This window comes from Myiozetetes cayanensis, unplaced genomic scaffold (genome assembly GCF_022539395.1).
Source record: "Myiozetetes cayanensis isolate MyiCay16 unplaced genomic scaffold, myiCay2020 scf3, whole genome shotgun sequence".
NCBI classification, from domain to species: domain Eukaryota; kingdom Metazoa; phylum Chordata; class Aves; order Passeriformes; family Tyrannidae; genus Myiozetetes; species Myiozetetes cayanensis.
The window spans coordinates 37,381,363-37,514,472 of record NW_026087521.1 but is presented as its reverse complement, the minus strand read 5'-3'; the positions used below and the strand labels follow the sequence as shown (position 1 = coordinate 37,514,472).

Genomic DNA, 133,110 nt, shown 5'->3' with positions numbered 1-133,110 from the left:
TTCTAAAGGTCAAAAATTGCCTGGAAATATAAGCAGGTACTCTGTAATTATGTGAAACCTCCTAAGTATATAATTTCTTTTAACAGGATTGGTTACACAGGTCCTACTTGACCAACCTGATCTCCTTTTATGACCAAGAAACTGCCTGGTTTATGTGCTAAAGGCTGTGGATGCTGTCTACCTGGACTTTAGTAAAGCCTTAAATACTGCCTCCCACAGCGTTCTCGTGTGGAAGCTGGCAGCCTATGGCTTGGATGGGTGCACTCTTTGGTGGGTTGAAAACTGGCTGGATGACTGGGCCCAGAGAACGGTGATGCATGGAGTTACATCCAGCTGGTGGTCAGTCATGAGGGGTGTTCCCCAGGGCTTGGTATTGAGGTCTGTCCTGTTTAATATCTTTCGATTATCAATGATCTGAATGAAGGGATTGAATGCTCCCTAAGTAAACTTGCAGACTGTGCAGGAGTGTTGATCTGCTGGAGAGTAGGAAGGCTCTGCAGAGGGATCTAGGCAGGCTGGATCGATGGGCAGAGGCCAATATATGAGGTTCAGTAAGGCCAAGTGCTGAGTCCCGCACTTGGGTCACAACAACCCCATGCAGAGCTACAGGCTGGGGGCAGACTGGTTGGAAAGGACCTGGAGGTGCTGGTCAACAGGTAAGTGAACGTGAGCCAGCAGTGTGTCCAGGTGGCCAAGAAGGCCAATGGCATCCTGGCTTGTATCAGAAATAGTGTGGGCAGCAGGACTAGGGAAATGATTGTCCCTCTGTACTTGGCACTGGTGAGGCCATGCCTCAAATCCTGTGTTCAGTTTTGGGCCCCTCACTTCAAGGTGCTGGAGCGTGTCCAGAGGGCAGTGAAGCTGGTGAAGAGTCTGTAGAGTAAGTCATATGATTACTGGCTCAAGGAACTGTAGGTGCTTAGCCTGGAGAAAGGGAGGCTTGGAGGACACTTATCCCTCTCTACAACTCCCTGAAAGGAGGTTGTAGCAATGTGGGCGTTGGTCTGTTCTCCCAGGCAACCAGCGAAGTGGAAACAGCCTCAGGCTGTGCCATAGGAGGTTCAGGTTGGACATCAGGAAAAAAATTTCACTGAAAGGGTGATTAAGCATTGGGAGGGGCTGCCCAGGGAGATGGTGGAGTAACCATCCCTGGAAGTGTTTGACTGGACATGGCATTTAATGCTATAGTTTAGCTGGCATGGTGATGCTTGGTCAAAGGTTGGACTCAATGATCTTGAAGGTATTTTCCAACCTTAATCATTCTGTGATCAGCTGCCTCAAAACATGAGGTATGGTGACTATGGTGAATTTTTAATAGCTTTTACAGAAGTCACTTTTATTCGCCCACTGCTTTTCATTGTCTAAATTTCAGATGGCAGCAAACAATTCAAACCAGCTTCTACCTAAGGCTTGCCCACCATGCTTATAGTCAGTAAAATAACACATGAACTGTATTCAAGTAAGGGTCTGTGGTGTCTGACTTGTCATTAAAAGTGGTTTCAATGCCCTGATTAATTGCATTCTGACTTGCTCTTATTTACTTTTGAACATTTAATGAACCTGAATTCTGTTATTTCATCAATTCTTTGTAGCTTTAAAACTTTCTGGAGATGTCTGGTGGGGTTTACTGCCTTTGTTTTTCAAACAAAATTTTTTCTGCATTTGCTACCTTTCTCAGAATTGCCCACGTTTTCCAAAGTAGAATGTGTTCTTACTTAAAGTGGGGTTCTCAAAGCTGACTGGCTTCTTCCCCGAAACTCACTGCTTAATAGAACTAATTGTCTTCATGCCACCATGATTTACACTTCTGCTAAAAAGTTTTAGCAACTTGCTGCAGTTGAGAACATCAGAAGTGCATTATGCTGTGAACATATTTTGTCCTATTAGATGTGCAGGCTCCCAGAAGACAAGTAGAAATTAAATGAAGTGATATAACTCCTTATTCTCAATGTCTGTAAGTACTTCATAAAAGAATATGCACTGTCACTGTAAGATGGAATGTGTAAGAGCATTTTGAAAAAGCAGAACACAGGCACACAGAGCAAAACCTTCAGTAGCTTCACTCTGTCTGCTAATGGAAATACAGCATCTTCACCTGGGGTACCTTTGTTGCTGAGAGGAGGTGTTCTTACTGATTCACACTCAAAAACTCATTTGTCTTCCCTAAGAGTTGCTGCCAGGTCATTGAATTGTGTGGGTCTTTGTGACCAGAACAGCCAAAAGATTAAAAATATATCTACCACTGTGTGTTTGTAGGGAGGTGCTGTTTACTTTTGGATGTGGGTTGTTTTGGTGGGGTTTTTTTTGTGTGTTTTTTTTTTTTTTTAAATAATTGTGGGATGGTGTTTTGATTTTTTTTTTTAGAGATTTGTGGTTTGCTTTGGTTTTGAGCATGCTGCTCTAGATAGTAAAAAAGAAAGCCTAGAATTGATTTCTGACATGTTGAACAAAACAGGTAAATTTCTGTGGCAGAAAAAGGAAAGGTGGAAATCACATGCATTTTTTTTCCTGGATTTTACTCTAATTTATCCTTCTTCGTACTCAGCAATTTAGAGAATGAGATAGTTCAGTAGTTCATCTTCTTAACCATCTTGTCTTTTAGAAGCTGAATCAGAACTACTCTTGTAAGCATAAGACATTTCCAGTGATGAAAGAGACAAGTAGTATTTTCTTCCAGGTCTACTTAGGCTATTTTTTCCACAGGGAAAATTTTTAAATCTTAAGAAAACTCGAAGGTACTTAGGAAAGAAATGTGGTAAGACATTACCTGCATGATGACCTTATGAGATATTTTGTTTTGTGGCTCCTATACTTTTTTGGTACTCATTTTTGATTGTGAGGAACTCAAGGCTTAAAGATGATGAAGTACCTTTGAGGGAAAAAAAATTAAATCTATTTATCACAGATTTCTTAATGTTTATCAGAGCATCTGTTCTGTTTACCTGGAATTTATAGAATCGGACTACTTGTTTTCTGGCTTTTTTTTTTCCCCTCCTCACTCGTGTTACATTTTGGATGGAATTAATTGGAGTTGTGCACAGAAACTTCTGTGTTTGTTGCCACTGGCAGAATTTTGTGTGTCCAGCATCCCCAGAGAAGCAGCTTCAAGATAAGAAAAGTAATAGCCATTTCTTTGTGGTTTGTTTTTTTTTTTTGCAGGCTGGATTCTTATGAAAGATGTTTAATATTTTAATATCTTTTGCTGGTTGGTGTATTTTTTTTTTTAACTCTTCTGACCTTTTGCTGTTATTTCCTCTCCCAATTTTAGGAGAAACTATGAACCTGAGAGACTCTGAAAAAGGTAGGAAAAATGGTATTTTGAGGGTGAGCTGTCTAGATATTTAACAAACGAGGATTCTCCCTGTGGTAACTTGACACTGCTTTTGAACTGCCCTTGTGAGGAGTCTCAAAGGACCTTTTTGGTGGACTCCTTCCAAGTAGACAAAGACCTGAAGGGTTCTCCTCTTGGACAATGGAGGTCAGTAGGCATAAGCACTGGTGAGAAGGGCTAACCTCATGGTTGGCAGAGTCAAAGTTGCCTGCTTTGGTCCCAGCAGTGATGTCTGCTTGCCTTGCTGCTGGGTGCCTTGGTAACTGCTAAGATGGTGGACTCCTTTTGTAGCCCTTGCTGGGAAAGGATTTTGGGAAGAAGACTTCTTGCATACATTTAGCTACCTACCAGTGTCCCGAGGTAAAAGATAAGGACTGTCCTTCTCATGGAAAAGCTGCTCTTTATAACAGCTTTCCAAAACATCCATCATGTAGTAATGTCTAGCTGCAGGCAAGTGTAATGGAGAGGGCAGAGACTGGGCAGAGACAAACTAGAGAAAAGACATGAAGAAAAGACAGGCAGAAGACTTAAAATGGAGATGAAACAGCAGGGGATTGCAGAGACCTCCCTTATACCAGGGATTTGTGGGGCTTTGAATCATAGAGTGGTTAGGGTTGGATGAGACCTTAAAGATTATCTGGTTCCAACAGCCCTGCTGGTGTAGGGACACCTTCCACTAGATCAGGTTGCTCAAAACCCCATCCAACCTGACCTTGAACATTTCAACCTCTTCCCCATATTTCTGTTTTATGCCACATCTCACATTTGGTTGTAAATTGGGAGTGAAGCTTGGCAAGACCTGATTAAGTAAGGTTCAAAAAGGCTCTATTCCAAAGATAACTGCTGGTATTCTGGTGTCCTGTTTTTATCTATCTCATTTCTAGCATGGTTGTTGGCAGCTACAGAATGGGTAAGTATGGAAGGGACCACAGTGTGTCATCTGGTCCAGCCTCTCTCTTCAGTAAGGGTCATCCCAGAGCACATGGCACAGGATTGCATCCAGACAGTTCTTGAATATCTCCAATGAGGGAGACTCCACAACCTCTCTGGGCAATGTGTTCCAATAGAATCAGCTGCAGCCTACCCTAATGCTAGTGGTATCTTGAGGTTGAGGCTGAGGACCCCTGCAATGTGGGTGGCCCAGGTTAGAAATGTATGGAAGGAGCAATGCTCGTGCCATGCCATGCTCTCCTTGACATGCCTTTTGAAGTCCTGGTGTCCCTGGAGCTGTAGGCACTGTGTTTCTTTGAACCCTAACCCTAATGGCAGTTTGGGGTTCTGGCTGATGTCTCCAGCACCATGGCTGGCCCAGATTAGAAAGGTGTGCAGGGAGAAATGTTGGTATAGTTCTTTGCTCTCCTTGACATCTTTTGAAGCCCCAGTGTCCCTGGAACTGTAGGCTTTGTGAATCTCTGAACCCTGACCCTAATGGTTGCTTGGGGCTAAGGCTGAGGTCCTCAGCACCCTGGGTTGCCCAGATTAGGGGTCACAAACCTTGCTTTAGGAGGAGCATGCCATGGACATTACCTGCTTTACACAGTTTTATACTTCACACAGAGAAAGGCTTCTGGTATAGGAAAGCATAGGTTAATACTGGTGGAAGCTGAACAGCAGCTTCAGGGACGTATCTTAGAACAATATTCCTTTTTCTTACAATTCACCAATTAAGTGAACACTTAATGACTCCTATGTCTAATTATGGGATTCTGTGATTTGTCTTGGCATGAATTAAATCCTGCACTCACACTGGTAAAATTATTCCCCTGAAGTAATTTCTTTTGACAATAGCATTTGCCTTGCAGATGCTCATGATTAACCACAAGTTTCAGTTGTGAATACTGCAGTTGCTTTCATCCTCTAGACATTCTTGACTACTTCTTCTTTCTCAGTGTTTCATGACTAAAGGGAGCAGGAACAAAAGTCAAACCAATGTTTTTGTTTTTCCTTTTGAATCATCATTTTGGAAGTGCCTGATACAGCAAAACAGTTTCAACCAAATTACACTCTGGTTTTTTATGGGTTTAATATACTTTTGAGAAATATCTGTTCTAGATACTGATGTTGCACAGATCCAAGTAACCATGGGGAAATAAGCACTCAGAAAATTTTTTTGTTTATTTATTTATTAAAATCAGCACAGTGAAAAGGGAATCAGTTGTTAGTGCCAGATAATTAACTTTCCATATTACTTGTGTTTCTTTTCTGTTTCCTTGTCCATTATTTGAAACTATGTAATTTCTAAGTTCTCTTTCCAGTTTTATCTTGGTATGCCTCCAAAGTCTTTTGGGAGCATCCTTCTTGGAAATGAGATTCTTCAGTAACAGCCATAATGCTAAAGAATGTTCTGAAATAAATCAAAATATGACGTAACATCCAACAGGACAAATCTGTGGGGGATAGCATTCCTAGTAATTAATACTTTGTGTTCATTCATATCTTTTGACTCTTCCCTCTTCCTTCTGGAATGCCAGCCTTGAAGCAAAGCCTACCCTTTATTGGGTGGGTGTATTGTTCAGGGTAAATACTATTTCTTCACATAAAGTCAGAAGAAACCAGTCTGGAAGAGAAGGTTGTCTACTCCATTATCTTATATTATCTGGAAAAAAAAAATGAGTGTGTGCTGCTTTCTCATCTGTGATAGAGACTTTACCACATTCCCAGCTAATCTGTTCTCTTGCTTCATTGTGCTTCATGTTAGGAGAAGTTGCCTACTGATTGACCTGAATATCTCTCTATGGTTTAAGCTGATTACTGTTTCCGCTATCCCATCCTTTCCTTATGTAACAGCTTTGAAAATTATTACTATATCCCCTTTGATCTGAAGTTTGCTAAGTATGCCTCTTACAAAAATTGCATTAACTGGACAGATTGAAGACCATTCTCATTTTTCTCTCTTAACTGCCAGCTGGTGCCTTTCTTGTGTTGAATGCAATGCCCTGCACTAGGCTCAATGCTGTGGTTAAGGTCTTGCCCACGAGGTATTTACATTACAGATCTTGCCTGTGAGGTACTTACATTATAGATCTTACTTTTATATCAGTGTGTCTTTCTTCTCTTCCTTCTTTCCTCTATTATCTCTTTCCTCTCCTCTCTCCTTCCTCTCTCTTTCCTTTCACAACAACCTGATTTTATTAAATACTGCTGATGTTGTGATTAATTTTAACTCATAGATTTTCTTCTTAAGAATTGATTTTTCTTGCATGATTTCACTTGAAGTGAAACAGTGAAGTTCTGCCACACTTCGAGGTATGGGGAGATGGTCCTGCTGGAAAACCTGGCCTCGAGTGTCTGTTGTGTAGGAGCCTTGTGCTTATGGGGTTTTTTTGGATAGCTAACAGGCTCACGTCAGCTTTACCTGAGACTAGAAGTATTATTTCTCCTTCCTAGTTTTGCTTCGTAGGATATATGCCATTGAAATTCACAGCATCAACATGGAGTCTTAAAATGGAAAATAAAGAAGAATCAAACAATTATTATTTTTTAATTATTATTTTTTTAAGAGCATAGGTGAGGGTAAAGGGAATATGAACCAAAATGTAAGGTATTTAACAGCAGCTTTTTTCAGACACTGTATGTAAATGGTCTTTTATGCATTTAACAAATATAATGTAATATAATTATGTATGCAGGTATTTATTAGAATAGGTTTTATCATTGCTTACCCTGCTGCTGTGTGATGCATAGAAATGCAGGTAAACCACCTTCAGCCTACAGTTTACTGTAATTCCAAAGCAAAACCTTGCTTCTCTTCCATATTCAAGATGTAGGATGTCCCTTATTTCCTGCTCCTCTGTTTTTAATTCTTTTCCTTAACTCAGCCTGCATCTAATCTGGTGAACTAAAAGTTTTGTTCAGTAAACATAGTGGGAGACTGCAGTTACCAGGTGAGATTTTTCTTTAGCCCCCTTGTCAACTTACTACTGTATTAATGTCTGAAGTGCCTTCTTCCTCCTCCCCAGTGAGTTAACTACCATAAATAATACATAAAGCTATGAACTGCCTTTCACCTTGAACAAGCAGTCCACAAGGTTGCTTTAGACACTAGTCAGGATTATGTCAAGATTACTAACTTGTTACTATTCTTTTTGGCTTAATTGCATTTTTCTCTCACTAACATGAAAGGAGTAGTAAAAACTGTAGTTGTATTAGTTCCAAACAATCATGGACTTCAAACTGTTCCTTTGCACTTTGACTTCAAAGACAGTATTTTTATAGCTTGTTAGATTGACTTGTGCTCTTGAGCTGTAGAGACTATTTGACAGCAGCAGTGAATGTAGGCTGTTAATTTATAACTCATACCTATGAGCAGTTTAAAGGTGGAAAAAGATGGTTCTGACACTTAAAAAAACAACGCAGAATGATGACAACGCAGCAATACTCAGTTTAGATGGAGTTTTAATTGCTGGTTTCTAATATCTGTCCTGGTAAAAAGTGTTCAGAAGTATCAAACAAAAATTGGCATGGTAGCTGTCAGTTTAATGATCTAATAAAATGTAAGTGGATGCTGGTGTCATATCTTTGTGCTGCTGGAAGGGCCTTATGTCATCTCTGTACCATAAAGCTGATTGTCCTGTTGCCAAAGCAGGACACAGTGATGCTCTTCCTTTAGGAGAAATGACAACAATTGGCCTTCTTGCCCATCTTTATTCTTGAATGCATTTTGCTTAAGGGAAGGGCTGGATGGCTGTAGGACAGGAGATGACACGTGGAACCTCCTGAGCAATTTTCAAAATTCATATTAAAAGCCTAAGCCAAGAAGTTATTAAAAAATGTAAATTAACCTGATAAGCAGTGGTCTTTTTTCCCCCGAAGATTAGCGTAATAATCACATTAATTATGATACTGCTAGATTTTAAATTAGAGCTTCCTTTTCTGGTGGAGGAGTAGCAATCTGGTGGAGGAGTAGCAATCTTTAAGTCACAGTAGTAGGAGAAGCTTAAATGTACACTTAAGATGGCAGCTCTACTCTCAGAGCATCTTTTTTAGCATTCTGTCTTCCACTGTGCCTCCTTTTGATGCTGAAACTTTTTGAGCTGGGACATGTCAGTTACTGTTTCATTAATGTGCTTTCTAGCTTTGAAGAGCCTAAAAGATATGTCATGGGCTGAGTTGAGCACAATGCAACTCATTATATTTGGATACAATCCTTGCCTCAGAAAATGTAACATACCAGTTGGAAAAGAAATGAGGGAGGGAAGAGATGGGTTTGTGTGCATGTTGTTGTTAACCTCAATCTTGAGAAAAGCAGATGAGATCCTGAGTGGAACACAGTGACATTAAGGGACTTCCCTGTGCATGCCTTGCCAGCAGCTGTCTTATATACTGAAATGGTGTTGCATACTTAAATACAGTGGTGGCAGATCGACTTCTGTCTCTCTGCCAGTCCTGTTAACTGCTGAATTACAGGCTAAGTAGAAGGGTGAAGGTTACAAAACTGACACCCTGAATTTCCGCAGGAGGTTGATAGGGAGCTTGTACCCATGCTATGGCATATGTGGTGTGATTTTGAAGTGAAGAGATCTCCTTAAAAGGGGTATTAAATTCTCAGGTCATTTTAACCTGCATGCTTTCAAATGGTAGGGTGATGAAGGTGTTACAGCAACCCATTCTCAAGAAACAATGTTGTAAGTGGTTGTGGCAGGGTCTTGGTTAGTCCCAAGCAGCAGTGTGCTGCTTAACTTTAGGCAGCTGCTTTAGGTACCTCTGTTGTGACACCTTTAGGTATCTGTTGTCACAGTCGTTTAGGCTGCCTGCTTATTCTCTGCAGAAAAAAATAGAGCCTTCCAGACCTTTAAGGCATGTGTCATTCCCATTCTAGATATGTAAAAGCTTAGGGAAATCACCATAGCCAAAGTGACTAAGAAGAGTGAGAAGAGTATTCACTTTTCCTGTGGGACATAGATGTTACAGATCGATCCCCACTGCAGTTTCTGTTGTTGGGCAGATCAGATCAGGTCAGGACCTAACACTTGTCTCTGTTCTGAGTTTCTACTACAAGAGCCTCATGACAAGGCCTCAGACAAGACCGCTAATGCCCCAATGGCCCCATTCCTCCAGTCCAAACACATCTCTCTACATCTCCATTTACACCCATATGCACAGGACAGGTAGGTGGCTAGGGCTGGTATTTTGTTGGCTGTGTTGTACCTCCTGTCCCCCACTCAGGTGGTGTGCTCAACAGCATCTGATGCAACAGTAGTCCCTGAGCCCACATTTTCCCTCTTGCTCCAGACCAGTCCTCTTTTTTTCCTTTAGGGAAGGCTTAGAGCTACTAGAGCACTGCAGTTCAAAACAGATTGGGAAAAGATCTCAAGGGTATCAAATGTTGCTGAGATGTTTACAAGATCAGCATGGACATGGCACATTCTTTGACAACTAAGTGTAACAGTCAACATGACCAATGTGGTTTTACTCTGTGACTAAGTATATGAACTGACTTATTCAAAAACACAGAGAAACCTGCAGTTTTACAACCTTCTATTATTTTCCTTACACTGAGAAGGGCTTCAAACTGAGAGTTAGTTAGGCTGTTTCTGCAGACTTCTTCTACCTCAGCATGACCTTGCACAGCTCTTTAAGGCTTGCTGGTACCTTGTCTCTGAAGAGCAAATGCTGATGATGCTACCTGCGATGGATCTTATATTTCCTGTCTGGCTCTCCCCTGCTAGGTAGGGTAATGGTCCAGTTTACGGGTCATAGCAGAAATCTGTACCAGCACCTCTAACTTTGGCAAGCAAGACTGAAGCACAAGCAGAGGAGATGCAATGTTTATCTCTTGAGAATACTGTTCTGTTTCCATGGCAGTAGACAGCTCAGTCCAGATTTGGGCAATCTTGTCTGCAAAGTAGCATGAAAAAAATTCGGAGAGGAAAAATTTGACTGCAGCTGAATGGAGGCAGTCAAAATTAATCAAGCTTGCATACACTGAGATTGGGTTTGCTATATGAGACTGCAGACACTGTGAAGAAACCTCTTTGCTTCCTGCATAGCTCAGGCATCAGATTTCAAATCTGCCTGCCTCAGTCAGTGAGACTCTGTGGGAGACTCCTGTGCCTTGAACTCTAGGAGCTGCCCTTCTGACAGGTGAACTATAGCTCCTCGCAGTGGGAAGACAAAACCATTGCAAAAAATGATTATTAAACTTTGAATAAACAATAGAATATTAACTGTTGTTACAAAGTATCTTCTAAAACAATTAAATTGCTGTTGCTTCAGGGATGCCTCGAAGATCATCAGTGCAAATGTCTTCCAAAGATAATATTTTAAAGCATATCCTTGCCTTCTAGGGATATGTGTATTATGGTCTCTTCCTAAAAATTAATGAAAAGAGTGGAGTTTGATAGGGAGGAAAATGATAGATGAGGTAGGTTTCCAGTTAAACTTTGGTGAAACGCAGAAACTAGGTGTAACAATGCCAGTCATCTGAAAAACCCTGTAGTCCTTTTAGTGTGTTTCCAATGATTTTGATGGCATGTGAGGGAGGGTTTGCTGACTTCCTCAGATAAATCACCATCATATGTGGATTATGTATCAGATTTGAACTGATTCTAGGAGAAGATTAGTAAAAGCTAGCATTGACTGAAAACTGCTTCCAGAATATTTTACTGAATGGACCTAATCTTTTAGAAACACAGACTAGCTATTCAATAACAGTTAGAATATCAATTGAGGTAGTAGATTGAGTGTGTGCTGAATTACAGATAACATAATTTACCAAAATAAAAGTGTAAAGGTCTCTTTATTTTTTTCCCCTAGGAGTCAAATTATGTCCAAATCAGTTTGATCACTTTAGAGACTTAGAAACGAAATATTGCATTAAATTTCTTTGCAAGGTTGATTAGGAGTATATGTACAGTCCCTCTGTAAATTGGGTGTCTCTTAATACAGTCTTTGCCAATGAAATGAAAATGACAGATGTTTCAGAGCAAACTGTTGTAGCTGTTTTTGTTTTGTTTAGGGTTTTTCTGTTGTTGATTTGTTTGAGGTTTTTTTCTTTCTTTGCTGAAGAGACTGCTAAAATAAATAATAAGGCACTTCTGTTGGACAGTTTAGTTCTTTCAGGGCACGCTCTTCTGTAGGTGAAGAAAACTAATTTTCCTGCATCTTCTACATGATTGTCAGTTATTTATATTATGGGAGTGCTTAAGACTTGCAACCAGATGAGACCCTCATTACACTGACACTGAAGTTTTATTATTAATGTATTGTCAAAAAACGTCAGTCAAATGAACAAAATGGATAAAAAATAGAAGATCACAGAAATTTTAGGAACAGCATTTCCCAAAATTTTCATGAGACTGCCAGGAAACAGAAGCCAAGTCAGTGGAGGCTAGCTCAGCTCTGCTGTAACACAAGACATATGGCTTGGGCATTTCCCCATTTTCCATCTCTCTGCACTTTCTGAATACAAATTGAAAGTATTCCCTTTTGAATGAGGGAAGCTTGAACCCAAGAGTTGTTTGGAGGAACTGCATTCGTTTCCCTGTCCCTGGGGATTCTGTAAGCTTGACTAGGACATTCCAAGACTTTTTTTTTCCAGTCTCTGTAAGTACAAAGAGCACCTGGAAGAAGCTTAATCCATGTATTTACATTCTACTTGAACTACAGAGTAAACATCTGTTGAGGAGCTCAGTACTGTTCTCACGGTTTAATGAGTCTTCTTTACAAAGACACTTCTTGCTGAAAGGTGACAGACCCTCAGAAGTGGCATCATGTGCTGGCAAGTTGTGAATGAGAAAAACACATCACTAACTTTTAACTGGAATTGAAGCAATTTTTCAGGATAGATAAAAAATTCATTTCAACTATTTCAGCATTGGGCACTAAAAAATGTAAGTGTAGACACAGCCTGAGGCAATACCTCCTTTTATAAGCAGAATGTAATATCTTAAAGCTCTTGAGAACATCTGCATCCCACAAACATGAATCAGCACTGACAAAGCTACTTGAATTACAGCAGAAACAGGTGAGTAATCCTTCTTTCCACCATCTTGCATTGCTAACACCTCTGGCATTAGTAATTTGTGGGAGCCAACAGGCACCTCAGGGTCATGAAGAAAAAAGGCAGTGCCTGGAAGATTATGGTGTGGTTGACATTTGGGCAAAGGCCATGGGCAATCTACTCCTGATTTAGAGGAACATTGGAATCAAACATGAAGGGTGAACTGAAACAGTTTCTAAGGGAAAAGCAGGTGAGAGCATGGACTTTGGGGAGCAGGTAGCTGTAAGAGCAGGTACTTTGGATCTGTTTATGAAGCTGGTTGGAGGAGGGTGATCCATTGGAAGGGCTCCATTTGCATTGTATGTGTGTTCTTGCAGCATCACAGGCAAAACGGTCCTGAGCTGGGGGGATTTTCACCCTCAAGCACACCAACCTTTCCTCTTCTTTCGAAGAGAGAAACCCAAAACCTATTTTAATGTACATACATTCTACAGTTCCATCCCCACCACCAGGGAAGGCAAAGACTTAACCATGTAGCATGAGTTGTACTGGGGATTACTAATTAAGCAATCTAATTAGCGCTCACCTTTTTTTTCTACCATGTCTTCTCAGGAGACCCCAATCTTGGGTTCCCTTTTTTCAGTTTCCTTGGTAAATAAAACACAAGGGTCTCCTCCAGTTTTTTAATGAGAGATACCACATTCCCCAGAATTTCACAAGGATCTGAAATCTGGGATGGGGGAAGGAAGATGAAGCACATCTGCCTCTATACAGCCTCTCATATGGGGACTCCTGCCTGCTACTGCGTGTCTAAGAGTATGCTGATTTCATGGCAGCTTTCAGATTTTGTACATGTCTTGTCCAATCTTAGTTTTATTTATATTTCTCTACAATAAGACCTTTTTTCAACAGTTCTGTGTTATTGATCAAACCAAGCATGTATCTCAACTGCATTAACTAAAAATGCAGTCGTGCATTGGAATTTAAAAATAATGACAACTTTCTGCTGGCTTTGTTTTGAGCCTCATCCAAATAAACACCATGGGTCCTTACAGTTCTATTTGAGAGACATTGACTTATTCTATTAATTTGGGGTTTTTGCAATTTAAGATTACGATTATAGTTTACCAGTAATGTACTTCAGTATAATGTGGCTGTTATGTTCTGCAAGATCTGTAATGAAATAATATATGTAATTGTAAATAGTAGAGATGATTATAAATAATAAGGGAAAATAGGAAAGTATAGGAAAGAAGTAGAAGCTTAAAAATGTTGATGACAGGGGATATTTAAAATAATTGGTTAATTTAGTAATCAATTACATTGATGTAAATAGGTCATATTTTGTCTGTGTTGCACTATCTTCAATTATAATTTCCCATTATAAAATTGATTATTTTTTGTTTCCCAATTACAACATCATATGAAAAATATGAAATGGTGATCTGCACTAGAGAAACTGGTGGCTTCATCTTCTCATGCCCTCCTCAGGAAGGCAGATCTTATCTGGCTAGGATCACCTTCCCAGGGACTCATTAGTTAACAGGGACAGAGCTCCTCCAGAAGGTGATTCAGAGCATGACTTTAAGTGGGGTGCACTGCATTTGGCTTTCTTTTGCACAAGTCCTTTCTTCCATTTACTCCCACTGATAGACAGTTGTTAGCCCAATGACTTTGTATTGCATTATTTAAGCCTGCAAGAAGAATGACTGCTGCTAATAAAATGCTCATTTGGCTTGGGATTCTCATAGAGATCTTCATATTTAATTTTATTTCTTTGTTGGTTAAAACAATGACATGGGATCTTTCCTTTTGTAAAGGACTTATTATCCAGCAGGGTAAACTGGTTGTGCATTGTTCAAAGAAAGTCAAAGAAAGTCCCAAATCCTGAACTACAGAAATGTTTCCATTTGCCTTTTAAATGAATTTGTTTGAGAGTATGTGTAAATAGATTTTGGTTTTGTTGTGTGGGTTTTGTTTTTTTTTCATTTGCAGACATATTTCATGGTAAAACTCATTCAGCAGACACATTTCTCTCTCTCACATATATATATATCTCATGCTTCCACTCTTACTGGAAGCACTGAGGAGTCCAAAAATTCAAGTCAGGCTCTTATAGGGAGGAAATTAATTCATAAATGTCACTATGTCTGTCTAGAATATTGTCATTCAAGAAAATTTCAGCTCTGGAAAGGCAACATCTAACATAATTTCATCCTTTACTGAGAAGTCTGCCACATGCTGAAACATGGAAGAATGATACACAGAGAAATTAATGGCATTATATTTAGTAACAGACAAGTTAAAGAATATGAAAATTTTGATGTGACTGAAGGACTATTATATTCTGGAAGAGACCATTCCTTTTCTTACCAACTGGAAAAATTATTTCTGTGGCTTACTCTTACCCATTCAATAAACCTCCTGTGTGCTTCACAAGTCCGAAGGGTAAACAGTTTGCTCATAATTCATGCCTTTTTCGTGGCAATGGCATTACAGTGTGACTGTAATGATTTTGTTTATGAGGTGACATCCTTGTTAGTCTTAGGTTTCTTAGGGTGTTGGGTGGGTTGTTAGGATATTGCGGGTTATTTTTGGAGGGGGTCTGGGTCTTGTTGTTGATTTTGTTCTTGTTTTATTTTGTGGTGGTTTGCGTGGCTTTTTCTGGAGGGCAGTGCTTGTCTTGTAACTTGAGCACAGATGTGGGACTTGAGCAGACAGTGACAGTTCTGCAGGAAGTCCTGGTATTCTGTGATGATACAGTTTGAGTAGTGTTTTGGCAGCTACTGCCACCCCATGGTTTTCCATATTGGATGAATGCTGCAGAGCTTTAATATGTTGCATTTCTCCAGAAACCTCTTTTAGGTCAGAGAGAAGACAATAAATACTGACTTTGTCTTACTCCCTCCTTCTCTAAATCCCCTTTCCAGAAAAATCCCGTCTGCAAAGAAAATCTAGTATGGCTTGAGTGGGCATAGGTGGCATAAGGATGGCAGAGTCCTTTCCACTGTATTTACAACTATGTAATTGAATATTAATTTTGGTTCCCAGGGTTTTCACTAATTGATTATATCTGTTTTGGCAGGGTATATTTCGCCCTTTTTTTTAGGAACCTCAAAATGTAAATCTGGAGAAAGCTTCTGAAACCCATTTCTTAAAGTTGCTGCTGCTTTGGGAATCTGAGTTTACATCATGGATACCACATAGAGACAGATCTGGGTTAAAGCAATCTGGTCTAAACAGAGTGTCCTCTGAGCATTGCTTTCAGCAGAGCTTTGCCCTCCAGATGCCAGCAAGTGCCCAGCCGAAGGCTCTGATGCAGAAAGTTTCAGACACCATTATTCCACTCATTTCCCTGTGTCAGGCCAGGGAATACCCTTGGTGTGAAGGAATATTTTTTTTTTTCTTTTGAGGAAGCGGCAAGAGGGATTACCTCCCACGCTCTATATCTTATCTTTGGGGCTGGAAGCTTCTTTCCCTTTGACTAACCCAACTGAAACCTAAAATCAGTGCAGGCTGTAGAAATTAACTCAGCTGGCTTGTGGGCAGACACACTGGACTCACTCATGTATTATAGTGCATAGGCATTTGTTTCCCTGATATATTACTGAGGACTCTCAACTTCCATACCCTCCCCCCCGCCTCCCCCGTCCCCCACTCCCAACCTCAGACCTATTAAGTTTACGAAGCATGAGAGAGCACCCACTGCTCTTTATCTGTTTTTTTCCAGCTGATATGAAAGTTGGATCCCCTCTCCTTGAGACAGACTCCCTGTCCCCCCGCTGCCGGCTCGCACCGGAGCTGGCTCTGGGGGCTCCCCCAAGCCGGTGCGCTCCCCGTCGCCGCGGTCAGCTGGCACCCTGCGCATTCCCTGCCCCGCACGCCGGGGCTGTGCGGGTGCTCTACGACCCTCTCCTGAGGGCTGAGCAGCTCCTCTCCGCAGTCACCTGTAGCTAGCGCTGCTTTTCCTGCATTCCTCCGAAAAACAGCTATTCTCAGCCCCGATCCCTTCCCGCGTGTTTTACTTAAGGAACCAAATGTCCAGGTGCCAGGAGCGGAGGTGATGTTGCCTCTCTCGTAAAGATGCGGTCTTTCCGTTCCGTGTCACCTCCCTGCGCCCCACAGGGGTGGAAGCAGGGGCCCGGGGGGTGTGGAGGGCTGGCTGCGCTGCCCTTGCCCCCGCCCCGGGGAGGAGCTTCGGCCCCAAATGAGGTGCGATTTCACCTTTGGGTTCGTCTTCCTGGAGCGGTGCTGGAATTACGGCCGTCCCGGTCCCCGAGGCGCCCCGATTCGCTGCTCATGGCTCTGCGCTCCGCCGGCGGTCCCCTCTCCCAGCCCCGACGTGGAACGGCTGCATCCTCCCTGTAAAATGAGGGGAGCGGGATCTCCGCGCGGGCAGCGGGAGCTGCTGTTGCGCCTGCCGGAGTTGAGCATGGAGGGAGCTAAAACAGCCACCTGAACGCGGAGAAGCACCCGAACCACAACAAGTAGTCTCGCCTGGCAGGGCGGCACGGAGAGCGGCTGGGGCCGGAGCCCACCCGGGAAGAGAAGCCGCCGTCGCTCCTCCGGCCAAGGTAACGGCGGGGCGGCGGGAGGGACCCGCGGGGCTGGCGGCGCTGATCCCACCTGCCCTTCCCCGAGATGCGCGCTCGCCTTCGTGATTTGTCTGAGAAAGTAGCGAGCCGAGCTCCGCACAGACAGCCTCTCCCGAGGTTTGCCTGCTGCCTGCGCTTATGGAGTGCTTGGTATTTCTTCCCAAAAAGCAACCCCTTCCTCCCTCCTGAGGTGGGGGCGGGGGAAGAGGAAAATAGCTAAGCCTTCTTTTTTTCCCCCCTCCTTAAGCTGTTAGGACAATAAAAGATAGATGCCCATTAAATAATTAACCGCACACTTTCTGTTCCATCAGCTCGGTTCACGCAGCCCCGCGAGGGAGAAGGGGGTGGTGACGGTGGCGGATCCGTACGCGGGAGAAGCAGCGGCAGTGCCATTTCGGTAGCCTGCTTCCAGGGGAAGCGGGAGAGAGCCCGGAGCAGTGCCCAGGGCGGGCAGGCGGCAGAGCCCTCCGCGGAGGAGCGTGGGGAGCTGCCCGGCGGTGGGTGGCGGGGCTGGCCGGCAGGGCTCTCCCGGAATGCGAGTCGGCGGGAGATTTTGGGGATGGAGGGTTCTGGGGCAGGTCGCGAAGGCGGGGAATAGCCCCCCCTACGTGGTACCTGGGGGGTTTCTCCTCTATTTTTTCTTTTTGCGTTTAAGGCAGAAGCTCGTCTCCCGCGGACCTGCCGGCTACCGGCTGCCCCCCGCCCAGCGACCGGCGCCCCCACCCACTCTCCGCCGCCGCCTCCCGCGCTCTCCCCAGTCATGTCCCACCCGGAGCGATGGGGAAGCTCGAGGACAACGAGAGGGTGATCCTCAACGTGGGGGGCACGCGGCACGAGACCTACCGCAGCACCCTGAAGACTCTGCCGGGGACCCGCTTGGCTCTGCTCGCCTGCGAGTCCCAGAGCGAGTCCCCGGGCGGCGAGGAGCCGCCACCGCCGGCCCCCAACCCGCCGCCGCCACCGGCGGGCGGCTGCCCGGAGCCCGGCAGCGGCTGCAGCCCCCGGGGCAGCGGCGGCACCAGCGAGTTTTTCTTCGACCGACACCCAGGAGTCTTTGCCTATGTGCTCAACTACTATCGCACCGGCAAGCTGCACTGCCCCGCCGACGTCTGCGGGCCCCTCTTCGAGGAAGAGCTGGCATTTTGGGGCATCGACGAGACCGACGTGGAGCCCTGCTGCTGGATGACCTACCGCCAGCACCGTGACGCCGAGGAGGCCCTCGACATCTTCGAGGCACCCGATCTTCTGACGGGCGAGCCGCCCCCCGACGGCGACGACGACGACCTGGCCGCCAAGAGACTGGGCATCGAGGACGTGGGGGCGGCCGCCGAGGGCAAGGGCGGGCGCTGGCGGCGGCTGCAGCCCCGTGTCTGGGCGCTCTTCGAGGATCCCTACTCCTCTCGAGCCGCCAGGGTAAGCGCCGCCGGCCGGCGCTCCCGCCCGGGGGCTGGGGAGGTCGGGAGGCTGCTGGGGTCCCCTGGAGGGGGAGGCAGGCAAGTGGGGCATCAAGGGGAAGCTCGCCCTGCTCGGGCTGTGAGTGCAGAATGATGCTTTTGGTGGGCCACTGCATAGGTGAGGATGTGGTGCTTTTCTTCTCCACGTCTGCAGGCAGTGTTGGGGAGCATGGCGGTGCCTCTCTACCAGCATCTTCCCCATGGGAGTGCACACGGGGTGAGGTGGGAGCTGTGCCCTGTGGAGCCTGCGAGGGAGCCACGGTCACCCCCTGGGCTGGATGGGGCTGTGGAGGTGTACTCACTTGGGGCCTGTTGGTGTGTGGGTGTGAACAGGAACAGCCCCAAGGTGCCCTCATCGTCCCTGAGCACCTGCGTGAAGGGGCCAGGGCAGCTGGCCTGAGGTCTCGGGTTTGAGGTAAGGGGGTGACAGCGACACGGGAGGGTGACCTCAACCCTTTCTCAACTTTGCACTGGTAGGTAATCCTGGTTCAACAAAGTTAAGTGTGACAGGGGGTCACCCTGGCTCTACCTCCATTGATTTCTCAGGGTGACCATCACTGGCTCTGTGACTTGAGGATATGGGGTTGAGACAGTAAGTGATCATACTGACTTTCTGTTATTTAGATAGACGTTTTACATTTTGATGCTGACTACTTCCTACTTGTATGATTTGGATTTTAGTTCTGTCTTTTAGTTGCTGTTGTCAGGGAGGATGCAGATTTGCTGTCTAACTTGCTTTGGACCAAACAAATGGTTGTAATTCCTTTGAAAGAAATATGCAGTGGGTCTCAAATTTAACATCAAGAAAAGCAACAACCAGGAAATCCTCCCTGGAATACCAGACAAAGAACTTGAAATTGGAAATGTTTGATTATAAAATAGTAATAAGTGTTTTGCAGCATATTTATCAGGATTCCCAGAGCTAAGCCTCATCCTACAGAAAGTGCAGTTGTAGTGGGTGTCATCTCCTGGTCAGTTCCACTGATTTCACTGGCAGTCTCACAGATGTGCACATAAATGTGTGGTTTAGTGACTTACGGAATTGTGACCCCATGGCATGATGCAGTTTTCTGGCAGCTCATCCTATGAGCTTAGTGAGGTAAGTTAAACAGAAGGTAAAAGTCCTTGCAGCTATTACTATCACTTGCTAAGTTCCAGTGTTATGTTTTTGAAGGTTGCTCACCAATGTTTTCTCTTGACAACTGGCTCCAGCTGATTCTTAAAATATGTCTTTAATAAAGGATGGGTTCTGAAGAAAAGCTACTAGAAGTGTCTATCTGTGCTCATCAGTGGCATACCCACATTTCTCGCATCTTCATTGTCTGAATCCTAAAGAAAATTTGGCTGTCAGTTACCTGGCAAAACTGTAGTGTGTGTGATGATTGCCCTGCAGGTTGTCTTTCACCCAGTGTTTTGTGGGAAGCTGCTGACAGTGTCAAAACTGCAGCTTTTACGATAGAGGATCTTTCTGCTCAACTTTGCTGGAGAACTGAGAAGTACGGAGTAAATACTGAATGGAAGATACCAGGAGAAACAGGAAGATAGGTATGCTGATTGTAGTTGTGTCCTGGAGTTATATCTGGGTTTTCGGTCCCAGACTTTGGCAGAACTGTAGGCACTCGCTTTCCAAATTTCCCATTTATACTAGATCATCCTGAACTGTCAGTGGCTTGGGTGAAGATATATCAAGTTTGCAAAATGAATACTGTAATTCACACTATAATAGAAAATTGCAATATGGCAGTTTTTTATACAAAAAATTGCAAAATGGCAAGATAGAGTATTTACCTTTTTATAACTTAAAAACTGGTTTAAAACATTTTTGATTTCAACCCCAGGCAGCCAGACTAAGGTGGTGTCAGAACCATAATAACAGAATCTAAATCAGTGTTTTCATTTTCTCAAGGCTGCTACTCTGTGCTTGGTCTTTCAGGTAGAGAGACAACTTTGAGAATTTCTGCAAGTTTTAAAGCTGAATATGTATTTAAGGACTTGCATGCACTTAGTAAGCATTCTTGAACACAGTAATTTAAGGTGATGGTAACCTTAGTTTGGAACTGAGACATTACTGTCAATTCAACATTTTTCCACACCTGAAAAAAACCCCACACTATTTTCTGAGTATTCTGGCAAATACCCTCTTGTTTTATGTCAGCTGATATGATGACTAACTCTAAAAACATTCGAGTGAAATCCTGGCCTCACTAAAATCAAGACAAAACTCTGTGAACATCAATCTTTATCTCATAGTGTTAGGTACTGACTCATACACCACTTAGATTATGGTGAGGCTGCTTAGTGGTAAACTTTCATGGGAACTGTGATAATTGGTTTTATTTTTTTAGCTTTAATGTCTGATTTAAGTTCAACAGTGTCTTTTTCAGGAGATATGATGGTGATAAAAATGGGATATTTTCTATTAATGAAATGGTACTTAATATTTGTGATTTTCTTTATCCTAAACTGTGATCTCTAAAAATAGAAATTTATAGAAATTCAAATATAAGTTGCCATGGTAACCTCTTCAGGGATAGTGCATGCAAAAGATTATTCTAGCAAGACCATCCAGTGATGTTATATAAATAGTGGAACTAGTTTATTGACAAGAAGGTTTACTTTATTGGCAATTCTAAAAAAAAAATTCAACTTTTAGTGCATGCAGTTTGATATGCAGATAGTGGCATCTACTAAACATGGAGTTTGTAAATATAAAATGTAATCCATGTACATATGATTGCTTTGAAACCTGCCACACTTCTCTTTGTTTCCCAAGTTTAGGAGTTAGATCTGAATGTTATTTCTGTTTTCATTGTATTGTTTCTGATTTCACAGACTGTGAAATGAAATTAAAGAGTGCAGTGGTAGTCCTTTCACTCCAGTCTTAATAGACTGATCATTCACAAAAGGCTATGTGACAGAATGCTGTTATATAGATATGGAAAGCTACTGCCATAAGATACTGTCATAGGAGGAGAAGTGCTGGGCAACTAAATCTTTCTGTGCATTGGTTTAAACATCTCTGAAACAGACACCTGATCCTTATCTGACTCAAATGTGTACTGTTAGTTTTGCTAGTTAATACCTGTAAGTGATTTTGGTGTCCTTTGATGACTCAGAAGTGCCAGCTTTAGTAAAAATGCAAAGATAAATCCAAATAGTTTGTAAGGAAGTACAAGAGGCAACATTAAGCACTGAGTTTAAAAGAGTGTCTGCAGATGTCCAGCAGGAACTAGAAAGTCAGTGCTTGTCTCAGATCTCATATTTCAAAGTAAGACCTTTTTACTTTTGAATAATATGTGAAACATGATGCTGTTTCAAGAAGTAATTAGTATTTGTCACTGATTTTTCTAAAGGATTATGTGTTACTCCTATACTTAGTTGAGGAATGCAACAACGATCATGGGATTCACCAAGTTCGTAGGTATATATCCTTGACTCTTTGAGAAGACTGTAAATCTGTTCGTGGATAAGAAGACAGCACCTGCTAAGTTGGGTGGTTCAGTAGTGCAGGAGTCAGCATGGCCAGTGTACTCAGGCTGGCACTGCCATTGGCAGCAGCTGAAGGCAAGTTACACAACCCCTTTGCTATATGGTCTTTATCTCTGGGAAAGATCCTTAATTACTTGGTTTACAAGGGAAATATAAAACCTAATCATCAAGTATTTGTCGAGTTTTGTGTAAGTAAGTATTCACTGCAATGCAAATAAACCCACAAAAGCCTCGAAGTCCAGGCATCGAGATACGTACTTTTCAAGTGTTCTTAAAAATACTGATACTGCTTCATTGTGACGCGAGGAGCTGAATTTGAGCAATGGGCAGTGTTGTTGGAGGGAAGTACGAAGTTCCCATATACTGCTTTACGTGACGCTAAATTGCCAGAGATTCTTTCGGTGTCCTGTAGCAGCTTTTCCAGCTTTGAATGTTCAGTGAGGTGAAGAATCAGATGAAATGAGTGAGATGGGAGAGGGGAAAAATATAATTTTATAGACCCCCTTTGAAAGGCTAAAGGTGCAGAAATTATATTGGAGAAAATTCTTATCAAAGATAACTTATGTGTTTCTTTGGTGGCTTGCTTACCTTTATGTTTTCTCCAGGTGCCTAGATACCTTTTTTGATGCGTGTCAAGAAAGCCTTGTTTTAGGAAGCCTACCATGCACTATGGTGAATGACTAAAGTGAGTTATATTTTTAGGGCTTTGCCTGTTCTGATGCAAGACAGGTTTTATTTTTGGTGGAAACAACACTGCTGCAATAATCTGAAATACTGTGAATGGAGTTGTGAAGATACATTAATCTCAGAATATATGTTTGTAGATTAATAGGGAATAGCAAAGGTATTGCTTTCTTAAGTAACAGGAATACTTTCTAATATATGTGGAAGTCTTTGTCTTTTATTCAACAAGGAAAGCAGGCACACTTTAGATTTTACTATTTAATTATTAGGTAGGCAGACATCTTCCGTCTGAAAATGATACAAAGAAAATAGCAAAGGCTGATACAGAAACTGCAAGGAAGGTGTTGCTTTTGCCATTTTGGTAATCAAAGCACTGAATTTATTTGTAAGCAGGAAAATAGTCCATTAGATTAAATTGGTGAAAACCAGTCATTCTGCCTGAAGCATTTAGCCTATGGGAGCTGTCATTTTTAGAGACATGAAAAGATGTGTTCTTGATGACAAAAATCATAATGCATCACTGTTACAGATATTCATACACTCTGTAGCTTCATGTGTACATGGGCTGACTAAATCACATAAGTAGTTTTTATTAATTTACTTCTGGCATACTGGCTTTTACAAGTCCTAATTGGAAATACTGTGTTAATATATGATGTATATAATGTAAACTACCGTGATCTACGTGAAGTATAGATGGTCTGTGATGGTAATGACATCAATGAGGTAAAATCAGCAAGATTTCTGCCTTCCGAACTTACGCCTCTTCCTCTACAGCTGTTCTGCCTGATGCTGCTGGTGTTTCCATGGAAACAAGCCAGCTCCTGGCTTCCTCTTCCCATTGAAAACAGCCTTCTCGTTGTCACTTATTCATCTGGGAAAAGGATTTTGTCATGACTCTGACATAAATGCCACAGATTATCTGTCTTATCGTTTCAGAAATAGATGCTGTTAGGCATCTGCACGTGTCTACAGCCAGGTTTGTATTTCAATGGCTATAAAATAGTTTGGTTAATGGACTTAGACTGAATTTGCTTTGGTGTAACTGGAAGTGGAAATAAGCTTACTATACACAGCCCAAGGTGATAACAATGTGAGAAGTATTCTTGATTGAGAAATCTGGCAGACCAAGTTCTCTTCCTTGATGCAGTTAATATAGAATGTGGTATCTGTCATGATTGTTTACAGTGGTAAAATTCTTACATGTTTTACTTTGAGAAGGAGAATTTATCTTCAAATTGATTAAGATGGTGGTGGGAAGAATAGCTGAAGTCTTTGGATGAATATTGTATAGGTTTTAGTGCTACCATCAGGTGAGGTATCATGTTATTATGTATGTCATGTGATGCATTCAGGATATGAAAAAAGTGATGCAAGTAAACTAGTATTTTCAAGATCCTTTTATTCTTAAGGTATCTGGTACTTAGTCCAAAGTAAATGTGTCAATCAATATCCTGTGAAGAGATCAACATTTTTGTTTGTTGTGGTGAATTTGGGTTGAGTCATAATCAAAGAAGTTCAGAACTCAAATTCCAAATCCTTGATCAGTATCCTGTACTGTAGGAACTTTTGAGATATTTTAAGAGAAGTTCGTGTAAAACTTGCCCGTCTTTTTCTCCCTCAGTGATCAGTGGCTCAAAGTGAGTGTTCTCTTTGTATGAAGTTGCCTTGCAGTTGAGGCATAAGATGAGAGAAGAGAAAAGGCATCCCTCTATAAATTTTTAATATTTTAATAATCTTTTATAAAAGCGCTGTCCAGGAGTTTTAAGATGGTAGAAACAAGTTCTTCTCATTATCAAGTGCTGCTTTCAGCTGTGTTCATTTCTCCAGAGACGACCCCTGCTTGTTCTATGCTTCAAACTCTTGGCTCATCTTGGGGAAACAGGGTTTCCTTCAGCCACAACTGCAAAGAAAGAGTTTATGCTCTCTGTATCTAGCACCCAATGGGGATAGTATGCTCCCTTTAATTCTCTTTACTGAATGCTTCTTTATACCTCACTTCTGGCTGCATGGTTTACATAAACTTACTGATTCACTGTAGAAGCTTGCGGGGATTTGTGCAGGTCGTTTGTCTTGTTTTGTGTTTTTTGTTGTTGTTGTTTTGTTTTGTTTTTCCATTGTGGGTAAAGTAGTTAGGCAAATGGGTATGGTAACCATATGATAACCATTCCATAGGTATGGAATATCAGTTATTGTTTTACTTAGTATTTCTTATACTAATACAGTTCCTTTACACACATTCTTTCACAAGTACACACCTTTCCAATATAAATTAGTAATTCCATAGGAATAAAAACTTCTTTTTAAAGAAATGCTAAGCAAAGCTATTAAAGAACTTTATATGGAGAGGAAATAGGAGAACTACATCCACTCTTACTTACATGTATTCTTATTTCTGAAGAGCCGTTTCCCTGGTGCAAGGGCTGAAACAAGAGAATATTTCACAAAGCAGAAATAATTTAAAGTGGTAAACAAAGTACTCAGTTGGGCTAAGGTGCAAGGACACAGTAATATAAATTTAGCTTGGTAACATTTATCAACATGATAACAGGAATTTAAGTTGTAGTGACAACGTGGTACGTTTTTTCCCCGATACTGACATACATGGGTATATGTTGATATAACTAAATGATAATTTTGTCAGAGTGCTGTAGGAATAGCTGTAGAGAATGAACATGAAATCACACGGCTTTGTGGTTTGTTTTTTTTTGTTCCACTAATGTGTTTAATTAACATCTCTGTTGATACTTTATGATGACTAAAGCACTTTTGAAGAAAAAACTCCAGTTCCATCTGTTAATCACTAGTGTTAAAAATAGAATGCCATCTAATCACATGAAATACAATTTCCTGTGATTTGTGATTTGCTTTACAGATTTCTTTACTGAAGTGGTGGTTTGAAGCTTAAAAATCAAATTATTCCATTTCGTATTATAATAACGTGTTGTTATTCCCCCTGCTGCCCTTAAGTTGAAAATTCTGAGATGTTGCTGTGATTTTGGCCTTTTTACCAGTACACTAATTATCCCAGTGATGTAATAATTCAGTCCTTTTTTATTACAGACAACCTTTTGTAGTTTTCTTAATGTTTCTAGGTAAACCTTAGATATCATTTTGTCTTTGATATATTCCTGCAAAATGATGTAAACAGAGAACAGTCACTTAGCCTAGTGCAGAATAGTGTGGTAAAGTTCATTAATATGCATTAAATACACACAATATCATCTAGGCTTATTTCTGAAACAAGTATAGTTTCTTAAGTGTTTACATTTTCATTATTGTATAGCACACAATATTATATTTTTTACTGTACCTAGACTTTGTAAAAGTGTAGGTATCCCTTGAAGTTCATGCGTTTGGTTTGGATAATTTGTAGAGTACTAGCTATATAACAGTAAGCTTCTTTTTAATTGTTGAATATTTATCCCAAGAGAAGTAATTTTTCTCTAGGAATTACTTCTACTGTGCTAATATGCCTACTTTGATAAAAGCATAAGGCTACTCCCATACTATGGGTTTTAGAGAAACAGAAATCAGATTCTGAAGCTCAACTAATGGCTGAGAAAATTGCGTTGAAGAAGGTGAAATTCAGTAGAGTGAGACTGCTGCAGAACAGTGCTGTGAACTGCTGGGTACTTGTTGTTGCAATAATGAGGAGGACAGGCTGAATTCCAGTATGAATTTGCAAAGGGACTTCACTGGTGCTGCCCCAGCACTGGGTGAGAGAGCTTAACCAGCCCCAATAGCATCCTGCTGGTGGGTGCTGTTAAGTAGAGGGGAAGAATAATGTCTTCTAATAATATTTCTGTTGTAATTTCTCAGATCATAAACATTCACAAAATATGTTAAACTTTTATATGCTGTGCGTTACACTATAAGATTGAGGGTAATCAAGTATGTAATAAATAATATTTGAAAAAGCCTGTGCAAATTTTTCATTTCTTTAAAGTAGAGATAAAAAGCATTACAGGACAATATAAAGATGTTTATAAAGTGTACAAATGCCTGTGTAGAAACTTCTTTTAGTTCTCAGACAATATCAAAGGAGATGACCTCATTAGCCCTTATTTTTATATAGGTATTAAAACATTCTCTTTAGTTTTCAAGCAAACAATATTCTTCACTGGCATTTGGCAAACTTCTACTAATATGAATGGCAATTATTTTTAATATTTGGTTTCAGGAGTATCTTCATTTTCACAGGATAATTGTTAGGATCTGAAAGAGTTAACTTAGATTTTTTTTTTTTTTTTAATATCATCCCAAGTGTTACATAGGTTTTTTTAATGACAGGAATTTTTCAGAATTCTAAATTTAATCTAGATGTGGTTTGGAGAAGAACCTTGTTTGTCTTTCTGATTTCTGGTCACATTTGAGAAAGGAATTTTCTTGCATTTACAATTCTAGGTCTGATATCTACCTTCAGATTCTCATTTGAATTTTAGGGTATAATTGATGCACAAGCACATCTGAACTTCACCTTGAACATCCTTCCCTTAGTCTGCAAAATTATTTTAAAAAAGTGTAAAAGCTCAGTGGGGATAGAATTTTGTCTCTCTACAGCTTTCTGAGGAGAGGAAGTGGAGAGGGAGGTGCTGATCTCTCTCTGGTATCCAGTAGCAGGATGCGTGAGAATGGTTCAAAGCTGTGTCAGGAGAGGTCTAGACTGGACATTAGGAAGCATTTCTTTACCAAGAGGCTGGTCACACACTGTAATGTTTCCTAGAGAATTGGTCAATGTTGCAAACCTGTCAGTGTTGAAGAGGAATTTTGACAATGCTCTTAATACCATGCTTTAACTATTGTTTCAGCCCTGAAGTGGTCAAGCAGTTGGACTAGATGATTGTTGCAGGTCCCTTCCAACTGAAGGAATCTATTCTATTCTAAAGAAATAAGTTCTGGTCTTCCAGCTTTCTTTTCTCTTACAGTGGAAAATCAAGTCCATTTACTTAATAATGATGGTGTTTCCTCTTTTCATGGTTTAAAAACAAAAGCGTATATAGTAAAAGGCATATAATGAATGACAACAACTTTTTTTAGGGTAGAATTTAAGCAGGGTAAGATTTCAGCTTAGGTATTGAACATCAGCACTGGTGTATTATTCACTATCTGTTCATTATCTGGTAATACTTTATGTTAAACAAATTGATTTAAACACCTTAGGCATCTTAATCCTTTAGCCAGTAAATCTTATTACTGGCTATATTTGAGACTGTTTGAATATAGTTTCAAATTTGAGAATTGAGTCCTTTGACGGCAGGAAAGAGTTATTTTCCTGATTGCCTAGGTGATATACCTGTGCAGCTTGGAAAAGAAATGGCTGTGTTTGTCATTTGGCTCTGTAACAGGCATGTGAAGCTGATATTGCAGTGACCCATGAATGGTCAACAAAATTGGTTTGATGCATTGCAGCCACAGGGTCTCCTTGGTTAGTCATTGCATTATTGCAGTTGGTGCCTTGATAGCAGAAAAAAAGAACTGGGGGAATTAAAAATTAAAAAATAAATAATAAAAGGGAAAATTAATCTCTGAGGGCAATGAGCCATTAGGGACTGAAGCAAAGAATGTATTTACATTATTTTAGTTTATCACAATATAGACAGCCAAACCTTAAAAATGGCAAAGACATTGTGTTGCTTGTGTCTTTATTTTGAGTGATGTTAATCGCTTTAAGGATGGAAGACGCTAGGTTTTTATAAACTGCAGGTTTATCTGCTGACACTTCTTGCTGCAGTTACCACTTCCTTAATCTATGAGAAGGGATCTTTGATCTTTTGATCTTTTCAAAATTACTTCCCTAATGACTAGGTTGATGACGTTTTTGAAGCAACTATTGGAAGTAGGTGCAGTCTCCACTCTCTATCCAGGAGCTGTGATAGCTCTAAGTGTCCTTAAAACTATCTCTGAAGGCTTTCAGAATTGGCTCTGAGTTGGCTGTTTCTTTACTCTTCAACTGAACTAGGTTCCATTTGGTATCTTTCATTGTCACTGAGACAATGACTAGCTATTCTAGTGCTTCTGAAACAATGCCCTTTCCAATGCTTTTATAGTAAAATGAACCATTCCGCTATGACTTGAAGCACAATGATAGTATAGATATCTCTCTTCTGTTAATACTACCTTTAGTGCCTGTGTTAGCAGCTTTTCTTTGAAATTGTGATGGCATGCATCACTTACTGAAATGACAATCCTGCAAAATTTCAATGACTCTATTCTCAACAATTTAAAGATAGTTAAATTCGGTATTTGGTAGCAGAAATGACCCATTAGTCTCTAGAGAAGTGCAGATGTACTTTATATTGGGTTTGTATTTCACTAGAGCAATCTTTTTTGCACTGCAGCCCTGACAGATTCGTGAGATGAAAGCAATCCTCTTTGAAATACCTGCTTTTATTCAAATATCAATAGCTAATTTTCTAAAATAATGTGAAGAAATATTAAACTCCTGACTTCTGCTGCTGTTTGTGTACTCCTTGCAAATACAGATCAGGAGATGTGTGTTTGTAATTATAACAAACTTTGCAAATCTTATTTTGTTTGTTTACTGGCATTGCAATTTTGAAATAAAAAGTTAATTGTTATGGTTTCCTGATCACACTGTGACTAATATGCTGTCTCCAGAACCCAGGTCTTGTCTCTGGGTCGGAAAGTCTTTGCCAAAGAGGAGGTTCAAAGGAAAATGTGTGACCTAAATTTTTCATTGCAATTGTACTGTTCAGACAAGTATAGTGCGACAACTGTGCACTGCAGAAATGGGTGAAATGTGAGCCTGAGACAGGAGAGGAGAATGTTTGTGGCCCTGGTGCTTTCAATCTTGGTGTTCTTATCCATATATATAAATGTGGATGCAAATATTTTTGTATGTGTGTATAGATATATGTACATGTATTCACAGAGATAAATTTCTAAACAAATTAATATTTTGGTGTTCCTGACCTGTAATTATGATGGTCAAGAAGATTTTATTTTATTTTTTTCCCATTTGTCCTTGAAGATTTTAATGAAGAAGGCTGCATCCTAAATTTCATGACTTAATTCAGTGTGCTTCCTTATACTTGTTTAATTCAGCTTCCAGCTGTAAGTTTGAATAGAGTTTTACAGGAATATATGGATATCTTGCTTTTTTAGGCTATGACAGATCAATCTTACTGGATATGTATATATTACTGTATTGGCTTACAGTATTTTTTTAATCATGTTTGATAACAGAAGTAGTGTTCCATTCCCTATAAATTTTATCTCACTGAAAATAGAAGAAACCTGAAGGAGTTGCATAACTTAAGATATCTTATTTTCTGTGAGTTATCTCATTAGTGACTCTTAGGGCCAATTAAAGTTTTTTTCTGCACTTGTCATATTACTAAATCTCCTTTGAGTGAAGATTTATTGCTGTCAGATGGTTGTTAACTCGCAGCTTTTTCTCACTGAAGGTTTTGGATCTCTCTGTCTAAATTGGAGCCTTATTTTCAAAGTCCTGTAAAGATTTAATTGTTTTCAAAATCTTTATCCTTTGGTCTAATGTTGTTATAAATGACCATCTGGTTCAGAGTTCTTAGATGAAGGCTTGGTCAGCTTTTAGAAAAACAACAAGCCAAAGCAAAACAAGGTAAAGTTGTTTTCACTTGTAAAGTCTTGCACCTTAGGACATCATGTCTCAAGAAAATACTTACATTTACACTTACACTTGTTGTCTCAGGAAGTGTAACTCTACTAAAGTAATTTGAGCTCAGAAATAGGTTAGAAAAACAAGAAGAGGCTGAAGGACTCTTGTGGCCAGATTGGGGTTTGACTGATGTAAGGAAATCCTTCCACACCTGAGAACTCTGCCTTTCGTGAAACAAATACTACATCAAGATGGAAATTATTTTACATGTTTTGTGCAGGCATGGTTTCATTATGACATGCATTACGTCATTTAAAAAATACTTAATTATTCTAAAGCAAACCAATGTATTATGGTGTTCATTTTATGGAAAGCCTATAAAACTTAAGCAAGGAGACTATTCTTTCTATGACTTTATTTCAAACATCCTAATGTAAGTAAATCTATTGCTTTTATAGTTTGGGTTTTTTTAAAATATAAGTATTTATATAAATACATTGCTTTTATAGAGTTATACAAAATGGCTCAAAACCTACAAAGAATAAAAGTTCTGGTAAGTTACCTAGAATACCAGCAGAATTCCAATGATTTTTTTTTTTTTAAATTCTCAGAAGATATACATTCTTTATAATATTTAATAAGACATTTAAAGAAAATCATGTCTCCCAGGGGTGCTCTTTTCCCTTCTTCAGCTTGAGTGAGGGGATATGTTAAATGCAATCAGATTTGGCAATCATTTCCATCAGTTCGTGTTGGTAACACACACGAAGATGTTTCATCTTTGAAGTATTGCAGCCTGTTTTATTATTCATTTATCTGTCTTTTTTTTCATTTACTTCTTTTTTTAGAAGGAATAGAGTATCAGTTCAAGTTGAGTTCGTATGTCTATGCTTCTTGTGAGGAGTATTGACTAAAGAGAAGCATAAAAACCATGAAACCAGCATTTAAGCAGAAAATGCAGAACAGTGTAAGCTGTCAGTGGTATAGGGATTGTGTCATGATGTACTCATTTGGTCAGGCTAGGAGGGCGAGGAGGGATCAGGGACTAAAATGCTAGCAGGACTTTTGGAGATCAGGTTTGTGTCTTCTGTGGTTCACACTTGTCTTCAAACTGGTAAGATACAAATGTTCTTTTACCTTAGAAAGTAAAAATAAATAAATTTTAAAAAAATAATGCAGTGCTCAAATAATGCAGTAAAAAAAAAAAAAAAGGAATTGTATTTAGTTGGTTACTGTCAAATGTAGTGCAAATGAGACCTTAGGTACTTTTTCAAGGAGATTGGGCATAGTTTGCTTGTTTCTGTGCCAGAAAATTTAAGCATACATAATCATCTCATGGCCATTTTTAAAATTTTTTTTCTTTTCTTATTTTTCTTTTTTTAACATTCAGTGGATCTGTGAAGGAAGTGGAACTATGCAATAATTTGGATGTATGCAGTAATGAGTATGAGAGGAAATCCTCAATACACTGATAATAGCTTTTGCAGAGTGGAGTTGGAAGAGTGTATTCAGAGAAGGCATATATCCCACACTTGAAGAATACGGAAAGAAGAACACTATGAATTCAGTAAGAAAACAGTGACTATTTTGTGAACTGAGGCAGGGTCTGCATGGAAGAAAACTCTTCAGTCATATTAGTAAAAGTTGCTTTGTTCAATGTAAACACAAGGAATTTGAATTAAAATCATAACATAGTAGAAAAGACACCTAAGATCACAGATTAAGGTGGGGTTGGCTTATATGGCAAACATGATGGTTTGTCAAAGTTTTTCATCCAAGACCTACTGTTACCTTTATTAAGTAAAAGGCTTCCAGAATTTAATACAGATTGTTGAATATCTGCAAATATCTGTATTTGGCCTGTGCAATTAAATTCTAGCACAACAGAATGTAAAGTCTTAAAGTGAGAAATGTTGGTCAATCTTCGCAGTTGACTCTGTCAATTTGATCTGCAGTATATTAGATGACTATGATAAATATGTTGAATGATCTCATGTTGATTTTTGGTTGTGTTCTGTAGCAGCTTTGTAGGGGATACATTTTATCGGACTTTAAAAAAATAAAAAGAAGGCAAGATCCCAAAAGAATGACCAGTGTCATCAATTCTTACGGTGGCACTTAATTTTGTATTTCAGGAGCACTTGCATTAGTTAGTGAAATCTAGTAGCTATTCTTTGCTGCTTTACAATATGTTACTTAGTTGTGCTTAACTATATAAATCAGCACTGGCTAAGCACATGGCAGGGCTGTGACTGAGTTACAGTAAATTTTGGTATGAGATTTTTTTCAGAGGAAATTAATCTTTAATTAATCCTTAATTCTGAAATAACACCCGTCTTTGTGTCCTGTTTCTCTTGTACAAGAACTCTAGCTGTTAATTCTCCCTATAGAGCCCTAAATTGGGGAAAGCATTTTCATGAGCACGATGTGTAACACGTTGTTTAATACTTTATTGTGAAACAGACCCAAACATTTTGCTTATTGATTAGAAACATAAATTGTTCTCTAAGGTGGAAGCCATGGAGAGCAAGAGCAGTGGCATCAAAATTGTTAAAGTGTTTTGAAGATTCCTGAGGCACTAATGATGTTACTTTGATTTATTTTTCCCCCCTATTACCTCACAAGGGGAAGCTATACTAAATTATTATATCAGGGAAGCTATACTGAGTTCTTGTTGGAAATTCACTAATAGTTTAACTGCTGTGGTTTTCTGTTGGAGAAAAAACCAAACAAAACCAACATTTAGCTACATCTAGCCAAGATTTGAGGATGTGCTTAAAGCACGTGATGATATTGGCTGAATTAATTCCAGAAGATGGCAGTTGCCAAGAGTTAAGTCTGCTGTGACCGTGGACAGGCAAGCAATTTCTGCATTCAGTTAATTGCTTTGGAACAAACAAGATGCGGATAAACAAGTGAGCTCAGTTTCTTTTGCTACCTGAAGTGATCACTACCTGTTGTCATGACAGAGAAAGGCTATGGTTTGGGAGTTTCTTCTGAGGTTTTTGAGGTTTGAAAAATTTTTCCCGGGTGTGTTGTTAATAGCCTTGTGTAATGCAGGGCTACATTTCAACATTGATTTCTAATACAAAGTAATGTCAAAACTTAAAACTATATACAACATTTTATTTATAATTGATTGCACATTCCCAAGCAGTAAACCAACCATAAAGTATTTAGCAAGAGAAGATTTATAGAATTATAGCTTTATAAGTCTGTTGCAGATGCTTTCTCTTACGTACATGCACCATGCTGATGATACGCTAGTTCTGAACCAGGAGTGTAGGACAGATCTTGCTTCAGGTTTCACTGTGTTAACTTGAAAAACCCAAACCTCTTATTACAGGATTTTAATGTGAAAAAACAGTTCTGTGTATTCCTAGTGGTCCTTGCAAATTGCTGGCACAGATTACTAGTTTGACCCTGAAAAAGCTGTGAGCTGGTAGCCATGATAATGATCCACAGTGCTTTTTAAACTGAGTTTGGCACTAAATGTTAGGAAGGTCCTCCTTCACTCTTGTGGTGTTTATTAGAGTGAAAACCCTAATAAGTGGAAGTATTTTCAAGATTTATCAAGCTAAATACCTTTCTTTTCATAAAGATTGGTGTTCCTAGTACTGTTCTGTTGAATCGAGGGTATTCGTGCTTAAAAGGACACTCTACTTCCTACATTAGTCTGGCAGTCTCTGAATCAGGAGAGGTTTTCCTAGAATATGCAGGGAATACTGGGCAAAGTGAACATTGTCAAAATGGTAAGTGTGCTAGAGGATTGGAGCGCACCTGTAAATAGGAAACCAATCTGAAAAAAATACATTAAGATCTTGAGGAGAGAGGATCTTTGATGAAAAATCTAATCCAGCGATGCTGAAGAAAAACGATACTTCTAAAAAGGCTGTTAAATAAGAAGAAAGGTCAGGGATGAGAAAAGGCCTGTTGGGGGTGTGTTTTGTTTGAAGGCTACAATTTAAGTAGGGCTTTGGAAAATAGGAGCTGGTGATACCCTGAAATGTAGATTGTGTTGGTTAAAGTTGCTTCTGGATTTATTTTATTCTTCTGCCTAGGGAAGAAATAATACATGTTAACAGTTTTGTAGGGTGAAATATTTGCATTTAATGTAGTCCTGGGAATTCTTGAGCTGATTAGAATAAAGTATTGGCAGGGGGAAAGGAAGGGAGAAGCCTCAGTCACCATTCATACAGAGCTACAGTCTTTATAGGTGCTGTTATGTACTTGGTTCTTTAATTTTGAAAAACAATATAGGAAATATTTCAGTTTACCATGAATATCTCTGAAGCTTTATCTGAATGGCAAAAATATTGTGTACCTATGTAAGCTTCAGAGTGGGATCCTATATGTAGCCTTTTTTGTTTTTTTCTGGAGAGTCCATAGCTCACAATCCTGACACTGTGCTCATGTCTATCAAACATGGTGCTTGTTCTGCAGTAGTTGTAGCTTTTTAGATAGAAGATTTTGGAGTTTAATACTTGGAAACATATATATGGCATTGAGATGTAACTGTGTTAGGCAAAATAATTTAAGTATGTGTCTGTATGCAGCAATATTAAGTTTACTATTACATGGTGATTTTCAAGAAAACTGCAAACTGAGTTGTTTTTTAATTTAGTTCGTAGGAAAGTGCGAAATAGGTCATGTAAAAAGCAAAGAGGCTAATAAGATAAATGTTTAATATTTGAAATTCAGGAAAACCACTAAGTAGCATAGAGATTTTTTTTTTTCTATTTCAAACTCATTATTTTTTACAAAGTAGCCTTGAATAAAATTATCCTAAGGGGGCTATCCAGTACATTCTGACCTGGCCTACTCAAATGAAGGCTTTTTCTCCATCTCAAAACCTATTTTAGGACTGCTGTAGGAAGAACAGTGATACTAAGGACAATGATTCTGGGTTTTGTGTGGTACTAATCCATAGTAGAAATAGTGCACTCTGAACTTCCCCTTGAAAATAATGTAAGTCTCCTACAACCAAGCAAAGTATTTCCAGTTCTAGATTACTTACAAGCATGACTTGTTTAAGCAATATCAGAATTAGAGGCACATCAAGTGAATGATGCTGCAAACCATCTTTTCTTTCTTGCTGTGAGCATAAAAGTTATAATCATTATAAATCATAAACAGTACATATAACAAAAACTTTTTATTGGCATATTACAAATTTACCACCCAAAAAAAAGGACTCCACAAAGCTTCAAATAACCTTTAAAAACACTAAAAGGAATTTGTTTTAGCTCAAGTCTGTGACTCCAGAGGCCATCGTATTCCTGTGTTCCAAATAACAGCTTGATAGAAAACATGGTGGTTTTCACTCTACAGAAACAATTTAAAAAAAGGGGGGGAGGGGAGAATGTCCTGAACAGTTTCTTCTCAATATTACCTTTGACCAAGAAATGTGTGGCATGAGATCAAAGGAGGAATATGAGCTTAGGAAGCATGTTTATTTAATTTCTAAGTTTTTAATAATTCATATTTTCCTTTACTAAAAAGTAGGAGTCTCTGCACCAGGAAATGTAGAAAAATTTACTTTGTTTTTAAAAGTTCCAACCATTATTTATAGCCATCTTCACCTTTATTCTGCAGAGCAAGACATTAGCCATTCTTAACACTATATTCTGTGGTTCTCCCTCTGAAAGTTAAACCAAGGGCCATCTGGCATTACATAAAGATAACTTTTGCAGAAGAGTATCCCACAGTGGACTTCATCTCTCCTGTTTTTCTTAGCCTCCCATAACTTTAAAATGTTCCCTTTGTTCAAAAAAGTCAAAGAATCAGCTATTATGCAAGGTTCCTCAAGGCCTTATTAGGATACCTTCTGTCTATTAACTGTGTCATCGGTTTCCTGTCTTTAGAGATGGTACTGTCAATGCTATTAGTGATTGTTAGATTGATATGAAGAGTGACAGAAAAAAAGAACAGAAGAACAAGTTAACATAAAAGGCCGTGCTGCTTGACCTCTAAGATACATTTTTAGTACTGAGTTTAGGAGATTTATTATGTATCCATTCAATTAAGATGAAGACTCCAGGAGAAGAACAGTAAAAACTGAAAATGAAGCTTGGAGATCTGTGATACCCCTTTTCCTGAATTATAAATGATAACAATTAAGGTTTCTACCTTGATAAACTACTTTGTCTGTATTCATAATCAGACTACCTAATGAAAATTTGAATTATTTTGAAACAAACAGGAAGAAATGGAACAACCAAACATGAAAACTGGTATATGTGAATGAAGATTTTATGATACCTTTCATCAGAGGTTCTCTTTAGAACGCCTTATTGATAATTGTGTAGAAAGGAAAACTCTGCCTAGTCACAGTTGGGGACTGTTCAACTTCTGCACTAAATTTAGTTTTTTCTTAGCTTTCTTTTTTAAAAGAATTAAAATACATGAATCATCATCCTTATTTAATGAATTTTTTAGTTTTTGGAACTAATTTTCTTTGGGCTATTTCATATTTTTTCTGATTCACTTGTTTTTCTGCTTCATTTTTCCTCTTTTTTTCTTCTTCTTACCACTTGAACCTTTCTAACTTTAAATAACCCATTGCTCCTCTGTAGAAGATTCATCAGCAAGGCTATGTTTTGTAAGTGTGAGTCTTTATAGCTGTAGAGCTAGTGGTGCATCTCCTGAGTTCAGATATCTCATCCTGTACTACAGGATAAGTGGGCAGAGTCCATACTCCCTCTTTTTCCCTTTTTTAGGTGAGTAATGTTAAAAACCACCATAAACCTCTAGAGATTCACAATTCAGAACTGTTAAATATAATGAACAATAGTCTTTTCTTTTTAAACATAGTTAAGACTTATAATCTTAAAACTGCAGGAAGAACTGCTTCTACTTTTTAATCCTAACTGCACATGTGTTATATCCCTATTACAGAATACTCTAAACAATTTCTTCTTGAAAAGTTCTCAAATGTTGTGGTATATACTTTTTCAGCTGTCTGACCTGGAGGTGCAATTCAGTGCACCTAAAATCAGGAATCTAAGTTCCTCATGTTCTTAATAATTAGAGATAGGGGCCTGAATGATTAAAAATAGCAGAGAGAGAGATGCATTCATTTGGATACAGTAATTATTCTTTTGAATATTTTAAATATAATTCTGGTATATGTGTGACTGAAGTAGGCATTTGTGCTCTCTACTTAATTGAGATGCATTTGTTTTCACATTCGCTGTACTACTGCTAACTAAGCAATGTGCACAGTGGAAAAAGAATTGATTGTATTTGTATAAAATTGGCACTGATCTAACTAAATTGTTTGCTAAAGCTGATTTGCCTAAAACTGTGGAGCAAGCTTGTATGACCACTGTTCTATCAATTAAAGAGTGCCCAGTACTCATTCAGCTTAGTTTGGCTTCCAGATAAATCTTCTCATACTTCACAGAATGTGCTAGAGGCCAGCTCTGATGTAAATAAGTCAATATGCAAACCAGTTTAGCTGAATTGGTGCAATTTCTCTGTGACTTCTGTACAAGGCCACTTGTGGCATTAAGGTATTCTGACCCTGATATTCTAGGAAACCACTGGTTCCTGCCTGGAGCTGTCAGTTTTGGTCCTGAATGCCTGAGATGTCTGAAGTACACTTGCTTTCAGTATGCAATACTTTTCTTGGAATTAAAGTATTTGAGTGAAATCACATTGAACCAAGACTTGAATTCAGCTATTTGCTTCTGGGACACTCACTGCCTGTTTTAATAATTTTCTTTTTTCAATCCTTGCCTAGGTCTCTTCCAGCTATAAATTCCATACACGTGCAGACTGTTGTTGCCATATGTATGCATATATTTGGCTTGTGCACATTTTGGATAGCATGGCAGGAGCCGTGGTATCAGTTCTGGGCTTCCCTAGTTGTTACTGCACTAGGAAGAGTAATGAGTTCCCAGTGCAATTCGCTGTCAAGTTTGTGACCTCATCAAAGTCTAGCATATTTTTATAGAGCTTGAATGTTTTGGGTTTTATTCATCAAGTCAGTAAAATCATCTTAATTCCATTCTAGCCTGTCTTATTAATGTTAATGTGCAAGAACTGTGACAGCTGCCAGCATACTTTATTGCATAGTTTATAACATCATGTAACCATCAAGTGATGTTTTTTTCATTCTTTATACTTGTGCTGAATTCCCTCCTTGTTTGCCATGCCCCTCAAATGCACAGCAGAGGGATTGAATGCTTTGGGATGTGCTCTGGTTGCAAGAACCCTGTTGAGGCAGATCTCTAAATCTGTTACTTCAGTGTTAGTGATTTCCACTGCCCTTGGCACACCCCAGATTCTGCGCTTCTAAGCTGGGGAGCAGAGGCTGGGATGGTTGCACCACACAGGAGGATGTACATGAGGCTGGGATGTGTTCAGAATCAGCAGAGAAGTTCTTGTACTAAATAACAGGCCTGTGTTTTTGTGGTGAATTGCAGGCAGGAGGATCGCTGGATGAGGTCTGTTTGTCCTCTGCCGTGTGAGGCAGTGAGGGCGGTACTGACAGAACTGTTATGGACTGCTGCCTGGGTAGACCTGGGGAACTCCATGCAGGTGCAGCCTTATTTTTGGCTTTCAAGCCTCTTTTGGTGATAGAATAATAGACAGACCAGAAAACCAGCAACCATAAAAGCTGTTTTTCTACGTGAAAGAATAGATGGCGATCACAATCCAAATGGATGACAGCACATTTTAATTTTGAAAGGCATGTAAATAGTCTCTGTGCAAAGGGAACGTAAAGCAGGGGCTCAGCAGGAAGCCTGAGAGGAGGCTGCAGTAGGCACACACCTGCTCAGCAGTGCTGAAGTGATGTTCAAGTGCAAGGTACTACGTGCCTATGCAACATCATGGTAGCTCCTTTGAGTTTCTTTTTACTTTATGAAGATGGACAAAATCCATAACCGTAAACTCTAGTTTTGCTGGTTTTATTTTTGATAGAAGAAACTATTGTCCTCTTCTTCATTAAGCGTCTCCCTTCCACTGCCATATATCCCATGTTCAATTTGAGGAAATGAATGCTACCCTCTGTGTTGTGTGGGCTAGGAGGTTATGCAGTTCCAGCTTTTATATAATTTACTCTTTCAGTGTCTTATTGAGGAACAGAAACCCCAAACCTCTGGAAGATCCTTTTATTGTTGTAGGTAGTACACCCATGCTTTCTTGAGTGAAATACTCTCAGGCACAATATATAGCCTTTAAATGTAGAAATCACGGTACAAGGCATCCATTAAAATTGTACAGTTGGCAGCCTGAATTAGGGAATACTAAAATTTAGCATTTAGCAGTAACACCATCCTATATGTATATTTAAGATACAAGATTGTAGTGCTAGGTGAGACTCCTAGACAGCGAGGGCTGTTGCTACTTCCACAGTTTGTTCACGAAACTCCATTGCATGGTACAGACATGGTAGGTAGTTACTAGTTTTTATGCCTTATATTACCTTGAAAACTTTGCAATGAATTCAGTATCTATAGAACAGGCAATCTGGTGTAATAAAAGCAAGGATCCCAGTGTGGACTGTGAATTGCTTTCATTCGGGACTACTGTGTGTTATTTTGTGCTGAAAGGGTTTTCTTTTCTTTGAATGATATCTATTCTACCTCTGAGGAAAGTGAAAATATTCTTGTAACTTTGAAAGTTTATTGAGAAGATGAAAGGAACAGATTCAGTGATTAAATGAAGAGTAATATGGTGATGCTATAAAGACCACCTTGGCTTTCTCATTACATATTAAGCTACCTTCTCAACACTGATGTGGGCATCACAGTGATTTGTAACTGTCCAAGCTGAGTTTTTGATGAGGTTGACTAATGTATGCAGTGGTCTTTATGGACAGTTTACTGCAATGTAGTGCTCAGCAGTGTCAAAGAGGCTAAAGTACAAATACAGACTTTCTGTCAAAGGCCAAGAACTGCCCTACAAATGTTGCCAGAATAAATAAAGCAGAATGAAAAAAGTGCTTCTGAAAGACAGCCCACTATTGTAGTTTTGTTTTTTCAGGAGCTGGAAGCCAACTCTATTAACTGCAGCTAATGACTTCACCTATTTCAGAGAAAGCTGTCTTCTTAATTCACTAGAAAGAGATTGATTGTCTAAATGTCATTGGAAATGTCATCCATATGAAAAAAAAAACAACTTTGCTTTAAATTTCAAATCAACAGTTCTTGCCAGTGGGACCTTAACTTGTTTGTACAATGTGTGGCTGCTTGATATCATTTCAACATATTTTGTTTCATACTTGTAGTGTATCTTCCAGCAAATGAGAACAGTTGTGAGAGCCAGTTGTTTTGCTGCTTTACTGGCTGGTGGATGCTTATGTAGTGCATTAACCTTATACTGATGTATTTCTTTAATTGTTTGTTCCTAAGTAAAGTAGCATTTATTACATTTTTAAATGTTTATAAACATTGCAGCATCTGACTTAGCAGAGAAATTTGTTCCACGATTTTGACCTCTGAGGACATAAAGACTTCGGAGGTTTGGCTGTTGCAGGGCTTAGGTTTAATTCTGGATACAAAGTAGTGTTTTGTTTAGTCGGGAGCCAGGCAATGTAAACAGTCATGTGAAGAGGCATGAACAGTCTCCTTTACCTCAGTGGATGCTGAAGCCAGTTGCTGACCATATGAGTGCCAACATTGTTAACTCTTTAACTGATCAACACGTTACAAAAAATAATCTTACTTTTCTGTTTATTTATATATCTTGTAAAAAATGTGAAGTCCACTAACTTGAAAAGATGGTAGTTTAAGGACTAAGATTATTATTATTTATTACTAAGTATTCAGTAGACTGATACCCTAAAAGATAATGTTTTCACTCATTAAATTGTGAAATTCTAACATTACGAAGACAATACTGTAGAGCTTACTTGACTTTTGTTATGTAATTTGTAAGGTTTTTTTCATTTTTATGTAAAACATGGTTGTCCTAGCTATATTTTCAATTGCAGTTGAACAGCTGTATAATTATTTCCTAGTGACACCCTTTCAACAATAGCTGACGAGGAAAAAAAAAAAGAAAAATAAGACATACCTGTTTATATTAGATTGGGCTCTAAACACACCACAGTATTCCTTCCTCCTGAGATTACAGAAACCCTTTGAGCTTTGCCAGTGCATTATTACCCTCCTTCTCCTGTTGCACAGTTCTTAGAGGCTGTCGAGGGCCAACAGCAAAGTTCCACCTCACAACAAGTTGGTAGCTACCATCTGGGAACAGGAATAGTTGATGCTGCTTTTCATCTCAGAGCGTTGGTGTAAGTGGGTGGGCCAGGCTTGTTACATTGTCTGCATAAATCATTTGATGCATAAATTACTCTTGAGCATCATCTTTTCATTGGTTGTCAAATTCTTGAGTGCCCCTAAACTGCTCTGAATTGATTACTGATAAAAAGATGATTTGGGAAAGATGGAAAACCGGGGAAGGTAATGAGTTACTGTGATCAAGTCTTCTAGGTATGCAAGTCTAGCTTTTTCTTCATAACCTCTGTTCTTCTAAGTGTGTTCATTTTTATTGTGGAGTCATGGAGACTGTCCAGATCATTAAAGTAGTGAGAAACTTAGAAATGATGGCCTATAGGAAAGAACACAAGCTAAGGTTGTTTGTGTTAGGGAACAGGATAAAGTGGAAAAACACAGGGGATATCAAACAGGTTACTACAAAAAAAGGGTAAGCTTTTCCGGTGTCCATATCAAGGAGACCAAATCATAACAGGATTAAATTGGAGGTAGAAGGATTTAGTATAGGTTTGCTTTAATTTTGGTTCAGTGCTTTTGTTTAGCCAAAATAGATTCTGATGATAGAGCTGAAGCCATAAGCATGAAACATCAATCCTTACTTTTCTCCTGTGTCCTTGAGTCTTTCCAAATTCTGTGGACTTGCCAGCTGTCTTTAGGCTTTAAAGTCATTCAAATTTTACTTCTGTAGCTTGAGACTTAGAGAATAACAAATAATTGTCTTGGACGAGATTATCCATACTTTATTCCCATCCATGCTTGTTTTATGTTTTGGTTTTAATTGCAATATGACTTTGTAAGGGTTTTAAAAAGTGGTAAAACTTGTTAATATTTAGGAGATTATATATTTCTAGTCACAAAAATTTGGAAAATGTGCACTTGCGAGTGCATTGTAGAACAAGAGTGGCCTCAAATTGTAGATTAGGGATTTGTGTTGTCCTGATTAATTTTTATTTGGGTTTTTTTAGGCATTCTTACTCCATGTTATCATGGTGTGTACCTGCTAAAAGCACAAAGCAGCAAAAATAGTTCTCTGTGACTCCTATGAGAAGTGTTGTGAGCTAAGAGAATTAACAAGTCAGGCAGTGTAGGCTGAAGCTATTTGTGTTCATATTTAAGTAAATGTGTGACAATTGGAAGAGAACAGTGGTTCACCAGGAAGAGTTGGCTTGGAAGTTGGAACATTTTTGCTCTACAGTCTCTATGTGCAGTCATGAATTTGTGCTTCAGAGTTTCTAGTCACGAAGCAGGCTTTGGGCTTTTTCCCAAGTAGAATCTGAAAGGTGATCTGAAAGGTGATCTGGAGGTGCCAGATCCTATGGTTTTGATCACATCAAATTCAGTCATCGTTTATGATTTCTGTCACACAAATCAAGGTTTACAAGCCTGTCCTACATAAGAGAAGGTGCCAGCCAATTTGTACCTCTGTATCTACACTCCATATGAAAGACTTATATTAGTTTATAAATAATCCTGTGAGGGATAAGTGCAGGGAAAATAGTCTATGCTTGTGCCAAAAATATGACATTTTTATTGAGAGACCCGTCTTCTTCTCATGATGGAAAATGGTAGCAAGATTTTTACCTGAAATAAGATCTGAAAATAGGTTTTGAAAAAGTTGAAAATAATAACAGAAACCATCTGGAATACCCTCCAAAACCTTGAACTCAACCAGAATTTATCTTCTATATATTTTGTATTCATTCAACTGTTTCTTCTGAGTTTTTCGTACCTTCTGATGTTGTGCCTTTTCTTGTTAGTGCTTATGCAGGAAAATACCTTTTTAGTGTGCTTACATGCTTTTCTGAGTCAGGGCTGTAATATTTTCCTGTAGTGAGTGTGTTTCATATGTGGAACTCCATTCAAATGCATGAAAAGCAGCTGATATGTTGGGTAGTATTTATTACTTGACCAGTAATAAATTTGTCCGAACTGCAGCTTAGAGGAGATAGAAATTATTCATAAATGTTCTGTTGTTGTTGGATAATTTAGATATGTGGAAGGAGAAGTAATGGGAAGGTGCAACTTTTTTAAAGTGCTGATTTCTTTTTTTTAATCAGCAGTTAATTCTGAAATATCACTCAGTAGAAATTTCAGTAAAAAATAGAAAAGAAATGATGACAAGTTTAAATCTTTTGATTTTGAGGTGAAAAACTGAAAACCCTGAATAAAACCAGAAAAATATCCATTATGGTCTGATCTCTGTCAACATTTAGCATTTTGGTGTGTTCTTCAAACTGAGAAGCCCATTATTTTTATTGCTCAAGTGACTGTCCCTGGTTAGACATTTAAGGCTTTCTGGGGAAGTGAGAAGAAAACAGGCAGAATTTAGAGCTCTCTGGAGGAGTTTTACAGTGGTAGCATTAAAGGGCAAAACATCCTGGATGTCAAACACCCAAAGCACAGCCGACAGACTGCTCAGGTCAGAGTGAGGGTCATGTGCCCAGGCTGCCTGAGCAAGTACCAGTACATCTGAGTCATGTGCACTTCAGACAAGTTCTGCGTGGTTGTCAAGAGAAGGTTCAGTAATTTCAGAGTAACAGTTGTCCTGTGAAAGGAAAAGTGGAAGTCATGACGAAGCGTTTCAGCAAAAGTAAGAGATGTGCAGGGTGTTAAAAAGAAGAACCCCCAAACCTGATGTGGTTGGTGGTTCATTAATTTGAGTTAATTAAATCTCAGGATCCAGTAGAGGCACATTTTAGAAAAATGTAGTAGATGAGTTTTCGTGTATAAACATGAATATCTTCTATTAAAAACCTGTTAAGGTAGAGGTAGTGAGTCTTTATGAACATCTGTTGGGTTTTTGTCAGAGTTCATTATGCAGAAATATGTCTCTTCTGCTCATTTTAAAGTTTGGACATTGGACTTAATTGATTCATAAGAAGGCAACATGGGTAGTAGATGGTTGCTGATGTGCATAACTTACTAAGGTGAGGTGTGTTCTGCTGAACTAATAAGTTAATTTTAGCAGAAATGGCCCAATTACTAGCAGAAATGGAATAGAGTTTCTTGGTAGACAAGCTATAGATAAATATTATCAATTTAGATTATTTTTGAATTTTATTGTTAGTCAAGTGAGTGGAGAAGAATGTCAAAAGTTTCAATATGAGAAATCACAGCAGTTAATGTCTTTGTAACAGCAGCTGTTCTGAATTAATGGAGTATGACTGCATGCAGGCAAGGGAAGGGCTTTTCTCTTAAAGAAGGAAGTATCATCCTTGGAGGTACCACTGGAAGAAAAACAACAGAAAGCCCAAAAAACACTCGAGAAGGTATCTCTGCCAGGAAATCAGTGGCTTTTGCTCTGCTATTTTGAACGCCTACTCAAAACTCATTGTTACATGCTCCTATAATTTATGCCATGGTGCATCTTCTTTACACTGTGAGATGTTTGTGTTAGTGGTGTTGTCCAGATATCACTGAGCTGTTGTACAACTGTGTAGGCTTGTCCCTGCCCAGTGAATGTCAGCCACCCTGCAGGGGCCAAGTTATCTAGTGCCAGTGGTGTGAGATTCTGCTGTCAAGTCCCACCTGGCTGGTGTGTTGTCAAGTTGCAGACTTGTATGAGTCTTTCTCCTCTTCTAGAGAACATTGTAAGACCTACAGTGAGGGACTTTCCTTTCCCATACATGGGGAAATTGGAAACTCCATCTACGTGCTCTCTCTGTGCATGTGTTATGAAGTCTTTTACACACCACTCAGTTTTGACTTGGCTACGTTGATGAAGCTTGTCAGTCCAAATCATACTTCCAAAGTTTGAATGACTGTTTCACTTTGAAAACCCAAAGCAGGAGAATGCTATTTCAAATAAATGGTAATTGTTTACCAAGATGAAAAAGTTCTGACCTAAGCAGAAATTTAGACCAGAACTGTTCTTTGCAAGAGTAGTTACTGGTTGCAGGTACATAAGCTTTTGAGGAGAAAGAGTTTGTACAATTTGCTGGCAGACTTATACAACAGGAAAACACTGCTGCTATGCGTGTTCCCTGTACAAGGAACCATTTTGCAAAATTATTATATAAAGGGTGTATTGTGTGAAGGAATAGCTGTTAAAAAATCTTAATCCTTAATTGCTTTAAAATTTTGTTCTAGTATTAACAGAACTTTTTGCAGTCCTTATGTGCACTGCACTCAGTGCTGTTTCCCAGTCACTGTAGTATGAATTAACTCAGGTCAGTGATCTGTTTGACATGGTAATAAGAAGGATGAAGTCTGAGGTGAAGGCCTTTTGTACGGGAATGTCAGCAGACACATATGCCCACAGTGTAGGCTCATTTTGTTATTAATATTTTTTCTCACAGGACTGTCAAGATTAACTGTCTCCAGCAGATGTTCTACCAGCAGTGCAGCATTCCTGATGTTGCCAGAAGATTTTCGTCTGAGACATAAAAAGCTTGCTTCCTCTGTACTCACAATGGCAGAGAAAAATTCCTTTCAGAGCAATTCTGCTAAAAGGAGAATGAAATTCTAAACTAATGAAAGCATGTGTCTTGAATATTTGAAATTAACAAAGTCTTTGAATGGTCAAAGCTGCAAATAATTCAATCAAAAGCGGGGGAGAGAAACCCTGAAAATACCAAATCCTCCCTGATAACTGTGTAACTGGATATGCTGATTTCTCAAATGAGCCCAGAGTTTGAGCAGTGCTGGAATTATTTTGGCAGCTATGCACAAGTGGAAGTGTGATCATTCAGCTTGTGGTCTTCTGCCTGGGAGTTTGAAACATAATCTTTACGTCTGTTTTCTTCACTGATTCGTCTGCCTTAAAAATCAGTAATTGGCCAGGTAAACCTGGATGAATCCATTTAAATGTACACTAGTGATGGAGGTGAGCTATGACCCACACAAGGACATTTTGGACTGCCTCTCCAGAATATCTGTCATGGGAGGCCTTTTAGAGCAAAATGAACCTCATGGTTGTGTTCTTCGTTGAGGGGACTTAATTCTTCAGAGGAGCTGTAGTACCTATGGTGAGGAAAGAGCATGAAGGGTGGCTGGAAAATGTATATGTGTGGTTGAAAGGGCGAAATGGGGCCCCTCTGCTCTTCCTTCTGTCCATCCAAGAAGTAACAAGCAGTTCCAGACAGATTTGTCAGGAGTGATGGACAGAATGTGCTTCATAGCATTTCTAATATGATGATAAATTAGCACTCTTTTTGGAAGAATCTGATCTTGCATCAGTGAATGTAAAATTGCGCTGGGTGCAGTCAATACTTTTTTTGTTTTGTTTTGTTTCTTTTACAAAAATTTGTATTAATTTTCTTCATAGAAATGGTGTTTTGTTCTATATATATAGTTCCAACATATATCCAAGACAGTAATTCTTTTGATCATGACCTACTGGCACTACACCTATTTAAAGAGTACCAAGGCATCTAAGGGACAAGTGGGAGAAGAACTAGAGAGATCTTTCAGTCCCAGGGAAGCCAGGGTGTTAATCATGGGAAATGGTTCTTTGAACAAGTCTGCCAAGGTAAAGGCACTTTTAGCTTATTTACTACTGATAGTAAACAGAACTTGAAATAGCATTTTTTTATGTCCATTTTTTCTACATAGATGGTCTACTTGTCATAAAAAATGGAAAATAGTTATACTTTTAATTTTTCTTAACGTCTGTGATACTTGAAACAGAATAAGGTGAGAAAAACAAAAAGAGATGAAAAACACATTTCTTTTTAATTCTGTGTTTATATCTATATGTCTTTCTATCAATACGTTTGTATGAATAACAGTTTTCTTAGCCAGATTTTTGGTGACTTCAAGACAATGGATGGATACTAGTAATGGGAATAGAATTTGGCAAATGACTACGCCAGCTCCACGATAACAGTTGTTAAATCTGTCTTTCTTTTGCTATGTTATAATAGAGCTAGTAATCTGAATATATTTTCTCTTCAATGAAGAGTGATAACTACTATAATTATTAATGCAATACCAGTCACTTAAACATGTGGTATTCAGTATGAGTAATAGTCTTTCTTTTAAAACAATTTTCACTCCTACGGTCATAATTTCATTACTTACTTCATGTCATGTTATTATTAAATGGAGTATACCTAAATGCTCTTCTTCAAAAGATTTTGCTGACACCTTCAGATTAGTTTTAGGTCTAATTAAACTTCTACCATAACAGATCAGACATTTGAGGATTTCTAAATTTTTTATTTTTTTTTTAATAGCACATGAAGTGCCAGAGATAAGCAGGCTTGTGTGACGTGGTACATTTGATCAGTTACAACAGAGTCCTTTTACCTTGTGGAAATGTTAAATGCAAAGTGCCAAGTGTCTCAGGACACAACTGAAAATTAAAACTGTGACATTTGAACATGTTGCTGGTCAGATGGGATGCCACAGAGGTTGATGAGGCAAAGTAAGAACATCTGACATATGGGAGTATTGGAATGGGTAAAAGTCTATGAGAAACCCTTTTTGTAAATTTGCATTATTCATCACTGTTGTCAAGCCCAGAGCCTGTTACATTTCCATTAGCAGAAAAATAGTGAAGTTTGGTCCAATCACAGGAGCACTGAATGCCTCCTGTTGATTTAGAGGCAAATGTTCTGGTCTTCCCAACATCGCAGAATCATTGGTTTGTGTTGTATGGGACCTTAAAGATCATCTAGTACCAATGCTCCTGCCATGGACAGGGACACCTTTTACTACACCAGGTTACTCAGAGTCCCATCCAGCCTGGCCTTAAACACTTTCAGGGGTGGGGCATCCATCTGGGCAACCTGTTCTAGTGCCTCACCACCCTCACAGTCAAGAGTTTTTTCCTAATACCTAGACTAAACCTCTCTCTCAGTTTGAAGCAGGATGTCCTCTCACTACTTACTCGTGTAATTTCTCTCCATCTTTTTTGTAGGCTCCCTTCAGGTATTGGAGGGATGCATTTAGGTCATCTGGAAGCCTCTTTTCCATGTTGAACAAGCCCAGTCCTCTTAACCTTTCCTAATAGGAGAGGTACTCCATCCCAAGTGCATCATCTTGCACTTGGTCTTGATGAACTGCATGAAATTCCCATGGGCCCATTTTTAAAATTAGTTTTAAGCCTGTGTAACATGTCAAAAGAATACCACCTACAGTGAAATTGCAGGAGGGATCACAGTATAATTCACATGTTTATTTGCTTGTGTTCTGTATGCAGCATAACTTTCTGATTTGTAGTAATTGTATTTTTTCAGTCTGGATTAGGTGTATATATTTGGAACAGATTTAATTTTTTCAGCACTGAGATGTTTGAGAAGGAAACATTTGAGAAGGGAAATTGTGGATCTAGCTGCATTCACAGCTCTGGAGTTAAGAGAAGTATCAACTCATTGTCTTTATCCTACATGCAATAAATAAAACTTCTGTCATGTGAGACTTTATTCCAAAAGAAGAACTAAATGATATTCTGGCTTCTTGTTGCTGCAGTTCTCCATGGCTCAGAGCTGTGGTTTTCAAAGGAGAAAAACTATGTGCCAAAGTGTATTGCATGCCAATAATATTTCAGCTTATTAAACTGCTTTGTGATTTTTGGTCAATAGTAATTTATTACCTATCTTGTAAATTGCTGTGAAGTGGGTTTATTGAATAGTGGTGCAATTCAGTGGAGCAACTCTTTGTTTATACTGCAATAGAAGTTCAGTTTTTTCCTTGTTGAATGCATTAGAAAGTTATTACTGTTTCTTGATTCATTTCAGGATATTTTTCCCTCAGTATCATGATCTTTTATAAAGTAGGAAAAAGTTTTGTATGCAAGAATAGCATGGCTTTACTTTTAATAAACATTCACATGGCCAGGTTTTTGCTTGTGGATCAGACACTGAATAGTATTTATTCTTTTGACTATTCAATGAAAAACTGGCTTAGGAGAGTATTTTCATTTTGTGAGGAGACATGACATGGTTATTTTATATTGCTCCAGAATAAAGTACATCAGAGGCAGTTGCTTAAGAGCTTGGAATGAAGTTCTGCTGAGGATATCTGCAAAGCTTTAGAAATTAATTTAATATGGGATGGAAGCCAAAATGTAGTGCTGTTGATGGGACTCTGAACAATTCTAGGTTTAGTATCAACTTCCCGTTAAATGTCACTGTCACAACTCATGGAAGTATTTCATAGACTTGATTAAGATTTTGATTTTGTGCTCTTTGATCTTATCAGGATAGTTACTTGTGTAACTTGTGATACGTCTTTTCCCATACTGATTACATTTTTATTTTCTTCTAACATAGGTAGATGTTTAAGCACCATTTCTTTTCATTTCCCTCATTTAACACAGCCCTATTTGGAGTTCTGGCCCAGTCACGAGCATGAAGGTGCTTCTAAGTCAGAGTCAAGCCAAAATGCTTGTTTATTGGCTCCTGGTTTAGGTTAGAAGGAGAGCTGAGGTCATGACACACATACTAAAGGTTATAAATACTAGGTAGTCAGTGATCTCAATAAATTCCAGTTGGATCACAGAATGGTTGAGGTAGGAAGGGGCTTCTGGAGATCGTCTAGTCCAAAACCATGCTTAAGCAGGGCAGCCTGGAACTGATTTCTCAGTACTGTATCCAGTTTGAATATATAAAAGGATGGAGACTCCACAACCTCTCTGGGCAACCTGTGTCAGGGCTTGACCATCCTTTCATTAAAAAATTAAAAAAATTAAAATTTTTCCTGCATTTGAATATAATTTCCTGTATTCTGATTTGTGCCAGTTCCTTTTGTCCTGTCTTTCGGCACAGCTGAGAAGAGTCTGGCTTCTGTCATCTTTCATTTAAACTGATGCATGCTTGAGCTGGGTCAGCCCTAAACTTGGCTTGAATAATTGTGATGTGCCTGTGTATTTGTATGGAGAGGCTTAAAGCATTAAGATACAGATCTTCTAGATTTTTCCAAGACCAGATGGAGAAACAGTATTCTTAATATTCCATTTGTTGTGGTTTACTAGTATTGCATTTTGATGATTTTTCAGTGTTTAAAATAAATTATCACTCATTTGATTAAAAAAAAAGAACACTAACTGTATTGGAAGAAACATAAATTTCTGTTTCAGAGGAAGCATCACCTTCCTATTGCTCATACTTCTTCTGCTGTCTGTTAGAAGAAGTCTTTAGCTCAGTGAATAAAATTAATATGTGTTTATAAAGCAACGTACTTTTACAGTGTCCCTTGCTGGCAGAAAATCTTGATAGCACAGAATGGGCCCTCACGTTTAAAAAGTACAAGATAAGCAGCTGTTTTAGTTTTCAGCCAGTGGGATAGTGGGGTATTTTACTTTCAGCAAGGAAGAAATACAGCACAGAAAACAAAAAGTTTTGAGTGTTTACTTCACAGTGTGGGGAAGAAGCTTATTAATCTTGCCTACCATACCAAAGGGTGAGAGCATTTTTCTCTGTTAGAGCTTGTGTAGCCTTCATGGGTTCATAATTGCCTACTCCAAGCAACGCATGTGAAATCTCCTGTTTCACAGTGGCAAATGTTTCAATAAATCTTGGTGAACTATGAGCACAGCACACTAGCAATAGAAATCCCTCTTGGATTAATAAGTGGTTTTGTTTATAGTTTCTTCAGTGCTGAGCCATTTCCTTGTTACGTAGAAAATTGTAACAATTTGAAGCAGACTGGAGTCAGAGACTGCAAGTGTCTGTTTCCAAAGCTCCAGTCTCTTGTTGTCTTGTGTTTGGTGTCCTCTGTGACCTTCAGAAAAATCATATTGTCTGGACTACTCTTTTTTTGTGTGACATTATTGACTCTACCACTACTCTCTATCCTTATTCCTAAAGTACTAAAACACTACTTCAAAGCTCATTTAGCTATCATGGTGTAACTTTTGTTCTGGAACAATTACAGACACGTCAGTGCTGCTAAGTCATGATTTTCAGGATATAGCTACATGCTGCTCAGAAATACCATAGACGAGATATATTGCTAACAAGGTTTGGGTTTAATTATTTTGTTCTAATGGAAAGCTGTTGATGACTTTGGCTTGGGTTCAGAGCTTGTGTGCTTCCCATGAATTGCTGTGTTGCCTCACCCTGGCAGCCCCAGCCTTCCCAGCGTCATCTTTCCTCTGCAAGGCTTTGCATTAGAGTGAAGGAATAAAAGGCTACTCTGAGGGCTTTTCTTCTCTAAGTGCTTAGGTTAAGAGAAACAGCCTTAGTTTCATCCCACATAAATGTCAAATTTGAGGCTGGTTTTGTGGTATATGAGCAGTTCTGCTAATAAGATATTTAAACACATGGTTTGCTGATTTAACCAGTTCATGTTCTCTGCTAAAAGAAAAATATTTATAATGGCCCTTCTGTATCTCCAACAGCCTTATGAATAAAATTTATGTACTTCCTTTTCAGATAAGTGTAAATCATGGCTTGATAATTAATAAAAGAGGAAAAAGGAGAATTAGGTGACAGTATCATGGTCTTCTAGTATCAAGCCTACATATGTGCAGAGGGGCATGAGCCTTTATATAAATAATTTTTTGGTGCCCTAAAGGGACATACACGCCTTGAGGTGATTCCTCCTTGAGAACAATGTGTACACTCAGACTGTCCCAGAGTCAAGTCAACAGGGCATCAGCTTCTGCAGCTCTTGCACTGTAAGAAGTCTTCAGGCTTTGTCTGTGAAATGATAATTAGAGTTCTTTTGGGAAGTAAAAATCCCCTCTCTTCAGCAGAATACATGATTAGGTAACATGAAACATTGCCTTGGATTATAACCAGTGTGATTGCTGAGCCTGAAAATCTGGTGCTTTAAATTCCTTGATGTTTGAATATACCTTTCTTATCAGGATTTGGGATTACAGCAAAGGACTCCTATCAGCAGAGGTACAACAAGCAGATTGAAAGCAGCTCTTCCACTTCAGGATATTCCCTTGTGGCTGGTCAAGGTGGTCTATGCTTGTGTGTAAGTGCTGAGGGGAGAATGAAAAGTTTCTATTTCTAAGGAAGTCAAAACAAAAGTAGCCGTTCCTTGCCTATCTGCTCATCTGAGAGTAGTTGGGGATCTTTCACGAAGAGGACAGACATGGGTGGGAGTGCTTAAAAGGGAGTAATGCTCAGAAAAAATACTCAGTTGCACAGAGAAACGCTATATCCCTGTCTTCCTTTGTCTGATCACTGGTTTTATGCATTTCAGCTTTTTCATGGACTCTAGTGGAAAAATTGATGTTGATTTAGGCTAGCTTAGGCTTTGCTGGAACTCATTATATCCAGCAACAAAGATGAAAACATTATTTAAGGTAGAACTTGGTGCGTTTATGAATGGAATTGGGTGATGAGATTGCTAGTAATTGAACCAACTAGTTTGAGTCCATGGGTGTCCAGCTAAAAAAACAACTTTCACATGTAGGAAATACCTACCAACATGATGCAAAAGATACTTTTTCCATCAGTGTGGAATTTTTCTTTTCATATTTTCACTTTTTAGATCAATGTACTTATCAGGCAGTAATAAGTTGAAAGATGAAGCATTTTTGTTAGGTTTTACACTTAAAGAAAACAAAATACAAAACCAACAGGTATATGCTTCAACTGTTGTTCCTACAGATACATTCCAGTCACTCATGAAAAGTATCCTTAAAAACAGATATTTAGTCCTGAGATGGATCTCTCTCTCAAAAAAAAGAACAATCTCTATATATCAAAATGATTTAATAGTTAGTCTTTTTCAAACTTTTCCCACTTCACTTTGTTTTGAGGTAGCGCACAAATATTGCACCTTTTCATTCAATAGGTCTTATATTCAAACATACAGATTTATGTGTTTAATGAGATGTTTTAAACTTCTCTTACACATAGGGTGCAGCTTGTTGTGTTTTCTTCTCAGCTTACATTTCCTCATGTGGTTTTTATTTTTTACTTTACCATATTTATTCTCTTTTAAAGAAATGTTTTTTATTAGTTGCATTTTGCTCTGGTGTCTGACATGAATTCTGAGGTTTTCAGTTGTGTTTCTGCCTGAACTGGAAAAAGATGAGATTCACCAGCTGCCTTTGTCTGTTTTCCATGTGATATAATGCCTTTTGTGAGAGGTATTGGCAAGGAACTGAAGTGCAAAAAACTGTGAAATACATGAAAATCCTAAAACCATCATATAAAAAAATGGAATATATACGTGTATAAAGCTCACACAGCAGATCATCCTACTACATATTTAACAGTTTTTCCTGAGCAGTAAGCAGCTAGTGGTGTAAAGTTCATGAAAATTTAATTCAATGGGATGAAAAGTAACAATGTAGCAAACATGTAAGACTTAAATTTTTAAAATTTTGTTTATTGCTTTTATTTCTGTGGGTTTTTTTTCCTATGGCTGAATCAGCATTTCATCTCCCAAAACCCTTCTAAAATTATTCTCATCAACTTAGTAATGCTCATTGCTGAGGGCAGACCTCATCAGCTGGAGGTTCCCTTTGTGAAGATGTGAATTAAGCAGCAGAGCATGACGTATCTTTAGTCTTGGGGAAGTTTATGAAGAATTTAAGAAAGGGAGTTTTGGAACTATAATGCTGAATTTCAGAATTAAACTATAGTTTGAACTCTTTTTGCTACTGAGAACTGTAATGTTCTGTAACCTTCTGAACTGAGGGTAGAAGCAGAAACCTGGGATGATGTCAAATGGGCTTTTTGACTGCAACTAGCTGAAGAGAAGCGAGCCATCCTATATGAGATGTTTGTCCTACTTCTGGTAGTCAGGCTATTGTAGTTCTGCTAGAGTAAAGATAGAAGAGAAACATAATTTACAGGTAGAAATAATATCTTTTCTGAGATCAGAAGGCATAGAGGGAAGAAATAGGAAAGGCTTTGTCTGTGTAAGCCCCTGTTCAGATGAGAAGTGGTAAAAACAGAGGTAGTAGGTTGATAACAATTGCTGTGAATTAAATTATGTAGATCATCTAGACAACTCAGAGAAAAGAATTCTTCCTACCTGTGGTGCAGAGTGTCCTGTTGTGATGGGTCATGTTGTTTGATCTGGAAGAGGAAAACCTTAGGCTGGTAAAAATTGCTGACATACAGATTTTCCTTAAAGTCTGAAGGTGTTTTAGGGGGAATGCATGATCATTTTTTTTGGGAAATTACTTTATCACTATGCTAGAATTACTTTTACTGCTTGTTGACAGACATATGTTCAAATTATTATAATACAGTTTTAAAATATTTTTTTATGTCTTTTGTTTTTTTCTCCTCAAGGACTCTTGATTCTGTTGCGCTCTGCCCTCACTTTTTAAAAAATGTTTTTCTTTCTTCCCTTTGTTTCTTCCTCTCTCTCTCTCATTCAATCTACTTACATGAGCTTACTCTAATTTTTCTTTGTTAATCAATGTTCTCTTTTCTGTGGCAAGATATCAGGAAAGTTAACTGAATGTGCCACTACAAGTTCCCCAGATGTCATATCACATGCACAGTATCTAGAACAGAAGTAAAGAAATAATCTGTATGCATTGTGGTTGGAGGCAATAAAAAGGAAAGCCTTCAGCAGCTGCCAAAGTTTATTTAGTACAGATGCTGAAACCAGGCAATTATTCTGCAGCTGTAGTTCTGAGATGGCCAGGAGATCTTCTATAAGGGGCCATCAACTTAATAACTGTCTTTAAAAAAAAAAAGGAAATGCTAGTGACTGGTAATCGAATTCCAAAACAATCCCTTGTAGCAGAACACATGGAGTAGGACAGCCAAGAGCACCTGAGCAATTCATGGCTGTGGAAAGGGGCAGAAATCAATGGAAGAGACAGTTTATACCAGCTGAATATTTGTCATGAGTCGGTGGTTTATTTCTGTAAATCCTAAAATGTCCAATAGTACTCTAAGTGTGTTATCACTGTAAATCAGAAGAAGAAGGGGTAAACCAAAACACACCAAAAATATGTGCGATATCCATAACTCCTTATTTGAAATTGAGGATTTGAAACACTATTTACTGCATGCTTAAGAAAAGCTCAGGATAGTTTGAGACTTGTGTGTAATAAAATATGTATGTTTACACATATAGCAGTTGGAGGAGAGAAGAGAAGGTTTTGTGACAGCCTGTTGAAGAGATAATATATTGTTGAACTGTGTTTGGAACAGGAAACTCATTCAGCCTGAATTTCTTCCAATTCGCATAGTCTAAATAAAAGGCTGTACAAATGGGCCTGGGTTTGCCTCCCTTGAAGACAGATCTATCAAGAAAGTTGAGCATTGCAATTGGGAGGATATAAAGTTACTATATATTCCATTTGAACTATTCCTTTTTTTTTTCCTCCCCTCTTCTCTCCTTGCCTTTCATACAAGGGTGGTTGTGAGGATTAAATGTGGTGTCACAGTGTTGCAAGATAAGATGGAACTCCTTGAGTCCTCCTCCTGTTTTTCAAGCCCTGATTGCTCTTCTTTTTGCACGTAAGCTTGAAACTATTGTACATCTTCAAAGCCTTTAGGCTTTTTTCTTGGTATATGTTTATATCAGTAGAGTACCACTGAGCATTATATTCATGCCCCCTAATCAAACACTGACTCTGAAGGTAAAACAGATGGAATTTGTTTGCTTATAAATTATGCAAAATTATAGTTTATTAAGTTCCTGCATTTTAATGGACAAATGAGTTAATGGCTATGTGGGTGGCCTGGGTACTACACAGTGTGTGGCTGAGTAGATGGACTACAATTGCTTCAATTCACTAACTATGCTTTCAGGTACACCTGTTCTTCATTGTGATTTTCAGCTGGAAAATCTGCCATCTGGAATCAGACCAGGTTTTGAACAAAAAAAATTAATGGCTATAAATGTAGGTCAAACCACTTTTTTCTCTGCTAAAAGAAAACATTTTTTTATGGAACTTGATAACAGAAACAACTGTTGAGAAATATAAGGATAGTTAGAAAGCAGGGTTTCATATTGCATGCTAATGGATGATGAAAGAAGAAAATGAGAGAAATACATGAAGCATATTGGCACCACTTTAAATTTTGCAGATTGCATTTAGTCAGAACCCATTTTGGCTTGAAATGTTAGTTTGTTGAAATTCCATATTTTATGTTCTGAGAGACAGAATATGAAACTCCAGTGACTGTTTTGAGTTAAAGAGAATGAACTGGAAAAGATAGACAGCACATGACAGGTGTGTTATTTGTCTGTTGCCTGAGTTTATTTACTTTATATACAGACAGGAGCTGTGCTTTTTTTTTTACAGCTGGACAAAGTTTGATGCAAAATTCTTTAAAAATTGTCTTGGTTTTGAAAGATGCTGCACCAACCTAGTTTCATAGTATTAGCTCAAAAGTGCAAGGGTATCTGCTAGTGTAGAAAAAGGCACTAAGGTGGAAGAATTGATCTGTTATAATTCTTTGATTTTTCATGAAGATTTTGCAGCCATGTAGATGACTTATTGAAAAGAATGAATATTTAAAGAGAAATAGAAATAGTATTAGCAAATTAATGTTTAGAAGTTAGTTTTATAGTCAAAAACTAAAAAGATGAGCCAAAATAGTGCCAGTGCACTGACCTCCAGGTAATTGCAGAGCGGTAGCAAATGCTAAATGTGTCTGTTAGAAGGGAGCTTGAATGATAAACCATTTCCTCCACTGCTGAGGGCAAAGGCAGATGCACTTTTCCTCAGACATCACAGATGACGTTAACAGTTACCCTTGTGTTGTCACCAGGATGGAGGTTATTATGACTGAAGGATACTAGTTGCAATGAAGAATTATTTATCTGTTTGTCATTCAGGTCTTACAAAATGCTTTATGAAGTATTCAGAGCTAAGATGAAAAGCTTTACTTTGAAATGAAATAAGGATGCTTACACATTTTTTTTTTCCTGTGGGACTGATAAGCTGTAGGAGAGGACAAGTAACAAACAAGCAGCTTGCAGAAGACTGGTAAAACTGAGACGCTGGTAGCTTCCAGGATAGTCAAGGATATCTCTTTCCTAACTCTCTGGTCACTGCTTCATGGTTATGATTTCCTATTGCTATTTTTATGCCAGGGAGAGTGATATGGTTGATTTTGGTGATTTGAAAATATCTTTTCTTCCCTTCAAAAGGGATATGTTTGGCTGCTGATACTGCATGATGCATAAATGACGAGCACTGATGACAGCTGCTCACTCACATTTGTCATCATTATGTAAACTGCCATCTGTCAGAAATGGGCACTGTCCGAATAAAAAGCAGAAGAGCTCAGCTGAATATCAACCGCTAGGCTGGGCCAAGCTTCAGCAGGGCTGGAAAGATTGTCTGATCATAGACTCAACTTCTTGCTTTTGCGTTTGTTGTAGTGTTTGGCTTTCAGACAAAAGTAGAGCACCTTGGCTGGGCAATTTACATACCTTGCTTCTGGTGCTGTGCTCCCAAATAAACATTTAGCAGTGAAGAACTAAGCTGATGATGTAAATTGTTTCAAACATTGCCACTGACCATGGTGGCCTTTATACCATGTGCACTGTGAATGTCAGTGCTATATTTGGGAGAAGAGTTGCACAACCTGGTTATTACTTTTCCAACAATATAGCTCTAAAATTCTGCAACTGACAGACTTGGAAATAAGTAATGAAAGCATTCTGTGTCCTGAATAGAAGGAAAGAGTAAAAACTAATCTGAAACAGGACGACAGAGCTATTCTCTTCTCTGCAATATAGCGTAGTTTGGAAACAAAAAGGAATATTTTTGTTCAGTTATTAAGAGATTATGTATGAGAAAATTCCATCTAAATGTATTTTAAAAAATCCTAAGGATAGTTACAAATTACTGTAAAACAGTAGAAGTTAGCAACTGTGATGCCCATCTACAAGAAGGGCTGGAAGGATGGTCTGAGGAATGACAGGCTTGTCAGCGTGACTTCAGTGCCAGGGAAGGTCATGGAGGAGATCATTTTGAGTACCATCCCACAGCATGTGCAGAACAACCAGGGCATCAGGCCCAGCCAGCATGGGTGTATGAAAGGCAGTCCTGCGTGATGAACCTGACCTCCTTCTATGACAGAGTGGCCCACTGAATTCATGAGGGACAGGTTGTGGATGTCGTCTACCTGGACTTCAGTAAAGCCTTTGACACCATTTCCTGCAGCATTCTCCTGGAGAAACGTGCTGTTCATGGCTTGGATGGGTGCACTGTTCACTGGGTAAGAAACTGGCTGGGTAACCAAGCTCAGGGAGTGGTGTGAATGGAGATACATCCAGCTGGTGGCTGGTCATGAGTGGTGTTCCCCAGGACTCGGTATTGGGGCCAATCCTGTTTAATATCTTTATTGATGATCTGGACAAGGGGATCAAGTGCATGCTTAGTAAATTCTCAGACACTAAGTTGGGTGGGAGTATTGATCCCTGTAGAGTAAGGAGGCTCTGCAGAGGGATCTGGACAGGTTGAGTCGATGGGCTGAGGCCAATTTCATGAGGCTTGAGAAGCAGTGCTGGGTTCTGCACTTGGGTCACAGCAACCCCAGGCAGCGCAACAGGATGGAGGTAGAGTGGCTGGAAACTGGCCCAGTGGAAAAGACCTGGATTACCCATTGACAGCAGCTGATCATGAGCCTGCAGTGTGCCCAGATGGCCAAGAAGGCCATTGGCATCTTGACTTGTATCAGAAACAGTGTGACCAGCAGGACTAGGAAAATGATTCTCCCCCTCTACCCAAGTACAGGGCTGTCCTGGTCAGGCTGGACTTTGAGTCCTGTGTCCAGTTTTGGGCCCCTCACCACCAAAAAGATGTTGAGGTGCTGTAGTGTGTCTGGAGAAGGGTAACAGAGCTGGTAAAGGGTGTGGAGCACCAGTCTGATGAGGAGTGACTTCGGGAGCTGGGGTTGTTTAGCTTGGAGAAAAGGAGGCATGTGGGGAACCTTATTGCTCTCTACAACTACCTGAAAGGAGGTTGTAGCCAGGTGGGGGTCAGCCTCTGCTTGCAAGTAATAAATGATAGAACAAGAGGAAATTACCTCAAGTTGGGCCAGGAGAGATAGAGATTGGATATTAGAAAAAAATTCTTCACCAAAAGGGTTGTCAAACATTGGAAGCAGCTGCCCAAGAAAAGTGGCTGAATCAGCATCCCTGGAGGTATTTAAAGGACATGTAGATGTGGCACTTAGGGAGGTGGTTTAGTGGTGAACTCAGCAATGTTAGGGTAAGGGTTGAACTTGAGATCATAGAGGTTTTTCCAGCCTAAATGATTCTATGATTCTAACCTCTGTACTGTTCAGGTGCTTTTTTGCAAGTCTATCTCCTTGTTTTTATGTTACAGCTAAGTTAGCTTTAGTCTAAACCAAGCAGGGTAATATTTCATAATGGCCAGTGTGGAGTAATACTGTAGTGATCACCAGCTGAGACAGATCCTACCGTCAAAGGATTTTGTTTTTTTTTCACAGGTGTTAGGTTGCCGTAATGTTCAAAATTCCCCCCCCCCACACCGTTGCCTTTGCTAGGAGGCAGAAGGCTACAAGTCAGCTATGTTTTTCTTTTGCTGTATTTTTTGCAAACCTTTTTTACTGCTTTCCAAACTCAAGAGATCAGCTTCAGGGATCAAGACTATCTGTATGCTTCTGTTGGTGACTTGACTCTGACTCTGAATGGTCCACACCATGTGCGATACATTTTTAAGTAGTCTATGGCTGCTGTGTCTATACTGAAGTGGCTATGCTTTGAAGTCTCTTTAATCATGCTATCTTGGGGCTTAAATTCATGCTCAGGCTCAAATTCAGTATTGTCTTTGCTTATTCAGTTAGTTTCAAGGGATGTAGCCCTCTAATCTTGACATGAGAAAAGAGCCAAACTCCTTGTGATTTTCCCTGGCTGATTCATGGAGGAACTTCAACCAAAACACGCACATGATGATTTTTGTAAATCATCATTTGTAAGATGTTCATAAAACATCCGGAGTATTTCTAGTCTGTTCAAAGCCTTTTTCACTTGCTGTTTGCAAGGGATTTAGGATAAAAAGGTGGAAGAAACATCTGAAATAGACGTGTGCATCATTCTGCTAATGTAGTTAGCTGTCCTTGTGTGCCAGATATGCAAATACTTTCTTTCCAAGTGATTTTGCCGCATGTATAGTTAGGAAAAAATATTTCCCATGCTTTTATAGTATTTAAAATGAACCTATAGTGTTCTGTTTCAGTGGAGCAGCTTCTTCTTTTGTGTTGAGTTTGTTTTCTTCTTATTATTTTCCTTCTTAATTTTCACCTGGGAAATTATTCATAGGATTTCTTAAATCTTTCTGTAACATGACACATTTGGTCTAAGAAATTTTTAGTCATGAATTTGCTGCTGAGATAAAATAAGCAAGGTGAAAAATGGAAAACTGTTTTGTGGAAATGAACCCACTGTAATTAAAGCTGAGACAGACGTTTTATCCCTTCTCTTGAGATGTGCACAGCATGTTGAAAATAATGGTGATATAATTTATCATATTTATACTCTTTATTGGACAGTTTGTGAAGAGAATTTGTACTTAATTCTGAGAGAAAAAATAGAGTATTTATATATTCAAACTTGTGTTAACTTTTGCAGAAAGTAACTTAGAAACTGGCTTTAAATTTCTATTTTGTCTCAAACTTCATGTATACTGTTTCCATGGATGTTCCTAATGATGGAATTCTGTCTTCTCTCAAGAGCCAGAAAATTGAAGTTTGGGTTTTAACATCAATACATATAATATTCTCTACGATTAATGATTTATTTTTGCCTGAGCAGAAGTGGAAAGGGAGCAAACAAAGAAAAAACAAAAACAAAACCAACAAAATACATACAGTTGACTAGTTCTTGCATTACACCTGTGACTCTACCATGTGGAGACCTTCCAGATTTGGGAATTTGAAGGGAAGAAAAAAACCAATGTATGTAGTAGCGTACTTGCTCTCATTTACTCCCATTGCAGCCCCAATATGTACTGTTGAGCTGGAAAAGTCATGAGAACAGGCCTTTTGACTTGGAAAGAAGAGTTGCTGTCTGCTGTCTTTCCTGTGCAGTTCAGTTCCAGCAAGTCAATTAGATGTCAGTTCTCCTTCTCACAGCTTCTCCATCCTTCTCTTAAACCCAGCAATATATATTTTTTCAATTAGGAAAAAAAGCATTGAATAGACAGACAAAATATAGAAGGACTGATGACTGACTCAAACATCTTACATAATTAGCTCTTCCCCTTGTTCTGGTTAACAATGCCTTGTTTTTATCAGTATTTTCTTATTGCAGCCTTTTTTTAATGTCTTCGTTTCACTCACCAGCAAGACTGTAGCTTTTCAGAGCACAGAGAATCAATTCAGCTTCTCTGAACACAGTGAGAACCAAAGAAACGCATAGCTGTAGCCTGCAGATAGGTCGTCTGATATTTTTTCATTGAAAATCCATTTTTTTTTCCAGTTACTTACATTTTTGTCAAAATCACTCCCTACCAGTAAGTAGTAAATCAATTTTCAGTGCACAGAAGGGGAATTTTATCAAGCAGATTCATTTCCCTAGCAAAGGCGAATTGTATTTTAAAAGGTTTATGCTTACACAAGGAGGAAATTATATGCATGAAATTAAAAAATTTCATGTATACATACAAATATTCACAGTAGTTGCAAAGATGCAAATATAAATATTTGAGGAATCTACATCTTTTTTTAAAGAAGTTTGAATTTTGTGATAGTAAGTAAGAGATTGCTATTTTTAGACTGGCAAAGTAACAAATACTATTTTCAGTTTCCTTTGGTGTAGGGTCAGGGTTCCCAACTATGGAAAGCATATAAGTAGTGATATGAAAGCCTTTTCAAAACGGCTTGTAAAAGCTGCCTAAGCAGGTAAGTGGTATCTCAGTAATACTAAGTTTGAAAACCTTTGATACAAGCTGTGTAGGCTAAACTATAATCCTTTCAGGTGAGGGCAAGAGTGACTTTGTGCCCTGTCTCCTGAATCCATACAGAATTTAACTATGAGCTTTTGATTGAAAGTTCACTGTGTATAGTCAGATAGTAGAGGTAAAGTGGGGAAACAACCTTTTTTTTTCTATATTGAGCTTATCTATTTTTAAAATGTGGTTTTGATAGCAGCAGGAAAAATGACGAAACAGCTACCACAAAATACTACACAGCTTAAGATATCAACTGTGAGGAACAGTTTCCTAAAAAAATATCTACTCTCTACTTCAGCTTTAATACTCTCTTGTGAGAATATTTTCACAGATGCTTTTCAAGGAGAGCCTCTCCAACACAGGTGCTGAGCTTGAGAGGAATACTTTGCATATACCTGACCAGCAACTCTTAACAAGCTCAGATTAGTGAAAAGGCAAGCTCTTGTCATCATGTTGATCTGTAAGATGAAATTTGTTGGAGCTCAACAGGTAGTTCCAAAAAAGCTTCTGCATAGCAGCAGATAACTTACTTTCAGTTTTCAGTTTTGGGGATGCACTGAAATTTGTAAGGTTGTTCAGAGATAACTATTAATAGTACCATGCACAGAAAAGGTCTCTGATGCTTCAGAGGGATGCATGAAGCCTAGAGGGATGCTCAGAGTTACTGTAGCATGTGATTGCAGAAGAAAGTCATGAGGCTTGCACACTTCAAAAGTCAGGGCATGCAAAAGTTCAAGAAGCCCACGCAAATTCTCCTCCCCCCTTCTGCTTGCTCATTGCTGTGTATGTAATTGCTCAATCAGTTTAATTTCTTTAGAGCATCTCCTTTACCACTTAAGAGATTTGATGATCTAAGTATGAGTGAAGTTCTTAAATTATGTTCCTTAGTATTTAGCTTTTTGGCCAAGCAGAAATGCAGGATTTTTGATTCATTGTTGCTACTTTGCTTTTACAGTCCTTGTCTTCCTTGACTGTGCACTGGTCTCCACTGTTTATCACAGCAAGCTTCTGTTCTCAAATGTCTATATGGTACATAATTTACTGGTGTTTTGGTCTATGGGTAGCATTTTTATATGCTGCTGTAGCTGAAAGAAAAATTACTCATGAGCAGTCTTCCAAAATTTAAATCTAATGTATGAAAAAGATTTTATTTCCATAAAGCAAAGAAACATGTTTCTTTAAAAGACATAAGACTAATTTGTAGGGGTGGAATCTTAACTCCATGTGTCGTGGTCTTCCAGTCCAACAAAATTACTCTAGAATGATGTAAACACATAAATATTTAAACTTGACATGGTTTAAGTCCTCTCTGGACCATATAAAGTGAGGTGAAAATATACTAATCATCATTGTTACAGATTTAATGACAAAACCAGCAAACCAACAATAGTAATGATGATTGTACTACTCCTACTCCTACTACTCCTCATATTGCTTCTGTATTTTCAGTGAGAACACCCTGCCTCATTTAATACACAGACCAACCTTTGCCTTTGATTTTAGTGCTGTCAGGCCAAAAGTGGAATATCACGGTTTTGGGGAGTTCGGGTCGCCTCAGACCAGCGGGGTCCTTCTGCTGAGCTGCAGTTCTTGTTAGGGTGCCTGGCAGGATCGTATTTTGTCTCATCCAGATGTTAGATATAGGCTGAGCTCAGGAGACAATTAGCACAGAGACAGCACCTTTGGATGCTAATAGCTGATCTAACTTTATTTTACAAAATGGAAGGCTTTTATAGGCAGATAAGGAAGATTCTGGAAAAAGGGGAAAGGTATGTATAAACTTGGACAGGGCATTGGTTAGGATTTAGGATTGACATGCATGAAGAGGGGGGATACATGAATCTTTAGATAACTACTGAGTACTTAATTGGAAAGGGCAGATGCCCACCCTGGACACTGTCCAATCAGGAACTGTCTGCCTTCTCCCATGGGAGAAAATTTACAATCTAACATACACAGTCTATTTGTCTGATGCTGTCTGGCCTATGTTGCCAGATGCTGTTTCCTTCCACCTTCTAAACTCCTCTTCCTCATCCAGGCTATCTCCAACAGTGGAAGTGTTCTGAATTTGAAGACTGAGGTCTCATCTCTACCAAAATAAAATTAATCTACCCTTAAATATGACCTCAAAAAAAAAAGACCCTACTGCAATGCCTTTATCCATATAGAGTCAAGTAGTTCAGTGTAATGGCTTTAAATAAGTGCTTTTTGACATTTACATTTCTCACAGAGTACTTTACATAAATATAAAGGCAATAAACTGGTTACAAATATTACTGTAAAGGATTTTTATGATAAGGCAAAATAGTCTAAATAAATTTATATTGATTGATTAAACTTTACACATAAATGGTAGGTGAAATTTGATACATTTGACATGTACTAATTACCTCCAGATCTAGCTATTGCTGACTAATCAGCCAGTAAAGACGTAGAGTAATGTCAAATCTGCGAATACAAGCTAGGGTAAAATACTTGAATTTATCTTCATAAATTATTCTTTCCCCCTGCATACTGAGCCAATTTAATTCCAAAGCCCTTATCACTGAATAATCAGGTTTTCATGAGGCTACTTCACTTCAGGCTCAATTTTTTCATCAAATAGTTATGCTGGGTTTTACTTCTGTCTCCCAAAACAGAGAAATGCTAAAGTTAGTGGTCAACTGGAATGTTAACAGTGAAGGAGAGATAAGGCAGAACATTTTGAAAATACTGGTATTTATATTTATGAAAAATGATTTTAAAAGAAAAAAGGAAATGGCTCATAAGTAAAACAGAGAAGGAAGAGTCAGGCATAGTCTTTATTTCCATCACTGAAAGAAGGTTTAGGACATAATCTCTTGGCATGTGTTTTTTTCTACGTCTGTAAAATGGCATGATAGAGGTGTACAGGAAAGCTCAGCTAACTCAAGGGTGCAGGGTTTTTAGAGATCTGTGAATGTGTCAGATGGAAACAACTAGAGCTTATTTCAGAATGAGAACTTACCTTATTTAAATTAACTTGATTACCACACTGCTTAATTTTTTATCTACAACATAAAGCACAGTATTGAGTAGCCCATTTTTTATGTCATAACTTTTATGTCATAACTTTTATGTCATAACTTATACAAAAACTAGAAATAAATCTCATGTTCATGTCATATAATAGAGACCACTTTGAAAGTCTCTATTTAGTTTATTCTAACTCTGAAAGATTTTTTAATTTCTATCAGAAATGTGCAACAGCAGTAATTTTCTGTCATTATCTAAAAAAAAGAAATTATTATAGATTTTCAAAAAAAGTAAAATCAAGAAATCCTAATTACTTGAACTCAAAAAGATCATTTGGAAACCCCTGAGTTAACTAACTTTGACAGGTTTTTGATGTATAGTCTGTTCTTCCTGGCCATCATATCTGATTTTGGTAATGCTTTTAGAGTTCTCCTATTGTTTGGGAAAATAGAGGACTGAAGTTCTTTGGAGGTACTTTGGTTGAGATGATTAAAAGAAAGTGTTTGACCATGAAATTTGAATCCGTTTTAATTTCACATTAGAGCTGAAGGGGAAAAGTAAATATTCTTCAACACAACTGTCTTCAATTAATCATTTTTTTTTCTACTGAAAAACAACTTTATGTTTTAAAATATCCATCCATCCATTAAGACTGAGTGTACCATTTGTTTTTATTTACTCTGGATTAGAGTATTTATTGTCCCAGAGTGAAATATTTAAGAGCTAGTCGGTGGAAATGAAGCAAACAACTAAAAATAAGTGAATAATAAATTAATGGAATGCATTTTATTTACTAAAATGTCTCTAAGGATTTATTGCCTTATGAAAAGTGAGTATTGTGTATGTTTTTCTGATGGAAAATCAACCATCAGGAAGATACTGTCTTTACCATTTGTAACCTCCCTGAGAACAAATTGTTACACTCCAGATTTTAAGCCATAAACTGCCCAGTTTGCGTCTGGAATTTGCATCCGGAAATAGTCACACACTCTTCTCTAAGAGAAATTTTTTTAATTTAATAAGAAAAAATAGGATATTTTGGCAAAAGGATTTACAGGAGTAGAATGCAACCAAGAAAAAATATTTTACTAAAATACTCAGCACAAAGAACCATTCGACAGAAAGAAAAGAAGGAAAAGAGTAAAAGAAGAGAACAGATTAAAAGAGTAAAGAAAGAGAGAAGAAAGAGAGAAGGAGAGAGAGGAAAGGAAAAATGGTTATCAACAAGATTTGATGATTCACGTGGTGCAGGCAGCAGGAGAGAGACATGTGGAGTCTCGTGTATTTATACAGTTTGGTTTTCCTTTCCAGGCCAGAGTGAGCTGTGCTGTAGCCAGTCACAGGCTCCAGGGGTGCAGTGTAGGTGGTCTTCCAGGCAGGTCTGCCTTGACTGACAGCCCAGCTACAGGCCTTCAGTGATGCTGTGTGCTCTGCACGGGCACAGCCGTGTTGGCCACGGGCCTTCCAGCTCTGCCATGTGCTCTCAGGGACCTGGCCCTCTTAGCTGCAGGCCATGTGCCCTCAGCAGGCTTTACATGATAAGGCAGCCTTACCAGGTACCTTGCCAGGTACCTGCGGGTTTAGGCACAGTCCTTCCCCCTCCTCCCCCCTGCCCCCACCACACACACTCACAGTGAGTTGGTTCCAACCCGTATCAATAATTCAGTGAGATTCAGATCCAGGATCTCACACAAATACAGAGAAAAATCTGAAACCAAATTAGTTCTTCATCTAGGAAAAAACAGGGAAAATACCAGCATTAACCACCTTCTAGTTAAATGATAAGTTTTTATTGAGTTAGATAAACATTGTATATTTGAAAATTTTATTCCTAACATATTATTGTATTTATTAATTTTGCTATGCCAAGAAATATGGATACGTAAAGCAGGTGAAAGGAGGAAGTTATTTGAGAACTAGAAAGAAAACTCTTTTAACATTTCTTTTCGGGTTTGCAAGAACTCAAGGGACTTGATTGCAAGATATTACATAAGAGAGAGGTATGAGCAACCTTTCAAAGTGCAGACCTTCTGAATACAAAATCCCTGGGTAGGTTTCAAAAAGAAGTAGTAGCCAGATTTGTTCCACCTTTTGCCCCCTGTACTTGGCACTACTGAGGCTGCACCTTGAGTACTGTGTTCAGTTTTCGATCCCCCACTACAAGAAAGATGGTGAGCTGCTGGAGTACATCCAGAGAAGGGAAACAAAGCTGGTAAGGATGGCTGAGGGAGCTGGGGTTGTTTAGCCTGGAGAAAAGGTTGTTCAGGTGAGACCTTATTGCTTTCTACAGCTACCTGGTAGCCAGGTGGGGATTGGTCACTTCTCCCTGATGAAAAGTGATAGAACTAGAGGAAGTGACCTCAAGTTGGGCCAGGGGAGGTTTATGTTAGATACTAGGAAAAGTTTTTTCAAGGAATGGGTTGTCAGGCAATGGAACAGGAGGCCCAGAGAAGTGGTTGAGTCACCATTCCCGGAGATATTTAAAAGACGTGTAGCTGTGGCACATGGGGACATGGTTTACTGGTGGACTTAGCAGTACTGGGTTAATGGTAGGTCTTGATGATCTTAGAGGTCTTTTCCAACTGAAATGATTCTGTGGTTCTGTATTCTACCTTTATACAAAAAATGATACCTTTCTCATGCCTGGCTGTAACTTTGAATGAGTTTTAGGTTATACAGTCCACACCCCTTATAATGTATAGAATAGGAACTTGAAAAGATGTATTTCCTGAAAGAAAAGTATTATTTGCACATACAAGTCTTTGTCCTCACATAAAGGTCTTTTTCTGACTAGAATAATTTTTATTAGCTAGTAATATGTGGTTTATTATACCAATTTTCTTTTGAAAGCAATGACTGAAGTGGAAAATCATACTAGTTAAAATGCTTTGTTCTTAAAAATGGTAGTTCTGAAATGCAGGTGAAATCACACTGATTTTATATTGTGCTACGTAAAACTTTAGAAGATTATCCGGTTACAAAGATTTGAAACCCACATGCACCATCTAATATGAATATCCATGGAAAGTTTTTTGCCTACTCCTCCATAACTACAGTAACAGGTTCACCCTGAGCTTCAAAGACAGCTTGGGAGATACAGCTCTTCTGGATACTTCAGGGTGAAGATTCATCTTAGGAGACAAACCAAATTGTTTATGGTACCCCTGAAACCCATGAAACCTCTCAGAACTTCCCTGAGAATGTCCTCTGCTTATATTGCATACTGGTCCCAGTGGAGTCCCAGACAGGATGTAATTTAGTTGTACTTAACCTCTAGGACAAGAATGAACAGGGTATTAGAGACTTGAGTGGAAAACAATGCTTAATCATGTAGAGGAAAGTCTGAAGAACTTACTGATTTTAAACGTGCTTCCCAGAAAACAAAATACACTGACTTTTGTCCTTTAGATTTTCTGATAGTTCATTGCAACTTCCAAGAGCTATCCTGAAGCTCTACACTTGTTTGTTTGGCAGAGGCTGGTATGTTCATTGGGATGTCACATGAATAATTATCTTGTAAATCTCTTTTGACAGTGGTAATGTGATGATGATGATGCATATGCACACAGGTTAGAAATGTAATTAGGAAAAGCAGAAATTTCTCTTGTAGATTTGTAATTGCTAATTTCTCATTGTACATGGATTGTGGTTGGGGACCATGCACAAGTTCTTCTTGCAGTGGTATAAATTGTCCTACTGTTGTGCATGTGGGTCACTGGTATGTGTTACTCTTCATACTGTTGAAATGCTGATCCCAGCCAGCAATATGAGTGACAGGGTAGAATAGATTAACTGGTGATGGAAATGGTTGATGAGTAAACCATTCTCTTTGCCTAGCTTAATCCATCTAAACATTACTTGTCTGTCTTTAGCTAGTGACTGCACTCTCACTGCAGTCACTGAAAAGGGCTTCCATAGGATAAGACTGATCACTCTCCTGAGATTCCCAACTCTATCCATAGATTATAGAAGAGTAATTCTATTCTTGGTTCCTCATCTAGCATGTTGCTTTCTTGAAGGCACCCCTAGTTAAGAATGATGTTTGGCAAAAGTACTTGAGTTTCTCCTAAGGTACTGATTTTTTCCATATATTATGCGCAACCAGATCTTTATTCAAGCAGCCAAGGGTATATATTAGCCCTACCTGAATTTATACTGTGAAAAATACAACCTTTAGTATCTCCACTCCTACTTTTGTTCTGATTTGAGCTTGGTGGTTGAGGTACTTCAGGCTCTTTGACCCAAATCCATCCTGTCCCTCCATGTGCCTCTAACTGCAGACCTGTCCAGGATAGAAGGTCAGTCACTCAGGTATGTGGATGTCGCCTTAGCTGGAAGAACTTGATGTGTTTTCCGCCTAAAGTACAGACCCCGTTCATTCAAAATGAAGCCTATCTGCAGCAATTAGTCTTTTTCCCATTGCTTCAGCTGCCTGTTCTCCACACTGGTTATCTGCTAGGTCCTTAGTTACCTGCTAGTCATTCCAGCTTCTGCTAACCATCTTTTCAGGCACTTCCCATCATCTTTGTTTTACCCTATTTATTTTCTGTTTCTTCTCTTGTAACTGCATTGTTCACATAAAGCACAGCATTACAAATATTTTACAGATCATGGCTGCTCCTAAGGTAACTGTTGCACTACTGCACTTCTGGGTCCTGCAAAAAACTACCAAATTCCTTGATTTTCTTGTTTTTGTTTTTAGAAACTTTTCTTGTAATGGGAGCCTTTCAGCTGGTTTACTTTTTTATTTTATGGATGAAAACACAAAACCCTTTAAAAATATATGTACAGTAAGATTCTAGAGAAGCTGAAATTGCTTGCTGCAGGGGAAAAAAAGGTGGGGCTGTGTGCTAGGAGTAGAGTAATTACAACTGTGGGCAAGATGTAAATCATTCTTCCTGTAGAGCTGAGTGGGTGTCTCAGGCTATGTTGAGACTAAAGAATTTCTGCCTGAGAAGATCCTGGATCTACCAGATCCTCCCAGGACTTCAAGCTCTGCATGCCTGGCTTTTCTTCTTAGTGAAACTTTCTGGAGGAGGAAAGGGAGAGAACTGTTTTGTATCTGGGTCTTGACCACAGTACAGTTTTGGGACAAGTCGAAGCAAATTCCTGGACCCATGAACTCAGAAAAATTACCAGCTCCAAGTTCAGCCATGTGATGTGGAGGAGCCTTTTATGCAGATGAGGAAGAACTCTTTAAAACACTGTTAGGCCCAGAAAACCAAACTAGATTATTTTTTCCTCTGGAAAAAAGTTTTAAATAGGTTTTACTTTTATACAGCTTTTCTGAAGGCTGATATTTAGCTGAACTGCAGTCTATTGTGGCAGGGGACAACTAAATGCTCTCTTGAAGTCCCTTAAGCAACTGTTAATTGTCTACACTACATAAGGGCAGTAAGTGCTGGAGGATAGATGCTGCCTACAACCCTTGTGATAAATAACCAAAGATTGACTTGCACTCATGGAAGGTAACCCTTGGCTAAAGTTAGACTCAAAGTGAGATGTTGCCTGTGAAAGTCTGACCTTAAAGCAAAAACACACCATGGTTGGGGATTTCTGCTAGCTAGAAAATCTTTCTAATAAGAAAACAAGGATTGGCAGGTTAGTGCTACTTTTAGCATGAATTCTGCTCCAAGGCTCTGACTTGGGCTATACATGGAAGCTGTGACTTTCACTCTCTTCTGTAGATTTTATTTAATGAACTGTAAAAGTTATGTGCAAATAACCATTTTAATGTTTCTGAGGCTGTCTGCCATGCCAAATATTTAGTTCACCCTCAGATAAACCTATAGACTATGTAAATTCCATGACAGATTTCACATCTAAATATCTAAACAGTAACAGTTAATTGAAAAGACCTGCTAAAATGTATGATTGCAGGCTTTATAATTTGTGTTTCAGCTGGGTTTGTTCCAAAAAAAAACCACTTTAAAGATGAATTCCTAGGAATTATTTCATTGAAGATTTGTTAGTGTATGTGTCCATCTCTCTGCAGGCTCATCCAGTCTCAGGCCTTCTGAAAAATCATTGGTGTTTTGGAGTGAAGTCCTAGAGCAAAATCAGTCAACCTGAAAAGACTGGAATCTGATGCAGCAGAAATATATGCAGTCAGTTTGAGAAAATAGTTCAATGATAGTTTTACAGCCCGTGAAAATGTCAGTTTTGAGTCTGATGTTCCTAGTAGGAGGTATAGGAACATGTGATTTCCATGGGTCCAGCTATTCCTTGGCCAGGGAGAAAAATCACTAAAAAAATAAACAGAGTCTGAGTAATCTTAGTTGAGTTTAATGACAATGTTTTTACTCCGTAGGCGAGATACTGCAGGAATCAGCAAATAATTTCCTCCCTTGCCCCAGTATAAAATGGGCTGAGGAAAAAACCCAGACCATGAGCACTTCCATGTGTTAATAACAAGTATTTTCTGTTTCTTTTTGAAATAACCGTGTGGTGTCTCCAACCAGAAACTAAATTGAGCTCATACATGTACTTCTGCTCTTCATAAGAAAAGTATAACTGACCTTCAGGCATTTATTTGTAGACTAATAAATCAGTGCAGAAGCTATTCCATGATTACCTACTGATTTTGAGTATTTCACCCTGAATTGTAATGCATGATGTCTGCCTGTGTTCCTGCCTGCATTGGTCATGCTAAATGGATAAAATTAAAAGTTTCAGTTAAATTAATTCTTAAAACTAGTACATTATTAAAATACATTACTGATTTTTGTTTTCTTTAAGCTCACATAAACTGGAGAGTCTTCAAATGAAAGCTGGTTAGCTCACTGGCATGGGAGAAGTTCAAGATCAGCGCTGAACTTTGTGTCATGGGTTCAATGACAAGTGAGAACTCATACAGTTCACAAAAAAGTGAAAGAAGAAAAGTTGTAACCTTAGTGTAAAAAGTGCACAAGAGCGTCTGTTAGCAACACAGTTCATAAAAGTAAGAAAGCTGGTGTTAATATCAGCACCCAAAGTATTTACCACTCAGATGTTGTGGCTTTATAGAGTAGTCCCAAGGGAGGATGAAAAGGCAAAATAATTCCTGTCTTTATTACTTGGTGGGAGGACAGTTACAGAAGTATCCTCCTTGTTGCACTTGTCTGGTTCTGTTTGGACACAGTAAGCCCCAGGAAGTCCATCTTCTAAAAAACAAAGGAAATTCTAGCACATCCAAATTCTTTTATCATCCAAATAATCCTCGGTTCCTTCTGGTAGGTATGTTGCTTGGTGGTTACTAGCATTTGTATTGCATTTTCCTTCGAGGAGACAGAGATGAACATCCACAGCTGCTGAAATTAAACCACCCCAGAACCTTGATTGTGCTTTTCTCTTTCCAGTGTTTCTGCAGTTGTGAGTTTATCTATGAGTTTTTTTGGGGAATTGCTTTAGTTTGTTCTTTCATGTGTGCTTCTCCTGCACTTGTCTTTACGTAACTTTCACATACAGAGAAGAACATCTCCAGCAAAGCTTCCCACTGCTCTCAGCTTTTCTCTGTAGAACTGAGTATGCCAAAGTTTATGTGTTCCAGGACTATTCTGCAATGGCAGAAGAAAATCTTGGGGCTGAGATGCCGTGCCTCTTAAGAATGCTTATTTCTCTGCACTAAAGGAAACCTAGATTTAGGTACCTATAGTACAGGCATCTACATCTAATCATTAATGCCTGCCTAATGCTGCGCATGCTAATTGTCGTCTTTTCGGATTCCACATAAAGTGAACCGTAAGAATAAAGGAGAGAGTAATTCTTCCGGATTTACTCTTGTATCATTTGATGGGTGAGGTCTGAGGTTGAAAAGGAGGAAACTGGTTGGCAGGACCTGTTGGTTAAGTGCTGTGTTAGAGCACTATGCAATGCCTTGCTTTACCTGACTGCAGAAAAAGCTGACTTCTAAGTAGCTGGGAGTAGGGCAGCTTTCTGCAGTGCCAACCTTCAAGTAAACAAGGACTGGGAATATTTTTTCTGAATGAGCATGGAGAACCTACATTCTTGTTTTTGAATGTGTAAGCTCATTTAAACTGCAAGGAACATTGTCTTTATCAATGACTGAGTGGTTATGTGTGTGTGTGTGTATAAATTCTATGTAATATATATATTTATTTATAACACATAAATTATTATGTGTATATACTTATATATGTAATTTTAATGTATTTTAGAGAGAGGGAAAGAATCAACTATTGTGCAACTGTTTTATTTTCAAATAATCTGTGCAATCTACTTCCATTCAGTGTGAGTAGTAGATATCATCCAAGCCTAAAGCTACAGGGATTAACAGATTAATTGCTGTAATACAAAATGATTCAACTGTCCCTGCAAATCATACTCTGTGAGAATTGCAACTAATTAAGGCTTGTTGGCTACCCAGGTTGATGCAAGTGGAAGTAACTATATGCAAAGCTATATTCTTATAATGAATTAAGTAAATAGCATTTTCCCTAAGCTTTTTCAGAAATTTCTTCCATGCTTTCCTCAAATAGATATATTCATCTAAAATTTTGAAGCAATTAAGCCATTAATGATTTCATGGATTCAAATTATGCTAGAAACTCTCTGGGGCAGGGACTTGTCACTTTGGTATTTGTGAAATTCTGCTCTCATTGAAGCTGAAGGCTCGGTATTATCACAGCTGTGTTAATAGCAGAAGATAGGAATCTTTTAATTTCATATATTTAGGATGTGCATTAAGTAATTTATTGAGAGTTTTACTTTGCTCTTTCTGAATAAGACAAATGTTACAAGCACCTTCTTAAAAATTGGTCTTTTCCTCTTTTTACTTCCACATGTACTTTACTAATATGACATGTTAATTTCCATCTTCCTATGTAATGGAAAGAGCTGTAAAACTGCAAGATTTGTACATTTGCTTGTGTCTGAAGAAATGTCACTTTTATGTAGGCTTATTTTTCTTCCCTATGTGAAATATTTCATATTTATCAGGGAAATTAAAAGTCCTTTTAAATGCAAGGACAGTATACATTAAAAAACCAAAAACCCATGAATTTAAAGCCTAGAAATCATTTGGGTAATGATCTGGATTTACACATCTTTGTATTTGAATGAGTCCTAGTAGTTACAGAGAGAAAGAACTTAATAGTGATTGAATTGTGGGTTCTGAAGCCTTCTGTACTGAACTGATGACAGTTCATAATTGTATTTGGAGCAACAGATAACTGCAGTATTTATGAGTATTTACGTGTCCTTAATGTCTGCTTAGCAGCAGTCAAATAACAAGATGAACAGGTGTCTTTCCCAAGCTTCTTAAAAAGAGCTGAAGAAGAGGGGGAAATGACTTATTAAGCATAACTAATGCAGCACAAAGTACCTCTCTCTTCATCATAGATTCACATTTGCATGGTGTGGTGACATTCTTGTTATGAATAAAGCAAACCTGTGCTTGATTGCATCCTGCCTGTGGTACATTTTTAGTGCCAGCCCTTGGCATAATCTCTGTGACGTACACATGTTTAGGAGAGCTGCGTGCATCTGTTTTATTTTCAGGCTTTCAAGTAACCTTTTCAGGTTATTTGGGGATATAGAGGGGAGGCAAAGCATACCCCAGACTGATTGTTGTGGGGCTACAGAGCATCAGGAACCTGGCAGAAATTAATTGCTGCTGGCCTCAGCATCTCATATGTTTTTAAGGGGCTCAGGGAAGGTTTTCTCACTGCCTTCAGCTCAGCTTCTGTGGTCCAGGATGCAAGGTGACTTTTGGGGACTGTCTCCTGACACATACCCCAGTCATTATCTCCAGCTGGGTGACTTTTCCTAGTTGCTGATGCAGACCTGTGATTAAAAGGCATTAGCTCAGAATGTGTAGCTTGTTCTAGAGATTTCTCTAATGCAATTTGTATAATCATTCCTGTCTTGTTTATCTAATATGGGTGGAAAACAACTCAGGTTATAAAATTTGCAAGACTTGTGGACACCAGATTTTGAAAATATAATGAATGGTTATTTTTTATGCTTTTATTGTTCTTTATGCAAATTGGCTGATGAAAAATGAATGCAGTATTTTTTTCTGTAAGCAAACTGAAAACACAAGACATGAAATCCTCTCCCCTGCACAGTTCTAGCTCATTAGTAAACCTGAATGAATGTTTTTCTTTTTGGTGGTTTAGCACAGAGAATGAAAGTACTTGTTATTGCTTAAATAAATCTGTCACTACCCAATCACAGTGTGTCATACATACTGTTAAAGTAATTTTAGAAGTATTCTAGATATGGGTGCTTATGTAGAAATTCCCACTTCTACTTTTCAACATGTTTCATATTCAAGGAGCAATGTCTCTGGACTGCCTCTCTGAATAAGGCCATAATATGGAGGTGTCTTCCTCTGTGTGCTGTGCTCCTTCTGCCTTTAGATTTTCTGGTACATCACACCTCCTCCCTTGCTGAACAAGCCTTTAAATTCTGTTCTGGGAATCATGAAACTCTCCAGCTCCCATGTGGATAAACTGTGCTCTGTGCTATGGCACATACCTTGTGCACTCACTGTGTGGCACTTGGACTGTAACTTCTCATGTGTTTACCTGTCTCATTTAATAAAGGAGCACTATTGCTCCTTCCCTTTGGCTTGGACGCATGCTTAACATGTGCATCTTGTCGCATCAGATTTTCTGTTGCCTGTTGACCAAGAACTCCTTTGATGACAATTTTGATGCTGTCAAGGAAACAATAGCAATGGTTTGCTTGTGTCACTGGCACAATGTAGGTAGATCATCAACAAGAATATAAAATTCATCCTGTTTAAAAATGCTATGTGGTATTAATAATTGGACATTTATATTCATCTATATTGACTAGATCAAAATGTGATCAATGTTATGTCATTTTATGAGTCTTTGTGTAATTTCTGTCCTCATTTCCTCTGACAGTAAGGAGAAAATCAGTGAAAACAAAGCTGTTTAATGCACTTATCATCTATGCCACTCAATGCTACCAATAGATGTATTTCATAAAGACCCACTTTGAGTCTGCTAAAATTGTCTTGTTTCAGACTGTTCTGTTTCACCATGATGATGTACCATCTCATAATTTTAATGTAATGGATCATCTTGCTTCATAATGCTTTTGTTAAATTTTTCCCAAACCTTACCAGGCCAAAGTTAAAACTTACTGATCTTCAAAAGTCACCTGGAAATCTGATAAGAACTTGTATTTTTCTCTAAATTTCATTAAGTCTAGAAGTGAGAAGCAGGATTGTGTCATTAAGGGCTTTGTGTCTGGTAGAATACAGGATGATGTAGTGGGAACAGTTAGGACCTTTTCAGGAGCACTGCCTTTGCCTTTGGAAGAATTCTGATTATTACGAAGTGTAACTACAACTGGAAATTTGAAAACACAATATTCACTCATCTATCAGACAACGGAATAAGGTAATTTTTTCATAAGAGCTCGCTCCTGTGCATTGGATAAAGCTGATATTGCAGATAGTGTTGCTAAATCTTTGTCGAAGTTCTGAGTACTCACCTCCTTCCAGAAGCAATTCTTACAGCGAAAGCCAGATGATACCACTAATCATGTTGTCTGATGTTTTTCAATTTCTTAACCAGTAGGTACTGATTCCTTTAAACTTTACAGGGAAGTTGCAGTGGAGGATGTGGGAAACAAAGTAAAAGAAGATAATAAGAAAGAAGAGACTAGTCTTGTGAGAAGATAATAACTTTTGTGATTACTATCTATGGATACATGATCTATACATCTGACTGGTTTGAAATAGTACAATAGATGCACAGAAGCAAAACAATCACATTACAAAAGCTGGAAAATATTGAGACAAAGTTATATTAGAAAACATCTACAGGAAGAGACAAGAAAAGCCATCAATCAGTTTCTGAATTAGCAATGTGTTTTTCAAATAAAAATATTGGTATTTTCAGTAGAATTTAAAGATTTTATCTGCTTATGTATGTGAATATAAGTTAGAAGCAAAGTATTTTTAAACACCTTCCTCCAATTTTTTGACTTCTGAGGAAAATCCTATATTTCCTTTAGAAGACCATTTAAGTTATTTTCAAATGACAAAAGAAAAGGTAAGGGAAAGAAACTATAGCTGTTTTTACACCTGGGGTTTGGTGATTCCATTGCAGAAATCAGGCAGTGACACATGGAAAGAGAGCCCTGTATACAATAAATCATTCTTGACACATCCCTTGGGCAGTTGGTTTTCTTATGCTATGCAGTGCACTGGGACGTACTATTATTATTTCCCATGTGATTATATGTGGGCATATGCTGTCACTTTCCATTGCTGGAATAAGCTATTTGGGATAGATTTTTGAAATATTCCCTCTTTTTTCATCAATGAAAAGTCAGTTTGAGGCCTTAATGAATTTGATTAGCAAGGAAAAAATATCATCTTCCTCTCCTTTGTCCCATCTCCCATTTTGTAGCTAAGGGGAATCAACAACCTTTAAGTTGTTACCTGGAAGTGGTGTGAAGTAGAATGAAAAAGCTACAGCCTTAGATGACCATTTTCCAATTGAAGGCCTCCAATTTGAATTTGTTGATTGTTGACAGCTAGCACTGAAACCCAAAAGAGCTGTGTGAGTATTCATTATCTTCCCACATCTAGACCTAAGGAAAGATACATAAGGGAAGATGCATCAAGCACTGGGAAAGAGAATTGTCTTTTGTAAACTGCCCTGTGATACCCTGTGTGGTTTTCAGGGTGGTTTTGTTTGTGACTTTCTGTCCTCCATCTCTTTAACTCAGAGCCTGGGAAGATAATGATGCTTCACTGTATTAAATCAGGACTAAGATCTCTGGGGCTCCTAATCACAGTCACATCTAGTTTATCCTGGTAGGAAGAAGAGTCTGGTTACATTTGTTTGTTCATGAACCCTTTTCTTTCATATTTCTTTTGACAATTACTGTTTCTCACTGTCCATGGGTGCTTATTGTAGAGGCAAATACATCTACATCCCATTTGTGTACAAGGAATATAAAACGCTCAATATTTTGTACGAGGGGTACTCATCATTCTGTGGCAGATTTATTATTCTCGTAAATATTGCTGAAGTATGGCTGATCATTTTTTTGTTGATCACTGGGTACTTCAGGATGTCTTTTGCTGTGGAAAGCCACAGAGGTTATACAGGTTGTGTGCAGTGAGAGAGGGGCAGGTTCCTAATGCAGCAACTCCTGTTTGCTCTGAGGTTGCTGTTATTTGCCACCTTTAACTACAAAGGCCTAGAGTAGGAAAAGAGAGGAGATTTCATCACCCAAATTCAGACATTTCATTAACCAGCTACAGCCAAGGTTTTATCAGACAAAGCCATATGTGTGGTGCTGGCCTGTGTCAGTCCTACTTTGTCATGGACCCATCATTTTCCCTTCTGCTTTGCTCTCTTTGCAGTTTTACCACAAAGCTTTGTGCAGCTGTGCTATGAATTGGGTTTGGAAATGAATGACTTAAAAAGTGTGTGAGCTGGGAAAATTCAAGTCAAAAAAACAGTGCATCTCGGGAAAACAGGCTAATTCAGAGGATCATCTGAGAAACCATATGTCATATGTGGAGAAAGAGTGATTCCTTGATAATGTTTTTTTTCACTACAGAGGGAACTAGTTGTAAGTTAACTGAGGTGAAAATGATTTATAAAACAGCAGAGGAGCCCTAACTCTGAATTGCCCTTCTCTGTGACTGTAAATATGGATTTTGATTTAGCAACCCTTCCTATGCTCACAGAATATGTTGTGCTGTGTATCTTGTGCAAATCAAGTTATTAGCAATGATATGAGCAAAAACTGGATTTTTTTCTTGCAGTTTTTTGTTTTGCAATCAGTGGCACCTGCTCTCTTTGTGCTTTATGAGAGGAAATAATGTAATTTAAAGCCATTTTGTGTTTCTGTTTAGCATCTCCCCATGCCTGAGACTTCTGAGATTTTCCTCTCCCCTGGTACTTGTAATGGCTTTTTCTGTCTGCAGTTAATAGTCACCATACTCTGGTTGCAGCTGCTTCAGAGTCCATTCACTGAGCTGGTGCTTTGGGCAGAGGAGGAGTGAGAAGCAGCAGCCTGAGGGGTTGCCTTCAAACCCACCTAGCACTTGGCTGGTGACTTCAATAGAGTTTATTTCAAAGTATTTCTGACTGTGACTAGCTGTGCAGCCAGTGTGAGTTATCATGCTGTCAAATGTGCATGCTGGATACAACCCATTGAGACCTCAGAAGGTTATTTCAGCCTTCTATTATTAAAGTGTTTAAAAATAAACTATGGCTTTGAGCCGATGTCCAAGGTGAGGGGATGGTGAATGCGCCCTTCCCTGCTGGAAGAACAGCTGAGAGCCAGTGTTTTCAGTTCTTTCCACATTATCAGAAGGAGACGAAGAAAATCGTGCAGTTTCCTTTCTCTTTTCTTCCCCATAATCAATTACAAGACTTTTTTCTGTATTATGATATCGGGTGCTAGGAAGGAAAACTGTTTTTGATTGTTTAGGTTGCAGAAGGTACGTAGGAACTCCCTAGTAGGTGAAATTAAGGGTCCATACAAATTAGTGTTCTTTGGTAACTTCAGATGAGCCAGCAGCATTTCTTCTTGCTGCGCTTTCCTTTTTTAAACCGTGAGATCTCTCCTAATACAATAGAAGCAAAGAGAAAATTGTTTCATATAGAAAGGGATACTGTTTTAGGATTGCAAATATTATACTAAACATATATAAGTGGGAAGTGGGAAATATGCTGGTATGCATGTCTATATAGAGATGGTAATTTGAAATTATTTAGTATAAGACAGTAAACATATTGTCACTTCAAATGCATGTTATAGATTTTCCATAGAGAGGGTATGGGGAAAGAATGGAGACATAATTTTAATCTGTGTGCTTGTGTGTATCTTGATGCATTAACAAACAATTTAGAAGAAAGTACTTAACTTCAAGTATAATTCTGCTAAAGCTTTCTAAACAGAAAGGTGATTTTTTTGCTAGCCCCAAGAATGTGTCTTAAGAGACCATTGCAGAAATGTATGTTTTGTATAACTCATTATTTAATAGTTGTATTATTTCATAATGAATAGTGAGTTAACTGGAGTATAAAATTATGAAAAGCAATCATTTCAATACCAAGAAGAAAATGCAAAGCAAGTATTTAAATTTCTTCCTCTGTTCTTTGTTTACATGGCAAATGGAACAATAGATAAATGATATATCCACAAAAGAGTGAGGTGGGACTGAAATTGTGCAATCACCACCTGTTGTAGTTTGAACCTCTCTATAAATTGTATCTTGTATGTAACTTTGAAGGTAAATGGCAAAAATTTTTTCTTTCACTCATGTTGTCCATCTAACAACTTCAGTTTCAGCCCGTTAGTTAGGAGTATGTTTCCAGAGTGGTGACCTTCTGACTTCTGTGGCCTCCTCTGTAAGGTATTTCAGTTGGTGTCCTGGTATCCTGCCCATGTTGTGCCTGTGTTGTGAAGCAGCTACTGTGAGGTGTAAACCTTACTGCTAAACTGTCTTGCTCAACCATAGTAAGGTACTCTGAGGGCCAGATGCTGACACATTATGGGTATTCATGTAGGTGTTTTATGGGCTGAACTGTGCTTCCCTTTCTGTGTACTTGTCTCATGGGACATGCTCTTCACTACTCATGATGGTGACTGCTCATTTCATGAACTTTCAAAATGATAGTCATGGACTATCTAACTATCACTGCTCTGTGACAGTGCGCTTTTTGCTGCAGTTTTCCTTGTTGGCTTCTCTGACCTTCTTTTAACTCTTCACTGTCTTTTAACTCTTGATCTGTCAACAATCCTTGTGTCATTGAGAAGACCTGCAAGGGGAATACAGTTCTGGACAGGACTGTGTCAAAACCAGGGATTTATTGGGATTTGTTGAATGTTAGGAAAACAGTTACTGTTTCCCTCTTCCCCCTGCTCTCCTCCCCCAACATTCCTATATTTTAAGAAGGAGGTGTGTGAAGGTGAGGAGAAACAGCCTGTCTGGCAACAAATAAATTTGCTCTCTTGACTTGCAGAGGTGGAAAATACTGAGAAGGTTCAGGGAGGGCTTTGTCATGATCCTCTTCTGAGCTTTGAACAGTGAAGTATAGAGAATCCTTAGCCTTCTTACTGAGTGGTGGCAGATGAAACAAGGAAAGGAATACTGTTTTACCATTATATGATAAGAGGTTTGATGTATTCCTTTCTTTCCATTGGTCCCTGCTGGTTTTGGTGGTCAGTCAGAAATGCCACCTTCAACCCCACACACCCTGAGGAAGGTAATAATAAATAGGATAATGAAGCATTTTGCAAAATATCATAGTTCTTCATGTGAAATTTGGGCTGAACATTTCTAATCTTAGTTCATTTAGTATGCTTGAAAAGCCTTTTTGGTGTATAGTGTCTCAAAGGGCAAGCACATTTTGCTTATTTTTTTTGATCTGCAGAAAGGAAGACATCTGGTTTTTTTATGTCTGTTAATTACTGTTAAATATTTGTAAGCAGGTGGAAACAGTTTATACAAGGCAGGTAAAGATAAGCCTTCCTGGAAAGAGAAAGAAATTTAATGGAATTATAAATGTATGGGAATTTAACTTTACAGTTAAAGTGAAAATTAATGTCACTGAACTTAAGAACTTTTCAGTATCTTAAACCAAATTTAAAAGTCAAACCAAACAACGTGGCACCACTGCACTAAAAAAATATTTCCCTAAATTGAAGTCTCTCCTAGGTCTCTATGGCAAACATTTTTACATTGCAAAAGAAAAAACACTGACAAGAAGCATAATTACTGTTATCTTCTTCCTGATACTTGCAAATATTATTTCTAAACATATTTTAGCACCATTAAGGATATTGATAATTAATCCCCTTTTGGTATGTAAAAAACAAGTAATGAAAGCCATAGCAGTTTAATTCACATGTAAACCTGCCTGTCAAGACTCGGCAGTTTTTTAACATTATGATGTGATGTTCAGGGATGAAGGACAAGGAGAGTAAAGGAACCACATACTTTAAGAATTCTAAGAACTCCTGAAGCGTTAGTTCATAAGTCAGACATCCTTTCCCCTTAGGGGGCTTACTGATAGAATCACATGGGAAAACAGAGTCCTTGTTTTCTTTTGTACTCTTACTTTTGAAGCAATAGGGAAAGAAGTTAATCAGGTACTGAATTTTGCTTTGATTTTCCTCTTTCAAGGCAAGCAGTATTTATTAGATTTTTGTTTTGCCTTGCTTTGTATTGCATTGATAATTCCACAGAAAAATGCATCCTGTGTATGTGGAGGCTGAGCATGTAAAAATAAAAGGCAAAGTATCAAATACTTCTTAATTATATGAAAACCGTATTTAAATGGTAGAGAATGAGGTTGACTAATGCCTTCAAAGGTTGGCAAAAATTTTTTATTTTTTACTTGAATTTCATTATTTAAAAGCTTCTTATTCCTAATTACTAATAATTTCTTAGCTTTGAAGGTTTAAAGAGCTAACTACAATGCAATGCTTACTTCTTTTGAATTTTCATTATTATTATTTTCTTTCTTTTGTTCCAGAACAAAAAAGAGAAGTCTAAAGGTGCATCTGCCAGGCAACAAGTCAGTTTTCTCTTTATAGACTGAAAACCTAGAGGTATAAATACATGTAGTTATCAGCAATTCTAAAGATCAGCGATTTTAAAAAATTAATTTTTCACTCCGTAGAGCCATTATTTCAGCTAATGCCTACACTCAGTGGTTATAAATCTGCTCATGTTAGTTTATACCTGTCTGCTATTTCTTACATAGGAAGAGTTCATCAAGCAACAAAATAATCATCCTTCTGTTGTGGATGTATTAAAACAGTGAAACTTTTCTATTCATCCATTTATTTTTGCCATTGTTACATAGGTATAAAGTCCAAGTTAACTGCAACAAGAAATGCAAAATATGTTGCAGTAAAATATATCTAATTTAGGAAAATGTAGCAATGATAACACATTGTCATAGTTCGTATTTTTAGCAAAGAATTTTTCTTTCCTTTCCTCCTGCCTGTGTGTGTGCTCTGTGATGGGCCATTTTAGTTGAACAAAAGAATCACCCGGAGCCCTTAACGATGGAGATTTGTCTCCTTGACAACGAAGGGGGGAGTTGGCTGGTGTGTGACTGGAAGGGGGTGGAGGCTGGGGGGGGAGGAGACTCTCGCTCTCGCGCTGCCGGGGTGAGAGGCTGCTGTGGGCTGCAGACACTGCCGGGCTCCTTTGTTTTTTTCCCTGTCGGAGGGGAGTTTCTGGCTGCGGCTCTTGGCTCACCTCTGGCTAACTGCAAGCCCTGCTTACAACGGACCCTAATCAGCTGAAGTTTGTGAGTTTTCTTCCATTGGGAGAACTTTCTGTTTTATTGCTGTTGTTCCCCCCTTCCCCTCCCCGGTGGCCAAAGGATCCAACAGCGCCACCTGGTGGCGGGCACTGGACATTACAAGTTCTACTCCTTCAGTGATCCAACAGCGCCACCTGGTGACTATAATAGGACACTACAAGTTTTTACACCTTCAGTGACCCAACAGCGCCACCTGGTGAATGGTACGGGACATTACAAATTTTGCATCTCCAGTGACCCGACGGCGCCCCCTGCTGACTGTGGTTGGAACAGCACCAAAGGGTGCAAGAAATTGAACTATTTTCTTTTTGCCGGTTTATCGGTTTTGTTCTTAAAGGGGATTATTGGTGGGTATAGGAGTATTACTTAGTTATTTTACTTGGGTTTTTTTCGTGTTCCTGTTAATACACACATACCTTTTAATAAAGGGCTGTTATTTTCCCTTTTCCATAATTTGTTTTCCTTCAATCGGAGCCTCTTAATTTTGGATTTATAATTGTTTGGAAAGAGAAGTTTGGGTCTTTTCCTCCTAATTCATCCTCAGCAAAAGACCCTTGTCTCATTTAAACTGGGACATCTTTTGGCGCCTAACGTGGGGCCGAGAGAGGAAAAGTGGAAAAGGAATAACTGCCCTTGTGTGACTTTATATGTGTTTGTGAACCTATAGGTACCATGAAGTCTAAGATCGCTGCTTTTCTGTGGTATATAATTATGCCGAAATCTATGTCCCACCTGTCGATGTTTTTCAGCTCCAGACACTATGACCCTCCTTGCAATAAGTATGTTTGAGATCTCGCACTGGTTTTATGACATAGTAAACTCAGTACCTGTTATTTTCCTTCAGGAAATGTTCTCAAGGATATATTACTGCTCTAACCTACACTGTCTCCTTTGGGGTTTTAAGGATAATGGCACCTATTCCTATGGAGAAACACAGGGAGTATATTTGCCCAACCCTTCATACATTTTCCCTTTGGTTCCACTACAATAGCCTCTGAGAGATTTAAACTCTCTTTAGATGTAAGAGACATTTTACTTTTGGGGCTTCTCGTGCAAGGTGTCATATCTATTGCCACGGTGTCATATCTAATATTTGTAGTTAGGCCCAGGATTTACCAGGACCAAAGGTGCTCGGTATGGTGCAGCCCTCACAGGGAAAAGGAAAAGATGAAAGTGAGAGGTCTGATACAAGGGTGACTCCAGATAAGGCCAGTTCCAAGGAACCAAACAAGTCAATGGAGGTTGCCCCTATCCAAGAGGAAATATAAGACCAAATCAGTTCGCCCAGTAGATGATGATGGGGAGGCAGGACCCTCACAGGTAGCCAACCCAGAGCCAGAAATCATCACTGAGTCCTTATCATATGACAACCTCCGGAAATTACGGTCAGATGTCCTTCGTCACTCGAATGAGCCCATACTGACCTGGATGATTCGAGTCTGGGACTCCACGGGTGATACCATAAACCTTGATGGCGGTGAAGCAAGGTTCTTGAGGTCTATTGCCCAGGATGTGGGCATTGAAGGGGCATTTGTGAGAGAATCAAAGCCCCTGTCTCTCTGGAGCACGGCTGCTGGACGCTGTGAGAGAGAGGTTCGTTTACAAAGAGGCTTTGCAGGCAGACCATTTGGTGAAGAGCTGGAATACCATGGAGGAGGGGATCCGACGCCTGAGGGAAATGGCACTGTTGGAGATTCTGTTTGGAAGGGATATGCAAGCTAATCACGATCCTGACAAGGTTAGATTTACACCATACATGTGGTGGACCTTCATACGTATGGGGCCATCTGCACACGTCAGTTACTTGACATCATTGGAGGCTGGGGAAAAGAGTGAGCCAGTGGCGGTTATAGCAAATAAACTTCGGATGTACGACAGTATGGTCCAAGGATCACTACAAGCCCGCGTTTCCTCCGTAGAGACCTCGATCAATAACCTGACTAACATAGCTACAAAATTACAAGATCAACAGGAGAAAATCCTAGAAAAGATTGAGAGAAACAGCTCCCAGGTGGCACCAGTGAGAACCAGGCGCCCCCCAGCTAGAGAGGGTAGACAGACCTCACGAACTGAGCTGTGGTATTTCCTATCTGGCCATGGAGAAGACATGAGACAGTGGGACAGGAAACCTACCCATGTCTTGGCAGCCCGAGTACAAGAGTTGAAGGACCAGAGAAAAACAAAGTCCGTGAAAGTGAGTGCAGTGCCAGTATCCCGTGGGCAGGGATCTGACCCACTAGAAGGTACCTCCCGCCGGTATTTGCAGACGGAAAACTGTGACGAGCAGGATAGAGACCAGTATTAGAGGGGCCCTGCCTCTAGCCAGGTAGAGGCACGGGACAACCGTGTCTATTGGACGGTGTGGATCCGATGGCCTGGCACATCAGACCCACAAGAATATAAGGCTTTGGTTGACACTGGCGCTCAATGTACGTTAATGCCCTCAGGACATGTGGGACCAGAGGCTATTTCCATTTCTGGGGTGACAGGAGGGTCGCAGCAGTTGACCGTGCTGGAAGCTGAAGTGAGCTTGACCGGGAAGGAGTGGCAGAAACACCCCATTGTGACTGGTCCAGATGCCCCATGTATCCTGGGCATTGACTACCTTAGGAATGGGTATTTCAAAGACCCCAAGGGACATAGATGGGCTTTTGGAATAGCTGCTGTGGAGACAGAGGCTGCTAAGCAGTTGAATTCACTACCTGGCCTCTCGGAGAACCCTTCTGCTGTGGGACTGTTGAAGGTTGAGGAACAGCGAGTGCCAATTGCCACTACAATAGTGCACCGTCGGCAGTACCGAACAAACCGAGACTCTGTGATTCCCATCCATAAGATGATCCGTGAGCTGGAGAGCCAAGGAGTGATCAGCAGGATCCACTCCCCTTCAACAGCCCCATCTGGCCTGTGCGTAAGTCCGGACGGAGAATGGAGACTGACTGTGGACTATCGTGGCCTGAATGAAGCCACCCCGCCGCTGAGTGCTGCTGTTCCAGACATGTTGGAGCTCCAGTACGAGCTGGAGTCTAAGGCAGCGAGGTGGTACGCCACTATCGACATTGCGAATGCATTCTTCTCCATTCCCTTGGCAGCAGAGTGCAGGCCGCAGTTTGCTTTCACGTGGAGGGGCGTGCAGTACACGTGGAACCGACTGCCCCAGGGGTGGAAACACAGTCCCACCATCTGCCACGGATTGATCCAGGCTACACTAGAAAGGTGAAGCCCCAGAACACCTGCAGTACATTGATGACATCATTGTATGGGGGACACAGCAGAAGAGGTCTCTGAGAAAGGAAAAAGATCATACAGATTCTCCTGGAAGCTGGGTTTGCCATTAAAAGAGTAAAGTCAAGGGACCTGCCCGAGAGATCCAGTTCCTGGGAGTAAAGTGGCAAGATGGACGTCGTCAAATCCCGACTGAAGTCATCGATAAAATCACAGCAATGGCCCCACCAACTAGCAAGAAGGAAACACAAGCTTTCCTGGGTGCCATAGGTTTTTGGAGAATGCATATCCCGAGTACAGCCAGATCGTAAGCCCTCTCTATCTGGTAACCCGCAAGAAGAATGATTTCCAGTGGGGTCCTGAACAACAGCAAGCATTTGAACAGATTAAACAGGAGATTGCCCATGCTGTAGCCCTTGGGCCAGTTAGGACAGGACCAGATGTGAAGAATGTACTCTACTCTGCATCTGGGGATAAGGGCCTCTCCTGGAGCCTCTGGCAGAAGGTGCCTGGAGAGACCCGAGGCCGCCCACTTGGATTCTGGAGCCGAAGCTACAGGGGATCGGAAGCCAATTACACTCCAACAGAAAAAGAGATCCTAGCAGCTTATGAGGGAGTACAAGCTGCCTCAGAGGTGATTGGCACAGAAGAACAGCTCCTCCTGGCACCTCGGCTGCCAGTGTTGAGTTGGATGTTCAAAGGGAAGACGCCCTCTACTCATCATGCCACTGATGCCACCTGGAGCAAATGGACTGCCCTGATCACGCAGCGCGTCCGCATTGGAAACCCAAATCGCCCTGGGATCCTAGAAATCATCACGAACTGGCCGGAAGGTGAGGATTTTAGTCTAGCAGAAGAAGAAGAAGGAGAGCAGGTAGTACGGGCAGAGGAAGCCCCAGCATACAACCAACTACCAGAAGAAGACATACGCTACGCACTCTTTACTGATGGTTCCTGCCGTATTGTAGGGATGAAAGCGTAAATGGAAAGCAGCTGTATGGAGTCCCACACGACAAGTTGCAGAAGCTATGGAAGGAGAGGGTGAATCAAGCCAATTCGCAGAGCTCAAAGCTGTCCAGTTGGCATTGGACATTGCTGAACGAGAGAAGTGGCCAAAACTTTACCTCTACACGGACTCATGGATGGTGGCCAATGCCCTGTGGGGGTGGTTGGACAGATGGAAGAAGACCAATTGGAAACGTAGGGGAAAACCCATCTGGGCCGCTGATATATGGCAAGACATCGCTACCCGGGTAGAGAAGCTGATTGTGAGGGTCCGCCACGTAGATGCCAACGTGCCCAAAAATCGAGCCAATGAAGAACATCGCCAACAATGAGCGGGCAGACCGGAGCTGCACAAGTTGAGGTGTCACAGGTGGACCTAGACTGGCAGCACAAAGGTGAACTGTTCTTAGCACGATGGGCTCATGATGCCGCCCGGCCATCAAGGCAGAGATGCCACCTACAAATGGGCACGAGACCGAGGGTGGATCTAACCATGGATGCTATCTCTCAGGTTATCCATGACTGTGAGACATGCGCTGCCATTAAACAGGCTAAGAGACTGAAACCCCTATGGTATGGTGGACGGTGGAATAAATACAGGTATGGGGAGGCTTGGCAGGTTGATTATATCACACTGCCACAGACCCGTCAAGGTAAGCACTATGTGCTCACCATGGTGGAAGCCACCACTGGATGGCTGGAGACGCATCCGGTGCCCACGCCACTGCCAGAAATACCATCCTGGGCCTCGAAAAACAGGTCCTGTGGCGGCACGGCACTCCAGAGCGGATTGAGTCAGATAATGGGACACACTTCAAAAATAGTTTAGTTACCACCTGGGCGAAAGAGCATGGCATTGAGTGGGTCTATCACATACCATACCATGCAGCAGCTGCCGGGAAGGTTGAACGGTGCAATGGACTGTTGAAGACTACCCTGAAAGCATTAGGTGGAGGGACTTTCAAACACTGGGATCAACACCTAGCAAAGGCTACATGGTTAGTCAACACTAGAGGCTCCGTCAATCGAGCCGGCCCTGCCCAATCAGAGTCCCTTCACACTGTAGACGGGGACAAGGTCCCAGTGGTTCACATGAGAGGTATGTTAGGCAAAACAGTTTGGGTGAACCATGCCTCGAGCAAAGGCAAATCCATTCGTGGAGTTGTCTTTGCCCAAGGACCTGGTTGCACATGGTGGGTGATGCAAGAAGATGGAGAAACCCGGTGCATACCCCAAGGAGATATAATCTTAGGGTAAACAGGTCATAACTCTACCCATATTTGTATCTATATGTATTTGTGAATATGTACATAGTCTAGAATGATGTATGTATATGTGGAGTTAAAAAAGGTTCCATTTGATAGATGTATGGTGGCATGAGAAAAGGAAAAAAAATTAGGGGTGGATAATGTCATAGTTCGTATTTTTAGCAAAGAATTTTTCTTTCCTTTCCTCCTGCCTGTGTGTGTGTTCTGTGATGGGCCATTTTAGTTGAACAAAAGAATCACCCGGAGCCCTTAACGATGGAGATTTGTCTCCTTGACAACGAAGGGGGGAGTTGGCTGGTGTGTGACTGGAAGGGGGTGGAGGCTGGGGGGGGAGGAGAGACTCTCGCTCTCGCGCTGCCGGGGTGAGAGGCTGCTGTGGGCGGCAGACACTGCCGGGCTCCTTTGTTTTTTTCCCTGTCGGAGGGAGTTTCTGGCTGCGGCTCTTGGCTCACCTCTGGCTAACTGCAAGCCCTGCTTACAACGGACCCTAATCAGCTGAAGTTTGTGAGTTTTCTTCCATTGGGAGAACTTTCTGTTTTATTGCTGTTGTTCCCCCCTTCCCCTCCCCGGTGGCCAAAGGATCCAACAGCGCCACCTGGTGACGGGCACTGGACATTACAAGTTCTACTCCTTCAGTGATCCAACAGCGCCACCTGGTGACTATAATAGGACACTACAAGTTTTTTACACCTTCAGTGACCCAACAGCGCCACCTGGTGAATGGTACGGGACATTACAAATTTTGCATCTCCAGTGACCCGACGGCGCCCCCTGCTGACTGTGGTTGGAACAGCACCAAAGGGTGCAAGAAATTGAACTATTTTCTTTTTGCCGGTTTATCGGTTTTGTTCTTAAAGGGGATTATTGGTGGGTATAGGAGTATTACTTAGTTATTTTACTTGGGTTTTTTTTTCGTGTTCCTGTTAATACACACATACCTTTTAATAAAGGGCTGTTATTTTCCCTTTTCCATAATTTGTTTTTCCTTCAATCGGAGCCTCTTAATTTTGGATTTATAATTGTTTGGAAAGAGAAGTTTGGGTCTTTTCCTCCTAATTCATCCTCAGCAAAAGACCCTTGTCTCATTTAAACTGGGACACACATCTAGGAAATAGGAGATTTGTTGCGAATATTATTATTGACTGATTTATAAGATATTTGGAAGCGGAATATTAACATACTGATGTAGTCTCTGTGTATAACAGTTATGTGTATGTATTTTATGAAACAAGTGTGTGTTTTTATAGATCTAGTGTATTGTGATTTATGTTTTCTTTTTTCTAAATGAGTTTTTCTGTGATACCTCAATATCTTATTTTTAGATACAGATAGATAGTAATTGTAGTAGCAGCTATGTAGCCCTATGTATTTTTAAAGCACTGCTATGATGGAGAAAACATGAAGAATCTCTTTGAAAAAGAAAGTGATTTTAGCTTTTTTTTCTGCATAAAAGAAATTATGTGGTCTATAATTCCTTTTCTTATCTTTGAATTGAGTTGCATTTTACCTGGGGAACATGAGGGAGGATTAGGCTTTGTTAGTAGTTCAGTAGCCAGAGTGGGAAGTAGCCAGATTAGACTGGATTTGGGTAAACCAGAAAATGTAATGGCAGTTTTAGTAAGGTAGAGACATTCTTCTGAAAAGTAATATAAGTGACTACTCCTAGCTGTGGAGCCACGGCAAGGGATGGGAAGGAAACTATCACTCCAGCCTCCTGTGAGTAAACTCATTTGACCTCATTAAGTGTCAGTTTCTGGATTTTTAGGACAAAGATGAAGAAGAGGTGTGCTGTGATGGTTTGCTAATGTTTGTAAAAGAGGTTTGTTATATTGCAGTCACTCTTGAACTCAGCAGCATATTGTCCCTCTGAAGATCCCACTCTCAGCCCTGAAGTCTTCTGAAAGGTTTCACATGAGTGTGTGCATTGAGACACCTTCAAGTTTCTGATGAAGCAATCTCTGAAAATCCCGTCTTGTTGGTAGGTCTCTGGGGAGACCTTCAAAACTCATGTTCTCTGAATCATGATGTCTAGCTTGAAAAATAGCAAGCAAATCCAGGTTTGCCCCTGTAAACAGAGTTTTGCTAGTGTAACTGGTAATATCATGGTCCCTGGGGTTATAAGCACTCTTTGTATCATGCTTGTATCAAGGATGTTTTTTTCCCTTAAGCTTTCCTTTGCTCTTTTCTGTAGAGCAAAATATTTCTCAATTTATACTTAAAATAAACGTTTTGTTCATTAGAGTGCTTTGTCACTCTAGTATAGAAGTTCATTTGTAGACCTACTATTAACTGATTATTTCTCTACCCTAGGTTGTATACTTGCTTTTAAATAGAAAGAAATGGCCAGTAATTCAACCAAATAGAGTGTATCTCAAGGTCAAATTAAGATGGCATGCTTTGCTTCCTGATAAAATTGCAATGTTATTCTCTTCCTAAAAATTTCTTCTGATTTGGCTTTAACGATACACAAAAAAAAAAAATTTAAAACCTGCCCTTATATTACAGTTCCCATTAATGCCTGACTGAGCAGACATTTCTTTCTTAGCTATTATTTCTTATAGCTACTAATGTCCTGAGATGCAACAAGTAGAAATTATTCCTTTGTGGTTTAGGCTCTGAGACAAACATTTTGATTTGAAAATAAAGAAATTTTATGGACTTTCGAAGATGTCTGAAGAATTTAGTGTACTCTAATCACAATGAAATTGTTTCAGAGGGGAAGTAATCTTCTCACTTCGATTTCAGGTTTGTTTTGGTTTTGGTGCTTGTTTTTTTGTTTTTCTTTTTCTTCTTTTGTTTTGTTTTGGTTTGGTTTGGTTTGGGGTTTTTTTTGTTTGTTTGGTTTTGGTTTTTTTTGTGGATTTTTTTGTGGTTTTTTTTTTGTTTTGGTTTCGTTTTGGTTTTTTTGGAGTGAAATTTTAGAGGTTTGTAAACATTTTATATTTTCTCTTCAATGTAAAATCTCATATTCAATATTTCAGACTTTCCTCATGTTATGTGAATTTTACATATGAACGTCCCGTCTCCCTCTCCTCAAACTAGGGTAACTGAAGCCTAATAGTTCTAAGTAGAATGCCATCACTATCAGATCTACCATCTTAAGAAATCTGCTCTCTGTGTATGAAGTAGCTGCAAGTGGTTTAAATGGTATTAGTATCCCAAGTGCGTTAGATAAGAAGATGGGAAGTATCTGCTCCAATATTGGTGTGCACAGAGTCGTTCAGTCATCTTTCATTATCCGCAGAGTTAAATGCCCACTTTTGTGTCCTGTGGTCTAGTTCTAAAGGAGACATCTTCCTGGGCCAGATGGATGGTAGCTTAAAATTGCCTCACTCTCTCTGTTGATTATGGAGAGGCTAGAAGGTAGGAATTCTATGCAGACTCATTCTAAATGTGAAAGAATATCTATTTTCTGGAGCCCCAGTTAGCTTAAAGAGAACAGAGACCATAAAATTCCCCAAATGCAGCTCTGAGTAAGGAGAACATGTATATTTCCTGATGCCCAGAAAATTACAAATACAGTATAAGGAGTCAGCTGGTAATTTTGGGCACCTCCAAGCTCTGAGGACAGATAAGGAGGCTCTTTTAGAGTATAGTTTTGATGGGTTTGGGAAGAGTGAGTCACATGTAATGTCTAATATCTCTGAATTTGGCCTCATTAGCCTAGGAACCCGAGAAAAATGGAGGTTATTAGCTCAGAAAAAACTGACATATAGATGCCAGTTTGAAAAAATAGGCAAGTGCTAGATTTTCAACACAAGCTTATTTTCCACTAACTTTGATGAGATTTATTAGTCCTACAATAACAGGAACTTACAAGATGTAAGAAAACATCCTTTAAGAACACTTCTTTGAGATAACTCCCATGGTCAAGAATTTCATAACATTGCCCATTCAAAGATGATGTGTGCATGCACATTTTAGATACAGTAATTAAAATAGCAGTTATGTAGCACTGTAAATTTTCAAAGCATTTCAAAGCATATTTTCATAGTATTATATGTAGTTTCAAGTACCGTATCTCAGCACTTATGGAACATACATCAAAGAGGTCTAAATCCTGCCAATCCTACCAGCTGTTTCCCCCTTTCTACGTAATTTAGTTAATCTTTCAAGGCAAGTTGACACATGTAGTCAATTGGTTACAGGGATTTTTAAAATCATATTTCATGTTCTTCTAACAGGCTAGTAACTATGGTAAAGTCTAACTTGGGAGATTTTCAGCTGCACTGAGAGTTCCTCATTGTTAAATTCAAAGGGCATATATGCTGATTGATTTCTGATTAAATCCTTGTCTTCTGGAATACTCTTATGTAGTTCATCTAGACAGTTCATTTTGCAGTCATATATTAAGAGGGAATAATTCACCATGTTATGTGCAATTATTTGAAACAGTGATTTGTTCAGTAATATTTCCATAATTCCAGACACTGGCAATGTAAACTGCTATAAGAAGTTCATTATAGTTCATATTCTTATAATTTGCCTCACATTTAGCTGCTTTCATGCATTATTAGTTGCTGTGAAATCTTTAGGCAGCTAGAGAAACAAACAGCTATCTAGTGTAGAGCATGAAACCTGCATTTAGTGACTGCTGGCCTCTTGACTGATATGCATAATAGCACAATAATAGCTGAAAAAGTGGTAAATAAACAGTTTACTAATGAAGCAAGAATCTTTAATTGGGAGTTTGACCAAGGCCAACTAGATATTAAGGAGAAGATCACGAGCAGAAAATTGGTTCATCGGTGAATGGCCTGATTATCTGCAGAATGAAATCAGGGACTTTGCATGATTGATAGCCAAAAAGAAGGATTCAGTAGGGGCTACAGGTTAAAAGGTTTAATGTTATCACAGTGAGCTGATGGTGGGTCAGATGCTACTCCTGACATCCCACTTTGAATCTGGACTTCTGAAGCTGCTGAACCAACATGGGTTTCTGTTCCTTCTATTTTTCACTGTCGCAGAACTGCTCCTGCTCAGGGGTTTCTGGAACATGCGTAGCTATCAGTGTTTATCTCCACTTGTTCCTGCATCCCTGTAGGAGGAGCATCCTAATGGAGGTGAGCCAGGGAAGGTGGGAGGGACTAGGACCTCCCATTAGGGACTAGTTTGCTGACCCTTGGCTTGCTGAACTGCAATGAGCAAGCCTTTCCAGCTGGCACCAGCAGAACAGCTATGATGAAGGACAGATGTAGGGCTGTTACATTCAGTGGAATTAGTCCAGGCTTGCAGCTACTCAAGTGGCCTGTTGTTGACGATGGCACGGCTGTTGTTGCTATGAGAAACCCAACCACATATTGGCAAGAGAGAGAGATTGCAGATTAAATATTTATGCCATGCTTATTTACCTTTTCATTAGGAGAGAAAACAAATTAATTGCTTATCCCACAGTCAGGTTAAAGATAAGATGATTTTTTAATTGTTTCTAGGGAAAATACGATCTCTCTTTAGATGCACTCTTAAAATGTCCTAAGTAGAGAAATTAGCATGCTGTGGAAGTTATGAAGCAGCCAGTAGCAATGGCATATTTTCAGTTAATGTATATATATTTGCCAGGAAGAAATCCTGTCTTCTAAACAGCAACTCTTTCCCTCTTTCCTTTGTAACCAAGTGTGCAAGAGCAGTTCCCAAAACTGTTACACCGAGAGAAGGAAAACTTGTTTTATTTAATGTTTTTGAGTTATGGTAATTGTCATAAGCTTATTCCTCACAGATTTTCAGTATTAACTCACCACCTGCAGACATGCCTGTGCAGTGGTACAAGTATCTGATCTCATCTACGCACAGTTAGTGGACTGAATCTAAACTAAATGTTCCATCCTAGTCCTTCTGTGGGAGGTCGTAGATTTTTATGGAAAATCTCATTTTGATTGTGGCACAAGTGACTGCCAAAACATGTGTGAATGACTGATTATGTTAAATAGGTACTAATGATCAGAGCATATGTTCTGTCCATGCCCCATTTTCCCCCAACTGGGCTCTCTGCTTGAGGAATCAGGATGCTTCTCCCAGGGCAAACACTGTAAGTAACCATCTGACTGAAGGTCAGCTCTAAGAAAATGGATTACAGTTATTTGTGGTGCATTTCTACACTACTGTGCTAAGAACAACTCATTTAAAGGTACCCTGCAGCTCCCTCTTGTAGACATGTTGCCTCAGGTAGACTGCATCCTATTTTTCTGTTTCATTCCAATATCTAGTGTTGCTTTTGGAGATCCTTATGGGTTCTTCCTTCTTCTTTACTTCTTTCTCAGCCTACCAAGTTGAGAAAATAAATAAGCTTTTGAAGCCTGGGATTTATTTCCTGTTCCAGTGATTGTAAATAAATCTCTATTACAGTAGTCAAAATATAGAATGGGTTATTATAATTTCTTGGAGTTTTCTCTTTAGTCACAATGTGGGATGAAAATGTAAAATATGTGTGTTAGAACCACACAGATAGTATGTTCAAACACACACAAGAACACTTACACACTCAGGACATAAAGAACTTCAGAAAATTTAAACCTTTGTCTTGTTATGATTTTTGTCTGTGATTTAGACCAACTGTCCAAATTACATGTGTCGGAGCAACAAGTAACTCTAAAGAAGTTCTTCTTCAGTACTGTGTGGTGGAAGCAAGCCTTTGAAATAAATCAAACTTCCCTATTTTCAGGTAGTGTATTAAAAAGATAATAGGACACGGAAATGAAAAAATATTTTTCTGTATGTGAGCCTTCCTTTCACTTCTAACCTGGGAATTCCTCCTGTCTCCTCTGTGAGTTAGTTAGCCTGCGTATGATAAGCAGCTCTCAAATCTAGCCTGAGGTTTAGAGTAAATTTATGCTGAAGATCAAAATGAAGCTTTTAATCAGATGAATACCTTTAATTCAAAACACTTCTTCTGGCATTTCATTGACTTGTGTTGCTTCTAAGATAAGAATATCACCAGAGGTTGAATAAGGGTGTGTTTATTTTTTCATTTGTACTAAGCTACATTATGTGGTGTAATTATTAGCACTATTCTTAGAAATTAGGAATCACTTTATGAAACTGAAGTTTGGAAAGCAAAAACTGTTTGCAGTCTTCTATAAATCATTCCAGCTAGTAATCCTAAAAAATCCCAGTGTCTTAAAAGTACCTTGGGGACAGCTGGATAAGTTTTATTTTACCAACCTTTTCTGTTACACCAACTTATCCACATGTGCCTGGTTTACAGCAACAACTCAGTACTTTAAATTTGGCTTGTTTGACATATGAAGAGTTTCCAATAGCTTAATGCATATATATCATCCAGATTTAATAATAAACACTTTTGTCATGCCATTTGCTTAGTGGAGATATTTAGCAGGAACCTATGGGAAGTGGAGCTTTCTCGTGTAGCCTGTCACCATTTTGAACTTCATTTCAATCTTACTTCTGAGGTAAATGTGTATGAGAATACTAATTAATGATTCCTTGACCAGCATCTTGCTGCATGTCTGCGTATCTTACAACCCGGGGTTGAATATATTTGTTGGGCACATTCAAATTACGTGATGATCCTTTCCATCTTTAGTTGGAATAAAAGAAAGATCTTAAGGTCCCTGTTCCAAGCAGTGGATTTCAGATTTTGTTTTATTCCTTCTCTATAAATTTATTAATTTAGTAGCTGCAGAACAATACAGCAGCAGTCTATGCACATTGAGTGAGCGTATGCATACATAGACACATAGAATCAGTGTCACATTACCAAAATTGACGTGTTTATTCCTGTGTTAGCAAGAATCTTAAGCACATGCCCCACTGAAAACTCTGTCTCGTCGCATTGACAGGTCTGACATTATCAGGCTAGGTTATTTTTTTGGCTTACTGCCTCATTTCTCCTGTTCTATGACATTTAGTTTGTTTCTATTCTCAGTTCTAACAGCATGAAATTCCATTGCATCATACTAAATTATTTTGTTGTTAGAATTGATGTAATTGCATTTGTAATCAGGTCTTGTAGAGTGATGATCAGCCAATACAGGAGTACAAGCCTGATTCAGATTATATTTGTGGAAGAGTGTCATTGATACTGGGAGCATTGCAGGCAATCTGGATTCAGATGAAATGAGGGAAAGATGTCTTGGTCTGTGCAGGCTGTTGCTGCTCTATCACATAGATGGATGCATGTGTACTGCATTAAGTCTTACCTAATGGCCTACTGCCTTCCTGGTGCGCCCTGTAAATGCACATTCAACTGGCAAATGTTCTTTTGCTTTTGCATGTGGCTTGCCTTATTGCCTTCTATGATATTTCATGAGCCTGAGTTTTCAAATGGACTGCTTCTGATGTCTGTGTGCATCCGTTCATAATCATAAATCGACCATATATTGCATGAGCCAATTTATGCACTGTCATTTCTACAACCAAATCATTTTAGGATCTGGCTCTGTTCACACAGAATTTTGGCTCATAAGGGAAGCTTTCCACCTACCCTGTATTCTCCTTTGGAAAGTGCAAGAACCCCATGCATTAAACTAGTTATGGCAATTGTGGCCTCTTTATCCTCTTACAGTGTGCATATTTTAATAATACAGAACTACAGAAAACAAATACCACCATGTTTTCACGTAGTAAGATAAAGTAAAAAATACTTTAAGTTAACCAGTACAGGTAGTGACTTTCTGTTATCCTGTTTTCGTTATCCAGTGGGGTCATGGGTTTGTGAAAATGGATAAGGTAATATAAGGTTGGTTCTTCTAGAGTTGGCACAGGTCTATCTAAAAGTGCACAAAAACCTTCCCACGTTTCTTCATCATCAATTTCCAACATCTGAGTATTTGGATCATTAGCCATTGGTAGATAGAAAGGGATTTAATAATAGACTTTTGAGTATTTTTCCGGTCATATCTCAAATAATTTTTCGTGCATTTGAAATAAACTGTTAATAATATGAAGCTATGAAGCTTAGATTTTCCCACTGTTGCTCATAATTTCATATCTGAAGCACATGCTATCACTTGGTAGCATGCTAGTAGTCAAAAGAGTTAATGAAATCCCTACAAGTGACATAGGAAGTAAAAATTAGTTTAACTTTTAAATGTAGACTTACATATTATAGCTTGGAAACGTTCTAAAAGCTAGGTTCTGAAATTATGGATAGCAAGAACTTGGGAAGCAATAAATATTGCTTCTCTTATCAGACTACCGCTATGAAACAGTTTTTGAGAGTACTTTTGTAAAAAACAGGGTTACGTCCCCCATTGAAGTATGTGTCAGGACAGCTAAGATGGTGTTTTGCTCAGAGAGTGTATCTATTTCCCAGGATGCTTATTGAGATTCAGCTGAAATTTTATGGCTGAAATCTGGAAAAAAAAAAAAAAAAGAAGTCAGTAATACATGAATAACTATCTGCTATTTCAGAGAACCTCCCATCCTGGCACTGTAATTATCTGTACCTGAAGGATTATCTATGTCTTACTTATTTACCTTATGCATAAACTACATGGCACTTACGAACAAGAAAGGCCCCAGAATGAGGAGACTTGTGTAATGGCAAAGAGTCAACAAAACCCCTTAATATTGGTAGTGATTTAAACCCATCTAACACAGAGAATGTTCTGAGTCCCAGAAAATTTTTAGAGATTTGACCAAAAAAGAAAGCTATGGATGTCAGTGTGGGTAATAGTGTGATCTGCACTAGGACATTATATAATCAAAGAAACAGTTGAAATGTTGATCAAATGAAAAAAAATTACAGAAAGCAAAGAACATAAGGCATGAGCTCTGGAAGCAGTAAAATAAAGTTTGCTTTAAATCCCGTACAGAAATGAAGGTGAAAGCCCAAGAGTGTCAGTTTAAACAGAGTGTAAAAACTGGTATTTCTAGTGGTTTTATTTTCCATAAAGCCAAAGACTTTTGTCAGATTCTCACATTCATATGTTTCCTACAGGCAGTCTGGATAAACAGCCTTCACTGGACTGCTTCTCTCTCCCTCTGGTGCGTGTCCTCAGTTTCTACTGCCGAAAGTGCTCAGTTTTTCATTGGATTGAACGTGAAAAGCTCCATATATAAGGCTCCAACTGAGCTCCAGCTACTCCATTTTTTTTTTGTGGTTTTGTTGTTGCTGTTGGTGGTGGTGTTGGTTTTGTTTGGGGTTTTTTTGTTGTTTTGTTGTTTGTGGTTTGGTTTTTTTTTTAATAGAAATAGTGTTGGTGCCAGCTGTGCAAAATGGAAAATATAAAAAGCCCCAAAAGCCCGAAAAAACAAACCCATGCAAAAAGTCCACCCTGGCTTTGTCTGATTTCTTCTGGAGTGAAGCTCTTGTATTCAATGAGTGCCTGGCCAGGCCATTTGTCTGAAGGCCAGTTTTTGTTCTGGGTTGGCAGTATAGTATTTTTGTGAGCTCCCCCCCCAAGCTATCACTGCAGCTGCACCTGGCAAGAGGAAGCAAGTGACAATCTAAAAAGCTCATCAGAACAATAATGTCTGCTTCTCTCTTGACAGGTTAATTAATTGTGTGCCATTATGTTTTGTGTGTGGTTTTTGATGGTTTTGATACTTTTCTTTCAAGTGTGTTTCCCAGTAGGATTTGAAAACGCTTCTGCATTGTCTGTCTGTCACTTCAGATGGTGCTTGATGTAGAAAGAATAGATGAAGAGAAAAAGAATGAGAGAGAACATGTTGGAGTGTTACAGTTAGAAAATCTTAACTCAGTAGGAACTAAGATAAAATAATGGTTATGGCTGACTGGAAAACAAATATTTTGTTTTGTGAAATATTGGGGATTTGAAGTCTGTTTAGCCCTTTGGAAGGCAGGGAAAGGTGGATTCTACATCAGTCCAAGGCTGTAGTCTGGGCACATGTTGACTCCTTAGAGACTTTAACATGGTCTTTCATCTTCCCTGTAAGCATCTGGAGCCCCAGCTAATGGTTGCTTTGGTGGGAAACCTCTTTTGTCGGGGATGAGATAGGGAAAAGCAAAAATTAAATTCCCTCCGGAAGAGACTGCAATCCCCAGTGAAAATGTCACAGTTTTTGTCCAGGTAACAGCAGCTTTTCAGCTCTTGAATTGCATTATTCTAGAAATTAAAGTAGCAGTATGCAAGTGATGTACTACAGCTAAGGGAGTTGACCAGTCATTAAGATTTTTCAAACTGGAACCTTTCCAGAGGTTGTATAAAACCTCTTTATGTCCTCCTATCCAGAAATATATTGAGACTTATTGGAGGAAGAAGTTTGACAGTTTTCTGTCTTCTTGGAAGATCCACTGCCACTGGAAGTTTTAGAAAATGTAAGTGCCTTATTCATGCATTAAGACTATGGTGGATAAATGGGGTAACATATCAAGGTCCACATTTACCACAAAGAAAGATACTACTAGAAATGTGTTGTTCATCTCTTGGATTTGGAGGGCATCTGTTATATGGCCTAAGACAGAAGCTTTGTCTCCACACAAGAACCTGGCATGAAAGACCCTGCATGCCATGCAGTGTGCTATCCTTCCAAACGTTTGCAGTAATGTGCAAATGTACTGGAATTGCTAATGGCTCTTACCGGGCACTGCTTTTGTATCCACTGTGTGTGGTATCAACACAGAAAGTGGTTCTGGCATTGAGAGTTCAACTTCACAGGAATTAAGGTGAAGGAACAAGAGAAAAAAAATCAAACCAAAGCACAGTGACTTATCCCTGACTTATAACTGGATGTCATTCACCGTTTAGGAAATTTTCATTTCTAGGTGAGGAGAGAGAAATGAGAGGTCTGAAGGTCTGGGGAGCAACCAGACTGCTTAGGAGACATGGGAGACAGGTTATTTTTATCTGAACTTTGATGATTTTCATCTCTGTTGTATATGAGGAAGCTAAAAATAGTCCTTTTATGGAACTGGGACATCTGTAGCAGTGTTGTGGCCTGGGAGCTGCCTGCTCTTGCTATGGTGGGGTAGAAACTGAGCTTGGAATCAGGAAGGACTATAGACACCTGGAATCCAAAGTCCAAGCCCACAAAGTACAGATGGTATCATGGATCTTTCCAAAGTATTTGAGCTGGGTGGATGCAAAACATTGTGGTAATAACAGGTGAATCTCTTTATTATTGATTTGAGTTTAGCAAGTAACTTCTCTTTTCATTGTTTTCTTCTAGAGAAGAGGAGGACTGGGTTTGCAGATGGGAGTCACTACTGTTGTTGTGAAATCAGATGAGTGTTGTTTAATTGCAATGCTAAAAATGCCCTTTGTTGCAACATTCTTCCATTTGTTGGGTGGAGATGCTGCTCTCAACCTTGGTACCTCATGTGAGTCATCACACTTACCTGACACCAGTCACTCCCTGTGTCTCCCTAAGAGCCAAATTCATAATTGCACTGAGAGACATGCAGCAGAGAAGCAGGATGTAAAACTGCAAGTCAAACACAGTGATGTATAAGCAACCTGTATTTGAACTGGAAATAGAATATATTGCAAACATAATTATAAACATAGCTTACATGGTAAATCTTGCATGCAAATCATTTTTTTCTCAGCTGTTCATGTGTTGAGGGCAGGGGAAATACCTGACTGGCTGGGATAACATTTATATTTTAGTGTCTCCTTTACTGAAGGAAGAAGCAGCCTTTTATTCCTGAAATGGAGCAGGAAGAAAACCTCTCTCTGCCGTGTGCTGCAAACTAGAAAGAACCCTTTGATGCATTTAAGTTTCTTCTGTTTCCCACAGTCTTCCTGGTTTGTCGTATAGAGTCTATTAGTGTGTCTCTACTCTTGCTTGGCAAAGTAATCCTGAACGCTGCAAGTGATAAGTTTATATTTTAATGAACATCATCTGTCACCCCAAAAAAACCCCACAGCTGATGTTTTAATGCAGTTTTTATAGTTCTGAACATCTTAAGGGACAGAGAGTCTTAATGGCTAGGAAGTGGTTGAGTGTAACTGTTTTTTCTTAGGATTTAGGAGACTGCTAAGAACACTGCCATCCTGCTAATTTTTTTGTTTTGCCTTATAAACACCACAAGTGACCGGCTTCTGCTGGTATGTCCCATGCATTTTTCAGCATCAACAACACTTGTAATTCCACGTACAAGTAACCCGCTCCTTATTTAAGAGAAGTATGCAGGCAGGTGAAACCCAGTCTTGAAAAGAATGTGTGAGCAGTAAATATCCCGTGTAGACCTTAAACTGGAAATGGAAACTGCAAAATATGCCTCAGTGCACCATTGCGTGCCACTCCTTTTGCAGATTACATTTGCAAATGGTCTCTAGTGAGCAGAGTCTGCGTGGTAGTGGCAGCAATGACAGTTCATTCTCCCAGAGTCCCCCACTTTGCATAATCATCAGCAAGATCTTGTGTCAAAGATCCTCTTTACTGCCTGATTTCCTGACTCTGGTTTTACCACAGAAATGTCTTCTAGAGAATTGTGTTCCCTTAATGCAAAATTTCCACTCCATGCTGCAAACGTTGCCTTTCATTGCTGTTAGAGTCACTGGAAAGATTCAAACCCAGACTATAACCAGTGTGGAGAATGTAATTAAAAAGATCCTGAAATGGCTCCACTATCTATATTCTAATATTGATTTTTCATAAGTAAGCTAATAATGGAAGTTAAAAAATAAGTGGGGTTTAGAATCACAAGGAAAAGGATAAATATATTTATTTTCTGAATAACTGTTATACCTCTGAAAGAGACAAGAGTTGTTATAAAAGGCAAAAGTGAAGTAAACAGACACTAGCTTTCCACGGCATGTTAGGGAGGCTTCTTCTTAAGCCTGCTGGATTGGGATGAATACTCTTGTCTGTATCAGCACTTAATTCTGAAGAAATATATGCTATGGTGGATAGACAGGTCTGACAGAGGAATTCATTCCTTGGTTTTCCTGAGGTCACAAAGCAAGTCCTGGATGGTTCCCCTCTGCTGCTAGCAAGCTCCTGCTCATCAATAAGAAGCTCTTGAATAAAGAAATTTTCAGCAGGATGATGCACAACAATGCTGGTATTTGTCCTTTTACTGATGAATCCAGCTCTGAGTATAACTAATAGTGTCAGTCCCTAGGGCAAACTGGTGATAAAGCTCTAAGGGAATGTTTAAGCTAAATAATAGGAAATGGTGCTATATGCAACTTCAGTGCTAATGCTTACAATGGCAATAGCTTGGAACATAATCTATGTATTAAATAAATGTGTAAATTGGATTTGGAAATATTCATGGGGACAGAGGGCTGGGGGAGCCTTTTGGGTCTTTGAGTCCAATCCTCTCTTATCACAGGCCCAGTGTCATATAATCCCTTCCATAAACTTGTGTAATCTTCTTCATATACTTAAATGTGCTCCTCCCAGGATCTAGAGGAGGGACTTGAACTATCTTTCATCTCAGTTCAAGTGTCTGCTTTGAACAGGGAATGAAGTCTGAATGTCACAGTTATCTGAGTATCCTAATAACTGCTATACTGGTGGCTTTTCTCTTTCTTACATTTGCTTTCTCAGTTCAACTGAACTGTCACTTCTGCCTCCCTAGAGACAAGGGTAAATGGAGCTTAATGTATTAAAAACTGGAAGCAAGCTACATATAGTTCTTTACCTATCTTTAGGAAAACCTTCAACAAGATTCTAGGCAACTAGTTGACCAATGCAGTTTTTTGGTACTGTGAAGCCAAAAAATAGATCTGAAAAAAGGGGAGTCTATGAATGAGTGTTGTCTGGGGTGATGTGCTCAGTTCCTCAGAGTCCAAATAAGCCTAGCTGACTACTGTTGCAATGAATAATTCACTGTCTCTAAATTTAGCTTTGATCTATGTGATTGTGTTGTGAACTTGAAACACACTCACGTATATCAAGCCCAGGAGTTTCAGCAGCCTTACCGTTCCGTCTCTCATAAAAACACCCTTCTGACCTAAAATTCTTCTCCCAGTGCATCACTCTTTCAGCTGTACCAGAATGTTAAGGTGCATAGTTCATTCATTTAGGTATCTCAAAGATATGGATTTTTTTAATATTAGAAGACTTTTCAGAGTGTCATGTGAGATCACGGAGGAATTGCAAGGACACTGTTCTGTCCGGCCTAGGAAAAGGCTAAAGCTAAGATACTGCTTTTTTTTATAGATTATTTAGTGATTTTACTGTAGAAGGGCATAAATATTTCTCTGAAGAGGAACTGTTTTCATGTTATTAGATAGTAGATTTATCCTATGCTCCCTTCCATTTTTTGTGGAATGTAGTTGATGGAGAGGAGGAAGCCTTCATCTCAGAATGAGGCCAGATTTGGAAGAAGAAATATCTTTCATCAGACCAGTAATTCGGTTGGAAAAAGCAGATGAGTTTGCAGGCACATGTACACTTTAGATACAAATATAAAAGTCACAGAAACTGCACAGGGAGTGTACACTGGCATAAAAATCCTGATGAGATTGTGAGAGGAATTGAAAAGATACTTGAGTGAGTGTCTGGACCAGGGGACCATGGAGTGGTATCAGCACTGGAGCAGAAGAAAGATGAAGTTGCTTTTGGAGATGGAAAGCAGGAAGGTGGTTGTGGTTTATGTCAAGGAGAAGGGTTTGGAGGTCCAGAAGTGTGTAGGGAGGTAAAAATATACAGAGATGAGACTAAGAGGTAAACAGCTTGCTTGAGCAAACTAACTGGGACAAATAGCCAGGGTAGCACATGAAATGAAGGCTGAGGCTGGAGGAGGACCCTGGAAAAGCGGTGGTGCATCAGCTCTGCAAAGAGAGCTGCAAATGAAAATAAAACATGGTTTGAGATATAGGACATGGATATACAAATAAGGTAAGAACAGGTTGCTCAGAAGAAGAGAGGAAGAAAGTCTGGGATCCAACAGTAAACTTGAGGAGCAGAGCTGAGGCTGAGAAAGGGAATGAAGGACAGGGAAGAGAGTACCAGGGCAAGGACCCACTGAAGTTGGAAATGCAGAGAGAAGCAAACTATGGACACCTGGAGGAAAAAAATCTATACTACCCAGAGTATTTTCAAGTCAGAACTAGGGAGTTTGAGACTGCAAGGTCTCAACACTGCGTGCTCTGCCACAAGTCAGTTAAATTACCCCTGCTGTTGGCTACTTTGCTAGCACAAATGACAGAGGAGTTTTGTCTATGGGATTGCAACTGTCACAGTTTCTGTAAAAGCCATAGGATGAAATTTCTATGTTCATCACTTGCTTTTATTAAATCTAGATTACTCCACAAAATGTTCTCCATTGGAACCTCATCATTAAGACTTCCATACCCAGCAACACAGGTTTAGGCAATGCCACAGTCTAGGTATTCTATTCACAATGTTTTTGCTTTCCCGTGACTAATTTGCAATCATGAAACAAAGGTACTGGTTAATACCACCTCTATTTTATTACTGCGGTGTAGGTATTAAAATTAAACCAATGCTACTTAAATAGTGTATGGAAGAAAGGGCTTCCAGTCAAAACAGACATGATAATCAGCTGTTTGAGGGCTCTGCATACACTTGTGAGTATCTTGGAAATGGCTCTGTCCCTTCAGTTTTTAAGAAGTAGCTCGGTAATTTTCATTTCAGCACTTGCAGTAGAAGTCCTATTATGTTGTACAGGAAAGACATAGGCCTGAAAAACCTGTAAATAATTCCAGTATGTTTTGATTAGCTTTGGGATGGCAAAAAGAGGAGGTTACATGGGTTGGTTATAAGGCTTCTCTGGTGAAAAGTAAAGCTCTATGACAAATCTTAATGGATGTCAAGCCTCAAAATCTCTTCTAAATTCACCCAAGTGTAATTTTAAATTAGGCCATCAGACTTGTTTTCAGTGAGAGAAAAAGTAGACATAAATGAACCTGAGTGCTTAAGTGAGATGGAGATGACAGGGATGAAAATGTTTCTGTAATTTTAATGGACATGAGATTTATGTACTAAGCAAACTACATTATAATAGAATTTTCATTAATTTGTCTTAAGAATGTCTCTCTTTCTCCATTTGTCTGCATGGCTGTGAAAGTCTATTAATAATAAATAGTATTATACTGAAGATTTTTTTCCAGTTTTGACCCATTGAGCCAAATGAAACCTTCTCATGATAAATCAACTGCAGAAAGAAAGATACTGCCTGTGTAATATTTCAGGTTGCCAGGTCCTAGAGCCTGATCTCTGCTGTAATGATGTGAACAGCGGGTAGACCAGAGAAGGGCAACAAAACAAACAGAAAGGCTAATTCAACTCAGTATGTCAATTTGGATTTGTCTGAAATGGGTACTTCAAAATCTGCCTCCTTCTTCACTTCAGAGAATTTTAGCTTCATTTTGGAATACGCTCTTCTAGAAATAAGAAACCTCTGCATGTCTAATACCAGACCCAGAGTACAGGCTGCAAATCCTCTTTTTCTCCCCTTTGCCTGTTTGATTTATAGCAGTGTTTAACAAATGAGTGGCAGTGGTTTGTTTATCGAGCCACATAGTCATGCAGTCCTCTTCAACAGGCAAGGGCAAAGTGAGCCTTGCTGATGCCTTTTAAAGAAATGATTGCTAGAATATAAATGCCAAGTCTAGTTAAAAAAATACACACAGCTGGCTTTTAAACCAAAAATGTTGCTGCAGTATCACAGCTCAGAAAAATCACAAGTGAAACAAGCTTCATAAATTCAAGTGGATGGCAAAGGAGGCTTCTGGAGGCAGCATAATTGCTGTTCAAGCAATTCTGCTGAGTCTTCAAGAGGCAAAAGCAGGCAGTGGGATGTATGTCGTGACTCAGTATGACATGTTTTACTTAGCTGCTGCATGGAACAAAAAAGTCAGATGATTTTGATGTGCCTAGTGGGAATCAACAGTGAACATTTAGGAAATTAGTAATCTTTTGGGATGGGAAGCAATCAGGAATGGAGTGCAAGGGGATGTCCTGGGCAGCAGATGAGTCTTGTCCCTGGGACTCCCAATGTGTGAGGTGTGGTCCAACCACTGAAATGCATTGTCAGGTCTTCTTTCCAGCTGCTGAGCAAGAGAATGTGTCTAAATTAGGGTAGCTTTTTAAATGGTTTTGAATTCTTTGGGAAGATATATATCAATTAAATGCAATTAAAATGCGGCATGATTTGTAACTCTGGTTTTCTTTATGATCTGCTTTAAAATGTACATGTGACTAAGATTTGTTGAGTTGATACGTAAAATGGGAGAAAAAACTCTCCAAACAATATTAATATAGATAAGGTATAGAGCAGTTCTTTAATGAAACCTTTCAGGTGCATGGATACATAGGCACACACACACATGCACCCACAGAATTCTCACATTTTTTATAACTTTAACTAATTGCCATATCTAGTGACGACATCCAACTCAAAAACCATTTTTGCTTCTGGTACCACCCTCAGAACTGCCCCACTGCAGCCTTTTCAAGGGTTCTGGGCCCCCTGCCTTGTTTTAACTACAATATATCTTATTATTCTGGTCCAAGTGTATGTCCCAAACAGGATGCCCTTGCTAAAACATCTGTCCTTGAAAATTCTGTTAACCAGAAATTCAGGAATGTAGCACAAACCGTGAGAAAGGGTTTTATTAACTGTCTAAAGTGAAAGAAAATTATACGGCTATATTAAAATCTACAAAAAGCTAAAAATCTTTAAGCATCAGAGTCAGATGCATATTTGGGTCAAAATGGTTTTAGACTGCTGATTTACCTAACAGCTTAGTTGGATTGACTTAATTTTGGACCTCACTTTCTGAATATGAAAAGTGACATTAATAACATTTTTATTTGTATTCCAGCTGGTAATGAAAGGCAACTGCTTTATAAAACTATAACAAATGGGAAAAGAATGAGCAAGCAAGAAAACATTTGTGTTCTTACTACTACATACAGATGGTAGCCACTCTCAGCTGTAAATACTACTGCATTACAAATCTACAAATAGGCTATTAGCTATAGGCTGTTCTTAAACAGTGTATCAAAAGTGTATTGACATACAGATTTTTTTCATTCAGTTATGACTGTGCATAGAATTGTAACAGCAGCATGCTAACCACTAAATTGAATTCCAAATATTGTTAGCATGAGAGAGTACAAGTGAGGAAGAACTGTAGTGAGGATTTGAAAAGAGTAGACTTATCTTTCACAGGATGAAAACAAAAATACTGGGGGGAACTATACTAACTATGGCTTGATATTGTTTGAGAAATTATAATGGCCAGAGTTTCCTGACTGGGATGCTAATGTTGGGCTGTTAAATCTTTATGTAGATATTAAAAAACATTTTAATGCTGACATTCCACCTTATCCCCCAAAAGGAGGATAAGTCACAGATTTTTAGAGACGTTAAATTGGTCTTAGTGCCTGATTCATGTATTGTGTTTTTGTTTGTTCCTTGAAGATTTATTTAAAATGCTATGTCTGTATCCATTCCTTAATCTTTGGAGAGGGATAATGTGAGAGATTATGATTTATGAGTGATGAAGTAAACTGATAGTATATTTGCCTTCAGTTTATATTTTAAATGCCAGTAGTTTGGTTAGTAGCTACTGATGGTATTTGTTTTCTTGCTAAGTATATCCAGATACAGTGCACTGAAAATGCATCACACCATAAAAACATGACAGTTTCCCAGAGGGAGCTTATATCTAAGGAAGAATAGCAAATTTGAGAAATAGATCCATGAAGACACTGATAATATGTTTGGTAAGATATTTGGGTTTAGGTAAAATACACATTAATATTCAAATTCTAGAACATTAAACTGTACAGAGAGTTAAGTTCATCACAAGAGCTCATTCTGAAATCACATTATGATTTTAGCAGTCTCCTGATAGCCAGATGGAATTTAACAGAGGGAAAAAAATCTATCATGGTAAAATCAGAAACAAGGACAATCTGTCAAATCTAAATGCAGAGACAACTCTCTTTAAAGCTGGAAGTGGTATTTAATTCTGTGATTTCATTACAATGTTAGTTGCTACTTTGAGTGAAGCATGCCATGTACTTTACAAATACAGGGATTTTTTCTGCTTAAGTAACATTCATAGTTGAGTCATATTTTCACTGAATGCCCAAATCCCTCAGATTTATTGGAATTTTTATGGGTTTTTTTTAATACTTCTGTTTTATATGACTAAGCAGCCTATAAAACTAGATTAAAAAATCAGCACTGCAAGTTAGTTGGGACTAATTGGAAACAGTACGTGATTTTGGCTTTGTTCCTTGTTTGACTGGGTCTCACTCAATCTCCCTGCAGAACCAGGGGGATTTCATAAAGCAACTGGCCATTTGAATTCCTGTAAGAATAAAAAAGGCCTCTGGAGAGTATTATGGGACAAACATATGGAAGATTTACAGGAACAAAGACTTTTCTTTCCTTGAGAGAGAAAAAAAATCAATATCAGCTTATAACATTCATGATAGGAATATATAATTTTGGTGTAACCACTTTTAACGGATTTATTCTAAGACGTACTGTTCATCAATAAGTGTTAAAATATATGTGTAGAAAATATGTAAAATACAGTTTATATGACTAAATTCTTGCAGTCAATGAGATTGGATATGTTTAATGCATGGGTCAGCTTACTTTTTGTGGTCAGAGGGTTAGTAAGAGGAAGAAACTGCATCAGTTATTTTTTCAAATAATTTGTATCATATTCTGAGTTATGAAAAGATGAGGCTTTAACAAATGTGAACAGATATCACTAGAAATAATTTTTAAGTCTTTAAAGTATGGAGTTTTTTTTTCTTTTGAAAGTGAGTATGGTATTAAAAGAAATACTGCTTTCCTTTTAAGTAGTCTGTTATCCTAAAGAAAAATTACCCTGATTTGAGAGTTCTGCTAAGCATGAATGATCTGGTGGGAAAACAAGGAACTCATGACTGGAAACTCCTCTTTTATTTTGGTCAGGAAAAGTTAAGTCGTTCAGTAAACTCTTATCTTTTTTTAATGATAGCAGGCTTTTGGTTATAATAGTGAGCAAGTTGTCAACTTGCAACTATTTTCTTTAAGAAAAAACCCCCCATGATCTCTTTCCGCGATGCTCTATGCTTGTATTTTTAGTCTACAAGTGTGGTGGCGAGGAGTATTGATTTCTAAAAATTGTTTAAAATTCTAGCAGCATGGATGTATCAATCTCATAATGTGCCTGTGAAGATATTTATTTAAAGCAACATTATGTTCTTTTTCTTTAAAGACAGTTCTGTACCTGCATTAGAGAATATTAAGCACTGTATTTCCTAGGGCTTATTAAATATTCAGTTGTTTTCTTTTTCTGCTGTCAGGTGCATCAAGGGCAAGACTTCTGTGTCCTGGTATGGAAGCTCAAATAAATTAAATGAACCTTATAAGCTGCTATTGAATGCTCGTGTTAGGAAATATACATTACACAGTGAGGGGAGTTGAAGGAGGAGGTGTTGAGATCCAACCCCAGAACAAGTTGTATGCAGACAGGCTACATACTTTTTCTGGGAAAACACTGAAATATTGGAAGAGATTTTATTCAAAACTTAAACGTGAAACAATAAGCAAATGTGACTAACACTTTGCTGTGCATTAACCTCTTCACTGGTTATCATCAGCATTGGAATACTAAATAATGTGTGGAAATAGCTTGTTTCAAGCATGTGACGTGGACAGATGAAGCATATTTTAAATATGGAGTAGTATGAGTCTTATTTTATGAATATCTATAGTACACCTGAGTGCTAGGATCCATTTCTAGCTCTACTGTTTTGCCTGGGCTGTGTCTGAAGCTATTAAGCCTTAGCATGATTGCAGTAAGGCCCTGGCTCCATTCCCTGGCAAAGGCAAGTTGTGCAACTAGTCCCATGTCTGGGTTTGCTTGGAAAGGAAACTTGAGCATGTGGGTTAGATATAAGCCACAGCATCCAATAACTAGGTGGCTTTTCCTACTGCTAAATCCAGGCATGGCCTATGAGACTGTTGTCAGGTCATTTTCAGCCACAATTTTTAGTGACATTAGTTTTTTAAAGGCACTTAGGGAACTACGTGCAAGGTAAAACATGAACTTTGGACTCTTAAAAATTCTACTAATCTGCTCAATTTTCTGTTCTAGAATTAGTTGTCAATTTTGAAATTGCTTTAAACTCTAAGCTACTCAGTTCTCCATGAGACACTGAAGTTGAAGTAGGAAATATAAAGTTTTGTCCTCTCAACAAATTATCTGCAGGCATCTCACACTCACTTTAGATTTGTACACTTAATTAAAATCAAGTTGTAGATGATTAATCCACTTACTGTGAACATTAGTAGAATTTAGCAACAGAGCTTGACTGGTGATCCCATCAACTAGACAAGCTTGGAGACGGAATCTCTACCAGTGTCTGAAATGTGATGCTGACACACAAGAACAAAATTGGGTGCACACTGCCTTCAAACTGTGAGCACAGAGAATCAGCAGCCTACTGAGAGCTTTAACTGCTTAATGAGGAATGTTCTGCATGCTGTGTATTACATACTGAACATTTTTGTAACTTTTAACTGCTCTTTTGTGGCAAAAATATGCTGAAATTTTTATTAATTTGATTTGTGTTAATTTCAGTTTTGAAAACAGTGGCCCTGGAGTGTATCTTCAACCATTCTGTGGCTTAGAAAACTATTGTCCCTCAGGGGGTAAAACAGAAAACCTAAATGAAGAAAGATTATTTTATCTTATCCATTCAAACAAACCAGAAACAGCTATTAAAAACCCCAAACAAAAACAACTTTTAAGAAATGACAAAAGGATCATGATTATTTGGATCTTATCTGAAAATTTTTCTTTACTTTTTTTCTGAAGAGTTTCAAGCCATGTGCCTGGGCTGCAATCTTTGGTTTAAAAAATGGGGTAAATAAACTCTTTCTGTACACCAAGGCTAAACTTGTTTTGCAGCTAATCAAAACCTAAGTTTTCAGAACTCACAGTGAAAGGTACTAATGATTCAAACAGAAAATTGTCTCTAGTTGTAACCTTTCTGAAACAATTATTAACTCCTTTTAGATTTTTGTGCTTCATAAAAGAAAAACGGAAACAAACAAAAAGCTGTGATACAAAATGTGACACACCAGTTATTGTGGACTGAGGAACTACTGCAGGACGGAGGAATAGAACTTGTCTTCTCACATCCACCAGAGAATCTGGGAGTAAAGATCTGTACTTTGTCTGAAAGAGGGTGCTTGCCCACATGAACAAAAATGGATGTATTTTTAGAGGCTCATAACCTTAGAAGAGCTGGAATTAGGATGAAGGAGAAGGAATTAGGATGAAGGAGAAGGAAAGCGTAAAGTGAGGACAGCACATGGCTTCGTTTCATTTCTGTCATTACAGATGTTTGTGAAAACCATGCTAGAGTCTTTTCAACACGATGCCTGGTATTATATAATGTAATACTAAGGAATAACCTTTGTTAATGTAAAGTAAATCCCTAAGAATTTTTTTGTTTGACTGATAAAATGTTCCTTCTTGCATTGATCATTGCATTTTCTTTTTGCATGTTCTCTGAACCCTCTGATTATTGCAATAACATTGTAGGTCCTTTGTATCTGAGGTTTCATCATGCTAGGTGCTGTGCAAGCTCTGTTCTGATCCAAGGAGTTGACAATGTAAAACCAAAGGCAACAAGAGTTAAAAGGAATTGGTGTCTTTGCTAAAAATCAGTGATGCCATGCATGTGCATGGCAAAATGTGTACATCTCATTGTTTTACATTTCTGTGAATGGTTATTGCAGGATTATAAAAAATCTGTCACCAGATTGCCTTGTCTTTGTTCTAACCTCTGGTAGATGACTCTTTAGGATAATGGAGTAAGATACTCAGAGGATTTGGGACATGACTGAATTGTCTTTTTCCTTTAGGCATCATAAAACACTGAATGGAGGTGCACAGCTAAAAATTTCAATCTGCTTTGCCAAGTGCTGAGTGCCAAGTGCACTGTGGCCTTTCACCATGTCAATCTTAAGCAAAACAGCAATAAATAGCTTGTCAGGAAGTTCTACCAGTAATTAATCTCTTGGTATTTGGCATCTTTTTTGGAAAGGTTCTGAACCAGAATGTACTCTTTTTTCTGAAACACAGAAACAAGTGCTGCTTATTTACATGCTGTTAGAATCACTGCACTGTTGAATGCACAGTTAATCCTTATAATTTCCACTTGTTGGCAAAATATATAGTTGTTGGTAAATTTTACTTTGGCTAGGCTGAATGTAGTTTTATTTTCAGGCAAAAAAATATTCATGGTTGTCTGAAATCAATGTGTTGCTGTTGAAGAGGTTGCCCAATATTTTATCTGTCGAAAGTTACCTTCCAAATTGCAAACTACACTGCTGACTTAGCTTCAGTGATTCTTATCTCCACAGATTTGTTTGCTTTTTCCATCCTTGACTGTATAGAAGGATCCCGGAGGATGCTCTAGGGGCCACCCAAGGGTCATTCTTAGCTCACCAGTGGCTCAGAGTCTGATAAATTTTCTATCCATCTTACGGAGAGGTTTTGGAAAGATCTGCTGAGATTAATTCGATTAGGTTGTATAAATCTTGTTGTATTTGCTGACTCTAGTTGTCTTACACAAGACTGAGGCATTTTTTTGTGTGTGTTGTTGTCAGGTGCTGTGAGCTATGAGCATGAAGCAATTTTGTGGTTAAGGCAAAGCCAGAAAAGCCTGTTCAGTAAAAATCAAACAGGATAAGATCATTTGCTTAGCTTATGGCTAGAAGTTCAGACTGGATGATAAGTGTTCAGTTCAGTCCCTGAGTCAGTCCTTTTTAAAAGATAACAGATTTAGAGTGTTTATAATTGTAGGGCACGGTGTAATTTTTTTTCGTTGATTGAGGAAAGGAAGTCATAAATAAGCTGCAAATCTCTGATATAGGTAGATGTATGGGATTTTTGGTAGATGTATCTTGTGAGTCTGAATGTAATAAATTTGCCAGGCCTGCATTGCAAATTTAAACTTGTTTCCCAGAATAAAAGCTATCCTCTCTACTGGTTGTAGATACAACATTTTGTTGTCTAACCAATGTTCTGTGTTAGAAAAATGCAACTATTCTGTCTTGTACCAGCCCAAATGAGCTTCTGTGGCACATAACACTAAATCTGAGTGCTAATACTGAATTAAGTGATTGATACACAAAGTACACAAAATCAGTTTTGCTACAATGTTGTATCTTGGACTAAAGTGACAGAACAGAGGCATTCCTGCTTGTGGCTGTTGTTCTGTCTGCCTTGTTACTACGGTTTTTCCAACAAGGCTCAAGATTTTGATGTGGTAGCATATAGGCACTAGATATTTTTAGAAATCTGTTTAGGTATCTTTTTGTCTCTTTGGGCCCCTTTTACCTTAAAAAATGTTTAGGTCTTCAGAAGGCTTTTTTTCCCCCAGGATAATATTGACTATTAAGCTGAAAATTCAAAATAACAAACATATTGATAACATGTTATAAGCCCTGGCTCAGGGAAGGATTTAAATACATCATCTACTCAGGTACTAGACCATTGCTGTTAGAGTGCTAGATAATATGGTGGTAATGTAATGTCATAGCAAAGAAATTAACCATTGTAGCAAAGGAACAACTGACTTCAAACCACCTTTTCATTTTGTGTGTTTTACTGGTTATAAGAAAATCTATCTCTGCCTCTTTCCTCATTGTTATTTTTTGAGATCTTGTCCTAGATGTTCTCTTTTCTTCAGTGTTTTGACTGTGATGACTGAGTTGAGGATCAGACAGTGTATGTTTTCTAAGTCTTAAAAAGTACTCTGTAATAGCTGTCTTCAGGTTATTTACCTGTATTTTTTTCAATTCATATGCCTCTACTGAAACTGAGTTTATATTTCCCTTTTTGTTCAGATTTTCTTGTTTTGCAACTTTGTTATCAGGATTGTAAATCTTAACACCCTGTCATACCTCTGCCGCCACAGTGTGTGAGGTTCTGCTAGATTTACTTTTAGTGCTTCCTAAGAGAATGAGTGATGGAGGACTGCAAACATAACAGGCTATGCAAGCAGCTCTATCTGTAACACAGAAGGCGTTTTCTGTCAGTAAATATCCTGTGTTTGTAAATCATTGAAAATCAAAAGGAAACCAGGAGTTTGGATCTGCTTCTTGGTCCCTCTGAGGTGCCCTTCAGAACAGGTGTGAATTTTGAACCATAATTTCAAGACCATTAGGGTTGGCCCCATTTTTCACTGTGTGAGAGGTGGATATCCTAAAATATTGCTGTGGTTGGTGTGTATGGAGGCTGTTTATAAGGTACTTTGGCAACTGAATGGAATTCAGACAATTTAGCGCAGACTAAAGAATTTGTAGCCATTTTCTTAATGAGTTGCATCTTGTCTTGGTGTCCATCAGCAAGACTTTTCCTGCTCCCAGACTGCTGGCCTGTGTGTGAGAGCTGTTTGCTGTTCTCCGGCCTAGATGTAAATTTTTATGCATATGAGTTTGTCAGTCATTTGGGGATGCATAAGTTTTATAATAAACACTGATATTGTTAGTATTAATGTGAAGAACTGTGTGGTTCTGATGTCTCTTTTGTCTCTTTTTGTTTCAGTTCATTGCTTTTGCCTCTTTATTCTTCATCTTAGTTTCGATTACAACCTTCTGCTTGGAAACACACGAGGCTTTCAATACTATTATAAATAAAACTGAGCAGGTCGTCAATGGGACAGAGACTGTGCTGCAGTATGAGATTGAGACAGATCCTGCCCTGACGTACGTGGAAGGAGTCTGCGTGGTGTGGTTTACATTTGAATTTTTAGTACGTGTTGTTTTTTCCCCCAACAAACTTGAATTCATCAAGAACCTCTTGAATATCATTGACTTTGTGGCAATCCTGCCCTTTTATCTAGAAGTGGGCCTGAGTGGGCTCTCCTCCAAAGCTGCTAAGGACGTGCTTGGTTTTCTCAGGGTGGTAAGGTTCGTCAGGATCCTGCGGATCTTCAAGCTCACCCGGCACTTTGTGGGCCTCAGGGTGCTGGGCCACACGCTGCGAGCCAGCACCAACGAGTTTCTGCTGCTGATAATATTCCTGGCACTTGGTGTTTTGATATTTGCCACTATGATCTACTACGCAGAGCGAGTGGGAGCCCAGCCTAATGACCCATCAGCGAGTGAACATACACAGTTCAAAAATATCCCTATTGGCTTCTGGTGGGCTGTTGTCACCATGACCACCTTGGGATACGGGGATATGTATCCACGGACTTGGTCAGGCATGCTGGTGGGAGCCCTGTGTGCATTGGCAGGGGTGCTCACCATAGCCATGCCTGTGCCTGTGATAGTTAACAATTTTGGGATGTACTACTCCCTGGCCATGGCAAAGCAGAAACTGCCGAGGAAGCGGAAGAAGCACATCCCTCCTGCTCCTCAAGCCAGCTCGCCCACCTTCTGCAAGACAGACTTGAACATGGCCTGCAATAGCACACAGGGTGACATCTGCCTGGGCAAGGACAACCAGCTGATGGAGCACAACAGATCATCAGGTAGGACCCCACTGAAAATGCATGTCCTCTGAAAACACTTTATAGACCAGTATGTTTGGTAGGAGTCAGAAAGCAGCCAGCCTTTCTGCCAGGAGAAGACGTAGCTCCCACCCTTCTCCCCTCCAACGTTTGCGTGTGTCAGTCTCATAGAGGACAAAGTAGGTATAGTGATGTTCCCAAACCTCTATGTAGCTGGTCTATACAGTTTTGCTTGCTCTGTTGAGAATGCTTTCCTGCTGATGATATCAACCTTTTCTTTTGCCTGTTGTTTGTTGCGTTGTATGGATGTTTCTTGTTTTTCTGCATGACTGTGACTATTTGAGCAGCCACCGTGTCCCACCCTGTTGGACTCCATGGTGTTTTGCCTCAGTGTCTGTCTCTTGTGTCAGCTTTGCCTGTGCCACATCGTGGCCTGTTAAGCAAGATCCTACAAAGAAGTAGTCATTTAAAAGGAGCAGGTGCTTTACATCCAAAGCCCAGCACTCAAAGGAAATAGGAAGAAATTTTCTTTCTAGTTTTCTTTCCATTTGACATTCTGCTTCCCTGGCTAAAAGAACCTCCTTTATCTGTTAGCATTGCATGATATTTACTATTAATTAAATGACAATAGCATAGGTGATGTAAAGTTTGTCAAGAAAAAAGAAAATGACAGCCCTTAGCAACGTCATTACTATTACTGTTGATTTTTCTGATTTCTATTACCTTATTTGTTAGAGTTCCAAATGATGAATAAGATATATTTTGTGCTTATATCAGTGAAAATGCATATCAAATGACAGCCTCAGCCCCTCCAAGCCACGGCTCCCTATTCTGTATCTGTTGCAATTAAAGAATAAATTTTACCTCTCAGTATAATGAAACCAATTTTTTTAGCAGCAAGAATATATTTTTTTTGTTTCTTAAGTGTATTTATTCTTAAGCCAAGCACAGTCTGCTTATAAAGCTAACATACCAGTCATTGGAGTCCTGTTGAAAAACTGCTAAAGAATAATAAGAGCAAAACCACCCATGACTGGTGTCATTCAGGAATTGAAATTTATTTTTTGAAAAGCAGAGTCTATAAAATCGATCTCTGAAAAATATCCTTCATTGGTCTATTGCTCTGTTACTAAATAGCATTTATGTTCAAAGAAGCTCAGTTTCACTCTCTGAGTTACTGTTCACAAAGTTAACACAGCTCTTTGAACACCCTAAATATATTTAAGAGAACAGAAACCCTTGAAAGGACACACACTGAACGTGAAATATAGTTAGTTTTACAGTGCTTTGACTAATATCCACTTTGAGATAACATCTTTAAAGTATTAATGATAACAGCTTTTTCATGCCATCAGGTCCTACTAAAGGTATTCAGAATGGAGGAGGCTCAGTGTGATCACTACAAAGAGACACTTCTTTGTGTCTGCAGCTTTATTTACAAGGCGTCCTTGATTTACAATAGTCCTTGAAATTAGAGAGAAAGCAGATATGCAAAATGGAGACATTTTAAAGTCTTAACTTTCTCTTCAGTAGTGCTACCACTCACATCATGCACTCTAGCTTTATTTCTGAGAGAGAATGCTATTAGAGTCACTAGGAATTCTAAGCAAAACTTTAAGGCTGATTTTTACCCTTTGCATTCCCAGTTCAGAAAAAAAAAACATGCTTATGTTTAAATGCAAAGGTAAAGCTCAACTTATGTTTTTACTGAATTTGACAAATCAGGAGAAGTATAAAGTTTACTCTTTGACAAAATAAAGTAGTGTTTAGTATTGGGTACTTATGATGACAAGCACTGCAAGTGTTATATATAAAGAAATGAAAGCTAAGTGTGTTATTAAACAGCCCATAGTGCCAAATGTTGAAAATTTAGCCCTCCTGGGTGAGGGGTTGTCTTTAAAATATGCTAAACATCATATTCTAAGCAAAAATGACGAACTTGACCTCTTGTTTAGCAAAAAGGATAGCCAAAATATTAAATGCATGTTTGAAATATCCAAGGCTGACTGTACTCTGAAGTTACAGTCCATAGTAGTCAACTAACTGAGCCTTAATTTGATTATTTCTTATTTCATGTTAGTTTAATATAATCTTATATGAGTTTTAGAAGAAGAACAGGAAAGTTGAAAGATCATTGTTCTTGAATAAAACAAAAATCTTTTGCCATTTTGTACTGCTTAATGATTAATTGCAGAATTGTTTTCTTTTAATGATTTACTTTATAACTATTTTTTGAGTGATGGGAATATCTGGCATTCAGCATAAGCTCTTTGTGATGTCTCATTTCCTCATTCATTATTGTCTGTAAATGGGCATGGTGCTTTAACCAGTGTTATCAGGTGAAGACAGTGCAGGAAGTGAGCAGCCACTCTCACCTGGTGAAAGGCTCCCTCCCATCAGACGTTCTAGTACAAGAGACAAAAACAGAAGAGGGGGAACATGTTTCCTACTGACAACAGGTGATTACACGTGTGCTACTGATGGAGGGATCAGGAAAGGTATGGACTTCTTTCATTAGATCATAAAAGGTTACTCAGCAATGTGCTTGTGAAAAACAATCTTAGAGTAAAATGATGTGCACAATGCTCTTAGAGGAAAGACTGTACTCACAATGTATCTTTTTTTCTTTACTCCTAGTCATTCTTTTCTGCTTTCCTTTTAGAAACATTTATCCCCTTTAGTCTTCAAAAAATGTGCTTGATGTTGGACCCTCATTTCACTTGTGTCTTCATTTGTCTGTTATCTCTAATGGAAAAGCCTGCAATTTAGACCTTGCTCATTCAACCACTCATCACTCAGTATCATTTGTCATTCTAAAAGACAACTTAATCATGTAATAACTCTGGTCTGCTCTTAATAACTTAGTAAAATTTGCAGCTGAACACACTTTCAAATGTCAGAAGTAAGCAACATTTTTGTTCTGAACACAAAAAAGCATATTATGAGATGCTATTTAGATTTCTTTCAAATAAAAGTTTGAGCTTATAATGCCAAAAAAAAAAAAAGTTTTTTCCTTGCAATACACCACTGATACTAAAAGGTGACTTCCTACCCCAACCAGAATTCAACTACAGTAAACAATGCTTGACCTTGCAAGGTGCTAAAAATACCTATCTACTTATTCAGATTCTTTAAGTATCATTGCTCCCTGTTCAGTAGGATCGGTCCCAGGCAGAGTTTGCAAAACTCCTGTTTCTTATTTGTTCCTCTCACATGACTGTTTTCCTAGCCCATCAGGCCACAATTGGCTGCAAAACTAACATCAGGACATAGCCCTAAAATCAGCAATGCCAGTGGTAGTCTTGCCATTTCCTTAGATAAGAATTGCTTTCATTTCTTGGCGCAAATTATGTTCTGAAATGGTATCATGTCTGACAGATTCCATGTTCCTGAGTGCTGATGTGTAGTTATTCACCTCAGAGTTCACGTAAAGTAGCCATGTGGCAGTGGCCAAACATTTTTGGCTCAGATTTTTCTGGCTTTTTAAAAAAACAAACAACAACTTGTTTGGTGTATAGGGAACATGGGTGTCCCAGCCAACCATATACCCTAAAGGAATTCTCTTGGGTTGTTCTGCAAATGCTCTTTTTGCACTTCAAAAGCATGAGGTCACTAGGTTAAACCTGTGAAGGCAGATACACAACCAGAGTTGCATATGTATGGTATTCATAAAGAATATGACTGTCTCTATGATCCTGCATTTTACACACTCTTATATATAATGTTTAGATTAAATGGAACTTCATTGCAAACATGTTTTTCACAGATTTGCTACACTTTCCACTCAGCATATATTTCACACTGTCTTCTTAACAACTAGGATTATTTAAAGTATCTCTAATGGTAAGAGTCCAGTCTTTGAGGAGGTCAAGAACACCTGGATAAAGCACATTGCCATGGCATCTTGCAAGATCAGGTTCTTGGCTTCACTCAGCAAGTTATGGCAGTAACCATAACTACAACAGATCAGAAATAATAAAAAAAGTTACCCATCAACTCCTAGAGACATATTTATATAATAGTAAAATGTATTTTATACTGGAACATTTAATTTGTAAATCCAGATTTAAAAGAAAATTATGTCATAGTTTTTACTAGAAAACTGGGGCTTGAGTTCAGAATGGACAGTTTTTTGATGAGAAATGTGCTTTTTGTCTGGATCTGATGATAATCTTTGTTGAGGCTGAAAGGTTTTAGCCACTAACTTTAAAGTATATTTTATACAGAGTAGGGAAGTTTGTGCATAAGCAGAAAACATCTTAAAATAATGGGTTTGAATAACTGAATTTAATTTGCACATCAAGTCTACTACTTTTTTTTTTTCTCTTTCTTTCTTTTTTCTCTCTTTCTTTTCTTCTTTCTTTCCTTCTGTACATCCTTCTTGTGTGGTTTGTTCTTTGGCTTGGTTCTTGATTGTGTTCAATGATAATTTATTCTGAGGTTTTTTTTCATTAACAGCTTATCTCCATCTCTAAGATGATACTGATTCAGAGCTGATCCCCTAAAATACTTGAAAAGTAGTGATTTTGGATCATACGTTTGTCTCTATTCATCTTGTGTATCTGGTTTTTGTTTTTAGGAGTACCTATTTTTTTTATAATCTTTATCATATTCCTCTATCAGTTCTTTCCTTTTATCATTGGAAAAGTAGAAGGAAAATAATCTTAAAAATGACTTTCCTAGTTTCTATGTAAAAAAGCTACCTGATTTTTTTTTATTATTTTTTTAATAAACTTTATGTTTACAGGGAGGTTAAATATATATACTAGCATTGTGCTTCCCCTTGATTTCCCTTTCAAATGCGATTATTTCTAATTTGTGTAAATACTGATAGAAACTCGGAAACTGGAGGCTATTTCTGAAATGTATCAGAAGACTGTGTAGCATCACAGTCTAGTCTGCCCTTGCAATCTGGAGAGAACATTGCACAGTGTTTTAGCAGACATGAGGTTATACATTTGCTTTAATTATAGTTTTACAGCATGCAGTTCTCAGAAGGTAAAAAATATGTTAATTGTTGTTAGGGGAGAACCTAAGATATGATTTTTCTGGAAGATGCTGTCTGGTAACTCTGTTATCTGAAGATCTGGAATTTGAGTTAGCAACCATTCCAGTCAGGAAAAAAAAGTCTAATGACATTCCACGTGATGTTTAGCTTTATTGTCATTGGTATTTTATAGTTTCTGTGAGAAAAATCTCAGTATTTCACTGTAAGCAATTTGTACCTGAACATCTTAACCTGACAAATGCTTAGATGCATACTTGTCTTCAAGAAAATAAGTAGTGTCCCTGAAATCAGTGAGACATCTAATACTGAAGCATGTGCCCATGTACTTGAGGAGTAAGGTCCTTTCTGGCTTAATCTTTGTTGTATTTCCTTGCGATATCTCTCTTTAGATTGAGGTTCTTTCTTAGTGGGGTTTTTCAAATAGTATTCAAAATACTTGAGTATGAAGATAGTGATGCGGTGAATAGCAATGCTTTTTCATTGTTTTGCAGCATAGCTTCTAAGAAGTGAAAAAAATATGTGGCAATAAGTAAGTAGCTAGAACTCACAGTGCATGTGAACGGAAAAGTCTGCAAATGCAATGTTCTCTTCAAATTGTGAAACATTATGTGGTTGCCTCATTTAATGATTAATTATTTACTACTTGCTTATGTGGATTAATACCATTTATTTCAATAGAGTCAGCTGGAAAAGAAACACAAATACAATGTTTTAAATTTACCGTTCAGGAGGCATTTGCAAGTATGTCAAACTCTGCTATCTTATTGGACTTTAGAATTAGACACAAAGTCTAAGGGTTGAAATTTCTGAAGATGGAACTTCTTTCTCAGTTATCACTCAGTCCTCTGTAAAAGTGATTTGCACATACTGTATACAATTTATCTAGTTTCTGGTTTCTTTATTTTTTAAAAAAAATTGTCCTTAATTAGGAATTGAATTTAGCAGAGATTATATAATTCTAACAGTTTCTGTAGTCTGTCTTAATGGGTTTTTGGTTATGCTTAGCCAGATAGCTCAGCAAGTAACCCTGTTGGGATCCCTTAACTTGCACTCTGTGCAAGCCTGCTCAAGCCCACAAAGCGATACTGAGTGCAAGATGTGGAAGAGCAGGTCAGACCTTTTTTGTGGTGGCCTTTTTAACTTTTTGGGGAAAAAATAGCACCATTAGTTTGTAAATAATTTTATTTATTAGTATCTTTTGGTAGTAATGTGTGTCAGCATTGAGTTCTTTGGCAGGAAGATTCCCTCCGAGTCCCCAATAGCTCCTTGGATTACATTACATTGTATTGTTTGTCTTTGTCTATTTTTTGGCTGACTTCAACTGATGTCTCTGCATTTTCTCATACAAGGCTATGAAAAATCTCGAAGCTTAAACAACATAGCTGGCTTGACAGGCAATTCTCTGCGACTGTCTCCAGTAACATCACCCTACAGCTCACCTTGTCCTCTAAGGCGCTCTCGGTCTCCCATCCCTTCCATCTTGTAAACCAGATGGCATCAATCGGCTACATAGTATTAAATCAAATACTGTTTACCACATACTGGAAATAAGTGTAGCATTAACCATAGGCTCCACAATACTGTCTAACTCGTGCATGATTACAACTGTTTATAGTAAGAAAAGCCACTTGGGTAGCTGAAGATTTTTGTCTTGGCTTTTAAAGATTACTTAAGTAGCACTTCTCCTTTTATCTCCTATATTGTCCTACTTTCCTGTGGCAATAAAAGGACAGTTAGTGGATGCTGTTGTCCAGTATATTCAATAAATAAGCTTATTTTCAGGGAGATTTACTTAAAATAATGTGCTTCCAACTAATTATCAGTCACTCCATTGAACCTCCATTTCTTGTGACTCTAATCCATTCTGAAGATGTCTGCTCTGAAGGGTCTGCTCATTTGCATGGACCATCCTGTCTCCATCACCTGACAAGCACTGTTGCTGATTGTGGAGACCACAGAGGGCTCTGGATGTGTGTTATCACATTGTTACCATTCTGCTGAAATGAAAGCACTGATAAACTGGTCTGCATGTGGGATTGTTTTTCTTTGTTTAACCTTTTCCTTTACTTTTTAACTATCTACTTGTTTATAAATGGCTTTATTTTGTGATTAACTTATTTCGGTACTGGATTGCTGTATCAGAGTTCTGAATGTCTCCGGTTGTTTGCACACAGATAACTGCAAAGAGGTTGTCATTACTGGTTACACGCAAGCAGAAGCCAGATCTCTTTCTTAATGGCTTGGGGAAGGCACAAAACATGCAAGAAAGGTAAACGCCATCCAGACTTGCAATTTTAAGCTAGCAAGTGCTGCTTGGTACTGTAGTAATTTCTCTGCTCCAGGGTTCTTCAACATTTTCAGAGGCTGAGTACCAAGTAAAATTGAAACGGTTGTTGGGGGCTTTTTTGTACCATTGTACGAGGGTAGTGGTTCTCAAGACAGGTTTTTGACCAGCCTTATACCTCTGGCTCATGAGCTTCAAAAGTTTCTTCAATGTTTTTTGAGCTTTGTCCTGTATGTTGTTTGTCTGTCTGTTTTGCAACCTGTCTCCTGTATTCTCCATCTGTCTTCATAAAGCATAGAGATACTGTTAAAACAGCCCCCTCTTTTAAGTTTAACTAAGAGCATTTTTTCTCCTTTTCTCTTTTTTTTTCATATGGACTATACATATGTCTATAGATAGAAATATATCTATTTTTCAAGTGCAAGTTAGTATCGTCTAGACTAACTCGTGTGCACTCTGAAGATTTTTCAAGTGGGATTTAGTAGCGGCTTTACAGCACTGACCAATTGCCTATTGCATCAGTCTTCCTCCTAGCAACCAGCATTCATTACAATTTTGAAACTGTATCTCCTCTAGTGTCTTTTTCATTCAATATTTAACCTCTGTTTATGCAACAGGACAAATGCAATGGCAAATTTGAGGTTCTGGGCTGGTGAGGAAAAATTACCCTAAACCATAAAGTTTTAGAACTACATGGGGAAGACCATAATGACTGAAGTCTTAAGAGGTCATTGAAATTGTTGAATAATACCTTATTGCCATGTTTTATTTTTTGTTAGGAAAAAAGAAAATTGTTGACTATGTAACATGTTCTTCTGTATATAGCCTAGCCCAATAGCATGACCTGCATGTCAGAATTCTTGTACAATAATGTATTTATCAAAGTATAAATTTCTGATATTTAGAGATGTACATTGATTTACTTTTGGTAAACTATTGTCAATAGAGAGATAATTGCGAACAGCTTTTAGCAAATTAATTAATACAATATTTGGTGCTGCTGTTATATTAACTACAGTGTTGTACAGAATTTATCATGGATTTTTGACTGCTGAAAAAGGGACAATGGAATTTAGCCATACCAAGGACTGTACTGGAAAGAGACTGCTGCTGCTGAATGGGCCCTGATAAACAACTCACACCTTGAAGAGGTCACTGAGACTTTACGTGGGAAGTAGAGCTTGTTAAAGAAGATTAAAGACCGCTCATAATTACTGCTGCCAGAGGAAGGGGTGACTAGTCACTGTTGATGAGTCAGCTGTAAATATAAAATGTGTGTGCATGGAATAACAGTTTTTATCTATATCAAGGAAAGCTGAATTCATGTCATCATTGCTAAGGCTCCATGCAAAGACCCACACCCCTGTATTTATTCTTCCTGGTTCCTGCAGTAAGTTGTGCTGTGGATCATACAAAGACACACACTTAATAATGATAGTGATGTAGTCTACATCTGTCTTGACTTCTGTCATACTAATGGCATATTTTGCAAAGGTCACAAATTTGAACAGAGTAGGTTTGCCTAAGTCCCTGCTTTCTCTCAGTTTACCATGACCTAAATTGCTATGAATTCTAGTGTACATGCCAAGTCTTAAGTTTACTTTTCACTTTGATAACAAAAATGTGACTGCAGATAAACATCATTGACTTTGTTCACAGCACACAGTCTTCTTTCATTGTTACCTCAAACTATAAGTATTATCAGAAATAAAATTCTGGCAGCAAGTCTATTTTTTTTTTTTAATTCAAAGTGTTGCAAACCCAGCATCAAAAAGTATAAAAGTTGTATTAAAATTATATCCTACAAATGTATATTTTACATAAAATATATATTCTTTGATAAGTTATTTTCTGTGATTTTTGTGGTAAATGGATCTAGTCTATTCTATGTTTATGAGACATTGTAGTGCTACGATGTAATAATTATGTTCTCTCCATCCTATTCAGTGGGAAATTCTCCAGAATCTGTTTTGTCACCCTGGTGTCCCAATTGTAGGGATCTGTCCCAGTTGTGAAACTCTGTATCGTGGAACTTCTGTGAACATGTCAAGGTGCATGCACAATCCTGGTGGAAACCAGTGGAAATGTAATACCTGAATTGGAGAATAAAAGGCAAAAGACCTGGGGAGGAACTTGGAACATATCTTCTGAAATGGGTCATGCGCTTTCTTTAGCTTTATTGGTCCCCTGCCTGCTACTGGCCATCCCAGTTCTCAAACCAGCTTCCTGCGGTGCATGAGGAGCTAATTCCAAAACTAACATGAGCTGGTTTCTGAAACAATTTAAAATCTATCTTCTTTTTAATGACACTACACCTCGTGCGGAAATTGCAATTGGATTAGATGTTTTAAGTCTAATGGGAGTTCTATTGCATCCTGGTGTGACATCAACCTAAAAAAAGGGGTGATAAATGGTTGCTTAAAACTTCTAACTAATACTGTATTTGGGGCCACCTGTGAAATCCCCAAATACACAAGCAGTGTCTGAGAGGGGTGAGGTAGCTAGTACAACTGTACATTGGATCAGAGAGGCTGTAATGCGATATTTTGGCAAATGTGCTGAAATGTAAGAAAGATTCCAGAAAACAGGATCAAGAGGTGTTCAAGTGTTGGAAAATGACTTACAGTGATTTATCAGGAAAGCTCACTGTGCCCAAAGGGTTAAAAGTTACCTGTCCTGTGACCTGCGAGCAGTACCCACATGAAGAAGAGGTGTAGTGGTTAGGCAGGACAAGGCTCACAGCCAGCTCCAGTCACACAGTTGTGATGTCTCCCCAAAGCATCCAGAGAGAGATGTCTGGGTTTCCTCAGTGCTGCGCGGAGATGGTGATGAGCCCCAGATGGGATGCATACAAGGTGGTGCATTGTGTTTGCCAAGACTGTAGAAAACACCGATGGTCAGATGGTGTCTGACATCCACTGTGTCTGAATGATAAGGAGCCTGGATGGAACTCCACCAACACAGGACTTTGACCCCCAAATATCCTCGTTGCAGCTACTTATTTATTTACTAGAGAACCAAGCCCACATTTACATGCTTTCTTTTAAAGCACACTTGGAGGACAAGCCAATGGTGAGTCTGGTAACTTATTCATTTGTCTTGGGACTATAACCCTCAAAGACTAACCCCCTCCTGTTCTTCCTCTGCTTCTGGGCCCAGGAAGGGTTGAAAGTGCATTTTCATGAGAGGTGCTCCACCAAGGTTTAAATTTCTCAGACTGAGGAAGGCTTTGAACCTAAACCTCACTCTTCAGGGTAGTGCAGTTCATATCTCAGATACAATGTAAAGGATGTGCTTCACATTATCATTCATTTCCTCTTTTGGCCATCCTTTTAAGAAAAGTAGATGCATTGATCTTTTGTAAAGGGGGCCCTCACAAAGAGGTGTGCATACACAGAGTAGCTCTGTCCAAACTCCCAGAGGCCTTTGGCTCTGCAGAAGCAAAATTGCACCTGTAGAAAGGAGTTTTGGTTCAAGCAGGAAGATTCCTGTGGGTATTCTGGGGATCAGAGGAGTAGTTGTGGGCATTTCTGAGCTTGATTTAGGAGTCAAAAAACTTAATCCTTGTATAATTAAGACTTAAGGTTAGAAGTCAGAACTAGAAAATAAGCAGTGAATTCATAAGTAATGCATCAATTAAGACAATTTTCCAAAGACTGTTGCTTATTTGTCTTTTAAAATTGTAAAATCAAGATGTCAAAAAATGGCATCCTTTTGAAAGATAAACTAGGGCAACAGCAGGGTTTGTGTAGAGAACAAAATCTGTGACATAATGTGGAGATGGGCAGATTATGGGACCTTTGGACTTTGAATGCAGTTACTGTTACTATGAGGCTTCATTCAGCACTGAGAAAACATTGCTGTTCCAGTGAATTTTGAGACACTGCATTATGAGTGTTATAGGTGCGTTGTGTAAACTGGTTCCAGAACTGCTAAGAAGCATGGAGCTAATGATAATTAATATAATCCTGCGTGTCAGGGGGCTTTGTCATGTGTGAAACAATTACTGTTACTAAAAGTTCTCTTACAAAATATCTGGATTAAAATTAAGCTGCTAAAAGAGATGGAAATTTAAGGAAACCTTTGTTCAGATGGGAAGGGATCAATCTGACATGAGCAAACTTGCCAGCATATTTAATGTGAAGTATGAATTTTAGAAGTCATGAATGAATTAACTAATTGAAAGAGGAGAGTATTTTATCATCAGAAAAAAATAATGAAAAAGTCAGATAAAGGAAATTGGAATTGAATACTGCCACTGGAAAGAGAAAATTAATATATTGATATGTTGTATTACAAGCAGTGGGTTGAACAATTGCATAATAGAACCTTTGAATACTAACTGAGAAAAAACTGTGAAAAAAGAGGAAGGTTTCTATAATGTTAAAGTTATCAGAAATATTAATATTTTTATAATACATTATTTCCCCCTTGGAAAGACTTGTTATTTATTTGATTTCCAAGCAGACAAGTTATTTTAAAAATTGTGGGGTTTGAAGTTGAGTAAATACTCAGCTGTTAGTGTTGGGTGTTGCATACCTAGCTGGTGTGCCATTGTGAACTTCCCTCCTACTTTACTGAATATCCCTGGCACATGTTGAAATTGCAGAGGTATCTGATTGTTGGCCCCAGAAATGGGGATCTGTCACATGCCATTTCCATGGGAAGGCTGGGGTTCTTTCCAGCCAGGCAGAGCTCCTGCCTCCATGGCACAGACTGCAGAAGCATCCTGAGTTTGTTCTGGGCGTGGCTTCTCATTGCCTTCTGGCAAAATATGCATGCTTCCCCCACCCTCTGCAACCCCCGCCCCAAAACCCAGCCTTCTGTCACTTGTATTTTTTTTCTTAAGAACATGTTGATGAACAGCTGACAGATTTCAGATTCCTACTTTCACAGCTTCACCTTCACAGATGGCAATATTCTTGCATGTTTAAAAAAAAAGAAGCTGGAGGTGGACACTTCTTGAAAATTTGGCACCAAAATGTTTTGCATTTCATTTAACATCTTCTGTATTATTTGCAGGAGGAAGACTGGAGATCAGTTTAAACCAGGGCCAGAGCTAGGGTATTCTGAAACTGTTAGGATGTGTTCCTTTTATATTCTACATTTGGTTAGAGCATTGCTGCATTTTGTTATCATATGAAGCTCTTGGTTTTCTCCTCAAACGGGACTTGGAGATGATACTAGGGCAAGTTAGAGAGTACTGTTTTGAGTTGGAATTGGGACAGGCTGCCCAGGGAAGTCGTGTAATCACCATCCCTGGAGGTATTTAAAAGACATGTAGATGTGGCACTTTGAGATACATTTTAGCAGTGAACATGGCAATGCTGGGTTAGTGGTTGAACTCCATGGCCTTAGAGGTCTTTTCTAACCTTAATAATCCTAGGATTCTAAGACCCCTGGAGGACTGTAAACATGAATTATATTATGAAGAAAAAGAGACTTCCTGGGAAATACTGAGGCTGTAATAGATGGCTGTAACCTATCTTTGTTTTGCAGAATGGTATGGGCACCTTCTCCTTAAAACACAGAAAGCAGATGATTTTGTGTCAGCCTCCTCAGAGCAGCATTATACTTGCATAAGATAATGAACTACCAAAAGATGAAAGTGTAAGTTGTTCCCCTTGACCTTAAGACAGTTTATTTGCAAAATTAGCAAGATCAGACTTCTTAAAGAAGCTTGGTCTTTGCAGTGAAACAATATAAAACTCCATCAATCTGAATAATAGTTAACCATAGCAACATTATCCTATTAGGCTGATGCTAAATATAGAATGGATTTTCTGTTCCTTACAGGGATTTCCTTACTTTGTGACTAAATACAGCATCAAGGTTTTACGAAAATCTTATTTTCTTCATGCCTGTGAATGTTGTTAGTACAATGAAGTTTGATGCTCTGAAGTCTTAAAATGATGCCATTGTTTAAAGGCACTTTTTGCATTTTGCAAGCATGAAAAATCAGGTTTCTTCTGAACTGGAACACTGGAAAGAGGGGTAGAGGGAGCACTGAAAGACATGGTTTTCTTGAACTCTTACAAAATCTACCACATGAAACTATGACCTGACAAATAAAAATACACAGCTTTTGCTATGTCAGTGTCTTGACATTGACTGTAACTCTTCCAGTTCTGAAACTCTTCTTCTTAGTTTTGTTTCGAAATCACAGCAACAAAATTTATTTTGTTACTACTGTTTATAACTTGTACTTAACCCTTGATAATTATCCTTTAAATCTGTGAATAATGGAGCCATTGTAAAGCTTGAGAACATGAGGACTGTGCTTAGAGAAGAACAAACATGTTGGTGCATACCCTTAGCAAGCTGCTTGGGTTTTTCCAGAGCTAAAGAAGGTGGATTGTTCATGTCTAGAAATTGATGTTACTCATATCTTAGATACCTCTATCAGTATGGGTCAGATTGATCTCTGTGAGTGCCCATTGACAGAAAAAGTATCTACATCTGTCTCCCTCCTGGCACAGGAGCAGAGGTTCAGTGCAGAAGCAACATGGCCCTGCTCTAGTGCCACTCCGGTGTTTTGCTTGGTCTTGCAGAGGTACAGTGCCAAGGCTGTTTCATGGACATTTTCCTCCACTGCCCCAGAAGTAGTTTATTTTAGTTTCTTGCAAGTGCAAGAAGCACTTGTGTTCTTTTCAGAAGAGGAAGGGAGTGTGCGATTGGAGCCTGCCTGGGAGGTGGCTCGTGATCAGTTGTATGTGGGACGGGCAAGTCCCCACACTGACTCCTGAGCTTGCTTCTCTTTTTTTGTTTTTGCAAGAAATACATCTGGCTGAAGCAATCCTGTTATGTGAGCTCCAGGCATACTTCAGAAACACTTCTTGGAAGAGCTTTAAGCAGAGCTCATGTTTACCTGTCTGCTTTTTTTTCCCCTTCTGCAGTCTGCTGAACCCACTGTGCAGATTATTCCCTTGTTTTCTTTGCATGTGCCTTCACTGCTCTCTGTCTTCTGCAGCTTTCCTAGCTTCAACTCTGCCCATCCTGTATTCAGGACTTATCCACATGCCTCCTTTGCCTGTCTCCTCATTACAGTGCAGCTGCAGCCTGCATGAGAGCTGCTGGGAAGGGAAAAGGTAAGTGAATTTGTACCTTAATCACAAGGGTAGAGGAGTCTCCTTTTGAAGCTGACTAAAACTTGCTGGAGATGTCACCTTTTGCAGTTGGGTCCAGCCCATCTTGGACTGAATTTGCAGATCTCTGCAGCAACTTCTGTATGGCCAACACAGTTGGGAACATTAAATTTTGGAACCACAAAATGCTGTCTAAAAAGCAACACAGCTGTCAATAAAGAGCAATTTGCAACTGGAATGTGGCCAGTGCCTGGGCCACTTCAGAGGGACATGCCAAAAAAACAGATAGAGACTATTGCTTAGAAACCAAATTCAGAAATTAGATTTTCCAACCGTATATTCACTGAACTATTCATTTCCCAATCAATATAATTGTACTGAGCAGAATGATTGGAGTGATGAATATATCATAATCTGTCAAAAATTATGACAAATACTGACATGATTCTTTCTGCCCTTTTTTAAGGCTCACTGTAATACTGAATTTCCTTCAGATAAATATAATGAAAACAGGTGCATTAGCTAAATTAATGTCAGGAATTAAACATCTCTCAAAGGTAACTATAAGAATTTACTTTAAGAGAAGTTTTTATGTTCTAGTCCTAGACAAAAGCTCTGCATTAAGTTTTTTTCATAGTCCTCAGTACCCTTCAAATAGGGCATAATTTCTAGACTTCTATTGTCGTTATTACTGGGAAGCCTGTTTCACTTATCTGTATTTGAATCTTTAGGCAGTAGCAGGTAATTTTTTTATTCAATCATTCCTACATTGCCTGTATCTATTTAAAAATACTAGGCAAACTGTGTCGTACACTCACCCAAGTTTTCAGGTAAGGTGTTTCGTACCAACTGGCAGGGCAGACAAGCATATGCTTAGCAACAGAGATGCTCCAGGTTAACAGTCTGTAGTTCACAACAGGTCCTTAGGGAAATTTGTGGGCCTGACTTTGCCTCAGTGGGGCTGTTGCTACCATGTCTAAGCTAAAGGAAGGGAGTTGGAACTGCAGCTGTCTGATTCTCCATAAAAGTTTCTACACACAATGCTGAGAGGTGCAAGCATCTGTCTATAGCTGGTACTCAGATTTAATTCCCTGCCTCCCAGAAAAGCCCAGCCCAGTCCACTGAGCAGTGTGGTTGTCCTCTGCAGGGCACAGCTCTGGTGTTACACCTGCACTGTCAGCAGCATTGTCAACACCTTTCCGGATTCTGGATCTGATTTCATCCCTGCAGCCAGCCTGCCACCTTGATTGGGACCCAGCAGCAGAGTGTAGGGTAAGTGTAACAGTATCCAAACCTTGAGATAAAACTCTGCAATTCCTGACAGAAGTTTTAGCGAGTCTTGTGCTGCCTGCCCAGGAACCAACGTTATGTGACAGCCACTGTCCTGCTGCAGCATGCATCTGTGTTCCCTCCTCCTGAGGATTTCGTGAGGGTGTTTTCTCCTGTGTGGTGGACTTTGCTCATTGAGCTGCTGGCAGGGAAGCAGAGCTGTGCAGCCTGTGCCGAACATGTTGCAGCCCTCTACCAGTTCCCCTTTGCCCTTCACAGGGTAGTCACATCATCACAAAAATATTTGAATAATGCCACATCTTGCTGTTTAACAGTATCATATGCTCTGTGTAAAGCAAGGCAGTGGGAGGCAGGGGATCTCCAAATCTCTCTGCAGGAGTATGCCTTTGGGAGCTCAGCTGCAGGTGATTTTCTTGCCCATTGAGTAAGTGGGTAAATTTGGAATGTCATGCAGGTCCAGCTGGGCCTGAGAGGAGAACAGATGTGCACTGGATGGTCCCTGCTCCATACATTGGCCCACCTGCACCAAGATCCAAGGGATCTGTTTGGATGTGGACCACACTGTGAGGGCTTGAGACAGTATATCCCAAATCAGTCTCAGTGGCCAGATCCTGCTGGTCCACATTTGCTGGGGCTCAGGGTGTGGACTGGAGTGAGCTGTGCTGCACTCCCTGTGCAGCTGCAGAGGGGCAGGTCAGTGAGGAAGAGCTGTGCCAGGAGCCTGGGGTCAAGTATGGGGCAGCCCAGTGGGGTGCAGCATCACCACCCACTACATGGCTGCTTCTGTTCACAGACAGAGACATCAGCCCCTTTGCCACAAAGCTCTACCTTGCTCCTCCCCCAGTCCCCTTGTTTTCTCTTGTAGGGCTTGATGGGCCTCTACACACTCATGGAAAGCACAGAGCATCCCCCAGGATGGATGCACAAAGAAGTTCCTTGGGTGCCCTAGTTATGGTGAGATCCCCCTTTCCTGGGCATCACTTCAGCCACCGGCTTCTCTCCTTCCTGCCTCATCTTGTACCCCATACATCCTCAGCAGCTGAAAAATGAGAAACCACTCTGCAGTTGTGGTGCTAATGAGGTTTTATTCCTTCCCTGATGCTCTGTATAGTGCATTGTCACTGTGAAGGCAATGCCAAGTATGTTTGTCACCTCAATCAGCCCAAAACAGTGTGGCCAATGTTTGCTAGATAGCTACATGGGCTTGGTGAGGACTCTAGACCCTAGAGATGCAGTTATTATTCATTTTGT

The 133,110-nt window shown here is 39.1% G+C and overlaps 1 protein-coding gene across 10 annotated transcripts; it reads left to right on the top strand.

The window, feature by feature from the left end:
* Positions 1-16,526: 16,526 nt before the first annotated feature.
* On the top strand, positions 16,527-125,627 carry KCNC2 (potassium voltage-gated channel subfamily C member 2). Of its 10 annotated transcripts, none has more exons than XR_007630004.1 (6): positions 16,529-16,846; positions 17,523-18,280; positions 115,283-116,213; positions 118,523-118,690; positions 122,550-123,469; positions 124,503-124,556. XR_007630004.1 is itself a non-coding variant. In XM_050324450.1 (6 exons), exons 2-5 carry the CDS (start codon positions 17,645-17,647, stop codon positions 123,434-123,436), a joined length of 1,797 nt encoding a protein of 598 aa, XP_050180407.1. In that variant the 5' UTR covers positions 16,529-16,846; positions 17,523-17,644; the 3' UTR covers positions 123,437-123,469; positions 124,503-125,627. The 10 variants fall into 10 exon arrangements, 9 of the variants coding, with proteins under 9 accessions (XP_050180408.1, XP_050180411.1, XP_050180407.1 ...); XM_050324450.1 differs by having other exon boundaries at positions 123,375-123,469; positions 124,503-125,627; XM_050324446.1 differs by having other exon boundaries at positions 17,527-18,280; positions 122,550-125,627.
* The last annotated feature ends 7,483 nt before the right edge of the window (positions 125,628-133,110 follow it).

Bases quoted from the DNA above. Each gene is read 5' to 3' on its own strand.
- KCNC2 (XM_050324446.1), top strand. From the start codon at position 17,645: ATGGGGAAGCTCGAGGACAACGAGAGGGTGATCCTCAACGTGGGGGGC. The intron at 18,281-115,282 runs GTAAGCGCCGCC...TTTTTGTTTCAG, and splicing joins ACTCCTCTCGAGCCGCCAGG to TTCATTGCTTTTGCCTCTTT. The intron at 116,214-118,522 runs GTAGGACCCCAC...TGCTTTAACCAG, and splicing joins GGAGCACAACAGATCATCAG to TGTTATCAGGTGAAGACAGT.